Here is a 137,671-nt window from a genome sequence, read left to right on the forward strand (position 1 = left end):
ACATGTTTACACGCTTTACTTGTTTACCACCGCTGTCACTGGTGCTATGTGACATAGACCTCTATCTCAACAGATGGCAATCATCATTGTCGCCACCAACACCACATTTATTTTACCAAAGTTTTATTTTCAAAATGGCCATCAGCATTAATAATAGAATCACAATCATTGAAGATGCCACGTAATGCCCAGTGTCTACCGTCTTTGATTGTCCACCACCTCAGCCACAAGCACCACTCTAAATTAATTAGCTTGGTGTTTATACAGTCCAGCTTCTATACGTCGAAACGTCATCACCATCCTCCTCCTCCTCCTCCTCCTCATCATCATCATCATCATCATCATCATCATCATCATCGTCATCATCATCATCATCTCTACCACAAAACCACAAAGAAAAAGGTAACACGAATGAATATGATGAATAAATCGTTTATTTTGTGTAAAGTTGACGTTCCAAGTTCCAAGTTGAAAATGTTCAGATTATTCTTGTCTGCTTTTGCTGCCAGTAGTTGAGAGACACACAAACGTACAAACATACACACACACGTATATATATATAAATTGATTGCTCAATTTAGGCAAATATTAAGACTAAAAAAGCGGCTGAAAACCAAAGATTCAAACACCTTGGACTTCACTTGCTTGGACCAGATTTTATGGTTTGCGTGGAATTACAACTAAGTGTGCGGGTACGCATGTGTGTGTACATGTGCATATGTGTGTACAAGTCTGTGCGTGTGTCTGTACATGTTTAGGTGTGAGAGCACGTGCGTTCTTAGAGGCTGCATTCTTGTATTCACTCAAAACAGTGATACCTGAAAATGTCGAGGCTAAGAATATTTATATATATATATATATATTGCATATGAGAGACGACTGTCTTGACTGCACGCAAACCTCCTGAAACAATTAGTCATAATTATGCGCCAACGTCCACCGCAGTTCTTACGTCATTTCGACGTAGATCATACGCACACGCATACGTGAAGAACACGTAAAATGTTTATTTTTATATGTCAACAATGTTGACAGTTGTTTTGTGGTATTATGTGAGTTGGGCTGATATTATTATTTTCGTTGTTCGATATGAAAATATATATATATAGAATATTAATATTTTGACTTATTTGTATTTTTATAGTCATATAAGATTTTTTTCCATTGAGCATTTTTGTAGCAAATGTTGACGACCCTTAAAGCTATTTTAACAATAACAACCAAACTTTTTCAAGAAGAAACAAGAAAGATCACAAGATAAAATACTCAAGTAATGCGCATTTGTTTATTATCGTTCCGATGAAACTGAAAAATATTCAGAAAACATCCTCCTCAAGTATCCAGAGACGGTTGTCACTGCAAATACTGTGTTATCGAATCATCTCTTCGTGGACTGCGATTTCTCCTGTTACTTCTACAGCCTTCTGTAATAAGTAAAAAGCAATAAACTTTTCAAAATTGTTTGTAGCTGTATTCAAAATTGTATTGCCACAATAACAGTGGAACGCACTTTATAGAAAAGATCGAAATCATGAAAGATTTAAAGAAGTAGGAATACCGCAGAAAATACATTGTAAGAACTATTTACGGTTTGTCTTCACAGACCTTGCGAGTAAATATCCCGTTAGATGGTAAAAATATCGCTTTAATACTTGGGACAATAATGACTCTTAATAAACACCTGTGGTGACAACACCTGTACTCACTTCTCACAGACAAAAGAAAACATGCGCGAGACACTGCAATATTCATCATCCCATTGCCCGTTGCTGAAGATGGCGCCACAGGCCTGGCTATTATACAAGTTGTCCGGCTGTCCCTGTGCCCAGTTGGAGTAAGGAATGCCTCTTCCATTAGATGTTAATACCCAGAGTCCATTTTGCAGCAAGTCGTTGATTCCCAACCAGACCTTGCCAGCTGAGAGGTCAAAGATAGAACAGTTCTCACAGGCACAGTAGAGCAAACAAATATTAGTTTTTAAATATATAATATATATTGTAATTATCACTACAGGAAATCTTTCTAGAGCTATTTCTGCTGCTTTTTTTAAACCTTCCATCATGAATGGCGTTATCCGGACTCAATGTCATTATTGAAACTGTTTCCCTGAAGGTAGTGATGACAGCTTCAGACCAGAATGATGCAGTATGACTAAAAAAAACTCAGTTCTATATTTTAAGTCAATAGGTGATTGTAACATACAAAAATATCTTGTAAAATATTTGAGTATTCATAAAATGTCTGTATAGAATTGTGATAGTTCGGGGCCGTTTCCAGCATGAACATGGTCTAAAGCAGACCTGGGCAAAGGCCGGCCCGCGGGCTACATCCGGCACGCCACCTGTCTCTGAACGGCCCGCCCGCCAGTATATATACTATATATACTATATACACAGTATTGGGTAAAACTGAGTTAACTATATCAGTCCGGCCCTCTAAAACCATCCCAATTTCTCATGCGGCCCCTTGGGAAAATTAATTGCTCACCCCTGGTCTAAGGGCTAGTATGTACACACTGCGGATCTGGACACATATTTATTTTTCTTGCTCATGTAGGAAAAATCTAGAGGGACCTGCTATAAAACCCATTTCACAGTATTACAAGGTGATGATGGTGCGCCTTTCGTGAATGTAGTCACTTACCTACCCTGCTGTTGATCAAATTCCGAACAAAAGTGTTTTCCGAGGCTGAGGTGATTTCGACAAGGTGACCACCAAACGACCTGCAGAGACTCTGTCAAGAATAAAACAAATTAGCACTTGACACCTACTTCCATGGGGTATCCTGGAGACAATGACATTTTTATCGTTTGTCTAAAGCATAATTAATCTGTGTTACTATGCGTAAAGCAGGATCACTTGTTTAAAAATCATCATAGCAACTAAAGAAACTCGACAGCTAAATAACCAGAAGAAAGAAATTTTAAAAACTTACAGAAGTATCTTATGACATAATACATCAAATAAATTGCCACATTAGCTGTCCCAAATTAAATGATTTTTGTCCCACATCTGTTGATGTATGTTTGAGTTTAAAAGTCAACTCAGGCAAAATTAGTTTAAAATCAGAAACTTACCCTAGCAACTACCCACGGAAGTGGCTGCCTGATGTAGGCATAACACGAGTTGCCATATCGAGTCCAGGAGTTAGGACACACAGAGCAATCTGTAGACATCGCAAAACTGTTTTTATTTTGTTGTTTGAATCCTCACTGTATTTTACTATCAGGTACGAAGCAAATCAGACTTTTTGAAGTTCTGTAATTTAATTTATTTTAATTACACAAAATAAAGAAAAAAGAAACCCTGACTATAGAGAAGTGAAAGGTGAAGAACTTTTTATCATTTAATGTGATGTCAGACGACGATAAAGAACAACTGATAGTCCACAATAAAGACTACGAGGACAAAATGGCGGTGTTGTTGCTGCTGAAATGTAAACATTATTCTCGACTCCTCAAAGTAAGACTGAAGCCTACTTACGGCACACGCCAGTGAGAGCCAGAAGCAGGAGGAGCGTTGATGTCGACATGTCTGTCTGTACAGGGGCTTAGAGACAGTGTGAGTCTTTATACTCACAGCACACTGCGGGACGTCCACCATCACCTGTACCACGTGACAGTAGAAGGTTGGCAATATAACTAATGGGGGGGAATATAACTACTGATAAGAGAAATAACGCATCGCACGTAGCTGTCGTCAGGTACTCACCACGATGTCGTCTGTCAAGGACAGGAGCTATTGAGTGTCATCGTGTTTCATGGTCAGTTACTGAGGTGGGATAGGACAGCTGCGTGTGGGAGGTGGCTGTCACATTCACTGGACTATGTCCCATCGACTGCGTGTCACGACGTTTCTTGGCGACGTCACATGGTCCTTTGCTGTGCTACCAGAAAATTCATGGTCCTCTTCCAGATGTTGTATTTTCTGTATCCACTGAGATACTTACCAAATGGCAGACATGTCTCTTGCTAGACGACTTCGACTCATCCCCTAGTATGTAGAAATATCACCGTGAATAGAGTAACACAAATCTCTCAACCTGAGTAGAGTTCTTAAATGTCTCCTAGTGCCTGGAACCTGTTCTTTTTTTCCATAGCAAGGGCCCGTTTGGTGGCTGGATTTTTCAGTTTGCCGGAGTCCACTCTCTGCTTCAGAGAAACTGTGGGCATCAAAAGAGTGTGGTCACTGGCAACGTCTGCTCCTCTGTAGGATCTGACATCTTGAAGTGAGCTCCTCCATCTTCGGTTGATGATGACATGGTTTATCTGGTTCTTTGTGATCCCATCTGGTGATGTCCACGTTGCCCTGTGGATGTCTCTGTTGGAAGAGCGTGCCTCCAATCAGTAGGGTGTTTTTTCACAAAAGTCTGCCAGTCTCTCTCCGTTGTCATTGATGGTACCAATTCCATGCTTGCCCATGAAATGCTCCCTGCAGGTGTTGTCACTTTCCACCTTGGCATTGAGATCACCGATGGGCTGGAACACTCTCCGAGGCTGCCTGGAGCTGATCGTAAAAAGCATCCTTGTCTTATGCCTCGGAGTCTTCTGATGGTGCATAGCAAGCTAGACCTGTCAGCTTTGTGTACTTTGAGTGAAATCTTGCTCTCAAAAGCCTGGGTCCATAAGGCTTCCATTCCAGCAGTGCCTTTTCAGTTTTCTTGTTGAGGAGTAGAGCTACTCCTTCAGAGTGCTGAGCGTCTGATCTTCCTGAGAACAAGATGGTATGTCCTGACGCTAGTCTCCTCTTTCCCGTGCCGGTCCATCTGACCTCACTGACTCCCAGGATGTCCAAGTTGTAGTTGTCAAACTCCTTCACTAGTTGGAGCATCCTGCCAGTCTGGTACAAGGTCTGGACGTTCCAGCACCCCACCCTCAACTTTTGCCTCGGCTTCAGTAAATCCACTGTCGGAGCGCCAGCTACCTCTCGGGTTTGGCTGTCGTCCGTCATAAGTCGTGTTTCCTGGTGTGCTTCATTACCTTCGCCATCCGAGACGAGTTCTCTGGTCTTAGTTACTGTAACATGCTTTTTTTTACATGGTGGGGTTGTTAGCTCTACCACAACCTACTTTACCTGTAGGTGAGGTGTCCACCTTAGTCGCCTCTTACGACATGCCTGGCTGGATGTCAGAGACCCTATTCTTACAGTGCTCGCTAGGCAAGCATACCCCGGGGTCCCACAGGGGAGAGAGGAGACCTACTCCTATGATAAAGACCTGACAAGTAGGTAAGGGTTGACATTTATACGTGTTTTTATTGTCCGGACCTAAGTAAGAAGCTTTTGCCTGCATCTGATTTTAGATGTAAGACTTTCTTCAGTTGTAATATCAGGCAGTTATATCACACCTTTCAGCAGTTTGTTATGTCTACTACATAATAGTATATAGTGTAACATTGATAGCATGTACTGTAGGTTATTACATTCACAGTATTTTCCGTGTGCGGACGTTTCGCCGCATTATGTCAGAGAGAGAGAGAGAGCTTACTTACTTCTCAAAGAATGAAAGTAACTACTAGATTACGCAATAATTCTTTATTTCAAACAAATTTTACACACAGACTTCACAGACAGTTCACTTTGATTGTCACAGATTATGCGCAACAGCTTTGAGATACATTGATACAATGGCGAGAGAAATGTGTGAGCTAACGGTTCACATGAGGAGGGATAGTGAGAGAGAGTTCACTGATACATTGATACAATGGCGAGAGAAATGTGTGAGCTAAGGGGCGTCACACACTTGACTTCGGCTAAAGGTCCGTGTGAAATGCCGAAATGAAGTGTCCCGCGCCGAAACGTCCGGCGGTGAAACGTCCGTGTACCGTATTTTCATCCCGTTATAGTGTGAGATGACTAGTAGTGTGCCATGGATAGTAAGACATCGATATGATATTTTTTCATTAAATGTTTAGGTGTGCAAGTATTCTAATTCTCATTTAAAGTGATAAAAATGACCACGTTCATATTTCCTTCCCTACCACAATTAGTTTGAGAGCTTAAAATCAGGATGTAGACACATGTTTATGGCTGTACAAGTGCTGCTGCATTCTAGCGCATGTCCTTGTATAAAAGGCAAATGGTGAAATCCGAACCAAGCTTCAAACTTTAGTGTCTCATTGGCCTTGGACATTGGCAGGTACGAAGACTACCTCCTAGTAATATAATATTTCCCACACAGCCATACAACTGATATCTGCTGACAACGCAGTATACAAAGCTGTCACCATCATCAATATCTACACTACAAAATTAATCATACCATCCTATTAAAGTCTGTATAGCTTGTATGATTTACATACAACACAACAGTGAAGTACTAAGTAATCTCCGATGGTTGTAAAGTGCCAAAAACCATATCGCAGATTGTCAGATCATTGTAGGATGCTGCATTCACGTGAAAGTTTGTTTACCGTTGTCGTCTGCCGAAAATAAGAAAAGACAACATGTGTGTGTGTGTGCGCAACCATGTGGGAGTATACACTGTACCTGGGTATGTGGGAGTATTTGTGTGTGCTTTCATATCACGCGATTTTAACGTGAACAAGAGAGACTGAGAAAAGAATGTTAATGCATGTGAATGAATGATAGTAGTTTGGAGAGAGCCTGCACATATGACCACAAGTGATCAGTCGCCAGAACTTATGTGAGAAAATATGCATGCTTGGGTTGAGGAAAAGAGAAAGAGAAATACAGAAAACAAGGATTGTAATTTAGTTAGACACGTTTATATTGTTGAAAGTCTGTGCTCGTTTTTCTGAAAAGAATGCAATTTAAGTTTATTTTACATGCACATTCAGGCTTTGAACGCTTAAAAGATATCACGAAATTCTTGTTATATGTGTAGAGAGAAACGAGCTGGAAGCGGGGGCTGGTACAGTTGTTAGACGCCTCACAGAACTTGGTTGGACCTGGGTATCTACCACCAAACCACAAAGAAAAAGGCAAGACGAATGAATATATAAATCGTTTATTTTGTGTAAAGTTGACGTTCCAAGTTCCAAGTTGAAAATGTTCAGATTATTCTTGTCTGCTTTTGCTGTCAGAAGTTGAGAGACACACAAACGTACAAACATACACACACACGTATATATATATATAAATTGATTGCTCAATTTAGGCAAATATTAAGACTAAAAAAAGCTGCGGAAAACCAAAGATTCAAACACCTTGGACTTCACTTGCTTGGACCAGATTTTATGGTTTGCGTGGAATTACAACTAAGTGTGCGGGTACGCATGTGTGTACAAGTCAGTGCGTGTGTCTGTACATGTTTAGGTGTGAGAGCAAGTGCGTTCTTAGTGGCTGCATTCATCTATTCACTCAAAACAGTGATACCTGAAAATGTCGAGGCTAAGAATATTTATATATTTATATATATATATTGCATATGACAGAGGACTGTCTTGACTGCACGCTAACCTCCTGAAACAATTCGTCATAATTATGCGCCAACGTCCACCGCAGTTCTCACGTCATTTCGACGTAGATCATACGTACACGTATACGTGAAGAGCACGTAAAATATTTATGTTTATATGTCAACAATGTTGACAGTTGTTTTGTGGTATTATGTGAGTTGGGCTGACATTATTCTTATTTTTCTTTGTACTTTATGAATATAAATATTACTATTTTTTACTTATTTGTATCGCGTTTTTAGAGTCAATATTTTTTCCATTGAGCATTTTGTAGCAAAGAGGGTCATGTGAAGGATGTTCACGGTACTTCATAACTCTTTTAATAATAACAACCAAATAAAAAAATTTTAGCGGAAAAGACACAAGAGGTCATACTCAAGTGAGGTGCAATTGTTTTATTGTCTTTTCGATAAAACTGAAAAAATGTTCAGGAAACATCCTCCTACAGTATCCAGAGACGGTTGTCACTGCCACTACTCTGTTACCGAATCCTCCCCTCTTGGACTGCTGTTTCTCCTGTTACTAGCACAGCCTTCTGTAATAAGTAAAAAGCAATAAACTTTCAGAAATTGTTTGTAGCTGTATTCAAAATTGTCTTGCCACAATAACAGTGGAAATCTCTTTCTAAAAAAAGGTAAAAATCTTGAAAGATTTAAAGATGTAGGAATACTGCAGAAAATACATTGTAAGAATTATTTACAGTTAGTCTTCACAGACCTTGCGAGGAAATATCCCGTTAGTCAGATGGTAAAAATATCGTTTTAATACTTGGGACAATAATGACTCTCAATAAACACCTGGGTGACATTCTTACCTTTGTGACAACACCTGTACTCACTTCTCACAGACAAAAGGAAACGTGCGCGAGACACTGCAATATTCATCATCCCATAGCCCGTTGCTGTAGATGGCGCCACAGGCCTGTTTATTATGCAAGTTGTTCGGCTCTCCTCGTGCCCAGTTGGAGTAAGAAATACCTCTTCCATTTAATGTTAATACCCAGCGTCCATTTTGCACAAAGTCGTTGATTCCTAACCAGACCTTGCCCGCTGAGAGGTCAAAGATAGAACAGTTCTCCCCAGAGCAAACAAATATTAGTTTTTTTAAGTCTACTGATTTTGATATCAAATAATATATATATATATTGTATTTAATACTACATGAATTCTTTCTAGAGCTATTTCAAGTCAATAATTAATTGCAGTATAAAAAATATCTTTTTATAAAATATTTGAATAGTCATGACAAGTCTGTATAGAACTGCGACCGTTCGGAGCCGTTTCCAGCATGAACATAGTCTAAAGGCTACTATGTACACCTTGAGGATCTGGACACGCTTGTCCATGTATGGAAAATCTAGAAGGACCTGCTATAAAACTCATTTCACAGTATTACAAGATGATGGGTCGCCTTTCGTGGATGTAGTCACTTACCGCCCTTGTTGTTGATCAAATTCCGAACAAAAGTGTTTTCCGAGGCTGAGGTGATTTCGACGAGGTGACCACCAAACACCCTGCAGAGGCTCTGTAAAGAATATATATATATATACTATCTGTCACCTTCTTGCATGGGGTATCCTACGGACAATGACATTTTTAACGTTCTTTTAAGGCAGGATCACGTGTTTAACAATCATCCTAGCAACTTAATTTGGGACACCTAATGTGGCAGTTTATTTGAGATATAAGATGATCTCGTGTGTTTTCCTGATCTCTTTCTTCAGGTTATTCAGCTGTCGTGTTTCTTAAATGTCTTGTGTCCCACATCTGTTGATATGTTTGAGTTTGAAAGTTAGCTCAGGAAAAATAAGTTTAAAATCGGAAACTTACCCTAGCATCTACCCACGGAAGCAGCTGCCCAATGTAGGCATAACACGAGTTGCCATGTCGAGTCCAGGACTTAGGACACACAGAACAATCTGTAGACATCACAAAACTGTTTTTATTTTGCTGTTTGAATCCTCACTGTCTTAAAAGTTAGAGACCATGTATTTTTCTATCACCTACGAAGAAAAACAGACATTTTGAACTTATGATTTTATTTTAATGACATAAAATAAAGTAACACGAAACCCTTACTATAGAGAAGTGAAACGTGAAGACCTTTTTATATATTTCAATGTAATGTCAGACGACGATAAAGAACAACTGATTGTCCACAATAAACATTACGAGGACTAAATGGCGGTGTTGTTGCTGATGAAATGTTAACATTATTGTAGACTCCTCAAAGTAAGAGTGAATGCTACTTACGGCACACGCCAGTGAGAGCCAAAAGCAGGAGGAGCGTTGATGTCGACATGTCTGTCTGTACAGGTGCTTAGAGACAGTGTGAGTCTTTATACTCTCAGCACACTACCGGACGTCCACCATCACCTGTATCACGTGACAGTAGAAAGCGCGCAGTATAATTAATGAAACCACAAATAAGATAAATAATAAGACATCACACGCAGCTGTCGCCAGTACTCACCACGATGTCGTCTGTCAAGGACAGGAGGTATTGAGTGTCATCTTGTTTTATGGCCAACTACTGGGGGAGGGACAGGACAGCTGCATATTGGACGTGACTGTTGACTGGGAACGTCATATTCACATCGACTGCGTGACACGACGTTGCTGGACGACGTCACATGGTCTTTAGCTGTGCTACCAGGTGACGTCACATGGTCCTTAGCTGTGCTACCAGAAAATTCATGGTCCTGTTCCAGATGTAGTATTTTCTGTGTCCCCTGAGATACTTGCCAAATGGCAGACATGTCTCTTGCTAGATGACTTCGAGTCATCCCATAATATGTAGAAATATCAACGTGAATAAAGTAACACAAATCTCTCAATCTGAGTAGAGTGCTTAAAGTTCTACAGACAGGCTGTGAACAATAGTTCAACTAACCGGCTTAAAAGTAGGAACTGATCCTAGTCTAAAAGTCTGGTTAGATGAGAGAGGCGTTCAGCTGAAACAGAGCTTGGGGACCTACTCCTAGGATAAACACCTGACAGGTAGGTAAGGGTTGACATTTACATGTGTTTAGTGACCAAACCTCAATAAGAAGCTTTTGCCTGGATCTGATTTTAGATGTAAGAATTCGTTTCATTTGTAGTGTAAGGCAGTTATATCACACGTTTCAGCAGTTTGTCATGTCTACTACATAATAGTATATAGTGTAACATTGATAGCATGTACTGTAGGTTATTACATTCACAGTATTTTCATCCCATAGTGTGAGATTACTAGTAGTGTGCCATGTATAGTAAAACATTGATATGCTATTTTTTCATTAAATGTTTAGATGTACAAATATTCTAATTCTCATTTAAAAGTGATAAAAATGACCACCTTCATATTTCCTTTCCTACCAGAATTAGTTTGAGAACTTAAAATCAGGATGTAGACATGTTTTTTGATGGACAAGTGCTGTTGCATTCTAGCAAATGCCCTTGTATAAAAGGGAAATGATGAAATCCGAACCAAGCTTCAAACTTTAGTATCTCATTGACCTTCGACATTGGCACGTACGAAGACTACCTCCTAGTAATATAATATTTCGAACAGAGTCATACAACTGATATCTGCTGACAACGCAGTATACAAAGCTGTCGCCATCATCGATATCTACACAATAAAATTAATCATAGCATCCTATTAAAGTCTGTGTAGCTTGTATGATTTACATACAACACAAGAGTGAAGTATTAAATAATATCTGAAGGGATATAAAGTGTGAAACAAATGTATCACAGATTGTCAGAACAAGGATGCTGCATTCACGTGAGTAGTTGTTTACATTTGTCATCTGCCGAAAAAACGAAAAGACAGCATGTGTGTGTGAGATATCATGTGGTGGGATATACTATATCTGTGTATTTGTGAGAAAAAAGACAAGACGAATGAATATGATGAATAAATCTTTTATTTTGTCTAGGAAGTATTTATTTCCAAGTTGAAAATGTTCAGATTATTCTCGTCTGTTTCGCTGCCAGTAGTTGAGAGACACACAAACGTACAAACTTACGCACACCTACAAATACACACACACACACACACACACACACACACACACGAACACGCACACACACACTACCTTTGAAGTCCAAACAAGTCCAACAAACACTATGCTAAAAACTTTATGATAACAAAACTTACATCATAGTCTTTTCTCGATCAACCTCACTGAACCGTTAAAGGTCACGGCGGGTTTCAGCGACATTTCGAGCAAGAAATCTTAGCTTCTTCCTGAATAATATTCCTCCGATAAAATAGTAAATTATCAAAGATTTAATATTGTGCAACTTTGAACTGAGGAGGATTACTTCCATTAGAAAGATTCCAGCTGAAGATGCTACTGAAATCCTGTCACTTCCGGTGTATAGGAACTCTTCACTTAGCGACCACGTGGAGTTACCATCAGTTCTCTGACCAGTCAGTACCACAACTTTGGTCTAGAAAACGGCTGCATGGCAGATTTGTTTTATTTATTACAATACAGTATACAGTACACCGTTGTATAAACATGTAACAGTACATTAAACATGTTATAGCTGGTGCAAAGATACCATTACAACTATAAAGAGAGGACACAAACCCCTTTAGAGTACAGTCTGCATAAACTGTGCGGCCCCATGCTCCCCTGGGGGTGATTGGGAACAAGAATAAAACATAAAATGTCGGTAAACCCCTTAACACTTATCCATCAATTTGTTTCTCGATCGAGTTGTTGGAAAGTCTGTGTTGTGTGGTGTCCTGTGCCGCACTTAGCAGGTTGTTATCAGGCCACTTTTCTCTTCTTCACAACAATTTTCTGCTGCACGAATTATTTTCACAACCCATCGCCGTCAATTTTATACTCTTTGTATAATTGCCTCTGAGCTCATCAAATACAATATTGCTTGTTTTCTGATGTAGTGAAGTAGTTCTGGCTACATTTCTAGTCTGCTCTCTCTCACCCCACTCTCTCTCTCTCTCTCACCCTCTTTATCTCTCTTCAGTTTTCCGTTCTGTTGACAGTGGTCTTCTGTCTCGAGGTTTCTTCAAGTGTAATTTACAGATTCCGTTCTTTTTCCCACCATGGACCTAAGCTTTGGAATTGTTTGCTCTCCAATGGTAGTCATTCATTCCGTAAAATCTTCTAATGTAACTCAAAACTGAATTTTAAGTGCCACTTGTAAAGGTTTCCCAGTCTGGTATTGGTTTGTTTGAATGAGTACATACACCTGTCATGGCTGCTGGATGGTAGTGTGTTTGTTATCTTTGTCTTGCTTTATAAATGAATTTTTTGACTGAATGAGTTCGCCTAGTACCTGTTGAATGGGTCACTTCTAAATACTGACAATTATTGTCATCGTTGTGGGTGATGAGTACATACATATTGACTGAAGCATATTACTCGGCAGTGAATACATAACTGGGAATCAAAACAAGATACTACAGTTTATATTTGTATCAGTTGACTGTTGGGTAGCTTCCGTTTTAGTATGAAAATTTGATATATTCAATGATCAGTCGTGATACACTCTGTGATGTGAAGGATTTTTCACAAGGTGCAGCAAATAACAATCTAGGTTAATTAAGGCCACAACTATAGGGAACAGTAACAGACGATAATGCGAGATGTCAGTTAATTTGACGATAAGCCAGAATGTCTAACAGTACTCACGTGACACTAATGATGGCAGTTAACACTAAAATTTAAAATAGTCATCTTTTGCCGAAGTGTTAATTGGCAAACCAAACAGTTAAGAGATCACTTCACAATCAGTTTGTCTAGAATATTGAAGCTGTCTGTGCTTTAAAAATAGACATGCTGGCAGATGAAAAAATGTTTTCCCACCCATGAATGTAAAAATAATAGACCTCTAGACAATACTTGTGCCATATTTTAAAGAACAGAAGCATACCATAACCTGTTTGTAGACATATTGCTAGTTACGGGTTAGTGAGGTAGTAAGCAGTTAAAGTATTCATTCAGGCTATTCATTGAACATTAAAAAAAAAACCTGTAATGTTGAATTTTTAGTTTCATAGCTGACATACTAAATGACCAAGTATAATATCTAATGATTAAAAATAAGGTGTCTACCACTTTGTGGAAAGACTTAAAATGTGAGGATGACCTCCTCGTCTAATCTTCTGATCCTTAACTATACAGCTGCCAAGAATAAATTTTCGTTTTTACAGTGCCACCAACTATATGAGGAGGACCGACTGTCCCACTTCATCATGAGCTTTTCGAATGATTTCAAAAATGTTCTTAAAAGAAGATTTAAGTAAAAAAGAAATCAAAACTTACAGAAGATATAAGTAAAAAAAAAAAAACTTACAACAGATGTTAAGTAAAAAGAAAATAGAAACTTACAGACGAAAAATCATCTCTAGAAGAGCAAAAATCTTTAGAAGGGGAATAATTTACGACAGACATTGAAAAGGGCCACAACTGATGCATCCCGGAAGTTACAAAGCGATATGTTCTAGAGAAATTTGAAAAGAAAATCTAGTATAGAAATATTAACGGTTTGAGTAATGTCCGATCCAACGTTTGAATTGTAAATAATTCGCACTTTGAGATGGAGGCGACTTTTAATCAAAACAAATATCTGGCCATTTCAACTGTGACAAAGCTTTGTGTAATTATTATTTGAGCAACTCTTAAGTCACTAATTTATAATAAAATATTATATTCTCTTTTTCCAAGATTCTCTGTTGTGCTCCCATGTCCATTTGACATGTAGTAAGAATAATCATTTCAAATACCTTGATGAAGAACTTACTAATTATACTGTCTTTCCCGTTAGCTTGTCCTTCCTTCATCTCTTTCCCTCGTGTCAGACTGGAAAATTCGGCAGAAGATCCGGTTTCCTTTCCATGTCCTGAATTTTTTTGGCTTTGTCTTCAAACTGTGTTTACGTTCGAAGCTTTTAAATCCGGGTTTAAAACTCACCTCTTCAAGAATAATTTTGCACAGTCAAGCACTCTTCCAATCACTCCTCCTTTCGTCATCCATGTACTTAGTTCATGTTTTTGTCAGGGTGCTATCTGCTTGAGGAAGCTTATACTTCTTGTTAACTGTGGATGTCTGTAGTCTCTTGTAGCACATCAAGCCAGCATACACATGGAAAAATGCGTTTTAAAATTCTACTATTGCTATTAAGTACCTATCAGCTCATACACAGACTCTGCATACAGGTCACTCTGGACACTGAACATGCTTTCCTTCCTAGTCTCAACTGTATAAAAAGATTAACTTACAACAACGGCAAAATCTGGATCAATGGGGAAATTTTTGTTGATATTTAAAAAAAGCCATTTGCTACAAATCGCTTATCTTTTTTTTCGTCTTATATTGGATAGTAATTTTTTTTAATTTATTAACACATACGAATAAGAGGTAGAAGAGTAGAATTCTGGATGTTTGTTTAAATTGACGAAGTGCTTACAAAAGTTCAGACAAGCTTTTTCTTGGAAATAAAAAAAAAATCTTTGGAGGATGTTTCTCACGCCATTACCTCAAAAACAAAAGCTTCATGGGACATAATTAAAATTTATGAGAAGAACTGCAACTAGACCGAAGATGGGACTTGAACCGGGAGGATCGCGAGTAATAAATAAAGAAATTAATAGAGCTGTGAAAATAGACAAAATAATGAGCAATTAACTCCAGCACACGGTAGATGTTGGACTGACTTCCGGTAGGGGAGAAGTCAGGATAAAATATTCTAACTAAGGTGATGACGACCCATGGCACTTTGCTGACGATGAAGACGCACGAGACGAGGACAAGCATCTTGGTCAGCGCCACCTGCTGGCCCTGTGTGTCACTACTGGTGGAGCTGGTCTTCTCTCGCCACGACATGGCGGCTCTGAGTGTCACCACCGTGGTGGCCGTTGATCCCGACACAAGGACAAAGATGACAAGGGGAAAGACAATCAGCATGAGGGTGTCCTCTCCCTTGTCGTACACAAGGAGAACTTCGCTCTTCTGCCAGGCAGCTGACGGCGCCACTGCCCACCTTGTCCCACCTGTGGTGTTGTCGTAAACAGCAAACACGTACCTCTTAACAGGTGTAGTGACGAAGGCCAGCTGCATGCCGATGACAATGGTAGCCAAGAGGATGCCCATGGTTCTAGTGCTCATGAGGGTGTTAGCCCGCAGTGGAAACACAACACACAGACAGCGGTCTACAGCAATCAGGACACTGATACAGGTGGAGGCCTCTCGCAAGCCGTAATTAACCCCCATGGCATAATAATGAGTTTTTATGTACACCTCCTCCCCTGCTATCGGCTCCAGTATTCTTATCCAGTATGCGAAAGTGAATGCCATAGAGTAAGCCAGGAATGCCATGTCCACTAGAGCCAGGGTAAAGAGACAGAGGTTCATGCGGTCTCTCACTCCCTGGCGTCTGAAGACCAGACAGCTGACCAAGTTTGTTGACACGCCCAGAGCAACTACTACAGGTTTCATCACAACATTGTAATAAAATACCGTGTTTAAATATGCATCGTAAGAAATTATATTGTCGGGGTTGTTCCAGGGTAATACTTCAGCCTTACTTTTCAAATTATCGTTGCTGGTATTGAGAGAGAGATTCATGGTCGTTATGATTGTTTTATATTTGTCAGCGTGTACTACCGACAATCCGTTTAAGGTTACTTCTGAATACCAAACCATCAATCTGATTTTGGCACTGGAAGTCGCAGTCTGTACCTCGATAGCTATGTCCTCTGTCTTTTGGGGTCACATTTGCTGTTCTGCGTGCTTGGTCAGATTTCAACCTGTGTATACAGCTTATTCATTTGAAGACTGTCTCTTCGATGATGAAAGTATAGACGAAACATCTAAGGTAAAGGAGAGATGATGTCGGTCCTGGCGTGTAACACCTGGAACATTCAAGAATGATCATGCTTTATGATTGCACTGGTTCTGCAGCCTCGAATAGTCACAGTTCCGAAGTTTTGTCATGTTTGTGATAACCAAAGTATTGTTGTGACTATGGTAACCAAAGTATTATTGCGATTGTGGTAGAAGACTTATACTTGCATGCCAAGTTTCAAATACTTCTGTTAAGTATTAGTTATAGAATAAAAAAAAAAAAGTCGATTGTAACTGTCCCATTCAGAAAATTTTTGAAGTTATCACTGCTGTGTTTTAAAAGCCTAAAAATAAAACAAAGAAGAAAAAGATGAACAGAAAGATCAAATCATGGTACGAACCAAATTTGTTTGTAAATTAAAAGTTTTTAATAAACTGACCTGGAGAAGACTAGTCCTGGGATGTCATCAGCGCTGCACTTGAGGCAAGAAACATCACAATTCAGATTTCTTCAGCTTTTATACTAAAGTTCGATAGTCTTTGGACCAATTATTTTTAAATGAAAATAACTCCATTGACAATTCTAACTATTAAAATTGAAAACATACATTTTATGACATTAATGAGACTTAAGTTTCAGATTTTAGAAAACTCGATAAATTTACATACTTTTCTTCTAAGTAAAATTTCAGATTGTTGGCATGGATGCAGGTATAATTACATCGATTGGCCTTTTTTCCACCCATGTTATTAGTTCTAATATTTTAAAATGTTGAATTGTATCCCCTTCAGTTTTGTTTGAAACACAGAAGAGCAGGTTAAACACTTTTACAATATTTACCATCATTTCATCTTTCTTGGGGTAATTGCTGGCAAATTATCTATTTCAGAAATAGCACAAGTTTGCGAAGAACAATTCTTCTATATCTAACAAACGATCAAGTTTCTTTTTTATTTACATTTTTTTATTTATTTTTTAGGTTGGTGGGATTTTCTTTTCAAGTACTTGCTTTGTTCTGTCTCAGACGAATCATAATAGTGATTTCAACTTTTTTTGAGCGTTGACAGAAAACGTAACTAAAGGTAATCGAACACAGCATTCCCACTCGTACATTATTTACAAGGGAACAGTGGGAGCATTTTAGTTCATTTTTCCAGGTGTCTTATTGTTAATAAAATATAAACACATTTAAATGCGCATTTCTCTAAGATAAACTCCTGTATTTTTTTTCTTTTTTAGAGATGGCTAATTTCCAGCATTACATTTGTATTTTTTAGCTACAACTGACTGCTGAAAATTTTTTTTTTACCATTAATTTGATACCTGTTTATCTATGTAAAAACTTATTCTTCTTCACGTAGCTGCATGCAAAATTTACTACTTACCTGGTGATGCTCGTACGTGTTCCTGTTAATGCTCCTCATACGCTTGTCCCCTTCAATTGTTTGTAGCTGTTTCGAGCATATACATTACTGTTGTCCTCAAACTGTCAGTTGTTTTTAACAGAATGTTTGATAAGGAGACGACTGATGATGTGTTTGTGATTCTTACTTGTAGACAAGACCGGTGTAGACAGCTCGATGTTGTATATCCGATGCTTGATCTTTGTTTCAACTTTTTACCAGCTTTACCTACTTTTAAAAGTATATGAGCTGGCAAAAAAATTATGTTACTTTGGTATTCTGTATTTCTGGAATGCTGTGCTTGTGCCAGGTTTTCGGTAACCCTCAGTAGGCATTGAGTTGTTATTTGCAAAACTTTTGAATTGTTCATGTTAACATACCAGTGAGTGTGGTTTAATGTGAAGACAACTTTGATGAAGATGCATACCTTGATAAAGAATTTACGGTACGTCCGATATACTCAGTCTCTTCCATCTGCTTGTCCTTCACTTATTTTCTGTCCATCGTGTCAGACGAGACAATTCGGCAGAAGTTTTGTTTCCTTCCTATGTATGGCATTCTGTTCCCTTTGACCATCATTGTGTTCCCGAAGCTTTTAACTCTTAGAGCACGATAATCCACGAAGAGATGCGATTTTCATTACTTTTACTGCAAAGTTCAAGTTTTCTCCTTTCCCAAAATTATAGGTTTCTTGGTTTAATATTTACCTGAAAGAAGCAATAATAAAAACATCACCCATTGTCGTTTTCGCAGTTGTAAGTTATTATAATAACCAGTCTTTGTAATACTTATACTTCTATGTAGTACTATAAGGTTTAAATCTGGTCTCAAAACTCACCTCTTTAGGAAATATCTGGCATGACCAAGAGCACTGTTCCAATCACTTCTCATTTCGTCGTCCATGCTCTTAGTTCGTGTTTTTGTCAGGGTGTCATCTGTCGTGTTATACAATCGGGTGTCATGGGCTCACTCTCACAAACATGCTAACAGTCAAACAAGTCCGACAAACACTCAAACGGCCGATACGAGTGACGAAACCAATCGCTCCTCAGTGAACAAATACACACACAGGTCAGGACAGTACAAAATACAAGTTTATTCACGGTCAATAACGTAACCGACCAACAACCCAAAGGAAAGAAAAAAGGAGACCCCGAAAATGCAACACAAACAAGCAGACCAATAATAAAAACATAAAGCCAGCGGGCACCAGCATAAGCTGAGAGCCGCACAGTGATGCAGCTACACGAAACAAAGCATCCCTCTGATATCAGGACCCCACACGTACCCTTCTCCCCGACCCCCACCCGCCAAACACTACCCGGGGTCAGCACGCCGCGACTGAAACACCTAATGATGTAAACAAGAGAGGTTAAGGGCTAAGCACGGACAGGTAAACTCTAACGGGGGATATAGGAGAAAGGGGCATTCAGCCTGTGTTCTTGATGACACAGGTGTGGCGCTCGTCACCCGCTGTCTCCACAGACTCACTTCACCCAGGCGCTAGTCCTCCGGAATCTTCCGGCGAAAGCTCGGGAACGGGCCTCCACGTGCCCAGACTCAGGAACACCCGAAAGGCCCTCTTCTCCCTCCAGTCCCCTGGTACCCTGACCTGTGTCTGTAGTCTCTTGTATGCAGCACATCAAGCTCGCGTACACACGGGAAAATATGCTCTAGTCTAACATTATCTTATCATTACCTATCAGTTCATACACAGACTCTGAACACTGATCATGCTTTCTTTGCTAGTCTCAACTTGGTCGAAAGATTAATTTAAAAATATGAATCAACGGTGAAAGTTTTGTCACGGAGTTTGTTTTGGTTTTTGTTGTTGTTTTGTCACTACTTACAACAATCATTTGCTAAAGACACAGTTAAAGAACTCGCTTATGATTGTTTTGGACTAATTTTGAACAGTTTATTTGATTGTTAATTTAAAAGACCAAACACCATTCAAGCAAATTATTTTTCGTTTGTATATGATATTGCTAATTTCTCATACCATTTGTATTGCCCTTGAAAGAAACTTCAAATACTGCTTTTGTTTCACGTGTAACGCTATTGGTTGCCATGGAAATGGCGCCCAAACAAACATTTATAAAAGCTTATCTCCTTAATTTTGTAGACCTCAATTTTTTTATTTTATTTATTTTTTTTTTTTGAAAGGGCAAAGTAAAGGAAAGATCTACAATTTAGCTTAGGGAAATCAGTAAAATCAAATTAATTATTTTTGTCGTAAAACTGTGTTTACAATAAAAAAAAATATTGAAAGCAGCGTAACTACTAAACTACTAATTTTTAAGGAAAAAAACCAACATTAAAATGTTTCATTACTTATCAAGAATGACAGTCAAAATTTATGGCTGTATCACATGTTAATATAAAGTTGTAAGGTTCAAACTGTAACAAAAACAAAAATCTGAGAAAACGAGAAAAGAAAAAGTAAAAGCTTAGTAACTTTGTTTTATCTCAGCCTTTTTGTATAATTTAGATGTTTAATAGAAATTATGACCATCATTTAATCTTTTCATACATGCAAAATTGCTTATTTCACAAAACTCCATTTAGATGCTGTTGTGTATCCAACTGTTGATTAGGCTGCAAAAAAGTAATTTAAAAATGATGATTGCAAATATTTAGCTGCACAGTTATGGGTTGAGTTCATTATCTAGAGGCTCAGTGTCCACTAGCTTCATGGGTCTTGGCATCTCTGATCTCTAGGATGATGGCACGAACATCAACATATAATTCTTTTATTAAGAAAATTAGTTCAAAAGCTTCTTCTTTAATAAAGACACAAACTGGACCAAGTCTTTAGGGAGCATAACCTGTTCATGGCATCTAAGTCTACACCTTTGAGTGCACTAGCATTTTGAGAAGCTAGTCATATTCTATCATTCATTATTCCAGGATTATTTTATGAATTATCTTTGCATGATTTTTGATGGCTAGATGGATGATTTTTGAGGCTAGATGGTTCCTTATTTTCTGTCAAAGATTTCTGGGAAAAGCACCAGCTGTCTGGCCTTCTAGGAGGCTGACAATGTTGTGGTCTCTAGACACTGATTGGCTACAAGCTTGACCAGATAGCATTCGTCACTTTATTAGGAATATTATATAAATTCACTCCAATATCCATGGTTGATCAAACTTCATTGCTAGAACTATACGGAGATTTCTTCTCTCTGTTATTTCATAAGCTGATAATAAAGCCAGTATAGTGTTTGCAAATTTATGTGAATGATAATATTGTGACAAAATTTTAAAATACAAACGGCCCGTTAAAAAATCTGTGCGAATGTTGAAGTAAGTCCTGCTGCCTTACATTCCAGACAAAGTAGTCAAATATGAATTATTGCAAGTTCACTCAAATTTGTAAATGTTCACATCTAGTCCTGATTATTACTGAGATCAACAGCAGAATTCAAGGCTTATATTTTTTTCTCTCTCTCTCGAGAAGCTTACCACATGATCAATGGTGATCTCGATCGCAGAATTATGTGCACTAATTAGTTACATTTTGTAATTATGCTGCTACGACGGTTTTAGAATGCTATCGCCGTTTGTTTGTTTGTTTGTTTTTATTTTTGCACGTGGTATTTTGAGAAGAAATGAGCGTCTGACTGGCACAGTGAGCATTAAATATGTAGCGTTAATATCTCTGACAGAAAATATCCTCGTACTAACTTTAAGTTAAATCAACATTTGCTTACATCCTCAGCTACAGGTACAGTTGGATTGTGGGAAACCCGATAACTTCCGAAGTGTAATCGCGTGAACTCTAATGCGGTCAAGGACGGCGTTGATGAATTCTGATTGGGCATATGCAAAGTGCGTTTATAAAATGTCCATATTAGGAATTTTCCGACACTTTGTCATGTCTAGAAAAGAGCGGGGATTGCAGTGTGGAAACTTCTATTGGCCTTAGCCTGGATTTTGAAAAGCGAAAACCCTAACACTTTGATAGCACTTTGATACTGGATAGAACATATGTTGAGCATTCATATATATAGCATGCCATAAGCTCAAAATAACTATAAATTAACTTTTTCGTCAAATTTGGGGGCAGTGTTTAACTTACGAAATATAAGAGGTAGAAAGCTTTGTTCTTTAAATTGACGTGTTTACAAACGTTCAGACAAGCTTTTTCTTGAAAATTAGGCAAGAAATATGTGAGGATGTTTAATTCTCAGGCCCTTACCTTAGAAACACAAATGTTTCATAGGGCGTAATGGAAGCTTGTGAGAAGAACCACAACAAGCGCGCAGATGAGACTTGAACCGGGAGGATCGCGAGTAATAAATAAAGAAATTAATAGAGCTGTGAAAATAGACAAAATAATGAGCGGTTAACTCTAGCACCAGGTACATGTTAGACTGACTTCCGGTAGGGGAGAAGTCAGGGTAAAAAATTCTAACTAAGGTGATGACGACCCACGGCACTTTGCTGACGATGAAGACGCACGAGACGAGGACAAGCATCTTGGTCAGCGCCACCTGCTGGCCCTGTGAGTCACTACTGGTGGAGCTGGTCTTCTCTCGCCACGACATGGCGGCTCTCAGTGTCACCACCGTGGTGGCCGTTGATCCCGACACAAGGACAAAGATGACAAGGGGAAAGACAATCAGCATGAGGGTGTCCTCTCCCTTGTCGTACACAAGGAGAACTTCGCTCTTCTGCCAGGCAGCTGACGGCGCCACTGCCCACCTTGTCCCACCTGTGGTGTTGTCGTAAACAGCAAACACGTATCTCTTAACAGGTGTAGTGACGAAGGCCAGCTGCATGCCGATGACAATGGTAGCCAAGAGGATGCCCATGGTTCTAGTGCTCATGAGGGTGTTAGCCCGCAGTGGAAACACAACACACAGACAGCGGTCTACAGCAATCAGGACACTGATACAGGTGGAGGCCTCTCGCAAGCCGTAATTAACTCCCATGGCATAATAAAGAGTCTTTACAAATAGCTCCTCCCCTGCTTTCGGTTCCAACATTCTTATCCAAAAGGTCAAAGAAAATGCCATAGAGTAAATGAGGTAAGTCATGTCTACTAGAGCCAGGGTAAAGAGACAGAGGTTCATGCGGTCTCTCACTCCCTGGCGTCTGAAGACCAGACAGCTGACCATGTTTGTTGACACTCCCAGAGCAACTACTAGAGGCTTCATCACAACATTATAATAAGTTGCCACTTTTACATATGCATCATAAGAAATGATGTTGTCGGGATTGTTCCAAGGCAAGACATCAGTCTTACTTTTCAAAATATCGTTGCTGGTATTGAGAGAGAGATTCATGACCAATATGACTGTGTGTATCGCTGACAATCACTCTTAGCAGTAGGTAGAATTGTTATTTCCCAATGCTTAACCCTCGGTTATCAAAACTTGAAGATTCATTCTGTACCTTAAAAACGAAATTTTCCCCATTTGACTTTCGAAACTTTGTCCTCTCACGTTTGTTGTTCTGCGATCTCGATTATGTCAAAGCCTCGGTCAGATTTTAAGCTGAATACATCTTATCCTTTAAAAGACTTTGTCTCTTCAATGTACAGACGAAATATCTAAGGTACAGGAGGAATGATGTGGAGTTGTCTTCAGCGCTGCCTTTAATGCAAGAATCAATTTCACAATTCAAATTTCTTGAGCTTTTATACTGAATTTCACCATGCTTCGAACTAATTATTTAAAAATTAAAATAACTCCACTGGCGTTTATAATGAAGTATGAATCGACTGGTCTCACTTTAAAAATTGGAAAAATGTATTTTATTACATTAATGAGACCTAAGTTTCGGATTTTTAAATATCTTGACAAATTTAAATGTTTTTCTTCTAAATAAAATTTCGGATTGTTGACATGGGGGTAGGTATAATTACATCGATTGGCGGGGTTTTTTTTTCCATCTTTGTCATTAACTCTAATATTTAAAAAAAATGTATTGTGTTTTTATTCAGTTTTGCTTGAAACACAGAAGTAAGAGCTAGTTAAACATTATCACTATCATTTCGTCTTTCTGAGGATAATTGCTGGCAAATTATCTGTTTCAGAAAAAGCACAAATTTCAAAGAACTTTTTTCCAGCATGCTAACAAGTTTCTTTATTTTTCGGGGTTTTATTTCCTTTTTCTAATATTTGCTTGATTCTTTCTCAGGGGAATCAAGATAATGACTGTAACTTTTTTTGAGCGCTGACAGAAAGCACAAGGTAACTAAAGGTAATCGAACACAACATTCCTTAGCAATGCAGCTAACATTTATTTAAAAAACCCATGAGCTGTCGTCTACTAAAAGTTCTGAAAAATATCTCAACTGTTAAACCATTTAAGTAGTTTGAAACTTAGAATAACAAGACTGTCAGATGATAAAGAAAATTATTACAAGAATCATGGCCAGTAGCGGTCTATATAGGCAAATGAATTATTTACTTACTATTGCGTCTAAAAGAAGAAGTTTTATTCAATTTTACAACTGCATTTTTCTACTTTTTTGCTCGCAGAGATCGTGGGCTCAACAACATGTAGTCACCATACTGAAACTGTGATGGTTTTAAAGTTATCTAATATCACGATTGTCACTCACACTTACTTTCATAAATTTGGCTATGTGATGCATCAGAATTTGTGTCCAGGCAAAGTTTGCCATGTTGAGGTAAGTGGAGGAATACATATACAAAGCCATGAACCAGAAGATTTGGCTTCAACATCTATGTTGCGCGCCTTTAGTCATTTCATCCAGTGACTCCTTGACCATGGTAATAAGACACTGTGCCACCTTTGCTTGATGTACTAGTTATTTATCTCGTTTATTCTTACTTTTATTTCTAACTTTTACTTTGTAACTATAGCACCTTTCCATGTTCAAATTGCCCACTGGGACAAATAATTAAAGCTGATCATTGGCATTGTCTTTGGCAGAGACGTTGCACTTATCTCTGAAATCGCTATAGGTCCACTGACGTAGTTAAACAACAGACGGTAACCACGACATCATGATTAAATACAAAATGGATAAATGTAATATTGTCGTTTTTATGAAAGGTGGATATTTAAGTGACACACAGATGGATGTATGGTGGACTGTGTTTAGCCACCTTCAATGCATATTCATAATGCCAAGGCTCCGTGCTCACAATAACTACTTCGTTGATGTATTCTTCAAATTACCGACGCAAAGAAACAGTAAAAGACACAATATCAATCTCAAATCTGGGGATTGGAAAAATCTGTCAAGTACTGTGAAAAACACCTTTTTAGCACTGGAAGAGAAATTCTTTGCTGTTGATATTCGTACGCCAAATAATCTTGTATACAGTGAACTAAACATATACCCAATCATGATAAATTCAACTGTGAAGTTCATACAATACTGACTGAGGATGTTATAGATGGATAACCAAAGGCTGCCAACTCATGTTATTTTTCGGTTACCATTAATTGTTTCAGGACTTCACAATATGAATCAGTCTCCAATAGATTCTAGCTCTTACATTATATCCAAGTTCGGGTCCTGTAGATAACTATTATCCGTACTCACACAGTGTTTTCTTGCTGAAGGTTTTGTGTCTGTTGGATCGCCCACCTAACCCTGTGGTATCACAGCCCTGGTAACCACCACTGCTATTGGGTCTTGCAACTTCTGCACATCAAAGCCAATTCCGGGGATGTCTGAGAGTCGCTTCACTTCCTGCTTCAGCTTCGTTACAAGATCATGGTCGCGACCTATGTCAGCGCCTGGGTCTTGGAGCTGGGAGCATGTTTCAAAGTGAGAATACCATCGAGTTCCATACTTTTTTCCACCGTAAGGATCCTCGCAAAAACTTTTGACTGGTTGAAAATAGGTCTGCAGCGGAACGAAGATATCTTGATGGCGAATAAACAATGAGCTTGTTAGATATGGATGCAAGGTAGGAGCCGTAAATGAAGGTATACCCTGCTAGTTATAAATAATTCTACTAAAACATGTCTGGGACTCAGTTGTATAAAACTCAGTGGCATATCTTTGTTCAGATCTTTTAAGACCATGATCAGCATCTTGTTGTCAGAGATTACTTTTGAGTGTAAGACCAAATGCTCCCATCGGCAGAATGACCGAGAACTTTGGTTTATAAAAATGACTCTCTGGGAGTCTTTTGCTTGGATCGGTATGATCTCAAGGATGGAGTGACGCCTGACCAGAACCATTACTATTTTCTTGATGTGTTCTCTTTTATGTATTTATCCATGCAGTCATCTTTATTATAAGTATTCATAAAATAACGCACTGACTCTTTTTTTTTTCCTTTTATTTCCCTATGTGTTGAGTGTGTCTTAAGCTCACTATTGCTTGTATGTAGTGGGTCATGCATAGCTTTTTCATGAGATTTTGTGTCATTTTGGTGAGTATTCTTGACAACATTTGAGTCTGCAGAATTCACGTATAACATGTATAACAACATAGAGCAGTTTATGGTATTTATTGCCTATCAAACATTTCAGGATTGACGCTGAAAGTGCAATCAACATGAAAAGTGAGAAGTACTATGCGTCAGTCAAGCAATACATGAAAACTTTCTTAATTTTATCTCCACTTGAATGAAATAAAATATTCCAGAACAGAAAATGTAGTCTAAAATCAATTATTATTCAAGTTAAATTATTAGTACAGTTAAAAAAAAGAAACTCTGAGATGTCAGTATGCTTAAGGAATTGTCTTCACATAAAGCCATCCAATACTTTAAATCTGAGCACCATTTTATTTTTGACAAATGTCATGGGAGGGAGTCCATAGTAACATTCCTCAAAACACACAGTTTAATGTGAAGACACAGGCTTGCTCAAATCATCTCCTGAATATGATAATGTTATGACACAGGCAATCCTGACTGCTTTGTACACAATTTTTCTGATAGCAGTACTTCTATTTGTAATATTGCTTCTGTAATAGCTTTTGTTGATGAAAAAAAGTGCAAGGTGAAGAAAAACAATGTTTAAATTTTGACACTTTTTAAATAACTTCTGTTTTCATCTGGCAAGAACAGCCAGGACTGGTACAATAAGAAAACAAAAACAAAAACATACACACAAAAAAAAAAGAAAAGAAAATGGGTGGGTTAGAGCTACAATGACAAAACAACTCTTTTCAGTCTCCAAAATTCAAGAGTTTTTGCAACATAAAAAAATTTAAAGAGCAAAGAAAAGCATGCAGCTTAAATAAAAACAATTACTTCGTTCATGGACAATATGAAAAATACAATACATACTGCACATGCACATACAAATAGGTGTAACTAAATTAACAGCAGATTTACAAAGCTTTCATATAAAACGTAGTTCTGAGCCGGTTATAATAATATTCCCTGAGAAAACGATTGAAAATAAAAGCTACCATAATCATCTGGTTCCTGAAATTGCTATAATTTCCCCCTTTGTCTCTCTCTCTTGTTTATATCTGATTAACACGATAAATAATTTAAAATGCTTATGTAAAGTAAGTTCAAACCAGGCAACATTTTGACATGTCAAACTCTTCCTAGTTTTCAATGCCATGTCATTGAAGTAAGTATTCACTTTTATATAACTTTTTTTAGACTTCCAAAAAGTATAAAAGGAAAACTAAATTGAGTGCAAATGATTAAACAATATGGGCATAAAAAGGTAAACTTTAAGCTCTAGTAGTTACGGACTAGTTTCTGATCACTGGCACTGCCTGTCAATCCTGAAAAGTATCTAATGATCCATGAAGATCCACGAAAATTTGTGAACAACACAACATCCATGTCACAGTAGACAGCATGTTGAGAGATTGGGGGTGAGGGTGATGGTGTCAAAAGCAAGTTGTATAGCGTACATTTTGCCCTATTTAAAAATATTTTTAAATTATATAAATGTCACTATTTAGAAAAATCTGGCAATGGATGTATTTATTTCCCATCATGTTTATTTCAGTATTTTTAAGTGATTGTCCCATGTCCTTTAAAATAAAAAATGTGCATGTCATAGTATAGTCTGGGAGCTGTAGACAGCACTTTGTCCATACTTCAAAAAAATATAGTCGATGTAACACCTTCATGTTACAGATTATTTTTGATAGCTTAAATATCTTTAGGGAGCTTGAGTAAAAACTTATCTTTTTAATGAGAATAATAATAAAAAAAGAAAGTTGATGTATACATGTGTACCTGTGCAAGAGAAATGTACACATTAACATATTGCATTCGTAAATGTTAAAGAGTTAGACCTGCCCTAGCTTGTTCTTTATTACACTTAATAGATTTTATGCCATCAATTAGGATAAAATTAGGTCCAGCAAGCAGTTCCTTACTGTCAAATTTAGCACCTCTAAAGTCTGGGCCCCTGCACAATTCCTGTTGATACATTTGGTACTTTAATGGTATTTCATTTTTATCTTTTTCGTAGCAGGAAACAACATTAAATGACACATATTTTTATGAAAGACTGTTACAAGTTTGCAAAAAGTGCTCTGAGTGAAATAATAAATAATTGGCAAGACTGTTCAGATCATCAATGCAGTTAAGCCTGCCTGTGTCATATTTGTTAATTTGTTTGAATTTACTTGTGACTTAGTCTTATCGTCTGGTGCAGACTTAAGTTACTTTTAAAATGAGTAACACCACTGTACACCTGGGATTACAAAAACAGCATTTCTCTGTGCTCTTTCTGTAATCAACACCACAGTGTGCATATACTTCTGCTGCTTCTGTTGCTGCTACTACTACTAATAATAATAATAGGTGAGCATCTTAAATGCTATCTGCTGTGATTTTCATTAAGATGTGCTTGACAGAATGCAAGAAGTATGTTATCTGTTATATATCATTTTTCTTTCAGTATTCCATCACTTTTTACTAATAGAAATGTAATATTTTTCCAAAGATATATTTAGACAAAAACTTCAGTTATAACTAAAAAGAGAAAATAACAAAATACAATGCCATTTTCTGGTCAGTTCTATGTCAGACCTGAAGAAATGAAATTCTTCTTCCTACTATATATGATGTATTTTATAAGCACCAATTTGGGATTCCCTGACTCTAAATGAGAAAGACTTAATGTTATACCAAAAAGCTACAGCTGAAAATGATATACATATTTTCCAAAGTCTATTTTCTCTCAACTTCTGCAAGTATAAACTGGAAATCAGACAAAAATCAACACCTTGCAAGACAAAAAGATGTAGCTGTTTCTTAACAAATTATAACAGTGAGACAATTTATTCAAAGATTTGTTTGCACACATTCCAAGATGATTCCACTTCAGCCACATCATCTTTGGCATAGAAATTCAAGGCTGCTTGACAGAGTTGTTTGGTGAACGATAATAGTATCATTTTTGAGACACCAAAACAATAGGAATGTTTTTGCAGCTGGTGTCTAGACACAGTTAAAAACACAAGCAAATAACACACTGGGAGACTGGAAAGAAATGTACCCAAAAGCTCATTTACACTGACCACTTCTATAAAGTGCACTTTTAATGGGTATAGGCATTTTGTATTATAAATTTCAGATACTAATGCATTGTGGACTGCCAAAAAACTTGTTAGTCACAAACTACTTATATGATTCTGTCAAGAAAATGGATTTGAACACAGCTGTCCACAAAGCTGCATTTCGAATTTGGAATTCTCTAATGGTAAGGGGCAAAGGGGTTTTGAAGCACCAGTCGGCTAAAGATCTGGCACAAAATCAACAGCTATTAGCAGCCAAATTGTCATTCTAGAAGGCACAAAGAGATGGACACCCAGGCGCTTTAATCAAGCTGACCACAGCCATGTTTACTTGCATCCATGCACATGTGCAAGCACAATCATGCACACACACACATTCTCTCTTGAAAAAAACATTCAAAGTGCATGGTTCCACGTGGAACATTTAAGATATCTCAATATCTTTCCTTTGAAAATTGAGAGTACATTTATAAACTAACAGGTGATGAAATGAACCTTTAAGACTTACAAACGTTCACAATTATCATGGCTCCTAACTGTGCACAATGGAATGCACTTGACAGTGCAAAGAAAGCCATGTAGAGACTTAATGCAGATTCAAAGGAGAATAGTCCATTGCACTAGGTGCAAAAACGACTTGTAAAACACACAATTTTTAAAACATGTCCTTTATACCAATTCACAGCTTTTTCATGACACATGCACATACGCATGTGTACATGCACACACAGACACACTCACAGATTCTCTCACAAACCCTTACCATTTCAAACACCTATGTAGAAGATTGTTAACAACAAAAGTGAATCTCTTGAAGAGACCACTTCAATTTCACAGCATACTAACAACTGAACATCTTTCATCAAAATGATTCAAACCACAACAGGCTGTATCAGTAAAGTCTCTACAATTAATGCATCAGACAGTGTGAATATAACCATTGTGTGCTGCATGTGAACACACTGGCAAAAGTTTTTAGATATCAAAGTTTTATTCAAATTGATGAAGAAATGATGTGCACATCAGTTTCTGACTCATGTTTTCTTTCCTTTAGGATTTACCTCTGTGTATATAATCAAGATGACTCACATAAACTTCTTTGTGATGTCTAGTTCACCTTTCTAAGTGTAACAGCGACATACAACTAATGATAATTTACACATTAAAGGCTAACACAGTCAAACATGAAATTAAGCTCAAAGTTGGTAACTGAAAATACCATTATCATTAGTTTGTACTTGCATTATTTAAATTTCATTCATGGAGTTTTTCATTATTGAAAGATATTGTAAAGCTTTTGCAAGAGCTTCATGCTAATAAACTATTACCATAACAGCAGGCCTACTTTGGTGATGGTACAGAGAACAAAACGGTCTGAAGATAAGAATTTCAATGCTCAAAGGTTTGCATTTTACAAAACAATCAGTGTTATTTGCTTGGATTTTGAGTATTCAGTACCTTGCAATTAATTCAGTCACATGATAAAAAAAAAAATTTGGACACATCAGCCTTTTACACAGCCTTTGTTTAAACAAGGGGAGAACATTTTGTTTTTAATAAACATCTGGCATTTGCACTATATCAGTGAAGTGTACAGCTATCAAGAATTAAAGCTGTGAAGTTTGCTCAAATCTCTAAGATCTCAGACACCTGAGACCAAAACTATGGAAGTCACATATTTCCAGTTTTCTCTAATCACTTTTTAAATAAATGTATGCATTGATAGGAAAACATTTAAGGTCCATAAATAAATGGCTCAAAAAAGCACATGCTAAAAATAATTTTACTAAAGGGAAAATTTTTTCCAGCTATTTTACTGTCCCTTCAAACAGGACAACAGAAGACAGCCTTGCAATGAATTTGATAACTTCTAGTGCTAGCATCCTTGGAGAATGCCAAATGTGTCCATGCATCCATACTTTGCATTGCATCAATAATCATTCCAACATAGAAACACCATCTTCCTTTACTTCTATACCCTTCATAACATCACAAATGCATAAACATTTCCTTTTTGTCATGAAAAAATACCCTGCAAATAACCTTATAATGGTCCAACAATGTCTTGGTATCCTCGAATTGTACAGCTTAATTTGCAAGTGTACCTTTTCAAAAAATAAATCTAGTTCTGAACAAACCAAATAATTATTCACCATTTCCAACCGATGTTATAGCTTAATTTGGGTCTATAAATTCCACTTAAACACTTTAATAAAGATAATATATACTGAGTCTAGATGTGGAATATGTTTTACTAGACTCGATACATTCTACTTCTGTTAAAACATGTTCCACTACATTGTTTAAATGCACAAAAGAAAATCTGAATTTTGATTTAAAGAAAAGGTCATTTTTTCAAATCTAAAAGAAAACACAGCTAAACTCAAACTACAAGTGAACCCCGAATGAAAAATGCCCATCCACCACACACCTACAAATGTAAATCCTAGTTCCTTTCCCAACAAACAACTGCATAAAATTAAAAATGGATTTCAGAAATATTTACATGTGCAGCAGTGATTAAGAGCACATCACTGCATTAGCAGAATACTGACATGGACCCTCTGGTGCACAGTTCAGCACATGTGTTCATGCTTACACCCTGTAACACGCACCTGCAAATGATTAATGTGTAAGATGCAAAAAAGCACAAACAGTAATGGTGGAAAAGAAGAAACAGGGCTTCCTCATTTCTTTTGTTTTATGGCAGTGAGTCAGCTGATCAAGAAATGATAAAAGCTGAATCTACTTCTCTGTCAAACTTTGCAAAAACAAAAACAATCCACTAATGGCAGATACAATATCTCTGAATCTGGTATGCATCACTGAATAAGGTCAGGAAAAAATTTAGGCCAGAAACAGGGAGAAGTGCACATATCACCAGGTCTAAAATCTACCTTTACTGTGCTTTGTTTAATGTATGACAGCAATGAAAAGCTGGTCCAACATAAACATATTTCTATGGAAACATAAGTGCAGGAAGAGTAGGTGAACTGAGCTAGAAGATGTCTGTGTTTGCATGCACCTGTGCATGTCTTTAGGCAGGTCTGCATGAGAGAAAAAAAAGGAGGCAAACTGAAAGAAAACAACCGGGGATGAGATGATGCTGTGTGTGAACTACACTGCTTAAAGCTTCATATAAAATGTTTTGAAAAAAATGCTGCAAATTCATAAGAATCTTCAAAGGGCTCCCAACTAAAATACACACTTCTGTTATTTCTGTGCAACTGGACTGGATGGTAATAGCAGATCACTTTGTGCGCACACGGAGTTTTTCAATGATGTTGCACAGCTTAAGAACAGGACCCAACTTTAGGCCCATGTATTTCATCATCATCTCACTGTTCAGCAGCATGAAGGCTTTTCCATCAATTTCCTGTACCGAAAATTCAGAAAAATTATCATTGTACCCTTATTCAACATTTTATTTTCAGCATGTCTTAAAAAAAACTTTCTGCAGTGGAAATTAAATCAGTTTACATGATTATTAAATATATTAGAATACATAATTTTTAAACAAACTAACAACAAGGGCATTTTACATTTTAAAGACCTGGGTTTTAAACAGTCTTTGTATTATAACCTATTTCTAGTCTCATACAAAAAAAATTTTCCCCCAAAAATAAGCTCTAAAATGATTTTTCAGTATGCTCATGACATAAGCCCTACCCCAAATAAAAGCTATAGTTAAGATCGTCAGCCAGACAGATGGATTTCATTTTTCCATTGAAATACATGACAGATGTATTGAATCATAATGTATCGATATTAATAAACAATCGTAATGTTTTACAATTATTGTTTAAAATAAATGATAATATAAATTATAATTGAGCATTTGTAAATATCAAAGAGGGTATCTTAGACAAGAAGTATAAACCTATGTACAAATATAATCACAAGAATATCAGGTCAGAATTCAGGGTTTGGAGAATTATGACAATGCTCCAGAAGATGCTGACATGACTGTATTTGAATAAATGTAGATTCTGTACTTGAAAAAATATGACATCCTGTGAAAATAATCCCTAATATCTATCTATTTTAGAGCAAAAATTACACTTCTCTGATGTGTGGGTTTATTTGCATCACAAATGATGAGCTTGGCTTGAGGGAAAGAGGTTTCACAACTCACGTGCTTCCGAAAGAGTTCCATGTGTGTCCCCAGGCCAGCATCTGTTTCACTGATGTGCTGCACAACTTCTTCAATTGACCACAGTGTTGGGTCAGAGGAACGTGGTGCCAAGCTGTGATTATCACCTGTTGTTGAGCTTGCTGCCACATTGATAAACAAGCAAAAGTGCAGGTAAAATGTTGGACATTAAAATGTTATATGGAAAATTGGAAATGGAACAATATATCTTTTATCTGAAGACCAAGGCACTTCAAATAATTCTGCCCTTGTGTTAGATTTTCAAAATCATTCAACTTTTGGAAAAGAACAGCAAGATATTACTGAGGAAGTCCCAAGCAACATTCTACCTTCTGCCTCAAAAGCTGAATATCGGCGGTCCATTTTGAGCATCTTAGCTCCTCTCAGACTGTCCCCAGATTCAGTTGACCATCTACGTCTAAACCCATGAGGATCAGGTACAGGAAGATCATCTTCTGAAGCTGTAAAAGTTGTTAAATCTTTCGTATCATTTTTGCATCTGCAAAAGTGAACTTTTTCCTGTTTTGCACACTAATTCACACAGGGTAAAATCACAAGATACATCACACTGTGCATAAATATAAATGAATAAAAAAATGAAAGAAACTGTTGGTACATTTAGAAATTGTTCTATGAACTACTTCCCTTAAAGAGTTAAAATAGTCAACCAATCAGGTATTTTGTTATATCTGAAAGTAGGCAATGAGTCCATTCATCAAGCGCCATGTTTGAGATGGTTACTGGTTACTCAACTTGACATGGATTTGTACTTCAACAACTAAAAATAACAAGAAAATAAAAGTATATTTTAAGTCTAATATATTCTAATAAAATATTTCAATGCTTGGCACTTCACGTTTATATATGTTGTGTAAATATTTTATTTTCTGGCTCAAAACCTACCTCATGACAGGAGCTCTCCATTTCATACAGTTACCATCTTTTATTTTAATTTAGTAAAAGAAAACAAAAGCTTTAAATTAATTTTATTTAAATTAATCACATTGCTTATATGTTTAAAAAATGTTCTTTAAAATGGTGTGTCAATGTCTTTACTGTAAAACATTGCCACAATCAGGCTCTAAGCGATAAATCACATTGCTTTTTGTCTGTATGGAATGAATTCACAAAAGTTCAAAATAAACTTAAAGATACTTCTTTGAAAAGACTTTTGAAAATCATTTCTATTAAATTTATCATTTACAATACACTTGTTCTGCTCTGTGCATAAAATGTGCACAATATGTCACATGATCACCCATCAAGCAAGGAGGTTTATTACACAGTGGAGATTTATAGTTGATTCTTGCTTGTCACTGCAGATTTATCTAAAAGCAACTTTATTTACTGAAAATAAAACAGAAATAAATGTGTTGCCACCAGATACTTACTATGAGAAGCAGCTCCTGATCCAGATGGTGTCATCTGGCGCTGTCTTATGCACTTGGGACAAGGTCCAGCCAGAGGCTGCCCTGAGAAAAGATTTTCACATGCACCAAGCTCTTCCAGCAGACCCTCCAGGAATGACCAAAAGGTAGACACCCTCTCCACTGCAATGAGGCGCTTTGTGTATGTCTTTCCTCCCATGGTAGCTGTATAAAAACACAATTTAAAAAATAAATTCTGTACTGGAATGTCAACTACATTGTGGTCACTAAAGACACACACATCACCTTTCCTTCACCAGCTTCTTGTAGTTGAGATAAACTCTGGGCAGTAACAGAATATTGTATTGCACTTGGGGCGCTTGAAAGGATCGCTTCCTACTTTTGGTAACTTTAACCTTCATTTCAACACACCAACACAACTCTACATGTTGAAAGTACTTGATATCATAGGAATAGTCGAACTAGCACAGGTTGTCTTGGAACCCACTCACACTCGGGGACATATTGTGGACTGGGTGATCTACAAAGAGGGAAATTGTCTTCTTAAGTTGTCAGCCATTGAACATGTATTGTCCTGGGACCATTTATATGTGCTGTCTACACTGGAATTTGCCTAACCAGCCATGCCGCCTGGTTACAAGGAAGCGCATAGCCTCACTAAACATGGAGGCTTTTAAGGCCAACCTAAGCGTCAACATTCAGCCTGAATCCACCATCACTGAGCTGTCAGAACTCTCCATACTATGTTGGATAGTCACGCCGCACTGACCGTTGCCTGGTCTCCAGGCGTCCCCCCTCACCTTGGTACACCACCCTCGGTACAGAGCTTCTGGAAGCCAAACATAAACGGAGACAAGCAGAGCAGGAGTGGCAAGTCACTGGATTCAATGTGCACCATCAGATATTTCAGGTGGCCAGGAGTCGTGTTACAGACATTGTTCACCGAGCAAAGTCCACATTTTCTCCGAAAAAATACTTGCCTGTAAAACAGGTATTTAATGATAGCAAAACCTTTAGTACTCCACTCCCGTGTTTCCTGTGCAAGATCTCCCACAGAAATTTGCAGTTTTTTACCAATAAGATGGTACTGATATGCCAGAAGCTGTTGTTCCACCTTCGTCTGTGTCAGATACAGTTTACAACAGTCCGTTTTGTGGTTTTGAACCAGTTAGTGAACAACTTGTTAAAAAAATTTGTCTGAAGAGCAGCCCCAAAACGTGAGCTTGATCCTATTCCATCCTCTCTGCTTGTTGTCTAGATGTCGCTCCCATCTATACACCCGCTTGACCTCTTCGTTCATCTTCTGACACTAAGCTTCTGTGAGTCTCACTAAGAAAAAGATGTATGGACAGAGGTCTTACTCCTATCAAGCCCCATCAACTTGCAACAAATTACCCATCAGCCTTCGCCACTCTCTGATTCTCTTACCACCTTTAAGTCCAAACTTAAGACACATCTTTTCAGAACTACATCATTATGACCCTAAGCATGTATGTCTGCATTTACTTTGTGTGTGAGTAGCTTCTGTAGTAGGAGCGAACGTCTGTTATATGTTAATATGGGTGCATGGTTGTTTATTATCTAGTCTATGTATAATTTATGTAAAGCGTTCTGAGCAAAACATTTTTGGAAAGACGCTATATAAATCCTCATTATTATTACTATGAATTTATCTGCATACACATGTGAAAATGGATTTTAGGGATTTTTTGTAAATGCCACGATCTCCCCACCAGGGAAAGTATGATCACAATAAATAATAATTTGCTTTGTTCTGCACAGTGCTTGTGATCCTTTGGCTACCAGTCAGCTGCCACAGTCTAAAGTGGGAGGAAACAAATCAGTTTTCATTCATTAAAACAATGTGGCTGCTCACTTCTGCTACATGTCTTTAGTGTTGCTTTTCTGTTTGCAAACTTCTGTTTACAGCTCCATCTCTGAAAACAGAGGTTGGACAAAAGAGAGAAAGCATAACTGCTTTTTTCTCTGATGCCACCAGAGGTCAGGAATTTCTTGGACAACTTCTTTTTGCCAGGCATATATTATCTCCTTTGGTCATGTCATCTGGTAGGGACAAAGAATAAATAACCAAGCAAAAACAATTCAAATCCTTTGAAATAAATGAATTAACTGCTCATTAATATAACAGTAAAACCACTCACACACCTGTAATGATAACTTTACTGCTGCCTTCTTTTACCAAGTTGTAAACCTGCCGTTCCTGTACAGCACAGTCTATGCAATTTTGCACACATTCTTGTAACACCCGACTCAAAGTGCCAGGGCCCAGCTGTGATGGTAGATTAGACACTCTGCGTGGGTTCAGATAACTGCCACAATAGCAGCCATGATTAACATAGACACAGACTGCAACAGAAAGTAAAATGTAATTCACATAAACAGGGTGAGACTATGGATAACTGTGAAGTTCATCAACCTTAGGAAGCATTTTTTTATGAAATCTACCAACAAGCCAAATTTAAGTGCCAACAGTTTATATCAGATAAAAATATTCACGAAAGTGCCAACATATAAAGCTAAATACGAAAAACAAAATTTCAATACTGAATACGTTTTTGGCACAAAGACAAATGATTATTAGAAGCATTATTCTTTACCATGAAAGATATCAATTATGTAATGAATTACTGCTCTCCATTCTTATGTTGTTATTGAAATTTTAAAATCAAGTTGTCATGAATGACTTATTTAGGATACCTACCATTAGAGCCTCCCTGTCCAGAGCTGGTGTCTGGTTCTGAGACAGTGACAAGCATAGGTGTAGATGGGTGACTAAGGTCACTTGGCGATTGTGCCTGGCGTTCGTTTGAAGTAGTGGAAGTGTTGGGAGATGTAGGAGATGGTGAGGGTAGTGGTGTCCCCATGGCTGGTGGCAGAATATTTAACACCAAATCTGACTCCTTCATTTGTTTAGAGGTTTTAGTTGGCATTCCTTAAGACAGAAATTTACACCACCATCACTTACACCTATGAAAGTACTGATCTTCTACATATGAATATAAATTCATCATATAAAATCAATATGCATAAGTGCATATCAAAATTCTTTGCAATGTGCACATCAATTTTCTTTCCACACACACACACTCACAAACACATATCTATATCAAATTTAGACTAAGATTAAGCACATTTTATTTTTAAAAATTGGAAAGAAAGATTTAAAGCGATGCTATATATATATAAGAACCAAAAATTAATTTATTTACATGCTACTTAGCTCTTAACAGCTAATTTAAACATTGTAAAGACAACAATGAATTATGAATTATTATAGATGAACAAGAAACTCCCAACTGACAAGAGTTAAGATACTGTATTTGGTTTGTCAAAATGGTACATTTACCATTTGTGAAAGAAAAATATCAACAGCCAACATAAACTGGATGCCCTAAATGTATCCTAACCTTTCTGTCCTGGTGGCTGAAGTGGATGTCCTGAAGAAGCACACCATTTGACCGGGAAAATGTCACGACTATCATATTGGCACCAGTAGTCGAATGCTCCTCGCCAACCATCAAAAGTCACATGGATTTGGTTTCCATTAACAGCACCCACTGTGGCTGGACATATGAGCTGCGAGTTTTTCCGATCAACAGCCTCTAACTTCATCCCCACTTCAAAATAGTTACTTTTGGGTGTTGGTGGTTCCTAGAGGTCACAGCAGGAGAGGATAAATAATATTATAGCCCTATGTTTACCAAGGACATGTACAGGTGGACTGCTGTCTGTCTGCCAAGACCAACTCTTAGCTTTTTTCGAAGTTCTCTGCTGTTGGTCTTGGCAAGCCTAAACAATGAATATGACTGAACCGAAAGCTTTGTATACACCAGCCTTGTTCTAGTTGTTAAACTGAAACGTGGCTAAACCAGAAGCTTAATATACACCAGCCCTGTTTTAGTAGTTAATTGGAAAAAATTGCCTGCAAGCAGTCCAGTAATACAAGTTTGTGATGTTTACTTTTCAACTGACATACAGTTAGTGACATTATTAAGAATGGTGCACAAAAGAAACTGCTTGTTTAGATACATTTACAACATAGGACGCTAACCTAAACAGTTCTAAAATTCTCATGCTAAATGATCATAAAAAGTTATAGCTTTTTACATTTTTCCCCCTGCTATACAAATTAAAATAATAAAGATATAGAATAAAGTAATAAAGGGCAAATGCTCACTTTTTTGAAGCAGCGTTCTGGAGCAATTTTCGCTCCATTCAGTGTTTTCTGTAAGAATGAAGGCCAGCATGAAGGATTCATTCTGAAGCCTGTAGAAACACATCTGATTGTAAAGCACATGCCCTTCATTGCAATAGTTTTTAACAATATTAATGAGAAAAAGAACACAGAATTTTAAAGGATTTCACACCAGACAAACTCATGCTATTAGCTAACCATAAAACTTTACTCAAGTGATGCACTAACCAAGAGGAGGCTGTAGCAAACCACCATGTGATTCACAGTAGCCAATGGGATGCAAGTCAGACGAATCGACCAGTCGCCAAAAATCGTTTTTGTTATCGCTTCCATCTAGCCTTAGTCGTAAGCGAGGCCCTTGCATTCCAACAACTGTTGCCACACAGATTGATGTCAAATTACGAGGGTCACATGCCTCCAGTTTCATGGTGAACCCAAACTCATTGGCTGGTGGTACAGGCCACTGAAACCAAAATTACTGAAATAGCTCTTCTACACATATGCTGCTCAAATGCCTTGAACTTCTGTTCTCACACAGGTTAGCAATAGCCCTTCAATTACTGTCTCTGACATTGGTGAATGCTGTTGTAAGCCTAATCATGAATTAAACAACTTTCAGAACTGTTACTGACCTGCAAATAATAAATAACTTAATAATAACTTAATACATAACTAACTGCAAGAGTAATCATATAAAAATAAAATACCATTAACATGAGTAGTTGCAACATGATAAATCATGTTCTAAAGCAAAAAATTCATACTCTGAATCATAATCTTTATGATAGCAAGCTCTCATTAAAGTAATTAGCTGCAGGAATGTTATTAAACTAGACATTAATTGTTATCAGTAAACTTATTTATTCTTAAAATATCCATCTTGACACCCTGTCTAACCAGATAATGCAAAGTAACAGCTGTAGTTTTATATGATCTTCATGTTATTCGTTTGAATTAGGCAGAGGAACTAAACTCTAAACTTGACTCTGTGCCCAATCATGTTAAGACATATACCAATGTGGAATACATACTTGTTTAAAGCAAGTAATGGGTGCTGGGGTGGCATTAGTTTCATTTAGATATTTGTCCCAAGAAAAGCTCCCTGCAAAATAATACATATCTTGTCTAACAGACTGTAACAATAAGATGACACAGAGTTCAACTTCACTTAAAATGATAGATAATTTGCATATTTCTCATAAAGTAAATATAATCTACAATTTAGACATTGACATCTTACCAGTAATTCAAAAGTTATCATTATCAATAATTGTATACTTCCACTTGCATGAAGCCAAATAAAAAGCCAGAATATCATTTATATTGCAATAAAATTATTATGAAACAAGGTCTAGGAACATGAAGGATATAAGGATGACAAAAAAGGATAATAGTGACCATACTTACATACTAGTAATGATCATAATCACTTTAATCTTATATATACACTTTTTATAAAGCATTTCACTGGTGAATATTCCTATTATAATAGAGAGGTATAGAGGGGGGAGCGGAAGAAAACAAGAAAGTGAGAAGAGACAGACTGAAGGAAAATCAGTATCAGATGGTAATGAAGACCATGAAAACTGTAAACAATGAATTTAAATTATAAAAGACCTTCAAAAACTTTTTATACCTTGAGATTCATACTGATAAGATGATCCCCTTGAACTTGAGGCCATTTCTATATTAAAATGAAAGAAAATAATAAGAAATAATTAAATGATAAAGCAACTTATTATAAAACTTAGTTCACTATGACAGTTATCATTCTCATTTCCTCTGTAAAAAGTAAAGGACAGGTAAATTGATTATCTCCACTCTCTCTAAAATGCAAAGTGAAAAAGTTCAATAAAGTTCTCTCCATGTGTTCATAATCCAGCCAAGCTTTAGTAAGGGTTACCAGTCACTTTGACATATGCCTTCCCTGTTAAACAGCCATCAACTACAAACACGTCACTTCCTGCTATAAAAAGTCATATTAGTTTTGAAACACATGCATTCTAGCAAACTATCACACCTATCAACTATAATGATAGTTACACCTATCAACTATAGTTGTTACGTGACCTATGGACAATGCCTGATAATTGATATAATTTTTCAATGTTGAGCAGAATGAATACCCTCTGTAAAATGTGTTATAGAAACTATATTATTGAAGAATGACAGAACACAGTGACTCAGAAAAATTCTCAAAAGGATTAAAAACATATCATTTGCATGCTCTTTTATTAGAGCAGGCTGCACTTCATTGGAAAGAACATTAAGATTTTGTTTAGGGGTGTGCTTGAAACAAGGTGCATTGTAACTATGTCTGGAAATCACTCACTCCTTTTTTACACATGCATTTTCACATAGAAGAATCTAAAAGTAATTTTGAGCAATCTAGCAACCCTCTCATCATCAGAACAGAAGTGGATTTACAACAAACTTTCCAATATCATTAGAGAAATCTGCTTTCAGTTTTTCTCTTCTCCACCTCAGCACATCAAAAGCCGCTAAGATCCAATGGTTCACTAATATTACACAAATCTTCCTTAATCCTCAAGTCATTGTGGACCACTTCTGCTGTATTTATCACAATATTTAACTTCATGTGAGCATAAACATACGTATTTAAAAAGAAACTCGTTTAACTCTTTGGCCACAAGGAAAGTGAAGTAATTTGTCGTAGCTCCGAATTTCTCAAAAGTATAACATAACAAAGAATAACCAAAAGATGACTGGAAACTAGCAATATATGACTAATATTTTCACAATGACGATGCAATTACCGCAGTCCGATCGATCATTGGATTTAACTGAACACAATGGCTGCTGTCTCACAAACTTAATTTTTATCGACATTACAAAAATGTTGACAAAGACAGTAAAAAAGAAAAATACTTTATCAAAATTTAAAGCTTTGCAAATAACATAATTAGGAAGGTACTGGGATACTTCTGGAAATACTTTAATTAGTTTAATGTACAATGGAATGGGTCCAATCAGCCTGTTAGAAACTGTCTCAAAGAAGAGATGCATTTTAACTTTCATTTTTATAAATAAAGTGCAGACAAATAAACTCGTGTAGCAAACAGAAATTCTTTCTAGTCATGTTTGATGTGGGATCAGAAAAAACAAGGTGTAACTAACATCAGATAGTACCTGCAAATGCACGCGGTGCGAAGAGTTTCGCCAGACAACATCAACACTTCGCCATTTCGCTACTCAAAATCTCGCGAGACTTGTTAGTCTCGGAAAGTTATCCCCCTTGTACTCATCTTGAACGTGGAAAACCATGGACAGCGAAATCGAATCTTGGCAAAGACCAGGACGCCTAATGGATTTAATAGACGACAAGTGGCGAGAAGATGTCCTTCCAATGGAAGATATCGCCGTTCCTCAGTTGGAACTACCAGAACTAGAACAAGACAACGGGCCGTCAACAGAAACTATGCGGGAGCAAGAACAAAAGTGGACAGACCTAGCTCTATCTTCCCTTCACGAACAGCCACTCACTACTCAAAGTTAGTTCTTAGTAACACTTCGTCTGTGTATGATATGCCATCATACTAAATTGAGCATCCTGATAAACGATTGCATGATGATGTGAGGGTAGCAGCCTTATGTCGACGCTGCTTTGTGCATGTCGCACCTAACTAATCTTGGTGACCCATAAATCTGAGGTGTACAATTGTGAATGAACAAGAATCTACAATCCCATGGTGATGACAGGATTATCAATTTATTATTATAAAAAAAGCGAAGAAGTGATGGGGACGTGATGGCAAAGACTTTGGAGCCTGCAAGCTACAACCACCACAAGGATCCCTCATCCGAAACCTCCAGTTCGTTGATAACGGCACCTTGAACTCTAGCACAGACTGGTTGATCGCCTGTCAGCATCATGCAACAACTTCTTACTAACCATCAACCTAAAAAAAAAAATTGAATTCACGCACCAACTTGCCTCTTGTAAACTGTTGTGGTAAAGGAGCACGCTAGATGGTTGAGTACTTCACATACCTAAGCAGTACTATGTCAAACACAGCAACATGTCAACAACAGACTTGCCAAAGTCAGTCCTGTTTTTGATAGACTCTTGAAATATATCAGGGGGTCACAAGTCCTCAGCATTACAACCAAACTGAAGGTCTGCATAGCAATATTATTATTCTTCAATATTGCTCTTTTGAGAAGTGGTCTGGCAAAATTTTTTTAAAAAAGCTCAAGGCCAGCCTAAAAGACTTCAGTCTTAACTCTGCAAACCAGAATGCTCTTCCTCGACCACCCATCCTGTAGCAAAAACCTCACCAGACTCACCTTTTCAGTTGAGGGTAGATACATCCTTGATGGTAGAGGACATGTGCAGTGTGCAAGGCTTAAATGGTGATACCTATAAGCACATAACCATCTCACCTGTCCCATTTGTGGATGCAGTTTGACCTTGCTAGCTATCTGTGGACCCAGTGCCCCTCTTCCCCCACTTCAAGCTTGTCATGATCATCATTGACTCTTGAATATGTACAACAGCTTGTTATAGTTAAATTATGCAGTATATTTGCTTGTGTCATGCAGGCTTTGTCAGCAGTGTCCTATATTATGCTGACATTTCTGAAATTGGTTTACACTGTGTCTTATTTGATGTATTGACTTAGCTGGCCATATTTAGATTCACCCCATTAAGTTTGCTGTTTATTACTTGTTTGGATGGTGTTGAGAATTAACTGATGGTATGTCAGTATGTCACTTACATTGTATTCTGCTTGAAATGGAGCATGCACCTATTTTCCTTCTAGATCGCTAGAGAATGTCTGCTGTCCCTAGGATCAACTTAGTCTTTTAGTGGGCATATTTTTTTCTTCACTGCCCTACCTGTCTGAAACACTTCCATCCCAGCTGAGACATGCCGCATCGTTAGCATTTGAGTGGTGGCTGAAGGAGTACTTGTCCATGATGCCTTTAACTTATAGTCTGTAGGTACTGATGTGGTTTGTTGTTAGATAATGAATGTTTAATAATGTATCCATTACAACCTTATCTGTTATTTTTGTAAATCTCTTCTGATTGTTTTGATACCTGTTAAGAGATGTTTGACAACATTATTGTATTTGTATTTTAACTGTATGCTTATCAGCATACACGTTTTAAATTAAAGACTCCCATAAATTTGGTTTTCTATGTTTACTCAAAAAAAGGAAAGTCTGCTTTTGTTTCTTCAGAAATAAACTTTAACATCGTATGGCTTTATCTGCATGTAAAGTTGATTTTGTGTAAGGAGATGTTATATGCTTATTTAAATATTATTATACTGTTAGTTAGTTAGTTAGTTAGTTCCCGTTATGCCGGTCGGCACGTAGGGCAGTGACAAAGGTCCTCCACTTTTGCCTGTCCTGGGCTAGACTCCCCACAGTACCCCAGCTGAGGTTTTGGGTCTTCATGTCTGCAAATTATACTGTAGAGGTGTTTAATTGAATTGCAGTGGAGCGACCATTAAAAAAAGCATACTTGACACTGTGTAATGAGTCAAAGTTTCTCCCAAGTATAGTATGATAACAAAGCATGGTTAAAAGTTGTTAAATATATGTATATACAAAAAATAGAAAACCATATTTATAAAAAAAAGCTGCATGATGAAGAGAAATAGAATGAGAGGAAATCCCTAATGTACTTGTCATGAGAGAATCAGTAGAAGAAATGTTTTATTTAAACATGAATGCTTGCAAAACTGAAAGTAGACAAACATATTAATTCTAAATGCCTTTAGTAGTAGCTGAAAGAACCACTGAAGCCTAAACTTTTCACGTCTAATACAAGGGAAGGAAAAGTGACTGGTAGACTTTCAAGGGTTGAAATATGTAGTGAACAGATGTTTCAAATCAAATCAAATCAATTCAGACTTTATTGTCTGTCAAGGAGACCCAAGACAGAAATTTTGCTTTTGCTCACAAGGGCAGGCATACATACTCATACAGACATTTAACACAGGAGTAAAGATACATAATCGTGGTAGTTTGGATCTCCGTCCGTAGTGGAGAAATGTCTGATGGAAATTTTTCTTCTGAAGTTCTAGTTCTGTCAGTTTGTGGTGGTGAAAAAAAATACATCGCAGCTATGGATTATCTTGAACATTTGAATGAGGTTCTCCCCAACCCAAAACCCTAGTATCTCCTTCCCTTTCCAGAGTTGGGTCTATCATAATAAAAAATATCTTTATTTACATTCTACAAGTCATTTAGTTGCAAATCTTTGTACTCACTTCACTAATATTTCTGCTTTAAAAGTGGACGTCAGATTACACTGGCATATTCCAAATGTGGCGCATCAAGTGTTTTGTAGTTTTAAAATCCTCTATCCACATAATCAAAGGTCCCAAAAATACCAACAATTTGATTTGCCTTGCTTACTACTCTGAATATGTGCATCAAAAGACAACTCACAATCAAAATTAATCCCAATCCTCTTCAAAAGCTTTTATTTTCTACGCCTCATCACCCATTTTATATTATACATATATATCTATTGTAGGGTTATTTGTACCTATATGCATAACTCCACATTTTTGATAAATTGAAATATAATTTCCACTTCCCACACTATTATTGAAAGTTGCCAGTGTCACTTTGAATCACTATACTTTTTATATATATCTTCTTATATATATCTTTTTATATGTCGTCGGTAAATGCTTACAGCAGGGATGCACAACCTACGGCCCGCGGGCCAACGCGGTGCCATCCGGCCCGCGAAACTTCTGCCCACAGTGCAGGAAATCGGCATGTTAGTAATAAAAGACCTTAAAAAAACGAAAAACAAAAAGGGAAGAAGAAGTATTTATCCCCACGTAGGGGCGTTTCCCAATCTTTTTTTCGATGGACAAACATTTCGATTCAGTGCTCCAACTTGGTGTCTCTACGATGAGGCCGGACATTCAGAAGTTGGTTTCGGGTAAACAACTTCAAATATCCCACTAATTAGTACATAATTAATGGTAATTACAACTTGTTTCTAATAAAAAATAGTATCTGCTTTATTTTTTTTTCCTTTGTGTATTTTTGCGGTAAAGAGGCCCGCGACACGGCTGTCCGAAATGGATTTGGCCCGCAGGCCGAAAAAGGTTGGGCATCACTGGTTTACAGGAATTGAACAACATACTTCAAGATCTAATTTTCCTGTAAATATACAAGTAATATTTTCGTGTAGCAACCTAAAATAGATGTCGTAATGCATATCAAAATGCAGAAAATTTTTATTAAAGTGAATTTTCAAGAAAAAAAATGTATATATATATAAAACCGAACAGTGACTGATAAACTTTGTGCGAAACTAACACTATTTGAGAATTGACAACTGTATTGACTTCCGGTGGGGGATAAAGAAAGCGAGAGTTATCTTAACTTAATTTTGCAGAACAATGTACAATTGACAGGTATTTACATTTTACTTTTTGTTATGCTTTTTTATGCAGAAGTATAATCGATAAAATAGTTACTTTGTATGATTGCAAGAAACCGCTCTTGCTCATTTTATTGTTCCAAGCTTTAAAGTAAGCTGATCGACAATAATATTTGAACTTATAAGTATAATAAATTCGAATTCTTTAATAACGCACATCGTGTTGATTTTGATTTACATGAACATTTTTCTTACTCTTTTCTCCTCCCTTGTGACCAGAGAATTAAATAACTATCTTTCGTCCAATTTTTTAAAAGGTATTATTAATTGTTATTGTAAATATCATACACACTATATAAGTTGTTTGAAATACTAGACCTGAAACTACGCGTTGTGACTATTGTTAAACTTATTAAACTTAAAAACTTTTAAACTTAAAAGAATGACAATAAATGCTTCATATTTTCTGTACAATATATGCAGAAACAGAAATGCCACCTGTAGAAAATCAGATTGCTGTTCATCCTGGCCCTGGCCATCAGGGCGGAGGTAGTATACCATTAGGAACTCTCATAGAATATGCATTACAACGGACTTACCATGAACTGACAGTTTTATCAGAATTGTAAGTATGTTAAAATAATAGTGTATCATTATTTGTCATACAAGTTTTAAAGCTTCAACATTTTATTATTTTAAAGAAATTGAAAGAACTTCTATGTTTGTGGCCTCAGTGTGCTTCATGTGAATGCATCAGATATGCTTTTAATTTTTTCTTTTCTTTTTCGGGCATATAAGGTTGTTACTAATGTTAAGAGAGTTTGCAGGAAAAAGCCGTTTACAACTTGGGCATTTTCTAAATACCGAAATAATATATGCATGGTTTGGTTTACACATTAAACGTTAATACATTTTCATCACTTAATATCATAGTATATTAAAGACCTTACATTCTATAAACTTTAATATTCTACCAAAATTAATGCAAAGTCTTTTGAAAATTAGTAATTATTAGTGTCTCAAGTAGCCACTATGACATAGTTATTCAATGAGCAAACGTCTTTGTGCATGCCTATTAGAAACAAGGATGACAGTCCTTAAGCATCCTATCTTTTGCTACCAAACAGCGAAATCAATGTATTTGTGTATGCCAGCAGTCCACAAAGTATGACATCCATATTATGTAAGAGATTAGTTAATAAAATTAATTTCACATTTCTGGGTAGTTTAATTTTGGCTGTTATTGTTTATTAGGCTATCTGGATCAGTGTTGTCATACATCAGCAATAGGACATTGTAATTTGAATATTGACATTGATATTTCTATGTTTAAAGGCTTCCCAGAAAAACAGATATGGACAGGTATGTTTGCTTAATTTGAGAGATTTGTCCTGAACTAAATGTAGTCACATATGTTTATAAGATGTTTTTGAGTGAATAGTAATTCTTAAATGTTAGTAAATATTATTCTTTGTAGGTGCTTTTATGTGATGCATTAACATTTATTATCAGATTTGAATATTAATAGGCCAAAATTGGATCATAGTATTGCCATGAAATAATGCTTAGTATTGCTTTTTTTTCAATATCATTTTTCATCAGTTCTGGAGATAAACTTTGAAAAATCTCTTTTAGTAGTATGTCAGTTTCAAAATATTTAAAACTTTCAGAATGTATGTATTTAAAGAAAAATGCATTGCTTTGGCAAACCTTTCTTCTGCATAAAGCTGCTTATTTTTAATAAGAATCTTAAAGCTGAGCTAGTGGACAGTTCCAAGCCAGAAAAAACATTGTAAAATCAACACCAACTGAACCTCACGTTGAGAACAATATGGTGTTATGTCTATATGATATATTGATTTATTCTTGTCTTACATTAAACAGTCTATGTTCTTTCAACAACAGTTTATCAATAATGCATGCCTTTATATATATATACTTACAGGAAACTGGAAATCTTTCACTTTGCCAATCGCACGCGGCAGTTATTTGTTAGAATTCTGGCCCTCGTCAAGTGGGCAAACAGTGCCACTAAAGTGGACAAATGTGCAGTGAGCAAAATATTTTTTTAAATTTTAAGCTTATATGCCGATTAATTGAGCTACAAGCTTACTGCTTAGTGATTTTATTACACTAATATTTTTAAGTCACCTTCAGAATTTCTGTTCTTGACCTTTTAGCATCAAAGTGTAGCCGAAAATTCTGCATCAAATCATAATTATAAGAAATACTTTTGGAATGCCTAGTATTATATTTGAGACAGGAATATCAGATTCTTATATTTATATTTTAAAAATTTTGATTCAGCAGATTTTTGCTTAGCTGTAATTTTTGTTTTCAAGGATATCTGCCACTTTCTAGAGCAGCAGTCAATGTACTTCATTGAAACAGCTGACTTTCTTCACAAAATGTCCAAGGAGACTTTGGTGACTGCTCGGTAAGTGCATAAATAATGGCTTGTTTGGATCTTTATTGTTCCGCTTTTTTAAGTCTGTGGTACAGAGTTTTGAACGTTTGGTATAAATGTCTCAATTATACAATGTACATTTTCATTCTATTCTCAGAAGTTGAACGGTTCCTACAAAATTTTCACCAGCACCATGGTGTGTCAGTATCAGGAGATAAAGCATTTAGTCAATCTAATTCCTTCTCAGCACTTTCATTGTGACGAAAGATCTCAGTGGAAGAAAGAAGTTGCAAACCTCTTTACTTTGAAATGTTGTGTCTGCTGGTTGAAATTTGATGCAATTTTTAATTGCTAAATTATATTGCAGATGCAGCTACAGCTTTCTGAAAAAAAAACCCCTGTAATAAGGGATGCTTTGAAAACTGAACTTCTTTGCTGTTGTTAATTTTTTGCTTCTTGTTTTTCATTAATTCATGGAGTGTAATGGTTCATGTGCCATTTAAGTGAAATTTTGTAATGTGTAAATCTTTTACTTGTCTGCAGTCTTCCCAGTTTTTCTCTTCCATGTGCAATTGATGTGCTGACAACAGGCACTTATCCACGCCTGCCTGCTTGCATAAGGGTAAATAATACAGATGTTAAAGTACTAGCTTTTCTTTCCATTTGAAAATTCTAAATGTAGTGAAATAATATTCTACTCACTCGCTTCTGCAAATGTATACAAAAACATAGGTGTAGGTTTATAGGCATGCATGAGTGTAGAGTATAGCAAAGATTTATTGTTTAAAGCAGTGCACCTATATCATCTCATATTGGAGGAATGTTTGTAGGACAAGATAATTCCACCAGACCCAATTACACCAGTGGAAAAGAAACAGACCCTGCAGAGATTAAACCAAGTCATTCAGTATCGCCTTGTTTCCAGTGACCTCCCTCGGCAGATGAGACGGCTGAAAATAGGTAAGTGCACACAAAAAATAGTTAATAGCATAATCGTATGGTTATATAGCAGGCAGCTTATCAGAGTTCAGAGGACAATCTGTGTTCCTAATTTTATTGTATTCAATGTATAGTAATTTTGCCTTTTAGTGTAGTCATTAGTCATCTTTATTCAATCTTTCTGCTACAGATATATGCACATATTTAGCGCTTAGTTTATAAATTGACGACAATTTTTAGAGTATCTTCCTTGGTGTTTGCAAAAAAAATGAATCAATAATATCAGTGTTTACTTAAACATGTTATGCATTTGGTGTAGAAAACCTTACTAGTGCTGTCATTGTTTCAAGATGTTATTAACAGCAGTTTTGTTTATTTCATCTGTTTGCCCCTTTATACAGAGCAAGGAAGAGTGAGATTCTTTGTGGAGCATGAGTTTGAGGTAAGATATTTTCTGTCATTATTGTGTCTGAACTGTGTGTGAAACTGCTGTATAATACCAAAGTAGATTGCATTGTGTTTGTATAAAGTAAATGGTATAATATAGTTATAATATACACATAGATGTATAAAACATTTACTGAGGAATTATTTGTAGTAGCTCTTGTTCATTTCATGATGTGCCAATCAATCAGTGCAGAAAAGTTCCAACACTTTTTTGGGGGAAACCCATTTTATTAATTTCTGAATAAAATCTTTGAACTATATTTGCGCATTATATAACTTTTGCAACAGCATGTTTTTACAAGCTGAACAGCAAAGATGAAAGTTGGAGCTAATAGACAGTTTTAAACTGAATTATGTAGGTTACTCTGACCTTAATGGGAGACAGTCCCACAATTCCCTGGCGGCTGCTGGATATTACATTCCAAGTAGAAGACCATGAGACTGGAGGTGGGTAGTGGTGCTATTTATTGTCACTATCATCCATACAGTTTCTGCCATATAGCAAATCCTTTTACAGAGAGGCAAATAGTTAAAGACATGCATGAGAACGAGACACATGAAAGGTCATAAGAAAGCATGATGTCCACCATGTTGGGATGTGCACTTTTTTTTTGTTAGAAAAAGTAAAACATCAGTGAAGTGTGAGTATTAAAGATAAAATTCTGGTATAAAGGCTGTTAGTAGGTAGAGAAGACAAAGGGAGTTATGCAGAAATATTTTGTAATAGTACAAGTTGTATTAATTGGTGCTCATTCAGAAATGTTAAAAATTAGTATAAATATATTTTGCTAAGCATAAAAAGTGACTTGTAAACATATTTTGTTTTACCACAGATGGTAAATCCCTGGTTCATTCTATGCAGGTATGTTATTGTCACAGTTCAAAGGATTAAGTTGTACATGTTCGATATGTGCCAAATTTGTCTTTCTTACAGGAGGTATAAACTGTTATTTAGCCCTAATGGTTAGTGTTACTTTCAGATACATCTTGTATTAAAATCTTCATCAGTAGGAAACAAAATTCAATGCATAATAATTGCACTGATACTCAGTTAATTTTCTAGTGTACTGTAGTTGTTATGTCTTTTTATTCTTCTTATTCTGCTAAATGTATAGAAAGATGATAGGAATTTATGCAACATTAGTTTAGCAGGTAAAGATGACATGTCACCTTTTATTCTTTCCTTAAACTCACAGAGCATATGTATTGCTTACCTGCTTATAATGACTTGTTTTTATGAAAGGTTCACTACATTCATCAGCTCGTTCAGTCACGTCTCCTTGACACTGACAAACCTCTGCTGGACCTGTACCGGGTGTTACGTATCCTTATGTGCATGATACTCCAACACTATATAGATAATCTGTAGAAATAAAATTCTGTCTTTCATGTTGTGTATTTTGGTAAATGTAAAAATATGAGAGTTACTTTATAGTGGTGAAAAGTTAAGAAAAAAAAGAAACCAGAGCAAAGAGGGACTCAAAATTTCTTGTTGGTCTTCAGAACAGTCCCTTTAAGACAATATTTTAACACTAGTCTCAGCAGTACTACTTATTTAAAATAGAATGCTTGTATGCTGTATATGCATATTCATACATTTTAAATGGGAATACGGCACGTGTTGGCCCGCTTTGTGATATTAAGAATTAGTGGTTAAGCTGTGTCACATGTTTTAAAGATTGTTTTGAGACAAGTTTATATGGATGGACATGAGCATGGTCGCCTTTTCAGATAAATACCTGACCTTGACTGTTTAAGATTCCTTCTGTTTGTCCCTGCAGCTAGAAGTGTTACATTCACAGGTATGTTTCTATGGTTCCTACTGCTCAAGTGAATAAAGGGGATGCACAAATTTGTCAAATGCAGTGTGGTTGCTATCTGTACAATTGATAATTGACATTGCAAACTATATATATATGAAATGCTTTTATGTAATCAAAATTTTGACATGTCGGTATTATTGATAATTCTCTTAGTTACACAAGTTAATTGGTGCATTTAAAGTGTGATATTGGCAGAATATTTTAGTGATACTTGATACATGAAGCATGTCTTCTAAAAACACATCAGTATGCTTGACATTTTAATTCTTTTATTTCTTGTTTAGTTTTGGAAAGTTTTAAGGATGTTTCATCTGATTTAACCAGCTGTCATGACCATATGGGATAATAGGCTACATTTGTTCTCTTACCTCTGAAAGTTGACTCCTTGACAGCTGGTGAAGGCAACTTAAGTCTCTACATTTATAGTTGGTGAAGGCAACTAAAGTCTTTACATTTACAGTCGGTGAAGGCAACTAGCTCATGCTAAGCTCACTGAAAAGTTGACTCCATGTGGTTAGAGAGTAAATGTAACCTGTTGTCTTTTGTGGTCATTACATTGGTAAATCTAAAAAATAGAAAGCATTATACAAAGCAGATTTCATTTTTCATATTAGTGTCCTAGTTTGAAATAGTGTTTTTCTTTCTAAGACTCAACGATTGATGAGAGAACGTTTAGGAGACTGCATTTTCATTGACCAGTACATGCTCAGCAAGAATCTTGTCATCTCATATTGGAGGTATGCTTGAAAACCACTTTAAGCTTTAATTAAATGAAAATTGTGTTAAACTCATGATGTTTTTTTCCCCACTAAAAGCCACTAAAAGGAAAATGGCTAATGACATCAGTGAAACAGATTCAAAGATTAATGATATAGAAATATGATTTATAGAAAAATCTATGTGTGATTAATCTTCTTGTGTATTTTTTGATCAATAAAGTATTTTGGACTGTAATATGCTGCATATAAAATATGCATATATGTATCAGTAAAAATTGGGAAATGTTTGTTTTGATGAGTCCATTTCTATTTGTATATCAGCCTTTGGAGTTTAGTAGTAGTGTGTTTCATGAACTTAAGGACAGTTTATCAAATATTTGTTTCATAAGCTTACTGGTGCCTATTATATTTTGCAGAGATCATACACGCAACAGGGAGAGATCATTGGAAACAACAGGTAAGTGTGTAAATATTTTGCTTTATTTATTTATCATATTTAAGTTTTGTTTACATTTTTGTTACCAAAATAAGAAGGCTGAACTATCTGCAGAGAACTTGTTACAGCTAAGTCAGTGGATCTCAAAGTTTTTCAAACCGTGGACCACTTTACTTAAGTAAAAACTATGGCGGACCACCAAGGCCTAAGTAAAAAATATGGCGGACCACCAAGGCCTAAAAGTCAGTCTGTACTATGAATTTCAAATTTATATTGCTGCATTTTAATTCAAAACTAAATGTCCTTTTTTGAAAGTAATATAGTAATAAGATGACATAAAACTATGCATACCTCGTTCTTTGTAATTAAAATGTTAATGCGAGGAATGCAGCACTTTAAACATCACTTTGCTGACATATGACGACTGTCAGCCGCGGACCACCTGACTTATGCCCACGGACCACTAGTGGTCCGCGGACCACACTTTGAGAACCACTGAGCTAAGTGACTCGGGAAACAAAGATCAGTGGATGAATTAAATCTTAAAAATAATAATTTAGGAACAGATGATGGTTTAAAGTAATGGATTTTATTAGTGTAGTTGAGGCACTGTTGAAAAGCATATTCTATGTGCAAAGAAAATAACTATGTGCACGTGGGTATGCACATGTGTGTGTCTGTGTGCACTTGCATGCATGCTTCCATTTTATTTTTAAATCTCTATATGCAGTATACAAACTGAGTGTACACGTATGTGAAGATGATGATGGCAAGCCACTTCAGGTGACTCATTTCCCAGCAATGTCTGCTGATGAGAGCCGGAAAATAGGCCTTGCAATCAAGGTGATAAGCTTTTATTATCTCTCTTTAGTGTTTGTGAAAATGATTTGTGTAACAGTTATTTTTAATGTTAATGGGAAGTGGGTAGTTGGGAGTTGGGGGTGGGGGGATTTATGCTGAGCCAGCAACTTAGGCTATATCATAGCAAGGCAGCCATAAACAAATGCCATATGCAGAGAAAGAACAGCGTGCCCAAGACGAGAGCTGAACCTAGAACAGCCAACCTTCATTGGACTGGTGACAGGCGGTAATCATTGCGCCACCAGACTGCCCTTTATTGTTAATGGACACATTTATAAAAAGTTTGTTTTTGTTGTGAGAGGTAATGTGTTTGTATCTTTTTACCTACAAACAAGTATAAATGTGTGTAAGCATTGATATTCGGAAGTAAAAATGTTTTGTTTTTGTAATGTATGATTTCAGAGCGATCATTTATCGATTGAAAAACTTCTGATGCAGACTATAGAAGTGAGGACCCACTCTAAGCTGAAGGTTACTATCCAAATTAATGCATTATGAAATCTTTATGTTCAAAAGATATTTGAGACAGTTATCAGCTGTGGCGGTGGTCTGGCTTTTCTTTGTACTGCACTAGATGACATGGATTATATGAAGATCACCCAACTAGCTACCTCAGTTTTAGCAATCAACTGGCGACTGACCAGAAATGACCAGTGAACCAGGAGAGTACAAAGCAGACAACTCACCCCCTGCCTGGCTAGCGAGTTCATCTCCCTGTTTTAACCACATTGGCTGTGTTTTTGCTACTTTGTTTGCTGTTTGCTGGTTTTTCAGTGACACAAAGAAGGCTTACGCTGCAACTCTGTATTAGCTTCACAGTAACTCAGTCTGGGACAGCCCCCCATTCTGCAGCTAAGCTGGAACTGTGGTGTGTCTTAAAAATTTTTTCTGCTACAGCCACTCTATCATCCTATTATTTATTCTCCGTATAGCATGTCATCTGGTAAAGCATGAATAAAAAATGCATTTTTGATGGTAAGATTTTTTTTTCTTTGAGTACTTACCAGATGACATGACAGTTAGCTCCCTCTCACCCAACTCCATGGATCTTTTTCTCAGTTTGGGTGAAACATTGGAGAGGTAAACTTGCTAGCCAGGCAGGTAGAGATTGGGGGTGAGTTGAATTTGTTTTATTCATTTCTGACCAGTCAGTAGTGGACAGCTGGAATAGTTATGGAGGTAGTTATTAGGATGATCTTGATTTAATCATGTCATCAGGTGAGTGCTTAAAGTACATAAATTTTGCTACCAAAAAGGGTATTTCATGTGTGTGCATGCATGCACATTTGTGTGCATTTGTGTATGAAAATATGGATATGTGTAGTCCATGCACTTTGGGGGGATGAGGGGCAATAAAAACAAATGTCAGAGTTATGACATATCTTGTCAGAGGCTATAGTCATTGGGCTTGGGTTAGTGTTATGGATTCACATGTATTTATCAAGGCATTGCTTTCTCAGATTTATCAGTTTTTCAGGCGATTTAATTTTGCAGGACCTCTCAAGAGAGCTTCAGAGACTTGTGGATGGGAAATGTAAGTAGTGACTAGATAGTGTTAATGCATGTGCATTTTTATGAACTGGATAAATATCATTTTGTTTTATTGTACTGTTGTTTAAAACATTTTGAGTGCAAAACATTCAATATGTTTTTCAGCATTTTAAAAGTATAGTAATGATGTTCATGTATTTATATGTTCTTTTTGCCTTCACAGTTTTTCTCTATTATTATTGAGACAGCACCATGCCAGTTGGATGCCTTAAGTTCCTTGTGACATCACAAATATAGTCATACTATTTTAGGAGATGTAATTGTTTGGGTGTGGGAAATACGTTGTTTTAAATTTCATTTGTTACCCTATCACAGCCTTGTGAATAGAGATATGTGTGGTAGGTGAGGTACGTGACATGCCAGTGGCTCTGCATGTTCCTGTTTTGACACCTTGCATGTCATCAGAAGTTCTTCGTGTTACCATCAATGTCCAAACAGGTGCCTACATGGTCTCTGTGCCCTCCTGTGGTAAGAAACTAGCTTTTTTCTGATATTTAATTACTTCCTTTAATTGCCTGATTTCCAGTCATTTAGATCTTCCTTCATTTTTTTTTTTTTATATATCTGACATTTTTATCTCCTTCAGTGTCAAGAAAGTTTAATTATTATAGTCATGTCATTATCTCTTGTCTTCAAATTTTATTATAACTAATGAATTTGCTAATTTGACCTTTTTTTTTTTTTTTTTTGTTAAGTCCGGTATTTTTGAGTGATTAGAATGTACTACAAGATTTCTTGAGGGGAATATTTTTAGGGTTTAAAATTTTCTACTCATAGACAAAAAGAAAAAAAAGCCAGTATAGAAAATTGCGATTTTATTGTTGTTTTTTTGACAGAAGACCAGTGTGTCACAGACATAGAAGAATGTCTTAATGGAGACAGGCGTGGCATGGATGGGTTAATCTCCCGGCTGAGGTAAGTGAGCACTTAGCACATTACATGAATTATCACGATGATAATGCAGTCTTATAAAATATTTTAAACAATGACAGAAATTACATTTTTAGAGCCTTGTAAGTGAATGAAGTATAAAAAATTCCCTATTATTAACAAAAGGGAGAGTTTTTTTTTTTTTAGCTCTTAAAAGGAGAAAAGTCCTGGTATTAGTATGGTTGTGATCAAACATCAGCTATAAGTCCTGCCTTCCACTTGCAATTGAGTGGTGTTGGGGGTACAAGGAAATAGTAATAGTGGCAGAATGAAAAGATGGCTAATTTCTGAAAAGATAGCTAATTTCTGATCTCCACAGGCATTAATAGAAGAATGCTGCTTTGCAAGGTATTGTGCAAGTAATCTTTTCAGTCTAGCTGAGTATGTGAACTTTTGTTGCCTACACTTGGGTGACATTATCTGCAGGGTCCAACTCAGCTTGCTACGCTGTGAGAAATCAGTACAGCTGATGCCTGCAGTATGCCAAAAGAGTTTACCTTTTGTCAACTTGAGCGGTCACCCTTTGGAGGGACTGGCTTCAACTAAACTGTTCATCCGTGTGCCACGACAGCCAAATGTTTATGTGGTCAGTCAGAATCATGCACAGTGCTCTTATAGTATTTTAAAAAATTAAAGGTTGGTAGGATGGAGTTGGCAAAAGAGAATGTCAAAAGAACAGGATACCATACTAGTGAAAGACAAGCTTAAAAGGTCTCTGTTTTCTCATATTCAGCTGGTCTTCAATGTTCCTATTTAAAATTTTTTAACTTCTTGCTGGGTTCATGATTGACTTGTTCTTTTCTCTAGTAACTCAATATACAAGGAAACTGTGTGGGTCTTAGGTGGTGGAGATCATAGAGGAGGGGCGTGGCCATGTGAAGTACCGCTACTTCCTACTCCAGTCAGTGCCATGTACACTTGATGGAACAGAAGATGACATTGAGGATACTGGTGTTAAGTCTTTTCTTAAAGCAGGTCACATGATCCCAGTGGATATCTTCTCACAGACACATGGCCCATTCTGTCGACTTTATGGTATGAAAATAAGAGTCCATCATATGATTTTATGAGATAAAGAAATTTTTTGACTGAATGCAGCCATAAATAGCAAACTTTTAGCAAAGGAAAGGAATACTTAATGTTAGTTACACTTGCATGTTAGTGGCAGTAAATGCACACATGCTTTTCAGATTACCAGGCAGGCCCAGCTGAAAGCTTCAGGTTTGTGTTTGCCAGTGATAGACTGCAGTGTCTGCTGAACATATGAAGCTGTGTTTACAGTGTGCTTCATTTTCATAGTTGTCTGATAGGGAAAAAGGTGGGAGATTTAATCTTGTGACAAAAAAGAATGAAGAAATTGACCATGCAGATAAGGAGATGAGTTGTATTGGGAATTTTAGCCTGTGATTAGTTAGTACCAGTCAAGGGTGGTGATGACAGTTCTGACAGACATGCATCTGCTTTCCCCTGCATATAAATGCTGTTTGACTCTTTGGCATATTTAACATGGTGGTAATATATTTTTGCAGATGACATGCCACTTCAGATGGACAGTCTGTCAAGGAAAAGAAAGGTACTTGTTCATATAAAATACTGATCAACAGAATTGTTAGTGTGTTATAATGTTGATAAATGAAGGGGCAGTAATTTCATTGGAAATAACATATCTAAGAGGATTTCATCCAATTTGCTTAAATGTGTGGGACAGATATATAATGTATCAATATCCACATTTCTGCAATATTACACAAGCACCAGGTACAAAAATGCACTGTTTACATGCCATAAAACAGCCAGAAGTTTTGAGTTTAGTTCTTATAGCCTGTAAACTTTCTATTCTGACTCTGACTACTGTTTTTGGTCCAGGTCCTGAATACCTCTCTGAACTTATCCCCAGATGTACTCCTGCATAACTGCTCCATTCCTCTTCTGACCCCAGCATCTTAAAGTCCCACTAAGACAAATCTTTGACAATCATTACGTCCAAACTTAAGACACATTTTTTTCATAAATTTTGGGAAAGTGCCGCTATAGAAATAGTCTTATTATTAGAGAAGTGTAAGTAGCCAGGTATTTTTACATTCTCTCTCATTTCCTGTACATTTTCAGATATTTCTTGGAGAAATGGATGAGACTGAAAACAAAAAAACAAAAGGATCTCCATACTTTGTGCAAGAACTGACATACCTCCTGGCACATGTGGAGGAAAAAATCCCATTCGTACAGATTGGAGAAGAGGTGAATATACCTGGATTTTATTCACTATCTACGTTGCTGAGGCTCTTGTTATATGTTCCTTTTTATAAAGTGCAGACTAATCATTGACCTCTAAAGACTTTGTTTCCATCTGAGTGTATTAAATGGTTGTTTAAAACTAAAGTGCTGATCATATGTCATAAATCCATCATTTTAGTGGCATACTGAAACAAATTCACAGACTTTTTCTTTTAGTAATTATCCTTGCTGTTGCAGCTGACACTTCAGGGCTTATCACACACAGGCATTTCCGTGGACAACGAGGGAACTTGTTTGTCCTTAGGGGTCTTGGGGTGAGTTGAGTTTTATCTGGGGTTTTTAATTTAGAAATAGTGTCGGGTTTTTTCCTTCAAAAATTCTGTTTTGATCTGATTTAATTGAGAGAATCTGAAAGAAATTTCATTTCTATTTATGAGTAACCTCCTTGACACCCTTGCATATAGGGCATATCTGGGGTTTTTTTTCTTATGGCTTCCTTTCTGTGGCCAGATTTCCAGATACTGGAGACACAAATGCTGGCAAGTTTCATGAGCAGCTACTTTCCTGCAAATTCCGCATACAATGTCGTGCCTCCAGAAACTGGATTGTAGAGGTATGCCTTGTAGCCTTTACATCGAGAAATTCTAGACTCCAACACTTTTTAACTGGTTGCTTCATATGATTCATAACTGATCAAAGCTGTCCTTGATTTTATGTTTGTCATTCTGTCATGTGAACTGTTTTTATTGTCTACCATTCATTCATGCTGTGTTTGCAGCACTTGCTTGTTACTGCTTTTGTCCTTTGCAGTTTGTTTTCGCACAAGGACCTTTGCCAACTACACACTTTAAAGAGTCAGGTAGAGATGTGTGAAGAATTTTGTATCTTTCGCATGATTGTAACCACTCCTGAGTAAAATTTAAGAAAAGAGGAACGGAAAAGCAAGTGTGATTTTATGTGTAGATATTTTTTGTGCACCATAATGGAAATGTCCATATTTCATAACCAGAATTAGTCTTCAGAGACTTTAGTCATAAGAGGTGGAATATAATTTAGTGGTCTGCATTTCTGCCCTTTATTTTTCAATGAGTCAACAAGGTAATTAGATTCAAAATATATGCAGTATTTTAAAAGGATTTTGTAGTCTCTGTGTTAACTTGCACAAAACTTCTGACTTCATTCCAGGGAGTTCTGTGAGGGTGTGCCTGCACTTTGATCTGAGTGGTGACAATATTCAGAAGACAGTGACAGAGCTTCTAGATGAGTGGCAGGCCATGCAGCATCTCTATTTTCTTGTTGTTGATTTTGCGGACACATACAATGGTGTGATTATGCTTTCACGGTGGCAGTCCTTTTGATTAGTATATCATGCTTTGATAATTCATTGGTTTAAAAATATATGTGAGGTAGAAGGGTTCCCAGTCACTTAATCCCCAGACACTTAATCCCTGACACTTCATCCCCGACACTTCATCCCCTAGACTTTTAATCCCCAGACACTTCATCCCCAGACACTTAATCCCTAAACTAAATCCTTAACTATAAAAATTATGAAGTCAGCGAAAAATTTAATTGAAATTCAAATTCAAATCATGCTATTAACTTCAACGTCATTTGAACATCTACAACATTAGTTAAAGTTCATATAAGCTAGTAAATTTAATGTTCTTCAACAATATGATATGAAAATTGTTCTTGAGTGTCGGGGATGAAGTGTCGGGGATGAAGTGTCGGGGGATGAAGTGTCTGGGGATTAAAAGTCTAGGGGATGAAGTGTCGGGGATGAAGTGTCTGGGGATTAAGTGACTGGACACCAGGTAGAAGGTGTGTAGGGATGGAGTGGATAAAGTAGGTTTGGGGTTTGTTTTTGTGTATGTGTGTGTGTAGGTAATAAGCAGTAGCAGTCTAGAGGGGAGGGGAAAGGTATGTGCAGGCACGAGAGAGAAAGAGTGCCAGGGGAGGAAAATGTGTAAAATTACTGACAGCTATTTAACTATTGATATAACAGCAAATGCATACCTCAAAAGCAATTTTTTTGCTGTTTCAGATGTACGTACCAATATGATGGCTATGGCCACCATCCAGTCATATGATTATCGCAAGTTAACTCTAACTTATGGTCCTGGGAGATCACATTTTGTGAGTTATGTTTTTGTATGGCGTTATATGCTTAGTTTAGCTTTAAATTTCTGGTTTGTTATGAAAAGTTCATTTATTAATTTACTCTGTCAGTGTAAGGAATTATCTATGCATCTAGAAAGTTCTAACAATCAGGGAAATTTCAGAAATTGAAAGCATAAAAACTATATCTGTTGCTTAATCGGACTCTCATTAGCACATATTAGTGCTCATTTTACAAGAAATTGACTGTGAACACCCAACGCCATTTAAGTCTGTGTGAATTCATGATTTTGAGTAACCTTGCATGCCTTTGCCATATTAGTATCCAGCTGTAAAATGGCAAATTCAAAGAGAGATAAATGAGATCAATGATTCTAAATTTATACATAATTTATTTGTACATTAGCTGCACCATCAAGTAGATTTTCTTTTTTTTAATCTACATTTTCTCAAATAAGCTGGTCTGGTTTATAAGCTGCAAATATATCCAACTTGAAAGCTGCACTGTAATCATTTCATCTCACCATGGTGAGAGTGCGTTCTTCAGCAACTGATCTGAATGCTTCCCTTTTATGCGGCTTTGATTTTAAAATGTGAACAGTTAACAAGCTCCACCTTTGTTTAAGCCACAGTGTTTAAAGCTGGGGAAAAAAGTTATGGCTTATAGTCCAAAATTTATGGTACAACCTTCACTACCTTTCTGCAAATCATCTAGTAAGCTAGAAATACATTCCAGGAGTGGGAGGTTTTACTTTGCATGCTGGTGTGTAGGTAACGGTGCAGTGGAAGACAGAGGCTCGTCAGTTTCAGCTGAGCCTAGGGACATTGCAGCAGTCTAGCACTGCAAACCCACATGTACCACTACTTGTCCAGCTGCAGGAGGAACTGAACACTTCTCGCTCATTGGCTCAGCTTGTACATGTAAGCACAAATGTAAAAGACTTGGGCAGAAAGCTTTGTATGCTTGCTGTGTGTGCAGTCCGACCTGGGTTGTGCGTATTATAAAAAACAATTTCAATTGAAAACTGATTTGTGTATTTAAATCTAAAATTTAACAAACATCAGACAGATTCACCGCTGGAAAGCAATAAGCAAAAAAAAAAAATTGTTTTTAAACCAAATTTCTTTATTACCACTCGTCACATGGTTGATCTCCATGTGGCTTGTTGGATAGCATTCCTGATGTCAAAATTCCATATTGTATGTCAGTTATGTAAGTGTATACCTATGTAAATTGTGGCTTGTTTCAAGTTCTTTATCATGACATATCTGTCCCATTAGCTTTATCTATCTATCTATTCCTCTTCGTGCATCAGGTTGCACATAAGGCCTCAACCAGAGTCCGCCACCGATGTCGATCGGCTGAAACCCGCTCTAGGTGACCCCATGTCCAGCCCTTTCCTTTCATCTCCCTTTCCACTGTTCTTCTCCAAGTTTCCTTTGGGCGGCCTCGTTTTCTTCGGCCGTCTGGAGTCCATCGTAGGGCGACTCTGGAAAGGTCTGCTGTCTGCTGGCGGAGCACATGTCCAATCCATCGCCAACGCCTTCGTTGAACTTGCGTGGTGATGGACTCGGTTTCAGTTCTTCGGTGGAGTTCTTCGTTGCTGATGGTATTTGGCCAAAAGATGTTAAGTATGCGCCTGAGGCATCTGTTTTGGAAGACGTCAAGCTTGTTACTGATGGTTTTGGTCATCTTCCAGGATTCTGATCCGTAAAGGAGGGTGCTGATCACATTTGACTTGAAGATTCTCAGTTTGATCTTCTGGCTGATGTTTTTTGCCTTCCATGTGCTCCTGAGTGAGGCGAAGGCCTGGCTGGCTTTCGCCAGTCGGGCTCGAATCTCCACCTCCGCATCCCCTGTGTTTGACATTTTGGACCCAAGATAGGTGAAACTGTCAACTTCCTCAATCTCTTCTCCATTTAGTTTGATGCCGTCTTGGACTCTGGCGTTCACTCTCATACTTTTCGTTTTCTTTGTGCTGACCTTCAAGCCAAGGTTTCCAGCTGTTTCTGAGAAGGCCTTTGTTTTTTCATGCATGTCTTGGTGGCGGTGTGACAGCAGGGCAATGTCATCAGCAAAGTCCAAGTCTTCCAGCGTTGTTGTTGCTGTCATAGTCATGGTCCATCTGATCCCTCTCCTCTCACTGTCGGTGGAAGTCTTCATGATCCAGTCCATGGCCAGGATGAAGAGGAACGGCGACAGAATGCAGCCCTGCTTCACCCCGGTACTGACGTTGAAGGGGTCTGTGAGCTCCGTGTCACAGACAACCTGGGATTTGAAATCGCTGTACAGCATTGCAATGACCTGAACAAGTTTTGCAGGGACTCCGTAATGTCTCAGGATCTTCCATAAGGACTCGCGGTGGATGCTGTCAAAAGCCTTCTCCAGGTCGATGAAATTGATGTACAGCGGTGTGTTCCATTCGTTGCTCTGCTCCAGAATCTGTCGCAGAATGAAGATGTGTTCGGAGCAGGATCGCCCAGGACGAAATCCTGCTTGCTGTGGTCGGAGATCTTTCTCAAGAGTTGCCGTCAGTCTTGACAAAACAATCTTGCTGAAGACCTTGCTGGTGAGGGAAAGAAGTGTTATGCCCCTCCAATTATTGCAGTCTCCAAGATCTCCTTTCTTGGGTAACTTGAAGATGAGCCCTGTCTTCCAAGCAACAGGGAGCTGCCCTGATTCCCAAACTTGCTTGAAGATTTCAGTCAGCTTGGGAGCTGTCACATTTATATCTGCTTTCACATTAGCTTTATATGTCCTTTAAAAATCTATGTGTATTTTCTATTTCATTATTTTGAATAGGGGGAGTGTGTGTGTGCAGGTGTGTGTAAAAAGGATAGATGGGCATTTCTGGATTTCTTTTTTTTTTTAATTGCCTGTATTTAGCTTGTCCATCAGTTTTTAATATGCCAGCATCAAAGTCTTAGTTTTACTTTGATATGTTTTTGGAATCATGATTTGAACTACCAATATCATAAATAGTAAAATTTTTGGAAAAGGAAAAATAAGCATTCACTTTTGAGGGAAATCCTGCTGATGAAGAGGTAATATAAAGTTATTAGATGTGCATTTGGACTGAATAGCAACTGTGTGGTAAGGGAGGTAAATGCTGTTCCAAGATATGGCCACAAATATGTTGCAGACTCTTCATGACACATGGGCACCAATGACTGCTATCTGTAAACTAAATACAACCTCTTTGATGGGAACCAGCACAGTAAGTTTCCTTGTTTTTCTGACAGACTTCTATACCCTCTGCCTGTTATTTTACTATTTTCATGGTCATCTGGTACAGTTTTAATAGTAATTAGAGTACTTACCAGATGGCATAACTTTCCCTTCTGGCCACCCTGCTGTAGGTATCTTCACAGTTCCTGCATAAAAACTGAACTTGCTTGGTTGAGTTTGAGTGTGCTCTGTTCATTAGTCAGTTTTGGCCAACGGAGAACAGAGAGCTGGAAATGAAAATATCTAGTAGTGTGACATATAGTCATCTGATAAGTAGTCAAAGAAATTTTGCTTGGAAAGTGATATTTTTAGAGGTGAGTGTTTGTGTGTGTGAGAGAGAGTAGACATTTACATTATTATTGAGGTTAGAAGAGCCAAGAAATTTTAATTTTAATTTTGATGTATTGGTGGCATGCTTTTTGTTTCACAATATTTTTCTGAATTACAGCACCCAAAAATTGCAGTCCTGAACTTCACCATCATCCCACAGTCATCAACACATGTCCGACTCATCTTTCGCAGTTGGTAAGCTGCTTGCTGCTGATGATTTAGTGAATTTATGTAGGACATGGAAAGGTCTATAGAAAGATAAAGAAGAATCTAATACCAATGACAGCTAGGTTCATGTCATTATATATTTTTCTGATCCCAAGCAATGTATTGACTGAATGTAATTTTGTAAGACTAAGTTCATATTTGCAAGAAAGCACAGGATAAATTGTAATATATATATATTTTTTTGACTAGTTATTGCCTGGACATCCACATGAAAACAGGCAAAGTGGTGGCTGTACGTGATGGTTCTTATGGTCTCTTTGACAACAGTCGTGTGATCGAGGGACTCACCCCAGCCTCAGGACTTAAGGTACCTGTGAATGCTATGCATGCTGGCTTGTTAAGTAGCATTCTGCCTTGCGTATAATAAACTAACTGCATGTACATATTTATTTTCTGCTGCTGGTAACAGAACAGGGAGATGGTGTGTTTTTATGACACATGAAACAGTATGTAGTAAACCTTATCTTATTTTTGCAGACTGGCCTGAGGGCTACCAAACACTAAGATGGCTGAGATTTGGGATTTTGTCTAAGATCTCTGTTATTTCTTTGTATGTGGCACCTGCTAATGTGCCAACTGTGATACATCCTTAAAGCATTCAATAAAGGTGTATTCAGTTAATTGAGTTATAAAGCTATGAAGACATTTGTATTCACGTGTGCCAACTATAAGGGTTAGGGTCTTAAATAGTATGAAACACCATTTCTTCCTTCCTTTACCTTTTCTGCTGTGCAAGTCTATATTAAAGTGTGTTCAATTTTCATCTTGAGGGGTGTGCATATCATCAGGGATCAGTGCATTTAGATGTTTAGTCAGCTTTGTCATTTTGTCTTTTTAACATTTCTTGTGCAGAGTTTTCTCAGCATGTTTGTGGATGAAAAGATGACAGCAAGCCATGGCCGGCAACGTTCCTCTACTGAAGATGATAACCCACCCTCACCCATTGGCATGGATATGGACGTGTTTATGTCTCAACAACAGCAGCCAATGCTCGGGTCGCCAGCAACTTCACGACAGCTGAAAGACAGTTCTAGTGGCTTTCGCTTCCATAACAACCCTATGACTCCACCTTCCAACCCGCACACCCCTGCTTCTCCTGGAGCATCTCGCATGCCAACGGGAGTGAGTACCCACAAGGCTTTTTTTAAAGGGTCATTCTCACAAGAGAAAGAGTGTATTTGTATATCTCCCCAACTTACGAACAGGTTCTGTTCCAGGAGTCTGTTCATACATACATTTCTTCGTATATGTGTTGTGATTACAGTACGGTACATGTACAACCAGCTCTACTTTCGGACATATCGATATAAACAATAGTTTTCGGTTGTTTTTAATATGCTTGAACACCCCTCAAGTAACTATCCTTACACACCAACTTTAAACTTGAAGACAATCCTTACGAACTATTTTTGAGCTTAAGAACAACTTTGTTCATATGTACCAAAGTTCGTAAATCAAACATTCGTAAGTAGAGGTTTAACCATATATAAAATGTTGTGTACATCTGTATGTAAATCTGTTTTGTGTCTGTCTTTTCCCTAATTCCTTCAGTTACTGGATACTGCATTTCAATTGTTTTTTTCTTAGGTGAACCCTTCACCATCTGCTGCTCTGATTGGAACACCTTCGCCTGGTACTCTGCTTACTGCCAACTCACCAAGCAATCCCCAGTTGCATGTACCTTCTCCACAGTCCTTTGTCCCGACCCCTTCACCACAAGGCCTTGGGCTGCATATGCAGTCCCCAGCAGCTTCTTTCATCAGCCCAGGTGAGTACATCACCACCTGCCATCCCTTGCACTTCTTTCTCACACTTGTCTTTTGTTGCCTTGGATAGGATGCTCAACCATTTTGTCAGGGTTCTGAGTAATGATTACACTTTTGTGACATAGAAGTAAAATCTATAATACAACACTACCTGTGGACTTTCTTATTATGACATAGGCTGATGTGTGTATGTGTGTGTGCACAAGCACTAGATTACTATGCTGGTATAGTTTTCTCTTACTGAAGGCTCTATACATCTATACATCTCTATACTTAGAAACATAAGGGTGGAAGGGTTCTGCTACTGCATTAGAGATAACACGTTGTTGTGAACGCTATTTTCACTCACTAACATAATACAGCATATAATGAATCTTCTTTTCAGTGGTTATAGTGCTACTTTTAATCTTAGTCAAGTATATAACATATCTTTGTAGTGAAAGTCTGCTTACACTGTTACTTTCTGTGTGGCTAGTTTCTAACATGCACTTTTGGATAGCTTTCATCTGGTTAACTGAATCAGAGACCATTGGTTAATCCAACTGTAAAGTTCGATGTAAAATAATAAAAGCAGAAAGAGACTGAAAATAGCAGATTAAATTAAATATTAAAAAACTATGAAAAATTGCTCCTTGGACCTGTCTCTTACACATCGAACTCGAGCCTACCTGGGCACGTTACAGGTATGGTGGATGGTGGCTCTCCATTCCCAGGCACTAGCCTGGCCATGCCTTCTCCTGGAACACGCGGCTGGCCCAGTTCTCCTTCGGTGCAGGGCCCTTCCCCGGCCTCCCACCACTTGGCCACTTCCCCTGGACACCCTGCCTTACACTCTCCCCAGACCCACAAGGATGGGGAGCACAGCAAAGTGTCAGGTGAGACGAGTGAACCAGGTGAAGTTGGCTCAATGCATCTGGGTTACAGAAGGCACTCTTATCTTGCTTGTACATGCCACCGTCCAGTTGCTGTTGTTTTGTTAACAAACTACCATCAGGCTCATAAGGCTGTCCAGGTTACTTGTAGCTAATTAAGTTGAGCACTGCCAGATTGTGATCACTTATTTGTGGTCACTCATTATCAAATGTTTGGGTTTTTTTCACTGACAGTGCCTTTTGTGTTTGGAGTTAGTTAGGCACCTCTCAGTTTCCTTGCCTCTAATTTCTTTCTGCTGAATCAGCAGTCAGTCTTGGAATGTTTTCAGTGATTTAGTCAGTTTCAGGTTGTAGCATTTTAATTTAAATGAGGTAGTTCCCATGCATGGTGTGCTTTATCTTGATGTTTGTCTTGCCTGTTGGCCAGTTGCTCATGCCTTTGCTCAGTTTACAATTTAGCTTTAGGAAAAAGGTTTATCTTGTTCATTTTGAGCTGTCTTTTCAGTTGTAATCACCATGAGCTTAGTGAGACACCAGCTGTGTCAGTTTATCAGCTTTTGATTTGTCTGTCCTGGTGGTCTGTTCCTACTGTCTCCATTAGTTCAGTATATGGTGTTTAGGGCTATTTCAAATGCTTGTTTTCAAATTTTAGTATTACCTTATTGCAACAGTTTTGGGCTGTTTCAGTAAGGTAATATTGAATTTTAAAATAAGCAGGACTGAGCTTTTTTTTCCCCTTCCAAATGTTATGAAGATATATCACCTGTAAAAAGACAAATATTTGTCTCTGCTTTAAGTGATTCAAAAAATATTAAGGAATATGGATCATTCTCTTTTTCAAGGCGTCGTATCCTTTTCAGGTAGATAAGTTGTCTTTATCAATCTTGCATTAACGAAGTTTGTAACTTTGATTTCTTTCAATCTCTCGTTAGGTTGTTTTTGGGGATTTTTTTCTTACTCTTTTAATTTAGCTTTATGTTTTTCATAGGTTACTTTGTGCTCAGGCTAACACTTCACTGCATATTACACTTCTCACACCTCTGTGTGTGTGTGTATGGGGGAAGGGTGTGTGTGTGTGCATGTCTACCTGTGCATGACTTGGCATGAGTATGTATGTAGATGCATGTTTTACATAGTGCACCTACCTTTTTCTGTAGCAGAATATTGTTTTTTGCTTATAAAAGAGTTGCCTAAAAATAACTGTCAATTAAAAATGAAACAACAAATCTATTGTCTTTCACCTATTAGAATATAGTTTCTCAAGTCACATTGTTTTGAATATCAATGGTTAAATCTCACCAGATATAAGATATAGTTTATACATATATATATATACTTTATAATATCTCTAATTTTTGAGCATTTTAGTATTTTCCTTCATTGAAGTCTCATTGGCTCCCCACAATGTAACTAGATGTTCCCCCCTCCACCACCCACAACCTTCAACTGTTCTTTCTATGAGCATTTTTCTTCCAGTCATGAGTCCTCCTTCACGCATTCTTCCTCAACGCGCATGGGCAGCAGCTGTCCCGACACTATTATCCCATGAAATGCTGACCAAACTCTTGACAGCAAGTCCTCTTCAAGGAACTCAGTTTTTACCTGCCTCGCCACTGGAACGATTTTTTGCCTGTGTGCATCTGAGACGCCACATGCAGCGAGTTATTCAGAGTGAGACCTCAGTAAGTATTGGGTGTTGGTTTTGCCTTTGTATGATGATGCTACTTGCTGTCTGATAAGTGGATAAGTAACTGATTATTATTATTATCATCAGTTGTTTTGAGTGTGAGGGGTGATGATATTTATGTGGTCATTATGATTGACAGCGTCTGGTGGTGTACAATTCCTACAAGGACCAATAAAGTATTGTCTGTTAACTGTATGCAGCTTACACCAGGAACATCTGAGCCAGGAGTGGTGAGCTTCAGGGTGGAATCACTTCAGTGCAAGATTAGCCTCAACCCTTCAACACATCAGTCCTTGCATCTGAAGGTTACCCCAACCCCAGGTTCAGTTCCTAATCCTGCATTAGTTTTCATTAGTTTGATTCAAGGAAGGTTTGCATTGAAGTCAAGGCAGGAATGAAGTACGTCACTAGGGCTTCGATTAGCTCAGCCCTGCATTAACCTTCAGGTCTACCTCTGAAAATGTATCAATTTGAGCTCTTTAATTTAAATATAAATATATAATTCGCCCTGTGTTCCACTGGGGGCAATTAGGAACGAGAAGAACATATATGTAATAGTAAGATAAATAAAATTGTTTAGACTATCATTAAAGAAAGTTGTGAAATGAAATAGAACCTGGTGCAGCTAATTAGTGTAGAACCATTTGCAGGTAGTTTTATGTTGAAACTAGAAGAGAGTAAGAGCTTGGCACCATTACACCTTTAAATAATGTCATTTTCTATATTAACATAATGGTACTAGAAATTGTTCTGATGTTTAATTTGATTTTTTTTGCAGATAGTTGACCAACTAGAGAAGCATGTTTAATGTTGATGAGTTCCATAAGAATTTTTTTTTTTTTTTTTCAGATTTTCAAGATCAGTGGAGTGCTGAAGAAATGCAAATTCTTGAGAGATTCTTTGACTTGAAGGTACTTATGGTACCATTGTTTTATTTTCTTATCTCCATATTTTCTAATTGAGATTTATTATACCTTGTACTCCTTTCATGTATATTTGAAATGGGAGGAATTTTTTTAACATTGTAATTTTCTCAGTATGTAGCTCAGTGGCTAGGATTATTGATTATTGCACCAGAGGCATGCATTTCACTTTAGTAGGAAATGATGAATTTTACTTTGTCAGGTTATTCTCATTTTCGATGTTTTGTTTATTAATTATATGCAGGACAAAAAATTATTGCCAACAAGTTTTGTATATAATTTTCCTTTGAAGTAAAGTGTGTCACATTACAGCATGTTAACTGTAAATATGGCTAGGCATTCTTATCTCTGACCTCTCTAAGTTTTCAATATTCTCGTAAATCCAATCTACTTATAAGGACATAACCATCTTTTGTATTATAAGCATCTTGTTTCTTCCAGACTTCCTTCAGTCCAGTTCCATTTGCACTTGGATAAATATAAATCCTTATATTTTTTTTTGTATCCTAGGTGGTTTGTCCTCCCTACAAGGTGAATTTACTGACAGCATTTGGCCGTCTCATGGGTGCACCACTCCGCATCCTCAAAGACTGTATCCAAATCATGCGCCTTGAGCTGGTAGGACAATTTTTTGAGAGATAAATCTCTCACTGTGTGTTATACTATGGATATTGGGATCTCTGTGTGCATGATTTACATTAAATTAGTTCAAGATGTGAATGCACAATTAAACGTGGACAATGTTTATCTAATCAACAGATGCCAGACCGCAGTCTAAAGTGGTCAGTACAATGGTGTTTGACCATCCCTCCATCCCTACACAATATATCGCCACCAGGCACCCCTGCCATCCTCGTCAAGAGCAAGATGATTTTCATGGTGAGTAGGCCCGGCTTCTTGTGCCGGGGATGAACACCCAGCCTTTCTCTGGCTGGGTGACTAAGCTGGCCCACCCCATTTTCTTATACTTTTTTTTTTCTCCTTTACCTGGCCCTTTCATCTATATTCTTTTCTAATAAAAAATCTCCCTGACATAGTACAGTTTGATCCTCCCTTCTGTCTACACAAGTCTTTCTCGTGTCTTCTGTTTTCCTACCATGCCTTTCTTTTGATGTCATTTTTTTCTCTGTGGCGTTCTTTAGACCCCCTGCATTTGCCATGCAGTGTGACCCATGTCTGGAGAGGATGGGATCCTGGAAGTTAAGGTCCCTGATGGGTTGTGGCCCATCATACCAACACACCTCTTTACAATTTTAAGGAGGATAGGACTTTGCCATCAAATTTAAGAAATTTTCTGTCCTGGCAATTGTTTTCTCTTGTTTTTTGGTTTGTTGGTGGCCTTTTTGGGCTTCACCACTCCTTTTTATACTTTACCTACACTTTTACATATTATTTTTTGTGTCGACTTTTTGAAGAATGTTATGGTTATATCACTCGGGAGGTTCTTTTCCTAAATTTCTTAAGATTACCTTTTGTTATGCTAAGATAACCTTTTGTGGCCGTGATATAGCCCTAGTTGCTGACACGGCATCAAACACAAACAAATAAATTCATGGTGAGTGATGAGGATATTCTCTTATGTTCACATATATCTACACATTTTCAAGAGAAGTATTTTAAGTGCCACAAAAAGAAAAACATTCATAGTCTATTTGTGCCACCAAACCAATTTTTTCTTTTGTTCCTTAGCTGCAATTCACAAGGATCGGTCTAAATATTGAGGCTCAGTCTCTCTGTGTGCCCATGCTGTACGAAATCTCTCAGAACAAGGTGCAGCAGGTGGATCAGCACAGTTCGCCAGCTCTAGCAGCCATCGCGACAATGCTCAGCCGCTTTGCTGAGATGCATCACAACCCCACTGAGTGTGCCATTTTTCCAGCTGTTCGTGAGCTTATGAGCAACCTGGTTATACCAATGTCATCTGCAGTGTGACCCAGGGGATGCTTTTGTGCATTTAAAATTGCAAAACATTTGAAGACAGTTCATTTGAAAGAACAAGGCAGAGTTGCGTACAGCCATTGTGTTCCAGTTGAAAAAATTCTTGTACATCTTGGTTCATATTTTTCATGAAAGAATGATATATCTGAATAGGTCTCTTTCTCTGATGCTTCCTTCAGCAACGTAAAGAAAACATTTTCATCCAAAATGCTTTTGATGTTATCTTTTAATATTATGTAGATTTGTAGATATCATTTAAAAACATTGTTTTAATTATCAGCACAACAGAGTGAGAGGAATTAGAAATGTAGTACATTAAAAAAAAACACTTAGGAGAGTGAACATCTTGGATATAAAGAGAATCTGCTTCTTCAGTCCACCCCTTTTCAAAGGTGAAAAGTATACCATAGTTGTGACAGAAGTGTGCGTATCATTAAGACTTAGAACAAAGGCATTGATTGGACAGTTAGACAAGTTGTTGCGATCGTTAAATTTGCTTCATTAGATGCAGAGAACTGCAAGAAATGTTGATGTAGCTTTCATCAGTGCCTTAAGGATAGCCAAAAATCAGTTGGTTTTTTAATTGACAGATGAGCATCTGCAAAGAATATATCTAATTATAACGAACTTATCATGTACTTGAGCAGTTTTCAGTAATTGAGCATAATTGACAAATTCAGCAATGGAAGGGACAAGGGAACAATAAGAGTGACATGAACTTAGTATATTTAATCTGAGAACTTGTCCTGTACACATGCAAGGCTGCACAATCATGCCTACTTCTGATTGGTTGCAGCAGTGACTAATATATGCCCAGTCTCAAGAAGTTTCCTATGGACATTTTGTGCCATTTCAATCTTTTAAGATGATATGTGTGTACGTGAGCATGTTCGTGCTTATGTGTGTAAATAGATTAGTTTTCTGGAACTTGTATACATTCTTCAATGATTACAATAAAACAACATTGTCGTGTTAAGTGAAGATATTTCTTTGTATTTCCTTTATTAACAGTCATTATTTTCTAGGCCATTATTTTCTTTCATCATTTACTTCCATTCATCACGTGGAAAAAATTTAATGAAATTTTCTTTTATACAAGATTCAATATATTTTAGGCATATGAACTAAGGATACTCTCATGTCCACGACATCCTCTGTAAAGCATCTTTTTCCTCTGTTTAGATATGATCATACACCATAATATATTTCCAAATGAGACCGTCTTGCAGATGCTTTTTAAATTGTGTCACATTGTAGAAAATTCTACACCTTTATCTCCCCCTTGTTAAATTTTTTATAAATCTAAGAATTCTGTTTCTGATAAACAGTCAGAGAAGCAGTAGCAGCAAACCAACATCATCCGATGTGACCTCAAATTTCCCTAACGATGCAGTCATTTCAAAAGTAAAATACAATTTGACTACAAAGTTGAGTCTTTGTTAGTATATAAGTATATCTGATTCCAAATAAAGGTAAATGTGTGAACTAGCAATCACTCAGACCTTAGAGAGGTAACTAGCACATATATTTATCACAGCTCATAAACCAGCGGTGCCCAACCTTTTCTCGCCTGATGGCCACACTGGACATGATATAAAATATCGCGGACCACAACATGGCGGTTTTGCCAGAATCATGACGTTAAACATGAAATTATGTTGTGTCTGGTTAAAATGAGCGGGCTGGATGGGGTAGTTTCATGGGCCAGATGTGGCCCGCCGTCTATAGGTTGGCCACTCCTGTCATAAACAGGACTGGATGGGGTTTGAGGAATAGGTTCTGTTGAAGTATCATGGGAGCTCAGATAGCTAAATATTAAGTACTTGATCATTATAGATTTCCTGTCAAAGCGCATTAATTGTAGTCAAGAAAAGATATTGCAGCCCATAATTTGCCACAAGCACCTGACAATCTCACATGAAACCGATCGTTATGGCCTGCCCAAACCAAAACATTTAAAACCATATAGGAGAAATCATTAATACTGCTCAGTAGAATTGCAGACCTGGTTAGTCTATGCCAACGCAAAGAGTATTCGCAACTAGGAAAATAGTATTTTTGTAACTCTCCAAAAAATAATGTAAATACACATTTCCCCGCATTATAGTATACTCCTGTGGTTCTCAAAGTGCATAGGTCAGGTGGTCCGCGGCTGACAGTCATCATATGTCAGCAAAGTGATGTTTAAAGTGATGCATTCCTCGCATTCACATTTTAATTACAAATAACGAGGTACGTATTTTTTTGTCAACTTATTACTATACTACTGTCATAAAAGGACATTTAGTTTTGAATTGTAATGAAACATGCGGCAATTTAAATTTGAAATTCATAGTATAGAGTGATTTTTAGGCCTTGGTGGTCCGCCATATTTTTTACTTAAGTAAAGTGGTCCTTGGTCCGAAATACTTTGAGAACCACTGGACTATCCTCCATTCACTTTACAACAAGGGATATCATTCGGCGCATAAAATACATCCCCTACATTGCTGCTAAAATAAAACTTTTATTCAGTTTCATTTTTACATCAACTCTTTCAGAAATGTCTATTGCGTTCTTATTTTACTTTTTGTCAAAACCTTTTGAGAAAGTTGAGAAATGAGTAGGGCTTTCTTATACAGTCAAAAGCAGGGTTGTCAGTGGTGAAAACTGTGCAGATACTATGATGTAAAGGCAGTTCATTAACAGCAAGCACCGTCACACATAGCTAGCATAAACCGATGCAACAACCAAACATGAAAAAAAGGACAAAAATATCCATGTTACCTAGTTCCCTAAAGGCAATTCATTAACAACAACAGATCTTTCCCAACACACGCTCCCATCTCGGTAATGGGGTCGACCTATGACATACTAACAGTACTCGATAAGAACCTTCTACTGAGAAAAGATTAGAACACAAGTGTTCAGCGCATTTTACGTGTCTCTTTTTTGAAATAAAAATAAATTATTTTCTATACATTTTTTTAGCTTTTAATTTATTTCTCATGTGCTCCGCGGCATTCTTTTTCTTCCATGACGGAACACTTAAAGTGCTTTCTGCTTTTTTAAATTATTTTTTTTTAAAGCTTTTAAGGTAGATCTAGTCGGATATAGGCACAACGTCCGTTTCTGGTCATTAAAAACAAAGTGTAAACGTTTTCAACGACTTGGAGTGCATGTCAGCTAAGACCGCTTTAGTACGCGCGATGACCTCACTATGGCTATAGGGCTATATATAAGTCGCAAAAGACACAGATTTTACCTTCTTCGCCGAGGTCGTGTTGCTTTGAGACAAATAAAGCTTCATTCGTCTGGCTTCCTTCTGGCGTCGTCTTCGCTCCTGTAAGGTGTTGAGCGTGTACAGAAACGGGTTCAAGGCCGAGTTGACCGGCAAAACTACGATAGCCATGGCCACGTTGACCTCACCAGGAATGGACACGCCCTGAGAGGCCAGAAGGGCCACAAGCCCGATGGGAAAGCGACACAAGAAGTCTGTCACAGCCACGCTGATCAGGCGGCGAGCTATGGTTAAATCTTTGCATCTCTTGGTGCTGTCGCACATAGACATGCTGTTGGTACGAATAGACCAGAAAATAAAAGCCTGTCCAATGCCTATCAGCATTAACAGTACAAAATTGAGCCCCGTTAAAACGTTAAACGAGTAATCATGGCCCGCGTACTTATTACGGGTAACAGGAAGGGGGATACAGATTCCTGTTTGGCCGTAAAACTGCCAGTGTGACGTCATGGGTAGTAGAGGAACCGAGGCTAGAGTTATCCCTACTGCCCACGCTAGCATGCAGGCCATGTGAGCTGACCTCTTGTTAAAGTGAATACCGATAAAGGGAAAGCGAAGGACGAGGAAACGATCCAGTGTGATGAGACACACGATGAAAGCAGACACCTCGCTGGCCAGTAGAGACAGAAAGCCGGCCATCTGACAGGCACCGCTTCTCTTCCACGTGCTGTCGTTCCACAGGTACGAACCCTGATACACACGGTCAGCGACGCCAATCATCACCAGGTACACTCCCATAATAAAGTCAGACATGTTTAGGTGTATGACAAACACACCAAACCCTAACTGGCTAGAGTTTCGTTCCAGAAAGACGCGATAGATAAAACTACAGACATTACCCAGTAAACTCATGGCTGCGAATACCGCCAGTAGTGCCCGGTAGAAATCAGATCTCAACAACGCCTCACAAGATGATATTTCATCGTGAGGGGAATGACAGTTGGTTGGATTGAACTTTTCTGGTAGCATGGCTGGGCAGCAGAGCTTGTAGTTGTCTGTGTAGACAGCTTCTAGAAGGTGAAGTCCAGTCAGAAGGTCACGAGGAAAGATCTTCACAGGACACCCACGAAGATCTAAAGATTTCAAGTTGGGAAGTACATGAAAACCATTCCCAGACACGATTTCCACACCAGTCTCAGATAAATTTAGGACTTCTAGATTAGTAAAAATACTTAAAGAAGTTGGAACTAATGTACTTATCCTCACATGGGACAAGTCTAGGATACGCAGTCTTGTATACGAAGGCGCTATAATATACTTTTCCGGGAAAAGAGATATTAAAGGATTGCCTGATAGTTTCAAGGTTTTCAGATTAGGCAGATTCTCTAATTGTCTATGGTTGATAACATTTAAGTTGTTTCCCGTAAGATCCAGAATACAGAGGTTAGGTAAGGCAAAATCGTCTAGATCCTCTAGGTTACAGTCTGCAAGACTGAGGTGAATAAGAAGGCTGTTGTTCCTTATACTTCTTGGCGTCATACCTGTGCCTTTTGCATCGAGATATCGCAAGGATGGATATTCATAAAGCGTAACTGCCTTGGTACAAATGAATGAAAGCCCGAAACAGGTGCAAGAGTGTGGACAGGTGAGGCCGCACGTCAGCTCATCGTCGTGCTGCGGACACTGGTTGAAGCCGTCGCACAGGTGGTGAGGATGAAGGCAGACGTGCGAGGCGCGGCATCGGTACAAGCCAGGACACGTGTACGTATCGCAGTCCTCTTCGTCTGAGTAGCCAGGACAGTCGTACACGCCGTTACACCGCAGATACACCGGCAGACAGTAGTAGTTCACACCTGGACACTCGAAATGAGTGTGTGGGCATGCATTGGACTGTAGGGAGGATAGTTGCGACTCTAGAGGCTTCACTACAAGCTGGCCATGGTTGTCAAGGTCCACGATGGCCGGGAGCAATATAGCCTTAGATGTAATTGTTTTTTGAAGGCACTTTGTCTCGTCCATACCGTTGACACACTGCTCTACACCGTCACACCTCTCGCTTTCCGAAACGCACTGAAACAGGAAAAACGTGAGTTTGAGGCTAGTTTTTTTTAATGGTAACGTTACAATCAACCCAACTCTAGGTTTATCTTGTGATTTGATATTTAGCTGTCTTTTCTGATTGAAATTTTCGCTTCTTACATGCTCACTCTATGCCACCCATTGCATTTATTATTTATAGTAACTAACCGGTGAAAACATTCATGAATAAAACACTGAGCTCAGATAGTACTGGGTCTTTAAGTTGTACGCATGTACAGGTAGTCCTCGACTTACGACGGGGATCCGTTCTTACCGCAGCGTCGTAAACCGAATTTCGACGTAAGTCAGATCATACATTCATACAGTACTGTACCATAATAACAGTACAGTACTACAAACACTTAGCCTATCCAAACACCTATCCTAACATAGTACCCTACATAATTATCAATAAATATAAGTACAGTAAAATATTGTGCAGTACAGTACGTTTAATAATTAAATACTGTACTGTAAGCGCTGTAACAGTAATAAACAGTGTACGACGCTAAACCTCGTAAGTCGGAATGAGCGTCATATAAAGCGTCGTAACCACGAAACGACGTAACTCGAGACCGTCGTAACCCGAGGACTACCTGTATTTCGAATAATCTGTAAAAGCAGGCTCTTGTTATGCTTTTTTTTTTTTCGCACGTCGGTAAGTCCGAGAGATTAGGAGTGAGACATGGGCCATGACTTTAAGCGACTGACGTGTGAACATTGTAATATTCCCACTGTTATGTGATTGTGAGCAGGTAGAGGTTACCTCATAACTGTCACATACGTGCCTAAGTCCCCAGCGCCATCATTATGTGTTTTAAATATATGTGAGGGTTATTTAACTTTTATCAAACGCTTAAATATGATTGTTGGCGCTCACAACAAATGTAATCACCTGATGGTTACCACAGTCGTATTTCCCACTTGTGTAGCATGAAGCAAACTCACAAAAATCTTCGTCACTTCCGTCAGGACAGTCTGAACGATGATCACACACCAGGGTGTGCGGCACCCGATCAAAGCCGTTGTCACAATCAAAAGCCGGCGGCAGACTAGACAGCGGCGCGTCACAGGACGAGAGTGAACTCCGCATCCAACAAGCGCTGGCCACGTCACACGACAGGAAGGTGTGTGTCATGTGACCTGCTGGACAAACGACTTTCGAAGAATCATTTTGCCAGGCAGAGATGTCTAAAAATGTGATGCGAGGATTGCTCTTCTCTGGCCGGAGCTGATTTCCTGGAGCTGCTTCTGTCTCGCACAGAGCGTGCGAGATTCTCGGTTCGTCGCATTTTTTCAGTTTTATCCCTCCATTCATGTCTTGCAAGTAAAAAAGCCCACAGGCTGGCATAGTAGCGACACCGTCGATCGTCTTGAAATACGCTATTGTGCCGTCAGTCCACTGTAAAGCATTAAGATACCTGTCGACAGTCCACAGGTTTCACAATATATTAAAGGAATTTTCAAGCAAACATAAATGTTTTCGTCATAGCTACAATGTGATGAACTCTCTCATTGGACCAAAAAGTTTGTGGTGGAGTATTTAAGTAAACACCATTTTTAAGTAGAACTTAGACATTTCTGCTAGCTTTTCTGAGGAGGCGCTGCACTAAAACACACACTGCTTGTTAGCAAAAAATCATTTAAGACCAAAGCGTTATTATTTTCATAAAAAGCCTTAACAAAAACAAGTTTTGCTCTGGTCGTGTATTTACACAACGTGGAAGCCGTTTTACTCTTTTATGTCTTTCCTACAGCCTTTACTAATGTCAAGCTTCTTTTCAAAACTATAAAACAATTTCTTTTTATTTTGTACATCTTTCTTTTCGCTACTTACATCGGCCGCTGCATGAACATCTGCAACATTCCTACATAGGCGTTGCCGTATTCCGTCAATCTAAGCAAGCTGAAGACGTTGTTGTACTCTGCCGGGGTGTTGAGACTCGCCAGACGCGCTCCCTGTGACAGACAAAAGTCAAACGCCTCCTTCCACGTCATGAGAGGCCACGGCATCTGCCAGATATAGCAAGAGTTTTCGAAAAAAGGTTGACCTACTCCACAGCGGGGACTTGTGTAGGGGCAATCAGCTTCGTCTTCACTGCCGATGCAGTCATACTTTAAGTTACAAGAAAAGTGATCACTAAAGTCGGTCTTGTTTAAGCCGGAGCAGTTCCATCTGCCATCCTCCAGCAGGGTTGGAACTGCAGACAGGTTGTGTATGGTAAAGACAAGTCGAAAACCTGTGTTGTTGCCATATTCGTTGCTGTAGAAATGAACAAACAGCGTTCGAGTTTGATGCAGTATGGTAAGCACTGGCACGTCTCTGCATCTAGTCCAAGAAGACTGATTTGAGATATCGTTTTCATACACCTCTAAACCATCGGCTGGGCAAATGGTTGGCACACGACCTTCGATGTCCATGTGAGGAACAGACACCATGATTGCACTCTGCTCAGGAATGTCCACTTTCACCCAACTGTCCATGTGCACCGGGTACTTTCTATGCCCGTCCCAGTTTGGCGTCTGTATGTAACCTGATATAACAAAATGGTCACTACATTTAGATAGTACAACACAATAGGAACGATCATTCTGTATTTACTACATCTCTCACTATTGCTCACGTGTTCATTCCAGTTAGAGACAGAGAAAAGTGAATGAGTCGACACTTTACCTCTGTTAGGCGAAGTAAACATAATTTCAAGGTTTGGTCTCTGGGTGACAGGCACTGCTGTAAAGTTCAAGGCCAATTGAATAATTTGGGACTCGAGGGTCACCACAAAGGTCGTCGTCACGACATTGGTGAAACTCCACAGCTCGCTAGGGATGTCGTTGTCGCAGGTGTTGATTAATCGCCGTGACGTGGTGCCTACGTCAGCCAGCTCGAGCAGAAAGGCGGGGCACTGGACGTTGATGGAGAGCACGTTGATGTAGAACACCATGGACGCCGGCGCGGTGACTTGGATTTCACAGGACGACAGTCGGGGTAGTTTGTCGCTGGATTTAGTTCTGATGTCGACAACAGCATTCTGTGTGGTAAACTTTAGGCTGTGAGATGTGTTCAAGCATTTAGTTAAGTTCTTTAGTGTCACCGCGACAAAGGAAGTCTGTGCAAAATTCGACGCTGTAGTATCTTGATAACTGCCGTAGACTTTTCCTACGGCAGTACTGTAGACAGCGTTATTCGTTGTAGCTACCCACCCTGTAGCTTTGGGAACGCTAGAAACTGAAGAAGACACTCCATACGGATTAACGACATACGAGGTGGTAATAATTTTAGACTTACTCCTCGGTGTCGATTGTGACTGAAGGTAAGGGTCAGAGGTCAAAAGCCAGACCCCTGCAAGATGCAGCAGTAGCGTCAGACCGAACAGATAATTATAAACAACCATAACTGTAATGACTCAACTGTTCCAGACTTCTTTTCGAAGAAGACAACAAGAGCCTTCAGCTTCTTGATACCATTGAGCTAAAGGGCAAACAATTATAAAAAAAAAATGCTTCATCAAAATAGCAACAAATATTTGTATCCAACAACTTTTTTTCTCTTTGCATATTTAAAAGTGTTCAGGTTGTGAGATTGCTTTAGAAATATATTTCATCAAGTCTTCACGGCTATTGAATTAGTATGTTTCTCAATTTTTTAAATTTTTGAATACGTAAAACCTCTTCTAACCTCAGAAGTTCCCTAAAGTCAGGGCAGAATGATAAAAGATTCCATATCCCAAGCTCAAGAACAAAAAAAAAAAAAAAAAAATATCCAAGACGAGGTAGATATAGAAAGTCTTACAAGAAATGTTTTTCACAAAACGTGTAGCCATAAAGATGGCTTACAGTGTTTACATACCGTTTCTGCTGAAGAGGTCCGCACTGCATTGAGTGGAAATGAAAATGTGAAAATCCCTTCTTTTATTGTAATTTTGAAACAGAAATTACCTAAATATTGACATTAAAGAAGACTTTTAAAAATGTTTTTCCCGGTTTTCAACAATAATTATTATTTTATTATTATTTCACGTAGAAGACATTTATGATTTATGCATAGCTGTAGCTTATGAATAATGTCACTTTGAGACAGAATATTATAACTAATTTCTCATGTTTATTCTTGGACAAGCCGGAAAAGTTTTGTTCGCTGATTATAGACGTCTTGACCCCCTTCCCCTTTGTTATTTTACATTCTGTTTCCTTCTAATGAGCTTTGCGCGTGTAAACTCACACACACACACACAGAGGCGTACATACGAACACACGTATATGTACTTATGCATACGCATTGCACATATTTGTCTGCAGATGATATTTTATTGCAATTTTGTGTTCGCAATTGATTAAATGGCACGTAGATAACAAAGTTTTATCATTTTATTATTATTTTTTTCCCGACTGTGAAAACATCTAATTATATATATACACACACAATCCTACAAACATGTGCACGAAAACTAAGCTTTACACCATTTGAACGACGAGGGCTTTGTAGAGCAATTTCCCCAAAATCTCATGACAGGGTAAAAAGTCTTCGTCACCGACAATTATCGAAAACGTTTGCAGGAAGAGTTGTTGCATGTCACAAAACGTTTAATTTTTGTACCGCTCATTAAATCTAGCGACATCAATAAATACACTCCTGTAGCGACTTCTGTATGCAAACTTTACATTCACTGTGCTGTTTCTGAATATGGTAAGTTGGTTCTCAATTAAAGTAAGTTCTGTTGCTTCACTTATGGACGAGGAAGACGACGATGATGACACTTGAAGATACTTTCGCATCTTTATTTGCATTGTCCTCTTACAAGTAACAGCCGACCTTGCTCTCTGTTAAACAAACGGGGAATGGCAGACAACTAAAATGTTCACAGAACAAGCGCATACTTTTGTTGATATGCTAACTGCAAGTTTCAATAAATATCTTCGGCGCTAACAAGACACTATACGGCGCCGAGTGAATGTCTGAAAGAGAGAAAAGACCTGCTATATCTCCCCTGCAGCTTCCTTGTCATGGTACAGCCTACGTCAAAACATTTAAATATCGGCATCTATTTCAGAGTTTAAAAGATGTATTAGTGTATGTGATAGCAGGTTTCCTGCTTTCTATTATCTCGGAAATCGTTCTGATCAAATCTTACATGCTATACTACATAATGTAACGAGAAACTAAAGCGTATTTATTTAAGAGACACTTAACAAATCCTCCATCATGTTTGTGTAGTTCATTAAGCGAGTCAATTGAACATAATTTATAACTAAATGTCCACTTTATAATAATATTCGTCAAGCTACTATTTGTAAAGTCAAACTTTCTTCGAAAATTTATTTAGACGTAGACCTGCTACTATACAGCCATCTCGAACTGACAGCCAGAACTCAAACATATTTTTAGTAGTTCGTAATTTTATTAGACACCTAAACGCTTTCAGTCAGGAAAGTGAAAATGACAACTAGGGGGAAATAAAAGACAAACAGAAATTTTACTCTGTGTGTGTGAGAGAGAGAGAGTCCACAGTCTACTAGTTTTATACTACAAATACTATTTGATCACTTACATACTAAAATACTATTTAAATACTAAATCAATCTAAAATATTTCTTCTTGCAGATTTTCGATAAGCGTACTAGCGATTCTTTTCACAGACCTTATTTATCGTCTTCGTACGGTACTTACAGTTTTTTAACTGCAACAAAACGTGCCAAAAAAAAAACAACAAACAAACAAAAAACACACACACAAACACACAAACAGGGAATGTCGCAAGTTAGTGAGAAATCATCAACAATGAAGTGAAAACAAATTTCTTTTTACTCACGAATAACTCGCGTGGAGCAGCTTTCTCGTCTTGCTTAATTGACGTCTGCTACGCGGGCGATGTACACATTACTGATGCGAGATAAAATAGAATCCTATCAGCGAGGTGACATGTTTTTTATGTTTGTTTTGTTTTCTTTTGTTTTTATCTTTAAGAAAGTTTGAGATTGTCTTTAAATCACTGTCCAAGTCTGTCGTACTGAATTGTTTCTCGGTTTTAAAAAAGAACTTTTCCCCATGTCAGTAACACATCACGTGTTGTCTTATTGCGCAGACCTCTAGATCTACCTGAATATACTGAAGCTGTTCTCCACAGTCAACATTTATGAAAATAAAAAAAATCTTGTAAATGCGCTAGGAAATCATGTAGAAAATACACTGTCTTTGAAACCATCACATTAATATTTGCTGACATTAAATTAATTTATTCGCGCTTCATTCGACTCAAGTATCGTCAGGCATTGTTTTGAGAGAACTATTTTCAATCGGAACAGTAGCGGCACTCAGATGCGGTTTCTTGCAGTGGAGGACAGGGTGGTCGTACATCTTCAAAGTTTCTTTCTTTGTTTTTTGTTTTGTTTTGTTTTTTTCCGAGTTGCTGGATTGTTGTAGCAGACGACAGATGACGGTAAGAATTTTTCATTGCGCCCTTTTGTCTAAAGTTTTATTGCTATAAAACTCGGGGAGGGGGATTTAAGTGCAGTAGCCTGCACTGTGTGGTCAGACCACGAGAACAAATTTTCTCATAAACGGTTACGTAATTAATGATACATAAGAATGAATAACATTGGCACCAATTATAGAGTATTAAAATAAAAAGCAGATGAGATATATGTGCTTGCATGGTGTTTGGTGGTAGAGAGCATAATGACATTAAATTACAAGGTTAACAACACCTAAACAAAAGACCAAAGAATAGGGTTTAAGATGGAGGAAAATGAAACAATCAAACAGATCGAGAGTGCTACATTGAGGAGAAAGATCACGGTATAGCCACCAAAGATAACGGGAGCTTAAGGCACGTCAGAAAGAAGAAAACAAACGGATAAGAGACTAGAGAGAGAGAAAACATTAATAAATGTAAGAGACAGAGAGCATGAAGAAGAGTGGGAGAGAGACGCCGAGCCGTCATTTCAGTTTGCTAGGTTCATTCACTCAATAAGGCGACAACATTAGTTATTAAAAATTACAAGATTTTATTTAACATCAAACTAAAGGCAGCGTTTACTATAACAACAAGCAAGGTAAAACAGCAACTAATCTGAGGTCAAGAGACACTTCCGTCCTTTCCCGCTGTTTCTTGTGTTTCTCTCGGTCTGCTCGTCTGCCACACTGATCCTGCTTTATATTGTAAATCAGAACACGAGTATAATAATAAATGTAATGGCCATTTTTCTACTGTGGAGTAGACTGAATGCGCTGTACACAAATGACAGTGTAATAAGTTTGTAAATGTTGGCTTCTATCTTTAACTGCCAGCGTGAATATACTAATGAGAGCGCTCCTCCCGAGAACTGTGACGGTCCTAAGATCGTGTCTGTGAACTGTCACAGAGTTGTTGGAATAACACTTACTTGAAGCGCTGGGGTGATGTACTATCCCTTATCTCCTGGCGAGAATATTACTGTGCACAATTAATCCCTAAGCCAGAACATACAACAACCCACACTGATAAGAATATTTCCGATACTCCAAAGGACGAACAATGCAGTTACATTGCGTGCACCCACAGTTCTACGTAAATGATAATCCACGAGAAAACAGAATATGGCTTCCGGTCTGGATGCTTGGACGTGTAAAGGACGAGTTTTCTTCTATCCCGACTCCCGAGCTCACACAGAGGTACTCGTGGAGATTCTCCGGGTGATTCCTGTAATCTCATATCTCAATAAATACCACATAATAGAAGCTTCTAATTAAAGCACAATTAATCAATCAAACTTTCCTTTAAATCCGCACAAAGTATAGCATTACGAAGAATTATAAGGAACAAAGAAATATCACAGATAGATTTCCTGGCTTCTCCGTTCACATGCACAACTATTCTCCTCGTCTGTCTATTATGGGAGTGAATGTCCACCCCCTAAAGTTGTGCTTCTGTGAGTCCCCGCTCGTCCGCACTTCAGGCTATTTCTGGTCAGTTCATTCTTACACTAGTCTCTCTCTCTCACACACACACAACGCACACACACCACACAGAGCCAAGGCTGATAACTCGGGTTCCTAACAAATATCTCTATCTGTGGATATTGTTGCACTAAGTTTGTAATTCTTTCTAGATTAGTCATGTCGTTTACTCAATAACTTTTTAAACGGAACTTTGAATCGCGTCAACGTATCTTACACCCACTGACCACTACTAAAATTATTTTGTTTTCTTGTGCATTACCCTCTGTATGGGTATACTAAATAATGTAATAGCCCATCATATAAGCAAAGAGTTAAAAATGCTAAAGTTTGAAATTCTTGTTGTTCAAGAGTCCTAAGTTCCTGTATCCGTCACACAGCGCCTTGATGGTTGCCGTATGAAGCCTTCTTTCACGTTCTTTCCACAGCACATGACATAGTCCCTCGCGCCACACTCTACATCCTTACAACTAAGCAGGCTAAACGTTTTTAGTAAGTGATGCGTTAATAGACTGGCTTGTAAAAGACACATGATTGAAAGGTATATTAAGAACACCATGAGATGCAGAGGGTGATACATTTTTGTAATTAGAAAAAGCACCATCTAAGTAAATAATTGCTAAGCTGGTACTAGAAGATTTTATAATTACTGCTGATACACAAATCATAAATGAAAGGAATCACTATCATGAAGATCGTTACAAGCCCAAAACAGTGATGGAAACAGAGTTTAGCAAACGAAATAATAAGTCTCAATACAAACAATGCTGAGGAGCTTATAAAAGAAATTAATTTTTAAAAAAAGAAATGCGCTTAAAAAAAATAAATAAATAGAAATAGCACAGAAACAGAGGAATTTCTAGCAAAATTAATAAAATTTCTTTTTAAAATCTTGGAAAATTTGCAGTAAATAAACAAGAGTTTCATGCTAAAACGATGTCCAACTCATTGGCTACGTAGGGAGAAAGTGTGCATGGCTACCAGCAAAAGTAAAATTTCGACCGGTATTTTAAAAATGTACATGCATTAACCTACAACGTTGGAAATTATCGGTGATTCTCCGTTTTAAAGAGTATTTTAAAAACATTTAGGTGCTGCAAATTTTAAGAAATGTAGGTTTTGTTTACTGGTAGTAAAATCAAATGAAAGATTATATTGTATGCGACAGAAAATTCACAATCAGAAAGTAGGTCAACCGTTAGAAATTAACCAAAAAATATTTACGCGATATAAACAAACAAAAAAATACCAGACAAACACATATTATAATAGAACATACATTTGAATTTAAATATTTCTGACTGTTTTTTTCCTATTTTCAGTTATTTGAGTACAAATCCATGTTGAATTGATTAACCTGTTAACGACTTTAACAAGGCGCTTAAACACAGAATCTTTGCCTACTTTCAAACAATACGAAATATGTGTTTGGTGGACTTTATCAGCCTTTAAAGAATGTACACCAAAGGTATACTTGTATACCAAAAAGAGATAAAAAGAGGATAATTAAAAAGCTGACAACCAATAATACTATTGAGTAGTGCCAATCACGTTGAATCATTCTGCACTGCTTAACGTATAAATAATTACACAGTACATCCAGATGAGGCATGTTTCATAACAAACATATATATATATAGGTGACAGAAGTACACATGCGTACATATTACAGACCACTTGAAACTTAATAAAAAGCCATGTTTGCTATTCTGGCTTGATTTTCAAAAGCGTTTGATTAGAAATTTATGGATAAAGTGTTTAATGCATGCTCTGAACCGAACATTCTTATGTGGATTCAAACAGCAGTTTTAGTCACAACATTGTTCCATTTTTATTTGGTTATCAATTGTGGTAAGCTGAAAAAGTAGAGAAACCGACTTTTCGTGCCCTGAGATGTCTCGTGTGAAGAAGTGAACATTCAAAGTGAAAGTAATGGCAATGATTACAAGTAGAAAATCTGTCTATCACTGGCATTTAAAACAGCGTTAACATCTTTTTGTTTTAAAGTTTTAAGCTCAGTCAAAGATCTTTCACTGATATTAATTTTCACCCACTACATTTCTAATCCTTCTCTTTAGCTGCCTGTCAGAATTGTCACGACAGTGGGTTTTATTGCAGTGAGACCGTTTGTTTGAGACCGCGAGAACCTCTGGCAGACCTTTGCTTCCCTCTACATTTTGCGCCATCCCTCCACCCTACTTCCGTCCACGTAAACATTGAATGCGCACGAATATCGACAATATTTGAGGATGACGAAACACTCAATTTCCAGTATAAATAGCAGGAGGAGGGAATCAGTTCTGGCAGCTTGTTTTCGGTTAGAAAGCAGGTTCTACTAAAGAACTGCACTCACAATTCATCAAAGGCTATAGGGCTATATATATGTCGCAAAAGACACAGATTTTACCTTCTTCACCGAGGTCGTGTTGCTTTGAGACAAATAAAGCTTCATTCGTCTGGCTTCCCTCTGGCGTCGTCTTCGCTCCTGTAAGGTGTTGAGCGTGTACAGAAACGGGTTCAAGGCCGAGTTGACCGGCAAAACTACGATAGCCATGGCCACGTTGACCTCACCTGGAATGGACACGCCCTGAGAGGCCAGAAGGGCCACAAGCCCGATGGGAAAGCGACACAAGAAGTCTGTCACAGCCACGCTGATCAGGCGGCGAGCTATGGTTAAATCTTTGCATCTCTTGGTGCTGTCGCACATGGACATGCTGTTGGTACGAATAGACCAGAAAATGAAAGCCTGTCCAATGCCTATCAGCATTAACAGTACGAAATTAAGACCCATCAAAACGTGAAATGAGTAATCATGGCCCGCGTAGTTATTACGAGTAACAGGAAGGGGGATACAGATTCCTGTTTGGCCGTAAAACTGCCAGTGTGACGTCATGGGTAGTAGAGGAACCGAGGCTAGAGTTATCCCTACTGCCCACGCTACCATGCAGGCCATGTGAGCCGACCTCTTGTTAAAGTGAATATCGATAAAGGGAAAGCAAAGGACGAGGAAACGATCCAGTGTGATGAGGCACACGATGAAAGCAGACACCTCGCTGGCCAGTAGAGACAGAAAGCCGGCCATCTGACAGGCACCGCTTCTCTTCCACGTGCTGTCGTTCCACAGGTACGAACCCTGATACACACGGTCAGCGACGCCAATCATCACCAGGTACACTCCCATAATAAAGTCAGACATGTTTAGGTGTATGACAAACACAGAAAACCCTAACTGGCTAGAGTTTCGTTCCAGAAACACGCGATAGATAAAACTAGAGACATTACCCAGTAAACTCATGGCAGCGAATACCGCCAGTAGTGCCCGGTAGAAATCAGATCTCAGCAACGCCTCACAAGATGATATTTCGTCATGAGGGGAATGACAGTTGGTTGGATTGAACTTTTCTGGTAGCATGGCTGGGCAGCAAAGTTTGTAATTGTTTGTGTAGACAACTTCTAGAAGGTCAAGACCTCTGAGGAGATCCCTAGGAAATTCCTTCACTGGACATCCACGAAGATCTAAAGATCTGAGATTAGGAAGGACGTGAAAACCTCGCCCTGACACAATCTCTACACCACACTCAGACAAATTCAGGTTTTCTATATCGGAGAAAATACTGAAAACAATTGGGTCTATACTACTCATCTTTATCTGAGAGAAATCTGCGATACGTAACCTTGGAAAAAATGGCACTGTATGTGAATCAGCAAACAGATGTATAATCGGATTACCAGACAGCCTAAGAATGTGAAGGTTAGGTAAATTTTGTAAATGTGTGCTACTGATATCTTTTAATTTATTTGCCGTTAGGTCCAGAATACGTAGGTTTGGCAAATCCAGGTGACCTACCTCCTCCAGGTCACAGTCTGCAAGGCTAAGGTGAATGAGAAGCTTCTTATCCCTAACATGTCCTGGAGTCATTCCAGAGCCTTTTGCATCGAGATATCGCAGGGATGGATATTCTTGAAGTTGAACCACCTTGGTACAAATGAATGCAAGTCCGAAACAGGTGCAAGAGTGTGGACAGGTGAGACCGCACGTCAGCTCATCGTCGTGCTGCGGACACTGGTTGAAGCCGTCGCACAGGTGGTGAGGATGAAGGCAGACGTGCGAGGCGCGGCATCGGTACAAGCCAGGACATGTGTACGTATCGCAGTCCTCTTCGTCTGAGTAGCCAGGACAGTCGTACACGCCGTTACACCGCAGATACACCGGCAGACAGTAGTAGTCCACACCTGGACACTCGAAATGAGTGTCTGGACATGCAGTGGACTGTGGGGTGGATATCGGCAACTGAGCGTCTAGAGGCTTTACTACAAGCTGGCCTTGGATGTCAAGGTCCACGAATGCTGGAGGTAAAATAGCCTTAGATGCAAATGTTTTTTGAAGGCACTTTGACTCGTCCGTACCAGTAACACACTGCTCTATACCGTCACACCTCTCGCTTTCTGAAATGCACTGAAATGGTAAAACGTGCGGATTTGGGGCAAGTCTTAACTTGTTAGTTGACAGCCAACCTAAAACCTTTTATATCTTTTTTTATTGGTAGAATTTTTTTTCAGTATTAATATGCCGTCCTCACGTGCTCACTCTGTAATATTCTAAGGTATAATAGTATATAAATTAAAATAAAAATCCTATTGTCAGTGTCTGTCAGTCAGTGTCTCTCTGAAATAAGCCTAACGACTATCTTGTCCTGTGACTTGCCATTTGGAAATTTACTACTTTCTGCCAGATCACCTGGTACTTATTTGGCTTAACTCAATGAAGTAATAATGCAGAAAACAAATGTAATCACCTGATGGTTACCACAGTCGTATTTCCCTCTTGTGTAGCATGACACAAACTCACAGAAATCTTCGTCACTACCGTCAGGACAGTCGGAGCGATGATCACACACCAGGGTGTGCGGCACCCGATCAAAGCCGTTGTCACAATCAAAAGCCGGCGGCAGAATAGACAGCGGCGCGTCACAAGACGAGAGTGAACTCTGCACCCAACAAGCGCTGGCCACGTCACACGACAGGAAGGTGTGTGTCATGTGACCTGCTGGACAAACGACTTTCGAAGAATCATTTTGCCAGGCAGAGATGTCTAAAACTGTTATCAGGGGCTTGTTATTCTCTGGCTGAAGCTCATCGCTTGGATCTGCTTCTGTCTCACACAGTGCGTGCATGTTTATTTGCGGTTCGTCGCAGTATCTTAGGTTTATCCCCTGCATCATATTTACTCTGAAGAATAGCCCGCATCCTGGCATAGTAGGGTATCCGTAAACTGTCTTAAAGTAAGCTATTGTGCCGTCTGTCCACTGCCAAGCATTGAGATACCTGTCGAATTTGCACATGCTACATAATAATAATGATCGCAATATACACAATGCAATAGACAATAATAATCGTATGTCACATAATAATCCCTTTTACACGTCTTGAACAGATTACTACAACTCTAATTCATATATCACTTTTTAAAAATTATAACTTGTTGTTTTTATATTCAAGATCTAAATAGTACATTTTATTTGCTCCTTAGCAACATCGATGACAGACTACTACACAATCTGATTGCTTCAAATAACAGTTGTCTCTGTATCTGACAAACGTTATTTTCAGTAATTTGATTTATTTTCTATCGTGATGGGTTATAGTTGAGTTTAGTCATCGACATCAACAAAGAAGGGCTCTTATAAATTATTACCAAATGCACATTTCTCTGTTTCAGAGAAACATGACTACCAATTTTATTCTTTCTTTTAATTGTGAGAACAAATATCACAGTACTCACATTTGCCGCTGCACAAACATCTGCAGCATCCCTACGACAGCCACGCCTACGTCCGCTACTCTCAGCAGGTCCACAGCGTTGTTCCACTCCGCTAGGGTGTTGAGACTGGCCAGACGCATTCCTCGAGAAAGACAAAAGTCAAACGCCTCCTTCCAAGTCCCGTTAGGTGTAAATTTCTCCAAGATGTAACAAGACTTCTCGAAAAAAGGTTGGCCTACTCCACAGCGGGGACTAGTGTAGGGGCAGATAGCTTCGTCTTCACTACCCACACAGTCAGAGTTTAGGTTGCAAGAGAAGTGACTACTAAAGTCGGTCCAATTTAAGCCAGAGCAGTTCCACCTACCGTCTGCCAGCCTCACCGGAAGTGAAGACTGGTTGTGGATGCTAAAGAAAAGTCTGAAGCCTGTGTTGCTGCCGTATTCATTGCTGTAGAAATGAACATATAAGGCGGGTGTTTGAAACAGTCTGGGTGGTATTGGCACATTTTTGCATCTTGACAGAACTGGCCGATGTGACGTGTCGTTGACATACAGCTCTATGCCATCGTTGGGGCAAATATTTGAGGATTCACCTTCGAGATCCATGTGAGGCAAGGACACCATGACAGAGCTGAGCTGAGGAACGTCGATCTTTACCCAGCTGTCCATTAACACCGGGTACTTTTTAATCCCGTCCCAATTCGGTGTCTGTATATAACCTGATATTAAAGCCAAGAACCTTTCTTTACATACAGATAAAGTTTGAAAGAACACATTTATTTGATGTATTGGAAAATCACACAGTAGTTTTCTTTATTTATTGTTCGAGAGAGCGATTAAACCGAGAAAAATAATCAAAAGAGAATACTTGAGTTTTTTGGATTGGCAAATAATACTTAACACCACATTCTTTACTCTTGAAAAAGAACATGCTAATAATGTTATATACCAATACTCTTGTTTTAATCATCCCTTGTTAGTGAAGTAATGCTCATTTTGAAGTCGTACTCTTGTTTTAGCAGTTAAGACATCAAACAAGAATTATACAAAACAGACATCTTTTCACGGTTGTACATAGAGAGAACATATACACAAATAGTTTGTTAAGTGTAGGTCTGAAGACGTGACATCTGAAATTTACTCTACTAAGAGTACGGGGAAGCAGGTTCTTCTGTGATTCTTTTGGTAAGGTGGACATTCCGACATCATAATCTGATTTGAAAATCTGAAAACATGATTTGCACTGCCACATGGGGCACGCAGATAGCAACACCAACACAGTGTTGCAGACAGGAATCAGGGCAACGACCGCGGCTACGCATCCTCGTCACCATAATGCCATTTGCAACTCAACCCAAGATAAATTCTAGCATATAGTAGATGTGTGAATGATGTAGACAATACAAAGATTTACTGATGCATGAAAACACATTATGTAAGCAAAGTGAGTAGTACTGAGTGGCCGTTATGTTACATAGACAATGTCGTGGGGGTTAGCTAATTAGACTTAGCTAATTGATGAACTGACGGTGTGAGAGACAAAAGACAAGTTTGTGCTGTGCTATGTATTCTCGCCTATTTACAAGAACAGAAAAATGTCAGTACAGTGGCTGGGAGAAGCTATCCCAATTCATATCAAAGTCACCATTCAATAATTGCATTACGGTTACAAATTTAAAAGAGCCAGAACTGTTTCCATATCAAGCAACTCTGGTCAGCACAGTGTCCCTCTTTTCTATTAGGACAGCGCCAGACCGCAAGTCCGAAATGAATTTGTCAAAATTACAATTTAATAACAAAATTTTACATATCCAGAATATTTTTCCGGGATCTCGCAAAAGATTTTCTCTTCTTCCGCACTCTGGACATATTTGAAAATACTTTCAAGGAATAGATCTTGGTAAATACTTCTAGAAATGTTTTTAAATCACAAAGTCAAATTACATTGCAAATAAAATAAATGCAATTAAAACTGCTTGATGATGCTTAGCCAAGTAAAATTGTTGTCTCTTAGAAGAGCTGTTTAACGGAAAGTTTTAAAAAATGCTAGGATCTTTCAGAATTAAACAACATTTCTAATATCCTAGCTATAACAAAAGTGGTTTAAATCTCTACAACTCCCACATGCACCAAACAATGGCAGAGTTTAGACCTTACCTATCTTTCCTGAATAAAACACGAACACATCACTAATTAACCACACATGCACATGCAAGAGGCAAATAGAGTTCAATGCTCACCTCTTTTCTCTGAAGAAAACACAATTTCAAGTTTCGGTCTGTCATTAGCGGGTATCGCTGTAAAGTTCAAGATCACTTGAATAGCCTGGGACTCAAGGCTCACCAGAAACGTCATCACCACGATGTTGGTGAAGCTCCACACCTCGCTAGGGATGTCGTTGTCGCAGGAGTTGATCAGTCGCCGTGACGTGGCGCCTACGTCAGTCAGCACGAGCTGGAAGGACGGGCACTGGACGCTGATGGAGATCACGTTGATGAAGAACACCATGGACGCCTGCGCGGTGACTTGCATTTCACAGGAGGACAGTCGAGGTAGTTTGTCACTGGCTTGAGCTCTGATATCAATAACAGCCCTGTGTGTGGACAACTTCAGGTAGTGAGACGTGTTTAAGCAGCTGGTCAAGTTTCTCACAGTCAGTGCTACATATACACTTTGGTTTAAAGCTGATGAAGATCCAATTGTTATATTCTCTTGATTCATTCTATACGTGTTTCCAACCGTGGTGGTGTAGACAGTACTTGTCGTTATATTTATTGCTTTTTTACTTTTATAAACTGTGAAATCTGAAGCATTTGGAAAATTATAAACTGAAGTAGACATAGCAGGCTGATAAACTCTGTAAGAGCTTGTGATGATATTCAATCTCGTGGTTTCTGTAGACTGTGCCTGCGGGTAAGGGTCAGAGGTCATGAGCCAGACACTCGCAGGTCGCAGCAGTAGTGTCAGACGGAATAAGCATATATAGACAGCCATGGGTGTTATGGCACAGCGGTGACAACCTTCTCTTAGAGACCCTTCAGCATCTTGATGTAACTGTGCTATTGACAAATAGTATGATTAAATAATCTGCAGCAATTATTTGTAAACAGAGACGCATGAGCTCAGTTATTTCCCCGTTTAGCTGTGATTTGTGAGACAACATCTAGTGTCTGACAGAATCAAGAGTTTTCTAAGTGTTGGTGAACAATATGTAGAGTTGGCAAGAAAGGCCAGAATTCAAGACCTTAAAATCGTGGGAATACATGTGGTACTGCAAGCCAAAGTGGAAAATCACAGGACCAAGAGTGTGGACATTGGCAGTAAATAAGAGAGGCCTGAGGACTAAACCATGTCACTCCATTTTGCACCACAACAGGTTTTGATGCGATGGACATGAGTAGACTTTGTGCGAGCAGACAGACATGAGTGAAACCAACCCAAGAACTGCGCCAGAAAGGCTTAGGATGATAAGAAACCTCAAAAATAGTCATCCACATATATATGCTCCCAAATTTACCCCTCATTGAGCTCAGATCTGCATGGTCAAAGATACAGTTTTCTATCATCTGTAGACTAATGTCTTCTTTTTCAGTTAGATACTTCTGACAAACATCGACAGCATTGTCCCATTGTCTGCTGAATTTAGTTGTTTTATTTTAAATTAAAGATGTTAGATAGGTCTCAGAGTTATACAATTAACAAAGGTTTGCCATATTTATCTCAAGTTTAAAAAATTAGTCTATCCAAGAAAATCATATTCGAGGCTTAGTTGTGTAGCTAAACCATGGCTATATTACAGACGCTATTGTTGAGCTACATACCATTTCTTCTGAAGATGTCCGATTGGAAATGAAATGTGTTTGCAAATCACCTCTTTTATTGTAATCTTGAAAAGAAAATTACCTCAGAATTTAAAAATCTTTTCAAGAGTTTATACATCAGAAATATTTATTATGACAGAATTTTCTAGTGTAGGCAGAGAAGTAGCTAAGGAATAATTTGACAATTCTGACGAATATTTTTTCCTGTTTATTCTTTGATAAGCTTAAAACATTTTGTACGCTGCTTATAGACGTCATTACCTCCTTCCCATTTCTCCAATTACACACACACACGCACATACACACGTGCAGACACACAGACACATGCTAGCACATACGCACAAACGCGCGCACGCATACACGCACGGACACACACTTTTGTGTGCAGCTGACATTTAATTTTATATTCACCTCAGTTTAAGGTTGACACATCATTATAAATTCTTTTCTATTATTTTTTTTATTTTGCTCTATTGTAAGACAGTCTAGCAATTCCAAACACACGCACATAGGCTCACGCACGCATGGACGCATGCACACGCGCGTGCACGAAAACCGCTAGAATTATGACAAGGACTTTGACAAGTAATAACTGCCCCGAATGTTAATGACAGGAAAATATTTTTGTCACCGTCAGTTAACATCTGCAGGAAGAGTTGTTGTGTACCTCAAACTTTTAATTTCTTTCTGCTTATTAAATGTACAGACTTCAGTAAATACGCTCCTGGAGCAACAGTATGTAGGTAAACGTGACATTTCTCTGTGCCGTTATAAACATGGTGCGCTGATGTCTCAAATAAAATTAAAATATGTTACTGCACATATTAACGAGAACGACGACGATGATGATTCGCATTCTTACTTCCATTTTCCTCTTACAAGAAACACCCGGGCTTCTTCTAGTGTCAACAAAAACTTCACCTGAAAACTTCTCACTGCTCACTGTCGTCTGCTTTGGCAATCCTGGAAGGCAGAAAAATAAACTAAAAAAAAAAAATTTTTGAAGACGCAAAATTCCCATGTGTTCTACTGGAAGAAGGAAGACGCAATAGCGATAATGTTTCTATGAAAATCAGTTATATTAAAGAATTGCAGGACGATACTGTAATAAGTTGTAGTAAGTCTGCTATTCTTTGACGTATGAGTGGTGTCCGGGTCTTCAATATTTTTGTGTGCGTAATTTACAATTTTTTAAAATGGAAAAGGGACGTGGTGAACGATGGAAGGATAACATTCTGGTTCTACCAACCGATGGATGAGTTGCTTTGTAGACTTCATTGTGCAGCCTCTTAAACAGTGTATTTCCTATGGATTTCCTTCCTTTGGACCGCTGGCAACGTCACTTGTCTTCACTCAAGTTCTTTTTTAGTAAGAAACAAAGCAGTATTTTTCCTACATGTACAGCTTAATACTTGGCTAAAGATTTAAGAACAAAGAATATTTTCATTTGTGTTACATCAATAAAGTGTACGGCCACGGCGTGGCAGACGTCAAGCAAAACGAGAGAACTTATCGATGTGAGTTTCTCAGGACTCAAAAGAAGTTTCTTTTCACTTCGTTTCTGGTGGCTAGAGTTTGCGGATGTAAATCATGAATTGTTAGCGACAGAGGCAGGAAAGTGTTCAGGTTTCTTCTTATCTTGATTATCTTTTTGTGGACTTGGTACAGTGGCAGAATAAAGCAGTATATTATTACTTGCAATAGCAGCATTGTAGGTCCTGTATCTCTCAAGAACTTGCAACATGGCCCGTTTTCTTTCTTTTTCGTTAATTTTTTCGGTCAGACAGTTTTGTGGCTGTATGAACCAACTCTAAAAACAGTACAAAAACGAGAAATGAAGAGTAATATAGTAATTGCTAATGAGCTTATGAGCAGTTAAAGTTGAGGGATTTTTGTTGCCTGAAACGTCACGTGCCTATGACTGTAACGGAGGAACTGACCGTTTTCTACAGTATTTTAAGTCCTGACCAAACCTAAACTTGTGAAGTTCTGACCGGACTGATAAACGGCGTACACTTTTCACGAGAAACCTTTTGAAGTCTGTCTAGGCTTTATTTTTTAAATCTTCTAATGTAAGATTGAATTGTTTTTGTTATAAGAGAATGGTAATATGGTGTATTTAAATGTATTCGTCCGGCTTTTTTCTTTTATTCTGTTATATTCCTCACATATATATTGACCCTAGCTGCTCACACTGCTAATGGTATAACTTCTCTATGCACAGAAAACATTGCTTATCAAAGAAAAGTACACGAAATAATCAAGCGAGTGTGTTACATTCAGGAAATGAGACCGAAAATACGCCACCAGACATAAAAGGAGCTTCGGGCACGTCACAGCAAACTACGAAGAAAGAGGAGAGAAGAAAGCGAGAGGATAGGATAGACAAGAGAGAGAGAGAGAGCATGAAGAAAAATGAGAGAGGGAGGAGGAAAAAAGAGAAGCCGAGGCGTGATTGCAGTTTATCATCTTCATTCGCTCAATAAGGTGGCAGCAAAAATCCAAAACTTTATTTCACATTAAACTCAGGGCGGCGTAACTACAACAACAATCAACGTAAGCAAAACACTAGTCCTAGCTCACGAGAAACGTTCTTCCCTTTCCTCCGATACTCGCTTCCTCTCTCTCTCTCTGTCTGCTGCACTGTACTTACTTTATATTGTGGTAAATCAGTCTATGTATGTCTCGTCTAACAAAATCTTAACAGAGTGCGACCATACAATTCAGAAGAAGAAATCGACGAAGATGACAGAAAATAAAAGGGGACAATGCGTGGGAAAGAAGTGTATTGCTGTCTGATTAACAACTGAACGAATACCGTATTCCGTCATCCGACAACAAAAAAGATCTTAAAATGGGCTTTTCCCTATGTTTATATTATGTTTTCCCTTCACTCCTGTATAAGGCCAGGCATGTGACTTAAGAGAACTACAAAGGTAATATAAGCCATTGCAGGGCAATCTCCCTTCATACACTCACTAATGTTACTTTAATTCTAGCACAGGTTTCACTATATACTTAATGGTGTTCATTCGACTTGTTTTCCACATAAACATTTCCCAATCAGTTAAAGCTTCTCGGTCATTTTGTAAGTATTTTTGCGTCTATACTGAACTCTCCCAGCAGGGGTATACCTGTGGCAGCGTTTCAGCAGAGAACTGTTGGGGACCTAAGTCGGAACAAATGAAGAGTTCCATAATAAAGAAATGACCTTTACTTATACAAAAGGAATGCCAAGATATAATTCTATACCAAAAGAAGATAAATCAAAAGCATAATGTAAAAACTGGCAACCAGTAACACTGCTTAACAGAGTCATTAAAATTGGATCATTGGTTAGTTTATAAAATCATACACAGTACATCCCGATGAGACACGCTTAATAATAAACAGATATATAGGTCACATACGTACATATTACTAAAACTTAATAAAAAGCCCGGTTACTATTATCTCTTGTTTGTGAAAATTGAGTTCGATTAGAAATTTATACATCAAGTATTGAAAGCATGCTTTAGACCGAACATGCTTAAATGGATTCAAACAGCAGTTTTAGTCAATGGAAAATTATTTTCATTAATCATTTTATTTTATTTTTTTTTTTTTGTTAAAAAGTGTGTTAAACCGCAAAAGTAGAGAAAAAGCAGAAGTGTTAAACAAACTTCTCGTGTCCTCACCGTCGAACTGGTGCGACGACTTTTTCCATAAATGGAAAGGCAAGACGAGACAGTAGTTATTGTTGGGGTCGTGCCCTGCAGTATTATGATGTCTCACGTGAACAGTTTAACGTTTAAGGTGAAAGTAATGGCAATGACTGTACGGAAAGAAAACTGATACTGGTGAGGTGGACAAATCATCTTTTGCAAGTACGAGAAGTACAAGGTAGACCTGATGCTGATGATATCCGGCGATCCCTGCACGATTCCTGTTATGGTACTCTGGCTCTTTAGAAATTCTAGTGACGATCATGTTAAATGTATTACTGCGATCACCAGCACGTATATTTCGTGGCATAGATCAAATAGAAGACGATTTTTTAATAATAATTTCTCGGGCAATGACCTTTTAATGGTTACGAGTGTGATCAGGAAATTTTAAACTGACAAACATCCTTACATACGTGGATACACCAATTAGTTAGATAAATTACAAATGATTAATTAAATTAAATAAATAGCTCATTATATAAATAAAGCGGTCAAAAGATGAGAACCAAGAGATGCTAACACGATTTACTAATATTTTAAAGAGATATTTCAGCGATCACTAAGAAAAATACATCGAAAGAGATTGTAGTTCCGATAATAAATGGATTCCATTTTAAAACTGTAAATACCTATTTGCAATACAATAAATATCACAGTGTATCATCAGTGTGACTTGATGTTTCTTTGTTCATAGAGCGCCTTACACCACCAACAACGACTGACTCGAGGCACTTACATAAAGTTGTACAAGTACACAACTTATCAGTAGGTATTCAATGCATCTTAAAAATTACTTCGACATCATAATGACTACTCACTCTGACACACAGACACATACAGTGGAGGAAATCGGAGTACCCATAGTAGGCCATCAACTATCAGCCTTGTAAACAAGAGGTATGTCTGAGGCGAGATACGAATCTTTGACAACTGATTCTCAATGTCGTGGTGACAGGCCTCCAGCCGCCACACAAATCAGGGAAATAAGTCTGAAAAATTATTTTTATTGCATACCACAACAGCTGCGTTGACATTAGACAATCTAATTTATTAACGGTTACTATTATTTGAAACAAATAATCCACGATTTAGTAAAACAGTCAAATAGTCATAAACCGTCATAGGTCAACATTGGCAACAAGAGTACTGGCGATGACTAATGCTCATTATGCACTGACAGAGTTTTGCTTTTTCAATCGTTAACATTTTACATAATTACTAATACAGTAACATTTACTAATTTTACTAATAAAATTATAAAGAGAACGACGAGGTAGTGCACTGTCACTTTTCTTCTGAGTTTTTGTTGTTATCCTGGCCTCAAAAGAAAGTCATACGCATGTCAAATATTTCCTTTAGTAAGTAATAATTCTTGTCCTCATGAGCAGCATGCTTATTCAATGTTGGAATTGAAGATAATTTGTGGTGCTTCAATATTTTTGGGAGTAATAAAGGATCTAAATTTTTAGTTTGAAAGAATTGAATAAGAATCTAGTTTTTGTAGTCTGGCAACAGAAAAAGAAGCAAAAAAATTATAAACTGATGTAGCTGAACTTTGAACTTCATATGTCAAATCCTTAAAATATAATGTAGGAATAAGATTAGAACAACCGTCTCTTCTTTTGTTATCTTTGTCGTCTGCTTCACTGTAACCTGTCATCACCGTCAAACTACTGTCCTGACTGTTTCCATAAATTTAAACACAAAGCAAACACAAAGCAAGATTTTAGGGATGTGCCATGTATCAGGTGAACGTTTAATATAAAAGTAATGCAATGACTGCATGAAAAAGAAAACGGAGACTGGTGAAGTGAACAACGGCAGCTTTATCCGAGCGGTACGCCTGATGCTGTCACGTGACGGATGTTCGGTAAGTGCTGCCTGATTCTCATTCAGGTCTGGTTGCAACATGGAGACATTTCAATTCAAACTGGTTATAACGCATGCAACACTTCTAGTTACGATCATGCAATAATTCGTCTTCAAAAGGCAAGTAAAAAAATGATCAAACTTTATCATCACGATGACCAGCATGAGTATATCGACGCTAAGACCGAATGAAAGACTATTTAGCAAGAAACGTCTTCTGTCAATAACCCCATGTTCATAGGGGACATTCTCTGTTCTTACAGTTTTCAATCGAAAGTACAGCTGATTTACGACCCCTTTACTCCTTCCAAAAACCCCATCCTTCGTGTCGTGGTAAGGTCACAAGGAAACTGTTTTTCTGTAGAAAGCTTTCGGAGTAAATGTAGCAAACACATTTCTTATCGACAACATATCAGAAATCTGTGATGTTACTTACTGAGCTTCTAATATTATAGTTAAATTGTCGGCTAGAAAATCTACTAAGAGATTAATTCAATTACATTGGGGTGTTCTTGAATTCATTTGAATTTACTCATGGGGACGTTTTTGTACGCCTGAGAATATGGATAATAAACCGGTTCTTCAGTCAAAGCTTTATACACATCATGTTTGCACCGAAAATGTATTCAAGATTGCTACTGCTTGTCGTTCTGTTTTACAACATTCACGAATTACATTTCTAGTCATTGTCTTCATCATTTTTGTTATTATTTTTGTTATTTGTGTCCCCGTCGTCGTTATTTATATAAATAATGATTTCTAGTCTCTCAAAATGTTCAAATACTTCACAAAGTTTACTTGTCATGTTATCTTCCGTAGGTTCCGCCATAACGATCTCATTTACTTCTCAAAGATGGATTCTACAATCTTCACAGAGGTCGTATTCATTTGAGACAAATAAAGTTTCATTCGTCTGGCTTCCCTCTGACGTCGTCTTCGCTCCTGTAAGGTGTTCAGCGTGTACAGAAACGGGTTCAAGGCCGAGTTGACCGGCAACACTACGATAGCCATGGCCACGTTGACCTCACCTGGAATGGACACGCCCTGAGAGGCCAGAAGGGCCACAAGCCCGATGGGAAATTGACACAAGAAGTCTGTCACAGCCACGCTGATCAGGCGGCGAGCTATGGTTAAATCTTTGCATCTCTTGGTGCTGTCGCACATAGACATGCTGTTGGTACGAATAGACCAGAAAATGAAAGCCTGTCCAATGCCTATCAGCATTAACAGTACGAAATTAAGACCCATCAAAACGTGAAACGAATAGTCATGGCCAGCGTAATTATTACGGGTAACAGGAAGGGGAATACAGATTCCTGTTTGGCCGTAAAACTGCCAGTGTGACGTCATGGGTAGTAGAGGAACCGAGGCTAGAGTTATCCCTACTGCCCACGCTAGCATGCAGGCCATGTGAGCCGACCTCTTGTTAAAGTGAATGCCGATAAAGGGAAAGCGAAGGACGAGGAAACGATCCAGTGTGATGAGGCACACGATGAAAGCAGACACCTCGCTGGCCAGTAGAGACAGAAAGCCGGCCATCTGACAGGCACCGCTTCTCTTCCACGTGCTGTCGTTCCACAGGTACGAACCCTGATACACACGGTCAGCGACGCCAATCATCACCAGGTAAACTCCCATAATAAAATCAGACATGTTTAGGTGTATAACAAACACAGAAAACCCTAACTGGCTAGAGTTTCGTTCCAGAAACACGCGATAGATAAAACTACAGACATTACCCAGTAAACTCATGGTAGCGAATACCGCCAGTAGTGCCCGGTAGAAATCCGATCTCAGCAACGCCTCACAAGATGATATTTCGTCTTGAGGCGAATGGCAATTAACTGGATTAAAGTTTTTTGGTAGCATGGCTGGGCAGCAAAGTTTGTAATTGTTTGTGTAGACAACTTCTAGAAGGTCAAGACCTCTGAGGAGATCCCTAGGAAATTCCTTCACTGGACATCCACGAAGATCTAAAGATCTGAGATTAGGAAGGACGTGAAAACCTCGCCCTGACACAATCTCCACGCCACACTCAGACAAATTCAGGTTTTCTATATCGGAGAAAATACTGAAAACAATTGGGTCTATACTACTCATCTTTATCTGAGAGAAATCTGCGATACGTAACCTTGGAAAAAATGGCACTGTATGTGAATCAGCAAACAGATGTATAATCGGATTACCAGACAGCCTAAGAATGTGAAGATTAGGTACATTTTGTAAATTTATGCTACTGATATCTTTTAATTTATTTGCCGTTAGGTCCAGAATACGTAGGTTTGGCAAATCCAGGTGACCTACCTCCTCCAGGTCACAGTCTGCAAGGCTAAGGTGAATGAGAAGCTTCTTATCCCTAACATGTCCTGGAGTCATTCCAGAGCCTTTTGCATCGAGATATCGCAAGGATGGATATTCTTGAAGTTGAATCGCCTTGGTACAAATGAATGCAAGTCCGAAACAGGTGCAAGAGTGTGGACAGGTGAGACCGCACGTCAGCTCATCGTCGTGCTGCGGACACTGGTTGAAGCCGTCGCACAGGTGGTGAGGATGAAGGCAGACGTGCGAGGCGCGGCATCGGTACAAGCCAGGACACGTGTACGTATCGCAGTCCTCTTCGTCTGAGTAGCCAGGACAGTCGTACACGCCGTTACACCGCAGATACACCGGCAGACAGTAGTAGTCCACACCTGGACACTCGAAATGAGTGTGTGGACATGCAGTGGACTGTGCGGAGGATAGTTGCGAGTCTAGAGGCTTCACTACAAGCTGGCCTTCGTTGTCAAGGTCCACGATGGCCAGCGTCAAGATACCCTCACTCGCAAAGCCTCTTTGAAGGCACTTTGACTCGTCCGTACCAGTAACACATTGTTCTACACCGTCACACCTTTCACTTTCCGAAACGCACTGAAAAAAGAACACGTGTAAACTTTTGACTAGGTTAAAATTTGTATCTAGACAATCAAACGTTTTATACCTTTTGCGTTTGTTTGTAAATACCGCTTTTCCTTCTTAGTTTGCTGTCGTCACATGTTAAGTCTTTCCTAAATATTGTACGATGAAATAAACAGTCAAATTCAAACGGTGCAAAAAACCTATTGCCAGTGATTCAGTCAGTCATTCTTGTAAAAACGTTCTACAGCTTAGATTGTTCTGGTATTTGCACTTTCAAAATAATCTCAGCAAGACCACTTGTTATACATTTATGTCGGCACTAAACAGAAATATGTCAGAATAGCCTGTCGTTAATCAGATACAATCACAAAAGAGTAATTTCTTCACTGTCACTGTATCATAATACGCACACTTGAAACTAACCTTCATTTTTGCGTATGTTTGGTTAATATTTGATTTACGAGCTTAACTAGGCCTGGGTATTAATGCTAATAACAAATGTAACTACCTGGTGATTACCGCAGTCGTATTTCCCACTTGTGTAGCATGACACAAATTCACAGAAATCTTCGTCACTTCCGTCGGAGCAGTCTGAGCGATGATCACACACCAGGGTGTGCGGCACCTGATCAAAGCCGTTGTCACAATCAAAAGCCGGCGGCAGAATAGACAGCGGCGCGTCACAAGACGAGAGTGAATCTCGCACCCAACAGGCGCTGGCCACGTCACACGACAGGAACGTGTGTGTCATGTGACCTGCTGGACATACGACTTTCAAAGAATCATTTTGCCAGGCAGAGATGTCTAAAACTGTTATCTGGGGGTTGTTATTCTCTGACTGAAGCTCATTGCCTGGATCTGCTTCTGTCTCACACAGTGCGTGACTGTTTGCGATTTGTGGTTCGTTACAGTCTCGTAGGTTTATTCCCTGCATCATATATACCATGTAGAAAATACCGCATCCTGGCATAGTAGGGTATCCTCTGATTGTCTTAAAGTATGCTATTGTGCCATCTGTCCACTGCCAAGCATTTAGATACCTGTCAAAAGTCGGCATGTAAATAAGAAAAATAACAACACACAATCCTTAACCCAATAATAATCACCCACTACACGATAATGATTATTACTTTTGCGTGGTATACCTTTGTGGAGACATCTTTGAAAACCAAAACACGTGAAAATCAAGCAGGAAATAATAACCAGTGTTGAGCAAAAATTGCATTTGTGCTAACTATTTTGAACAGTAAAATCTTCAGTCTTCTTGACCACTATTGTCACGGGGAGGATCACATGGGAAGACGCCGAAACTATTATCAATTATGGGTGATAGTCAACAGGTCCGGTACAGGACTACTAGTCCAGTCTTTGACCTTCGTTAAGTCTATTCTTCCTTTGATCACCGCGGCGTCGACTACCCTCCAAGGTGCCGTGAAAAACAGTCTTCGACAGGGTGTCGTGCAGGGTCACATGGCCAAAGAAGATTGTTAAAAGTCAATGGTTCCTGGTGTCCTACGCGTGTGGCAATCTTGACAATCTTGGTTTCTTGCTAACAAATTAGTAGTTTCTATTTGGAGCTTCCATTGTAAACTTAGATCTTTCACGAGACTGCCGAAGGCTTCCCTTTAAATACCTCTCAAAGATTACTACACATAGCGCTGTTACTTAAATTACATTTTTTCTTTTCCTTAAAAATATAAGTAGTACAATATTTTACTCGCTCCTTGGCCTTATCTGTTATTGCTGATGTATCCACGAGAAAGACGACCATACACATACATTCTAACTGATTTAATAAACGGCTAAAGGTCTTTTTCATTACTATTTTATTCTCTTCATGTGGCATAAGTAATGGTAAAAATTAAGTCATCTGCACAAAGAACGAACCTACAAATAATTACCAAGTCCGCATTCCCTATTTCGGAGAAACAATGTAGCCACGTTACCCATTGCATTTCCTCTTTGACTACATTACACGGATTTGTAACTTAAATTACTGTTCAAAAGGCTTTGGCCGCTTTGTGCATCATATGGCAGGGTTATGATATGATTAATGCTATAAAATAGAAGGTCTGCGACCAGAAACTTAATTTATGACGGGTATAAAGAGCAAGAAGTAAAGGCTGTTATTTGGAGTAAAATTCAAAGACAATAACTGTAAGAACAAACACTACTTACATTTGCCGCTGCACAAACATCTGAAGCATCCCTACGAAAGCCACGCTATAGTCCGCTAATCTCAGCAGGTCCACAGCGTTGTTCCACTCCGCTGGGGTGTTGAGACTGGCCAGACGCATTCCTCGAGAAAGACAAAAGTCAAACGCCTCTTTCCAAGTCACGTTAGGCAGAAGTTTCTCCCAGATATAACAAGACTTCTCGAAAAAAGGTTGGCCTACTCCACAGCGGGGACTAGTGTAGGTGCAGATAGCTTCGTCTTCACTACCCACACAGTCAGACCTTAGGTTACAAGAAAAGTGATTACTAAAGTCGGTCCAGTTTAAGCCAGAACAGTTCCACCTACCATCCACCAACCTCACCGGAAGTGAAGACTGGTTGTGGATGCTGAAGAAAAGTCTGAAGCCTGTGTTGCTGCCGTATTCATTGCTGTAGAAATGAACGTATAAGGTGTGAGTTTTAAACAGTCTGGGTTGCATTGGCACATTTTTGCATTTCGTGACGGTAGGCCCATTTAATATTTCGTCGACATAAAACTCTATGCCATCGTTGGGGCAAATGTTTGATGCTTCACCTTCGACATCCATGTGAGGCACAGACACCATGACAAACCTGAGCTGAGGAACGTCAATCTTTACCCAGCTGTCCATCAACACCGGGTACTTTTTAATGCCGTCCCAATTCGGTGTCTGTATATAACCTGATAATAAAAACCAAGAACCTGTCTTTACATACAGACAAAGTTTAATCAGCAGGTAATACTTTAGTTTTTCGGCTTGGCAAATAATACTTAACACCACATTCTTTACTCTTGAAAAAGAACATGCTAATGAGCATGTCTAGAGAGGACAGGTTTGATGGAAAGGGTCACTGGAATCTGCCAGCACTATCAGTCTGATTAAGTCTAGTGGGTAGGACAAAGAGTTCACTGAGACAGAACGTCTGAGACAGAACGTTCTGTCACGTGCATCAGCTCAACGCGCTGATGAAGAAGGTAGTCATACACCAACGCCCTATTTGCTGGGTGGCCATTATGTTACATACACAATGTCGCGGGGGTTAATTCCAGGATTTGTGCAGACTTAGCTAATTGATGAACTGACGGTGTGAGAAACAAAAGACAATTTTGTGCTGTGCTATGTATTGGCGGTTATGTACCGGGGGGGGGGGGGGGAAATGTCAGCACAGTGACTGGGACAAGCTATCCAAATTCATATCAATCACAGTCACCATTCAATAATTGCATTACGGTTACAAATTTAAAAGATCCAGAACTGTTTACAAATCAAGCAACTCTGGTCAGCACAGAGCGTCTTTCTTTTCTATTAGGACAGCGACAGACCGCATGTCCCAAATGAACTTGTCAAAATTACAATCTAATGAAGAAATTTTACATATCCAGAATATTTTTCCGGCATCTCGCCAACAGATTTTCTCACTATATTTTCTTCCGCCCTCTAGACATATTTTGAAGTTCTATCCAGAAAAAGACCTTTGTAAAAGTCTTACAACAATGTTTTAAAATAACAAAGTCAAAGTGCAATGCCAGTGATATGAAAGCCATTAAGACTGCTTGATGATGTTTAGCCAAGTAAAACTGTTGTCTCTTATCAAAGTTGTTGAGCGGAAAGTCAAAAAAAGTTAAAACTTTTCAGAATGAGAAGTTTTTCTAATATCCTAGAAATAACAGAAGTGGTTTAAATCTCTACAAAACCCCACATGCACCAAACAATGGCAGAGTTTAGACCTTACCTATCTTTCCTGCACAAAGCACGAATACGTCGATAATGAACCACACATGCGCATACAAGTGGCAAATAGAGTTCAATGCTCACCTCTTTTCTCTGAAGAAAACACAATTTCAAGTTTCGGTCTGTCATTAGCGGGTATCGCTGTAAAGTTCAAGATCACTTGAATAGCCTGCGACTCAAGGCTCACCAGAAACGTCATCACCACGATGTTGGTGAAGCTCCACACCTCGCTAGGGATGTCGGTGTCGCAGGAGTTGATGAGTCGCCGTGACGTGGCGCCTACGTCAGTCAGCACGAGCTGGAAGGTCGGGCACTGGACGTTGATGGAGATCACGTTGATGAAGAACACCATGGACGCCGGCGCGGTGACCTGGATTTCACAGGAGGACAGTCGAGGTAGTTTGTCACTGGCTTCAGCTCTGATATCAATAACAGCCCTGTGTGTGGACAACTTCAGGTAGTGAGACGTGTTTAAGCAGCTGGTCAAGTTTCTCACAGTCAGTGCTACATATACACTTTGGTTTAAAGCTGATGAAGATCCAATTGTTATATTCTCCTGACTCATTCTATACGTGTTTCCAACCGTGGTGGTGTAGACAGTACTTGTAGTCATATTTGTTGCTTGTTTACTTTCATTAACTCTATGAACTGTCAAATCTGGAGCATTCAGAAAATTAGAAACCGAAGTAGACATAACGCGCTGATAACCTCTGTAAGAGCTTGTGATGATATTCAATCTTGTGGTTTCTGTAGTCTGTGCCTGCGGGTCAGACGTCATGAGCCATGCGCTTGCAGATCGCAGAAGCAGCAGAAGCAGTGTCAGACGGAATAAGCATATATAGACAGCCATGGGTGTTATGACACAACGATGACAGACTTCTCATAGAAACCTTTCAGCATCTTGACGTAACTGCGCTATTGACAAATAATACAATCGCCTCATTAAATAATCTGCAGTAATTATTTGTAAACAGAGACACTCAAAAGATTTTTCTTTGCATCATTGATAGTTTTGGAGTTGTTTTGGGAAAGAGAATTTTTCCTGTTTCTGATCCCTTTATCTAAAATTTTTTAATACCTATCATTGCTACAGCATATTTTGAGTCTCTCTCTCTGTAACGGATAAGTATTTAGTAGAGGGGGTTAGGAGGGAAGATCGACAACCGTGGTAGATCTGATTTAGCGTAGTGGGCTGGAAGTTGTTTGCCCTTGAGCAAATGACGTAAACTGGGACGTCAAAATAAGGTGACGTAAAAGATAGAGGAAATTAACGTTAGAGAAAATAACGGTGGGCAGAGAGCAGACGGCGAAACAAAAGTTGGAGCTGGTGGATTTTTCTCGGGACTTTCTCGCAACTGCTGCGACAGCGGAAAAAGTATTACGGGAAGTAATACCGTGGGTAAACTACAGGTGGATGTACTTCACAGGTCGTGAGTCACTGTAGTCCGTGTTCGCACCGTGGGGGAGCTCTGTGGCTTGGGCATCCCAGTTTCTTGGCGGGTCAAGAAACTAAACACTGGTATCAGCGAGAAAAGAACAGAAAACTTGGTGCAAGACTGGGGCACCGACTTCCATCTGTCGCCTGGAAGGGACAGCTCTTCACAGCCTGAGAGTAAGCGCCGGTGGAGGAAAGGTTTCCTCCCGGCCTTCAGCGAATCTAACATCATCCGGCCAAACATCTAGGAGGCGGCCGCATGCGCAAGATCGAGACGTCTGCTTATAAACTGTGGTACTGTGAAAAACCATTTATTTTCAATCATAAATAGACTTCGTGGAAAGAAGATCAGTGGGATTAATTGGAATAGAGGACTTGGGAGGGACTCAAAGACTTTAAAATAAGAGGTTGATGTTTCATCGGGAGCGAACATTGGGTTCTTCATCAGTGACAATAATTTAGGAGAGTCGATTTTATTGTTACCTTTAATATTATGTGGGATGAATGATAACATATTGGTAATACATCTTGTGTGGCGAATGAAGGAGTGAATCTATCAGTGTTGATACTTTGCCTTTGTTTCATTTGACATTGTATTTAATTTGAATAATTATTTGTGCCTCTAAGAAGGTACGCCCACCCTCAAGCGATCAGGATATTTTGGTTTGTGGAAAGAATGCGCGTGTCTGCGGACGGTCCGTGACATCTTGGTGACCCCCGACGTGATCGCTTTAGGGTGAGGCGGTACTAGGCGAGGCAGGTTTACATATATTGTACAAAAGTTATTATTGGTATCTGGTGGATTATTTTGACTACTCGTGTTTTGCCATCGTAGGGTACATTTCTTTAAATTGTTCTTGGGAGACATGAAATTCCCGGATATAGATAGCTTCATAGCCCAGGGTGAGGAACTGGGTTATACTAACAGTGCCCTGGAACAATACGTCGAACAGTGTCTTGAGAGGTTCGACGAGGAACAAGAGAGAGAATGGGCAGCAAGAGAAGCGGAATGGCTAGCCAAGGAAAAAGAGAGAGAAAGGGAGTTTGAGTTAGAAAGACTTAGGCTACAAGCAGAAAGATTATCAAGAGTGAGAACAGCTAACAAAAGAGAAGCTGAGGCTGAAAGGGCAGCTAACGAAAGAGAAGCTGAGGCCGAACAAGACGACGGTCAGGAGTTCGCCGCTGTGAACCAGGGTGCAGGTGAGGGCCCGCGATCACCTCGTAAGAATGGGCCGCGTGACGACAGCACACGGTGTCACGATTATTTCCCAAGAGCTCGGTATACACCAGAGAAGAGGTCTCCAAATTTCAGTAGGAAGATCAAATGTTACGCATGTAAGGGATTCGGACATATTGCCAGAGTGTGCGCTAACACACTAGGGACTTCCCGGAGGCAATGCTACAATTGTGGACGTTTTGGTCACATTGCCCGGAACTGTCTCTACCAGAGAGCTCAATATTTAGGACCCAATAAATTCATACTGAGAAGGAAGAACCAGCTTATGTCACAAAGAGAAATGCAAGTAGCTCAGAGAGAATCAACTCTTCAGGAGGTTCATGAAGAACTGAACCACAAAATCAACGACCTCAGTGATGAAATCAAAGCCGTGCAACAAAGTTTACAGAACTTTAAAGAAAATACAGAACATCGTGAACGCAGATTGCAGAGAGAAATCAGTGACCGGGACAAAGAAATTATTCGGCTTAAGGCTGAGACAGAGGTTTGGCGAAAAGAAAGAGATGAAATGTGTAAACAACAGTGGGTCACAGTTGGTGACTTTGAAGAAAAAGTTCACGAACTTGAATTAGGTCATAAGAAACAGTCCGATGACCTACAGAAAGCCTTAGCAGAAATCAAATTCTTCAAGGAACATAAAGAAAGCATGAAGAAAGAACGTGAGAATACTGTAACACAAGAGAAATCTCTGGAAATGGCAAATACTGAGACTAACAAAGTGGTGGAACGACTGACAAAACTGATAAGAGAACTCAAACAAATATACGATGACGAGAGAAAAACTAAAAAGGTGTATCTGGGCATGAGACACCAGAAGTCGAGTGAGATAGAGGAAAAGACGGACATTAGCATTACAAGGATTCCAGTTTTTTGTAGAAACTATCAAAGGAACAGCCTTTTAAACCACAAAAGGCTTATTTCAATGGATGCTAGCTCTTCAAGAGTTTCAGTTTTCAGTTGAGACGATTAAGGGAACAGAGAATCTTCTCGCTGACAATCTATCCTGGGTGGAGTGGGACCAATTTATCCCGTAGAAGTGAAAGAAAAAAAAATTCTTAAATTGATTTTTTTCATTCTTTTTTTTCAGGAGGGGAGGAATGTAACGGATAAGTATTTAGTAGAGGGGGTTAGGAGGGAAGATCGACAACCGTGGTAGATCTGATTTAGCGTAGTGGGCTGGAAGTTGTTTGCCCTTGAGCAAATGACGTAAACTGGGACGTCAAAATAAGGTGACGTAAAAGATAGAGGAAATTAACGTTAGAGAAAATAACGGTGGGCAGAGAGCAGACGGCGAAACAAAAGTTGGAGCTGGTGGATTTTTCTCGGGACTTTCTCGCAACTGCTGCGACAGCGGAAAAAGTATTACGGGAAGTAATACCGTGGGTAAACTACAGGTGGATGTACTTCACAGGTCGTGAGTCACTGTAGTCCGTGTTCGCACCGTGGGGGAGCTCTGTGGCTTGGGCATCCCAGTTTCTTGGCGGGGTCAAGAAACTAAACACTGGTATCAGCGAGAAAAGAACAGAAAACTTGGTGCAAGACTGGGGCACCGACTTCCATCTGTCGCCTGGAAGGGACAGCTCTTCACAGCCTGAGAGTAAGCGCCGGTGGAGGAAAGGTTTCCTCCCGGCCTTCAGCGAATCTAACATCATCCGGCCAAACATCTAGGAGGCGGCCGCATGCGCAAGATCGAGACGTCTGCTTATAAACTGTGGGTACTGTGAAAAACCATTTATTTTCAATCATAAATAGACTTCGTGGAAAGAAGATCAGTGGGATTAATTGGAATAGAGGACTTGGGAGGGACTCAAAGACTTTAAAATAAGAGGTTGATGTTTCATCGGGAGCGAACATTGGGTTCTTCATCAGTGACAATAATTTAGGAGAGTCGATTTTATTGTTACCTTTAATATTATGTGGGATGAATGATAACATATTGGTAATACATCTTGTGTGGCGAATGAAGGAGTGAATCTATCAGTGTTGATACTTTGCCTTTGTTTCATTTGACATTGTATTTAATTTGAATAATTATTTGTGCCTCTAAGAAGGTACGCCCACCCTCAAGCGATCAGGATATTTTGGTTTGTGGAAAGAATGCGCGTGTCTGCGGACGGTCCGTGACACTCTCTGAAAAAGAAAAAAATTAATCACCTCTTTATTAGACATTCTCGATAATTGAATGTTTTCTTCTTAAAGTTATTTGACAACTGATAATGTCATCATTGCGAAATCGTGTATCGAAGTATTTTCGAAAATCGAAATTTTTTATAAGCTTAATTTACTTGTCAAGAGCGGAAAAGATCAGCTTATACAAAGGATGTTATTAGCTGATTATCAGCTGATTTTTTTTCAAATGTGAAAGCGATGCGTTAATAAAATAATTACTTTTTAACAGCAGCTGTCGTTCTCTTGAGATCGTTTACAAACCTTTGCTATCAAAACACTGATCGATACTAATCTTAACAAGTAAAATAGCGTCTCATTAAAAATTCTCCATACGAATACATTATTTTGTCAATTTTTTAACCATAATTGCCATTGTCGCTTATTATATCAACACCGATGTTCTTACTACGGGAGAATTACATTCCATTTCCCAGTACATCGAACTAACTTTTTTTTTACTGCAGAGCTGCATGTGGCGAGCTCGCAGTCGACTGAACTTCTCTCATCTGCTTCAAGTACTTTAAAGCAGGGGTGGGCAATTAATTTTACCGAGGGGCCGCATGAGAAATTGGGATGGTTTTAGAGGGCCAGACTAATATAGTTAACTCAGTTTTACCCAATACTGTATATATAGTATATATACAGGCGGGCGGGCCAGCGGGCGGGCCGGTCAGAGACAGGAGGCCGGCCTTTGCCCAGGTCTGCTTTAAAGCATTGTTAAGACTTCTGGGTTTTTGTTTAATATTTCTTGTAGTATTTATACTGTCACTGCAGTTTTGTGCAGGACACGTGCTATCAATGTTATTATACAAGTCATAGGCTGTGAAGGCTTGTGCAAGCTATAGCAAGACTTCATATGAAAAAAAGGTCGAGCTACCCCACAGCGATCACGGATGTAGAGGAACAAGATTTTTGTCTTTTATGATTATGATTATTATGATTATGATTATTATTATTGTTATTATTATGGGAATTAACAAAGCGCAATATCTCAGCCAAAAGCAGACTCATTGCGCAGAACAAGATCACAAAATAGTAACAAAGATGTAGCAGGAAGAACAATGTGAGGACTCGCTGCGTTCCGCCAGTAAAGGGAGATCACTGCAGACTTAACGGTAACGACTCCAGAGAATAAGGTCAGTGACATCAAGAGAATACTGGCAAGATATTGAGTAATCTTGAGAATATAAAGAAATTTCATCATATGAAACTGCAAGAGGGTGATCATCACTTAGTTTATTCAAGGCAGCTCAAGGTCGCTGCCGAAGCGAGTGATGTAGGCGGAGTGAACTCAGGCCAATAGATCTAAACAGTTCGCACTTCAAAGCACATTAAATATACATTATATACATTTTAAACATTATATACAGACCTGGTGCAAACCAGAAGAGAAAGAATACGCAGTAGAAGCACATGTAAACATGAAGGTCCAACACTTTTATCCAAATGGAAGCACGACCACAAAACATAAACAAAATGGAGAGCCGATCGAAGGGACAGAACTCTCATTCCTCCATTACTGACCCAATCGGACGTCAGGTCACAGGTCAACTTCGTGCAGTTGAAACCACAACAGCCAGGAGTACGGTCTAGTCGTCAATAGTAAATAAAGACGAGAAACGTGTGTTTCTGCAGTATTTGTTTCTATCGAAAGGACAGTACAGCACCGACATTTGATTCAGTCGCACATGCTGAAATGTCTGAGATCTTGTCTTAAACTGATTATTTCGTTTACCTACAGTTTCATGTAAGGACATTGGCATAAAACGACACACATTGCCAGATGCCATGGAGTATTTGGAGTAGAAGATTTGATTTGGAGTATTTGTTCCTGTTAAAAGGCTAGGGGTCACTAACATCAAAGGTGAAAACTTGCTAGCCATGAGTATCGTCGGAATACATGAGGTACTGCAAGCCAAAGTGGCGAATCATAAGACCAAGAGGGTGGACATTAGTAGTAAATAAGAGAGGCCTGAGGACTAAGCCATGAGTCACTCCATTTTGCACCACAACAGGTTTCGATGCAACGGACATTACCAAACAGACAGGAGTTGAACCAACCAAATGACTGCCAGGGAGGCCAAAGGCGGAAAGAAACCTCAAAAATAGTCTTCCACATGTATCTGCTCATAAATTTTCCCCATATTTAGCACAGATCTGCATAGTAAAAAATATAATCAACAAGGGGTTGACATATTTATCTCAAGTTTAAGGACAGTCACATTCAAGGCTTAGTTGTTTACAAAATGTGTAGCTAAACCATGGCTATATTACAGACGCTATCAATTGTTGAGCTACATACCGTTTCTTCTGAAGATGTCCGACTGGAAATGAAATGTGTTTGCAAATCTCCACTTTTATTGTAATCTTGAAAAGAAAATTACTTAAAAAGTGACATTGAAGAAGAATTTAAAAATCTTTTCAAGAATTTCCAATACAGCAAAAAGATTTATTATGACAGAAGATTTTTCTGGTGTGCGTAGAACTGTAGCTAATGAAAAAGTTGACAATAATAAATAATTTTTCATGTTCACTCTTGGACAGGTCTCAAATATTTTGTACGCTGCTGATAGACGTTTTGATGTTCCTCCCCTTTGCCATTTTATATTCTGTTCGCTTCTTTTCCGTTTGGAGCTATGCGTGCGTGCACAATCACACACGCACACATACACACGCGCGCGCATTGCAGCTAAAATTGTATTTTATAATCACCCAAGATTCAGATTTACAAGTAGATTATATCATCTTCTCTGTTATTTTTTCTCTGTTGTGAGACAGTCTAGTAATTCCACACACACACACACACACACACACACACACACACACACACACACACACACACACACACACACACACACACACACACACACACATTCGCAAGCACGCACGCATGCACACGCGCGCACGAAAGCTGTGTGTATACCGCTGGAATGACAAGGACTTTGACAGGCATTAAGTCCCCCGCTTATTTATGACAGGAAAAATCTTCGTAACCGTCAATTAATGTCTGCAGAAATAGATATTGTGTGCCTCAAACTCTTAATTTCTTTCTATTCTATTCTACAGACATCAATAAATACGTTCTTAAGTAACAGTGTGTAGATAAACTTTCCACTCGCATGCTGTAATTGAGTATGGTGGGTCGGTGTCTCAGTTATAGTTCTGTTGCTGCAGTTATTGACGAGGACGATGCCGCCGATAATGACACTAGATATTTCAGCTCTTTTTTTTTTTTTTTGCTTTCCTTTTCGTACCACAAGAAACAGCCAGCCTTCCTCTAATGTCAACAAAAGCATACCCTGTTACGGCAATCCCACATTGCAGAGAAATAAATATTAAAAAAACAACAACTATGAACGTGTAATATTCGCCTGTGCTCTACTGCAAGAGGAAGGAAGAAGCAATTACTCTAATGGTTCAATGAAAAATTAAACGAGAACGTGGCGAGAACAATGAAAGGGTAAGTCACTGGTTCTACCATCTGATGGACGAGTTGTGTTGCTGACTTCATCGTCCACCTTCTTAAACGGTGTACTGCCTACGGACTTACTCCCTCCTGACCGGCTGTCTTCACTCTCCATCTCTGTGACTTTAGCTGAGAGTCAAAGGTCTCCATTTTTCATCTTCATTTTACTTTACCCCAGGATACCTTTGCTTCTGCTTTATAACTGTGGCCATAGGGATAAAACAACATCAGTTGTCCATCGGGATGGACACAACTTTGTAACTTTGAAATCAAGATCCTTGTCCTTGTCCCTCCCATGTTGTCCCCATGATAACGCCTTAACCTCGCTTCGTAACTACGGCGCCATAAAAGTACCATAGCAAGTCAGAAACAAAACAAAAAAAAAACTAATTTAGCGAGAAGTGAAATAGTGAACACTAGTAAGTTTTTAGCGGTATTACGGAAGAACACACACACACACACACATACGAAACTACGTTTTAGAGATTTTGTTCACCTCTTTATTCAGAAAATTGTCCTGTAGAGCATAGTAGAATCTATTGAGGTGATCAGCTATATTTTACATGATATATACAGGTATGTTTCTCAACATAAAATGCGCCGGTCATCCTCTAGAAAGGAGATAAGTTTAATTATATTATTTTAGTAATATCGTGACAATGTTGTGCACGATCCACATTGCACTTAAAGAAATTCAAATAGTAGCGCATCGTTCAGTGTTTGACTAGAGTACCCGAAACTTATTTGGCAATAAATAACAGACACATGCTAAATGTAAAATTAAGTAACTGCGGAGAGGTTCTAAATATAAATGTTCAATATTATTTGTTAATGACTGCTTTAATCGTTTGATCAGAATGCAGTGGGACTCCTGCCTGTACTTACCCTCGTGTTGTCGTAGAAGTCAGCTTACCACTTCTAATTCCGTATTAATAGGTTTCTTTCGGAGTCTCCTTGTAAATGATAATAAAGAGTGCTATATGTCACAACATTGTGCTACTAGTCAATAAAATATACTTTTATGCATACGTGTGTTTAGTCATTGTGGGACAAATTGAAAAAAAACGACTGGCGCCATATGCTTAATGCATAAGTAAAAGTACAATGACAACACTGGCAGTGAGGTATGTTAAGGCAGTGTCAAGCCCTCTTCATGCGCTGACATTTACTGGCCCGCATATCGGACTGGGCAGTGTGGTGAGCTTCCGGTCTAATATCTGGGCGAGCCTCGAACCAGTGACTTTTAGTCTCTAGTCGGCCGGCCTTACCATCGTGCAACGACCTACTCCCCCGCCACTCCGATTCATGCCAAACGAAATTGAGTACTTAAACATTCTTTGAGTATTGTAGCATGTGAGAAAATGTGGAACAAACTCCTTCCACGAAGTGTAAAGAACGGTTTCTTTTATCACAGTTACCGGTCTTAGAAAACGTTTGGAAAACTCAGACAAAGCATGTGAGGTAGTCGTGGATGTGTCGTATGGTAATGTAAAGTAGGACAGGAAAATCCACCAACACGAGGGTCTTTCGTTTAGATCGGAATCCTATGGCAACATCCAATCAGCACTTGGCGGTTTTTTTTTTGTTTGTTTGTTTGTTTTTGCTTTTTTTAGTGCCGTGCGCAAACCGGAAGATGGGGGTGGAGCATATTTGTATGTTTTAGTCTTCTTCGAGATATACGATTTCAGCTTCATTGACATGAGTAAAGAGAGATTTGAACTAAAGAGAAGTTTTTAGTGGCAAACTAGCTTTTTAAACTGTTTGCTCTAGCTGAAGAAATAGTTTTAGATAGCGGGTAGCAGACGCAAAGCGTGACTTAAGGTGTGAAATAGTTCGACAAGGTTTTTCTGTCGGACTCTTCTACCCTTGACTGTGCTCTTGTGGAGGAAACATTTCTCGGCTACTACTATCGTCACCACCTTTCTACTCGAATGTGAGGGAACCGGATATGAGGGAGGAAACGGTTTGAGAGAATAAAACTATTTTCACTCATTAGAATCCTAGATACGATGTACAGTAAGTTACACATCAACAAGCTTTTATTGATAAGCTTAGTTTAATAATTATAAGGGCTTTTAAAAGTATGGACACTCCTTTAGGCAAGAGCTAAATAAGGCAAACAACCGTAAGTGGCCGGAAAGCAGGCATGTGAGAACAGATTTGCCAGGAGGTGCTAACGTCCTCTTTGGTACAGAAGCTGTGTCCTCCGGTGGTATCCCTGATTGTCTATCATATATTTATATATGCGTGTAAATGTATGAAGTTTGATGTAGCAAGAACTTCTTAGGCACTTCTCAAACGTTCTTATTGCGAACTTTGTGAAGAATTCTTTGTATGAAACCGATACGAGCCAGAAAGACAAAGACTCGTAAGAATGTCGAAATGCAACTACGTAGCAAGTTCCTCCTGGCCAATGTTTGTCGAGAAATGCAGGAACATTGCAATAAACGTCAGCAAGTGATAAAGAATAGAAAGACAGCTTTTACCAGCCACTGTTTGTGTATGCAAGGTGATTGTAGTGATAGTTTTTAGAATGGTGAAGATAAAGTTAGGTTGTATTAATAAAGGAGCGATGTTAATAAATTAGAGGTGATACTACATGTCCACTAGTCTTCTGGCTCATCAACAGCAAAAGAAAAATGTTTTCGTCGAAATTCACTTAAATGAACATTACAGTTTGTGAATGTCAATGTGGGTCAATCATTCCAGGGCAAACAAATAGTTCTATGTTAGAGAACTTTAAGAAGAACAAGAACACATCTTCACCATATCTGTCACTGTGTTGTTATTGACAATATTGTTGTAAAACTAGTACAATATATTACGTTGTCCGTGTTACCGTGTTTTCCCGAAAATAAGAGAGTTGATTTTCTGTTGATTTTAGCTCCAAAAGAAATGTAAGGTTTATTTTAGAACGTGTCCTATTTTTTCGTGTACAAAAATCTACAATTCTTCTATCAATAATACAGTCATGTCGTTTTCTGGAACATGGTCATAACTCTCTAAACCTTATATTTCCAGCCTGAATTTCTTGCGACTACATTTCTCTTTCAATCATTTTCTGTTATAATTTATATAAGCATTTATTTATAAATTTTTACATAAGTAAAACTATTAAATTAATGTAAAGCATTAATGTAATAGTTTTATTTATCTAAAAATTTATAATTCAGTACTACCATCGTGCGTTTCAACGGGAGAAACCAGGTCGTCCAGGACATTGTCTCTTTGACAATCTTCACTAGGGCTTTTATTAAGGGTAAAGCTTATATCACCAGCATCATAACAAAATAAAAGAAACAATATATAAATATAAAGATATAATGGATTCGAATAAACTAAAAAACGATAATCCTTAATGTTTTTCTCTGATTCAGATTCCTTCTACTTTACTAACGTCCTAAATTGTTCATTTTAATATATTTTAATCAACAGATTATATTTTTGCCTTTATATAAATATCTATAAAGATTTATATGTTTGGACATCGTAAACACAGACAAGAAAGTGTGCATTTTGACTATTAGACTATTAGACCTTGTTAATAATTTAATTTTGTTTACTAACAGAGCGCATTTGTTCATAAATGTTAAAAATCAGTCTAAACCTGTTGCTCTCATTCAAAAACATTTAGTCCTTTTCAAAATGTTCGCACTGTTTTCTAACACTTCAATTTACTTTCTAACTTTAAAATAGTATTGCTGGCGTTAGTTTGCCTTATCACTTCATTGCTGTTATTACTTCCTTAGTATCAGCGATAGGCTCCAAGTTTTTCATCGAGGTCGTGTTGTTCTGAGACAAATAAAGCTTCATTCGTCTGGCTTCCCTCTGGCGTCGTCTTCGCTCCTGTAAGGTGTTGAGCGTGTACAGAAACGGGTTCAAGGCCGAGTTGACCGGCAAAACTACGATAGCCATGGCCACGTTGACCTCACCAGGAATGGACACGCCCTGAGAGGCCAGAAGGGCCACAAGCCCGATGGGAAAGCGACACAAGAAGTCCGTCACAGCCACGCTGATCAGGCGGCGAGCTATGGTTAAATCTTTGCATCTCTTGGTGCTGTCGCACATAGACATGCTGTTGGTACGAATAGACCAGAAAATGAAAGCCTGTCCAATGCCTATTAGCATTAACAGTACGAAATTAAGACCCGTTAAAACGTAAAACATGTAATCATGGCCAGCGTAATTATTACGGGTAACAGGAAGGGGGATACAGATTCCTGTTTGGCCGTAAAACTGCCAGTGTGACGTCATGGGTAGTAGAGGAACCGAGGCTAGAGTTATCCCTGCTACCCACGCCAGCATGCAGGCCATGTGAGCTGAGCTCTTGTTAAAGTGAATATCGATAAAGGGAAAGTGAAGGACGAGGAAACGATCGAGTGTGATGAGACACACGATGAAAGCAGACACCTCGCTGGCCAGTAGAGACAGAAAGCCGGCCATCTGACAGGCACCGCTTCTCTTCCACGTGCTGTCGTTCCACAGGTACGAACCCTGATACACACGGTCAGCGACGCCAATCATCACCAGGTACACTCCCATAATAAAGTCAGACATGTTTAGGTGTATGACAAACACACCAAACCCTAACTGGCTAGAGTTTCGTTCCAGAAAGACGCGATAGATAAAACTACAGACATTACCCAGTAAACTCATGGCAGCGAATACCGCCAGTAGTGCCCGGTAGAAATCCGATCTCAGCAACGCCTCACAAGATGATATTTCGTCGTGCGGGGAATGACAGTTAACCAGATTAAAGTTTTCTGGTAGCATGGCTGGGCAGCAGAGCTTGTAGTTGTCTGTGAAGACAGTTTCTAGAAGGTTGAGGCCCCTAAGCAGGTCATGAGAAAAAACTTGTACAGGACATCCACGAAGATCTACAGATCGTAGGTATGAAAGCAGTTGAAAACCATCCCCAGACACCATTTCCACACCGGTCTTAGACAAATTAAGGACTTCTAGATTAGGAAAAGGGCTAAAACTGCTTGGATCAAGTGTAATTATCCGTACATCAGACAAGTCTAGGTAACGAAGTCGGGTGTGTGAAGTGGGTATTACAGACATTCGCGGGAAAATAGACGCTAAAGGATTACCTGAGAGTTTCAAAGTTTTAAGATTTGGCAAATGTTGTAACTGTCCACTGTGGATAAAACTTAAATTATTTCCTGTAAGGTCAAGAATACAGAGGTTAGGTAGGGAAAAATCGTCTAGATCCTCCAGGTTACAGTTTTCAAGACTGAGGTGAATAAGAAGGCTGTTGTTCTTCACACTTCCTGGAGTCATACCTGTTCCCTTTGCATCGAGATATCGCAGGGATTGATATTCTTGAAGTTGAACCGCCTTGGTACAAATGAATGCAAGTCCGAAACAGGTGCAAGAGTGTGGACAGGTGAGGCCGCACGTCAGCTCATCGTCGTGCTGCGGACACTGGTTGAAGCCGTCGCACAGGTGGTGAGGATGAAGGCAGACGTGCGAGGCGCGGCATCGGTACAAGCCAGGACACGTGTACGTATCGCAGTCCTCTTCGTCTGAGTAGCCAGGACAGTCGTACACGCCGTTACACCGCAGATACACCGGCAGACAGTAGTAGTCCACACCTGGACATTCGAAATGAGTGTCTGGACATGCAGTGGACTGTGGGGAGGATAGTTGCGACTCTAGAGGCTTCACTACAAGCTGGCCAAATTTATCAAGGTCCACGATGGCCGGGGGTAAGATACCCTTAGCTGCAAGGGTTCTTTGAAGGCATTTTGCCTCGTCCACACCGGTAACACACTGTTCTATACCATCACACCTCTCGCTCTCAGAAATGCACTGAAACAGCAGTAATGTTTCTAATGTCAATGAGTAGCTACTTATTATACTCGGAATAGATATTTCTTTATGTCTTTACTTTTGTAGAGACTGAACATAATTTCTCCTTCTCATTTAATTATTGATTACTTTAAAATGATATCCACAACGTTTTATTGTGATTTATTGTTATTACTAAATTGTGTTGTATTTGAGGAAGCTGGGAAGCATTTGGGGTGTATCAGTGCTTTTATGAGGCCTTGTAGGCTCCTTTAAAAATAAGCTGTTATTTAAGTATGAAAGTTTTTAAAGATCGCCCTGAACGGTTTGTGTTGTTTTAAGGTATCAGTTAATATAGGTGGTTTTGGAGGCTGAAATTTGCAGGTTAGGTTTATATCACCTATATCTACCGGTATCTGAAAAACACTCAAACCATTAAAGCTGGTCTTTAACATTTTCTATACATTTTTTCATGTTACCTCATTGGGTCGCTGGTCTATATCCCTAGAACTTTGACCCATGGGTGAAATATCCACAGGTCCTTGGCCAGCTACTGACTAATAACATTGAATAGCTTACTGATAGTTAAGCGATAGTGAATTTAATAAATAACCAGAAATATGCAGTAGGTGGAGGGGGGTGAGGAATGTAGAACAGAATGGTTAGAACGCTAATATTTATGCTAGCTCTTATGGCCCATCCAGCTACCCACAATCAACCCAGCTGTCGAGAATGCCCATGAGCTCACTTAGTGATGTGACATGTAAGGCAGCAGGAGGAGAGGGACACCACCTACACTAAAATCTGGCCCCGAAAAATGTAGGGGTCTCTAATACCTCTATTTTGAACAACTGAAAACCAGTGAAACACGACCTTCTTTTCAATAAATCTATTGAATCTACTAGTGTGAACAAGAGAAATTACCTGCTGATTACCGCAGTCATATTTCCCACTACTGTAACAGGATGCAAATTGACAGAAATCTTCGTCACTTCCGTCGGAGCAGTCCATGCGATGATCACACACCAGGGTGTACGGTACCCGATCAAAGCCGTTGTCGCAAGTAAAGGTCGGCGGAAGAATACCCAACGGCGCCTCACACAATGACGAGGATGTCTGCTGCCAGCAAGAGCTAGGCAGGTCACATGACAGGAAGTTATGTGTCACGTGGCCTTCTGGACACATCACTTTCGAGTCATTGGCCCAAGCGGAGGCTTCTAGAAAAGTGATATGGGGCTTGTCTTTCTCTGGACGGAGTTGACTCCCTGACTCAGCTTCCATCTCGCACAGGACGTGTGCTGGTCTCCGAACATAACATTCCTTGAGTTTGACCCCTTGCATCATGGAGGTCATGTAGAACTGGCCGCAGGCTGGCATGGTAGCGATGCCATTGGTTGCAATGGAGTAAGCTATCGTACCGTCAATCCATTGCCAAGCGTTCAGATACCTATATCGACTCAACAGAAGGTTCATTGATAGCAAACATCATGTCTGGTCTCTGCATAGATGTATTGAACGTCCGCAAATGAACAGCGAATCTGACTGGATTTTTCCTTTGTGTGCATGACTGTGAGACTAGACAAAGGAAGATGAAAGTTGACGGTAAAATTGATTTTGTAAAGCCCCAGTTAGAAGGTTATTCGTGTTTGCATATCAAGTCTCGGGATGTAAAGGCATAAAAATTGTGTTGCACGTAAGTCCAAAGAGTTTCTAGGGAGATTGCCAGTCTAATGGCTGCTTGTCCACGACAAATTACTACGACTGCATTGTTTCTGGTTATCTAATTTATGGAGCAGCACAAAAATAAAATTTATTTTGGGGGCTGTAGCATACCGTTTGAGAAGCCCACAGATCGATCTTTGTGTTTTAGTGTATGAAAAACCCAGTAGATATAGCGTACATGTGTTTGTTTGTTATGTGTTTCCCTGAAAAATTAAAATATCCTGTGTATAATATTTTTTGCTTAATTCTGCCAATTTACATGGAACAAGCCGTTTCTACAGCAAACAATCAAACTAATTAAGTGTCTGCGGCAGTTACCACTACGATCAAACCCACTGGACAGAAAACGTTAATCGCTAGGAAAAACTTGTAACTACTTACATCTGCCGCTGCAAGAACATCTGCAGCAACCCCACATAGGCGACCCAGTAATCATCCAGGCTCATTAAGCTAATAGCGTTGTTCCACTCTGCCGGGGTGTTGAGACTGGCCAGACGTGTCCCACGTGACAAACAAAAGTCAAACGCCTCCTTCCACGACATCTCAGGCGAAGGCTTCTGCCAGATATAGCAAGAATTTTCGAAATAAAGTTGACCTACTCCACAGCGAGGACTAGAGTATGAGCAATCAGCTTCGTCTTCACTACCCACACAGTCAGAGTTCAGATTACAAGAGAAGTGATTACTAAAGTCGGTTATGTTTACGCCAGAACAGTTCCACCTACCATCCACCAGCCTCACCGGAAGTGAAGACTGGTTGTGGATGCTGAAGAAAAGTCGAAATCCTGTGTTGTTACCGTATTCGTTGCTGTAGAAATGAACGTATAACGCACGAGTTTGATACAGTTCGGGGAGTATTGAAGCTCTTTTGCATCGTGTCCAAGAAGATTGATTTGAGATTTTGTTAAGATACAGTTCCACACCGTCGACTGGGCAATCCATTGGCGAGTTACCTTCAACATCGATATGAAGAGCAGACACCATGACAGCACACTGCTCAGGAATGTCCACTTTGACCCAGCTGTCCATGAGCACCGGGTACGCTTGAATTCCGTCCCAGTTGGGTGTTTGTATGTAACCTGGTAAAATGCACCTCATTATACCCATGTAAAACTTGACTATTCCAAGTAAAGATTAGCTTGTTACTAATACAAGCTCAAACTATAAACATTAAATAGTTTCATTTGTACATACTGAAATAGAATTTCTAAGCATTAACAAATTTTAACAGTACGAACATGGCTGCTTAAACCTGTTTGACTGAGATAGACGTACGTATGCAGAGAAGCTAGACAGTCGTATGTCGCATTACCTCTGTTTTCCGATGCAAAGACAATTTCAAGTTTTGGTCTCTGGGTGACAGGCACTGCCGTAAAGTTCAAGGCCAGTTGAATGACTTGGGACTCGAGCATCACCACAAAAGTCATCACCACGACATTGGTGAAGCTCCACAGCTTTCTAGGGATGTCGTTGTCGCAGGAGTTGATGAGCCGCCGTGACGTGGCGCCTACGTCAGCCAGCACGAGCTGGAAGGAGTCGCACTTGACATTGATGGAGATGATGTTGATGAAGAACACCATAGACGTCGGTGCGGTGACTTGGATTTCACAGGACGACAGTCGCGGTAGTTTGTCGCTGGCTTTAGTTCTGATGTCGACAACAACATTGTGCATGGAAAACTTCAAGTTGTGAGATGTGTTCAAGCAGTTAGTCAAGCTCTTTAATGTTAATGCTACGAAGAGACCATAATCAAGGGCTTGCGAAGATTCAGTATTGGTATAAATTTGACGAATGCTGTAAGTGTTTTCTGTGGTAATGTTGGCGTTGTAAACAATCTTCGTCGATAAAGCATTCAGTGGACTATATGTCTGTTTATTGTCGATCATCTTACCGTCCATAAAACTTGTAGCATTATAAACATTATTAAATGAAGTTGAAACGCTCGGCGTGTTAGCCCCATAAGAGCTGCCAAAAATGTTGTCGCTCAAAAAAGAGGTTGTTTGTTGGTAAGCATATGTCTCGAAGACTCGAAATATAGGAGACAAAACCAGCCAGAGAAGCGAATTGAGCGGAGTCCCGACCTTCATGACTGACTTGTATATACAGCCTCTGAATTCCTTTAAATCACAACATCATAGGACAAATAAATGTAAACAAGACATCAATACGAAAATGTTATATTTAAAACTGTTCGACAGATTAATTAGAAATTAAAGCGCAACTGGGGAATGCTAGCCCTATGTCGGAAAAAGCCTGATGCTAATTGTGCATCAGGAAGTGGAAGTAGATTTGTAAACATGCAGCAGTCGATTCTAATACACGGAAGTAACCGCCATCTTCCACAGACTTCAATAGGCACAGAAAAATGACAACCCCACTGCATGCGATAATATGGGATGCTGCAGAGAGAAGGGTGGTTGCTACCCGACTTTCGATCCAAGCTGCTGTTGCTGAACTTAGAGGCCATCATTTGTGAGGGCGATCGTTATTAATAAAGACACAGACGTAGGTACAACTAACCTATGCTGTCCTTAACATTTCTTTAAACCAACATCCCATCAGCTGCAGTATGTCATCAAATCCAAGCAAAAAGAAACGGAAAGTAAAGGCCATTTTTAACACGACAAATATGAGTTTGACCAAGTTTGACAGAGATAAGACGTTTGTATTAAATCCTTGCCAGACTTGTTCAAACATTTGTTTTACATTTGTCCGGTCAAAAAGGACCTTCAGTCACAGTATTGTATCCTAAGAGTACGTAGACGAAAGACAGAAGCAAGGAACTTGTTGCGCAGCTCATTGACAGCTTGCAGTCCACCATTTATCTATGTAACTGTGTTTCAAGTCTTTGCGTCAGTTGTTTTGTTGACCTGGCCTCTCATAATGACCAGGACAGCAACAACCTTAGACTACGATTATTTCAACACACATAGCAACACAGGAAACAGAGACTTTTGCCTGAATCCACAGATGTGTCGCCATAGACAACGGTGACTGCTGCTAGCATTAACGCATATACCGTTATTCAGACCTAATGAAGACTGTTATTAACTTCACAATAAGACGATAGCAGTAAATGGACCAGCACTGTTTACAATCGTTCCACCACCTAAACCTATTTATTGCTTCCCTGTGGGAAAATCACAAAAAGACAAACCGAAGATGCTCCTTCTGGAAGTTTTCAGGTTTGGCTTCAATCAAATTGCGGTTGCCTTTGTAAAGACCACCTTTTATACTATTGAAACTTAATTTAGAAATAGAAAAGAAAGCAAAAATAAAAATACCCTATTTGTGATTTTAGACAAGGCTAAAAACATTTTTCCAGAATAATAATTTTTTGACATGCAAAAACCTCCCAACTCGCACGATGAGAAAATAGTTTATCATAATATTGTGTCGATTGTTGCTGAAGTTTTAGTTTTTTAAAATGCTCTTCTTAATGATTATTCACGTCTGAGGACTGTTTTATTTGTCAGGTGAAACGTACTGTCTTGTCATCCTGATTGCTCTCTGATTATAATGAAGTCTATTTTAAGATGGGAGTTAAATTTTTTTTTAAATCATCTTTCACTGGGTCTGTATTGACATTAATTAATTTCTTCTTACAGTGCGCGAGGAAATAATTATTGGCTGATTGATTGCACATACGGCTCGCTTCGGGTACGGGGACTCTTGGTGACTTCAGGCAGTGTTTACAACATTCCGAAACCGGGTATGACCGACCTTTCCATGTCTCCATATTGTATAAAACTAAAACTTTCACTAAGACAAGCTTTTCGCTATCGTGAACATTTAGAAGTACCTAATAATACTGGCAGATGTAAGGCAGGTCTGTTATGTAAGAGTATACATAATATTTTGCGAATAAAATTGTTAGAACTCACACACCACAAATACTCTTGCACCCGGACCAAGCCAGTTGCAGGAGCATCTCTCAATACACAGCACGTGATGCTTGCTAAACATTTTTTCACTGGAACTGGAAAATGAAAATTCTAATTGCCATCTCTTCATCTTGACAATTTAAAAAGAAAAATATCTTTGAGTTAAGAGAATTATGTTCCGTAATTGGAACCAGTTGTTACACTGTGGCATTTTCTAGATGCAAGCTGGTATGTTAAAATGCTCATCTTATTATTCGTTTAGTTATAATCGTACGTGGAGAATGTGGCCGCCGCCCAACAACATTATTTTATTTATTGGCTACCTCCCATACTGTTTTGTTTCCTTGACTGTAGTTGTTCAAGTCATTTGAGTTTTGTTTATGAATTAATTCGTTGCTTCAGTAATTGCCTTGTGCTTTTTAAAGTTTGTTCTAAAGTTCGTAAACTACTGCAACTATGTTCAGTTGTTGTTCTGCATCCTGTGCAACATGCATGTTCTCAGTTCCCTAATAATCTATATCCAGCAGTACCGTGTGTGTGTTGGGTTGTGTTGGTGTAGGTTGGGGTGGATTCGGGTAGGTGGGGGTACCCATCACGGCATGCAGCAAAAAGTCTGTATCTATTTGCATGCCACAGTTGCTAAACAGGTACTGTTTTTCTTTGTACCTACTTGTCTTGCTGCTTATGAACCTAACAGAGATATTTTCTGCCGAAGTTGGCCATATTTTAATAATTCCCTCATTTGTAATTTCCCCTGTAAACGTCTAAGTGTATTATTTACTAAAAGGGTGGGTAATACCCACAAAAATTTAAAAAGCTTACATTCACTATAAATAGATTAAACTACACATGTTAAGATATTTCAACTTTACTTTTTTTAGTAGGATTTTATGCATTTCTTTATCTTCTACGTGGCAGCAGAGCGTCTCCAAAATTCTCTGTACCTGCCATTTAACGGTATGTAGCCCACTCCATTTAAAATGTTGATTCAATGCCTAGGTATATGATTTGCAGCAATCATCATATTAATTGATTTATTATTATTATTTAAATATTTCTTCCATGTTTCCTGCTCCTCTTCGCCTCCCTTACACGCGCGCACGCACAGAGAGAAGAGGAAGAGAGGGAGAAGCACGTATCTTGGGTCTTAGATTCTCTCTCACACACACACAGACACACAAAGACACACACAGACCAGACAGACACACAGACGCACACAGACGCATACGCATACGCGCACACACACACACTCTTACGGGAACAATTACGTCTATTAACTCTTGTATTCATGCAGTTTGGTTGTCGAGAACTTTATTTACAGTTAAACGTAAAAATGCTAAACGGATGAAAGTCGCATTAATACAACTTATAAATGCACAGCCATGTTTATCTATACAATTGGTTATCAAGCTTTACTAAAGCTTACTCCCGAGATAAACAATATTTATAATGTAGACCTCAAGGTGTCCGACAGACAGCGGTGTGCAGACCCACATGAAACTCTCGATGTTTGAATACAAGGAGTCCAGCAAATCTGTGCATGTCTTCTAGTCCCATGAAGAAACATCGCTTAGATTATTGTTTTCAAGAGGCTATTTTTTCCAAAAAAGCAAATTGCTTGTTTCTAAATCAAGTGGCTGACTTTGGAATATAGTCCCACTGATTTAAAATTTATTTAGGAGCTTTGACTGAAGTTAGAATAAATAAAAGCGTACAGTTAACTCTTCAGGCTGGCATGAAGAAGTGGCTTGGTCTGGGGTGCAAGCACTTGTTCTGTGTTATTATTTCTCCTTTTTTTTTCTTAACTGTGTAGATTCCCAAAATATATTTCCCATTGAGATTAGTAAAATTGTCCATTTGTCAGAAACTGTACAAATTTCAGTAGCAGCTTTAGCAAGGTGCCCCAGACAAATCCAGGCTCACCGCGCGATCCAAACACAAAAACACAATCGCTCTTGCTGTTGTTCTTTCTAACGACATCCTGTTCACAGAACAAGATGTTAATGAATCACACAGTTCAAATCTACTTCTCTAACCCATTGATGAAAGCAGAGCATATCAATTAATAATTAGAAATATGCATCAAATCATCAGACGATTGCTGGTGTCCATGTGATGATCAAGGAGAAACTTCTTAAGAAAGTAAGACTACATGACTGCTTTAAGCTGATGTAAGGTCTAGGGCAGTGCGATGTACAAAGGAAGAACACGTTTTAATGTTGTGGAAGGCTGTTGATCACAAAGTTGAAAGCCGTGGAGAAAAACAACAAGGCCTCATTTAAATTAAGTCTTTCACAATACCGAGAATGCAATACAATTATTATTATTAGTAGTAGTAGACGAGGAAATCGCTTTCAAAACAAGTAACATCAGATTCTACAAAAATATGTTCAAACACAGACCAAACAAACAGTTATACAGAGCAACAGACAGAAATACAAGGTAGAGAAAGAGAAAGGTGCACATAAGCATGTCACAACAACCCTGCATCTAGAGGATGACAGCAAGGTTGGGGAGCACCGGCAGTCTTCTTAATCAGTCGTATCGTAGAATATCTGGCCATAGCTCAGTCTAATATTAAGCTTCAGACACAATAAAACAAACTGCATTCAAGCTCGTATCTCAGCTATCCATTTGATAGTTTAATAGCATTAGACTGTTGTGAGCAAACTAATCTGCAATTTCCTTCTTCGCGCTATTTTTTTTCTCTTCGATCTGCTTCTTGAGCTTTGAATGGCACCAAATCATGGGCTCAACGGCATTTCTCCGCGCTTGGGCTCGAAAATGTCTCCAGTAAATAAGACATACACACTAATATCAGCTGGTTCTTTTTTTCGGACGAGAACCCCTTTTGAATTAAGCATGTTTACTTTGATAATATTCTCATAAACAAAGTCATAAAATACTTCAATATCAAGGTCACTTGTGCCAGGACACATGAGTTCCAAAAGCATCTAACTATTACAGCCACCTCCCCATCCAATACTTAGAAGAATTTTTTTCAGCCAGTTAGTGTGGCCAATACATAGATGGCCGATAAGTGAAGATCATCTTCAGCAGATGCGGGATCGTCCCCTATAGGGGTGCAAACACTTGGGTTTCCTTGGAAGTGATGGTCTGTAGACAGGGTGCTCTCCTCTCAGCTCTAACTTCCATCCTACGCAATTCTTGCAATCGTGATTTGATCAGTACTCTATTTAAAGGCGCGCAAACTCTTTCTTACATAAAAATCCTTTGTTTCCAGTCTCACATTCCTAATTAAACTTAACACTCCTCTTTCCCCTCCAGTTACCTGAGTACTGGTGATGAAGAAAATAACGTTCAATACTTTGGCTCGGAAAGGAATTGCATCCACTCCCATCACACAGCGTCACACTCCTTAGATATCTTATTTGGGAATGTCAAAACTCAATCCACTGAAAATAGCCGGGAGACGTGAACACTTCGTTCACTCCCTCTGTTACGTAACTCATTCTTCCCCAATCATTATAACCAAGGGGGACAACTCATGCTCACTATAACTGTCAGGGGCAATAACTCTTGTCCTTGACAACAGGCAAAATATAGAAAATTGTGTTGGAACAAATCTCAGCTTGTTTTATTATGTTGACAGTTATGTGACAGCCAGCATGGACATCGGTCTATTTGTTCCAGTCGTGTGACATAGTTTTTGATTCATCTCTACTCCATTCCAAATGTACTTTTTCTGTTATGATATGGAAATCAGTCTACCATTCGGGTGTCATTCGCCCTAGACATGTTCTTGCACTACAGATCGTTGCTAGTTGGTGAGGATCTTGGGGCAGGTTTTGTTATTAACCGAGATTGACATTAAAAAAAACACACTCTCATTCCAGAGGGTGGCATTAAAGAGCACATTATTATCCCGGAGACTGGCCTTCACAATCCACTACTATCACAAAGACTTGCATTCAGTATATGTATTAGCTCAGAGAATGGCAGTCAAAACACATTATAATTGCCCAGAGACTGGCATTAATCAACACATTATTAGCCCAGAGATCTGCATTCAGAACACACTATTTAGCCAAAAATTAAAAATCAAATATAGGCGTTGTCGTAGGATGCAAATAAAAACAAATTCTTTTCTAAAGAAATTCGAAAAGATGATTGATCGACGTAAAATGCAAAAGTGGTCTCCAACATAAAAAATATCGCGATTATCCTATTATTTATTCTTTTATAGTTCATATGTTATTTGTTTGTGTTCCTGTCCCTCGTATGCTGTCCATGTTTCGTTCTTGCTCTTAAGCGGTAAGAGCATGCTCCTTAGGTGTGTGAGTTTGTGCTTTACAAATTTTGCGTTTTATTATTATTTATTAAGTTATTGCTATAAAAAATTATACACCTAGAAACAACAATGTTTTATAATATGTTTCATAATTAATACATAAAACACGAGTTTCCTTAATATCTTTATAAGAAGGAGTTGCAATTTAAACATACCACTACAACACTGGCATTAAATGTTCCCGGCAATGTAATAATACTACTACGCTGTGCTATTCCTGATTCTACAAATTTTCATAAAACCATTCTTGAAATATTAACATAAATCTTCTTGAGTCAATCAATTTTTTAATTTAATAACTGGCATTATTACCGAATTTTTATTGTCATATTTTTGGTATCAGCGTTAGATTCTGCAATCCTCACCGAGGTCGTGTTGCTTTGAGACAAATAAAGCTTCATTCGTCTGGCTTCCTTCTGACGTCGTCTTCGCTCCTGTAAGGTGTTGAGCGTGTACAGAAACGGGTTCAAGGCCGAGTTGACCGGCAAAACTACGATAGCCATGGCCACGTTGACCTCACCAGGAATGGACACGCCCTGAGAGGCCAGAAGGGCCACAAGCCCGATGGGAAAGCGACACAAGAAGTCTGTCACAGCCACGCTGATCAGGCGGCGAGCTATGGTTAAATCTTTGCATCTCTTGGTGCTGTCGCACATAGACATGCTGTTGGTACGAATAGACCAGAAAATGAAAGCCTGTCCAATACCTATCAGCATTAACAGTACGAAATTGAGACCCATCAAAACGTGAAATGAGTAATCATGGCCCGCGTAATTATTACGGGTAACAGGAAGGGGAATACAGATTCCTGTTTGGCCGTAAAACTGCCAGTGTGACGTCATGGGTAGTAGAGGAACCGAGGCTAGAGTTATCCCTACTGCCCACGCTAGCATGCAGGCAATGTGAGCCGACCTCTTGTTAAAGTGAATGCCGATGAAGGGAAAGCGAAGGACGAGGAAACGATCCAGTGTGATGAGGCACACGATGAAAGCAGACACCTCGCTGGCCAGTAGAGACAGAAAGCCGGCCATCTGACAGGCACCGCTTCTCTTCCACGTGCTGTCGTTCCACAGGTACGAACCCTGATACACACGGTCAGCGACGCCAATCATCACCAGGTACACTCCCATAATAAAGTCAGACATGTTTAGGTGTATGACAAACACACCAAACCCTAACTGGCTAGAGTTTCGTTCCAGAAAGACGCGATAGATAAAACTACAGACATTACCCAGTAAACTCATGGCAGCGAATACCACCAGTAGTGCCCGGTAGAAATCAGATCTCAGCAACGCTTCACAAGATGATATTTCATCATGAGGGGAATGGCAGTTAACCAGATTAAAGTTTTCTGGTAGCATGGCTGGGCAGCAGAGCTTGTAGTTGTCTGTGAAGACAGTTTCTAGAAGGTTAAGGCCCCTAAGCAGGTCATGAGAAAAAACTTGTACTGGACATCCACGAAGATCTACAGATCGTAGGTTTAAAAGCAGTTGAAAACCATACCCAGACACAATGTCCACACCGGTCTTAGACAAATTAAGGACTTCTAGATTAGGAAAAGGGCTAAAACTGCTTGGATCAAGTGTACTTATCCGTACATCAGACAAGTCTAGGTAACGAAGTCGGGTGTGTGAAGTGGGTATTACAGACCTTCGCGGGAAAATAGATGCTAAAGGATTACCTGAGAGTTTCAAAGTTTTAAGATTTGGCAAATATTTTAACTGTCCACTGTGGATAATACTTAAATTATTTCCTGTTAGGTCAAGAATACAGAGGTTAGGTAGGGAAAAATCTTCTAGTTCCTCCAGGTTACAGTTTTCAAGACTGAGGTGAATAAGAAGGCTGTTGTTCTTCACACTTGCTGGAGTCATACCTGTTCCCTTTGCATCGAGATATCGCAAGGAGGGATATTCATGAAGCGTAACTGCCTTGGTACAAATGAATGAAAGCCCGAAACAGGTGCAAGAGTGTGGACAGGTGAGACCACACGTCAGCTCATCGTCGTGCTGCGGACACTGGTTGAAGCCGTCGCACAGGTGGTGAGGATGAAGGCAGACGTGCGAGGCGCGGCATCGGTACAAGCCAGGACACGTGTACGTATCGCAATCCTCTTCGTCTGAGTAGCCAGGACAGTCGTACACGCCGTTACACCGCAGATACACCGGCAGACAGTAGTAGTCCACACCTGGACACTCGAAATGAGTGTCTGGACATACAGTGGACTCCGGCGAGTCAAGAGGTTTCACTACAAGCTGGCCTAAGTTGTCAAGATCCACGATGGCCGGGGGTAAGATACCTTCAGTTGTAAAGCCTCTTTGAAGGCACTTTGCCTCGTCCACACCGTTGACGCACTGCTCTATACCATCACACCTCTCGCTCTCAGAAATGCACTTACACGAGAAAATATATAACATAAAGATCATCTCAATACTAGCTTCTAGACAGAGCTCAAAAAGAAACTGTCCACAAAATTATAAGTTGAATATAGTATGATAGAAAGCAAATCAAGGGATAAAATTTACGTTATAAGCATTTCAACAATCAGTGAAAAGAACATTGTCCAACTCTTTACCCTTACTCTAGAGTTGGAAAGTTGTTGGTACGTCTGTAAATGACCGGAAAATGAAAGCCTGTCCTATGGCTAAGAGCATCAAGAGTACGAAATTGAGGAAATTGTGTGTGTGTGTGTGAGAGAGAGAGAGAGAGAAAAAGAGGATGAATTATGTATAGTTACCTGCTGATTACCGCAGTCATATTTGTTGCTGATGTAACAGGAGGCGAACTGACAGAAATTTTCGTCACTTCCATCAGAGCAGTCAATACGATGATCACACACCAGTGTGTACGGCACCCGATCAAAGCCGTTGTCACAATCAAAGACAGGTGAGAGAACGGCCAGCGGCGCGTCACAGAATGACGAAGAGGCCCGCCTCCAGCAAGAGCTGGCTACGTCACACGACAGAAAGGTCTGTGTCACGTGACCTTCTGGGCACACTACTTTTGAAGAGTCTTTCTGCCAGGCGGACGGAGCTACCTGTGTGATCATGAGCTTGTCGTTCTTGTGCTCTGACGGGAGATGAGTTCCTGGGTGTGCTTCTGTCTCGCACAGAACGTGTGCTTGTCTTGGTTCACTGCAGTCCTTAAGTTTAATTCCTAGCAGCAGTGCGTCAAAGACAAAAAACCCACAGGCTGGCATAGTTGCATATCCATTGATGGTCTTAAAATACGCTATTGTGCCGTCTGTCCACTGAAAAGCATTCAGATACCTGTCGATAGTCAAAAGTACGTGATAGTCAATACTAGTCCTATACATCAAAGCCTCCCATTACTTTCGATCGAGTACTTTTTTTAAATTTGCTGAATTTTCAAAGCGGTTCACTGTTCATATTATTTTACGAGACAAAAGTCTGATGGGCTTAGTGTGCAATATTCAGTGAAAATTTAGAATCTGGACATGATTGTTTAAATGTTTGTATCTCAAATTTCACAAAAAATTGAGACCGTTGATGAACATGTTTATGTAGGTAAAGATAAACAAGAAAGCTGTAAATCAAATCAGTCCCTCCTTGTGACCGAGGCTTGACTGTCAGACAAACGAAATGCTAGATATGTCAAAAATACAAGTTATAAAAGAAAACCGATCTTCCTCTACTTACATCTGCCGCTGCAAGAACATCTGCAACATCCCTACAAAGACGACGGTGTAGTCTGCTAGGCTCATTAAGCTAATAGCGTTGTTCCACTCTGCCGGGGTGTTGAGACTGGCCAGACGCGCCCCACGTGACAAACAAAAGTCAAACGCCTCCTTCCACGTCATCACAGGCGAAGGCTTCTGCCAGATATAACAAGAGTTTTCGAAAAAAGGTTGGCCAACCCCACAGCGGTCACTGGTGTAGGGGCAGATAGCTTCGTCTTCACTACCGACGCAGTCAGACCTTAGGTTACAGGAGAAGTGACTGCTAAAGTCGGTCCAGTTTAAGCCAGAACAGTTCCACCTACCATCTGCCAGCTCAACCGGAAGTGAAGACTGGTTGTGGATGCTGAATAAAAGTCGGAAGCCTGTGTTGCTGCCGTATTCATTGCTGTAGAAATGAACGAGCAATGCTCGTGTTTGGTACAGTGTAGGAGGAACTAGTTTTGATTTGCATCTTGTCCATGAAGACTGATTTAATGTTTCGATGACGTACAGTTCCACACCATCGCCCGGACAATAGAATGGCGAGTCACCTTCGATGTCGATATGAGGCAATGACACCATAATAGCACTCTGCTCAGGGACGTCCACTTTCACCCAGCTGTCCATTAGCACCGGGTACCTTTTATGCCCGTCCCAGCTTGGTGTTTGTATGTAACCTGGCATTTAATGCAGGAAACTTGCATTACTTAAATGTGTGAGTAACTGAGCCAAAATATAGAGAATTAACTAGTATAAGCTTGAATCATTTGTAAGTCACCTTAGTGCTTATTAATCATTTTCATACAGCCTTGTAGATACGCAGATTTTCCTCGTTGTTTTACTGGTATTAAAACGAATGGGAACAGTCTCAAGAAAAAGTTAACTAAACTAACAGGAAGATGCAGAGGAAGAGTAAAGTGCGCACCAATACCTAGACAGACTCACATGACACTCACTTTACCTCTAGTACTCGAAGTAAACAGAATTTCAAGTTGTGGTCTCTGGGTGGCAGGCACTGCCGTAAAGTTCAAGGCCACTTGAATGACTTGGGACTCAAGGCTCACCAGAAACGTCATCACCACGACGTTGGTGAAGCTCCACAGCTCGCTAGGGATGTCGTTGTCGCAGGAGTTGATTAGTCGCCGTGACGTGGCGCCTACGTCAGTCAGTACGAGCTGGAAGGACGTGCACTGGACGTTGATGGAGATCACGTTGATGTAGAATATTGTGGACGCCGGCGCGGTGACTTGGATTTTACAGGAGGACAGTCGAGGTAGTTTGTCGCTGGCTTTAGTTTTAATATTAGTTACAACGTTTTGTGTAGAAAACGTCAGGTAGTGAGACGAGTTTAAGCACTCGGTGAAAGTCTTCGATGTTAATACTACTTGATGACTCGGCTCCAAGACTTTTGATGAAAGCGATGTTGTGTTTTCCGGACCTAGGTCAAGCACTTCATTCTTTTTGTAGAAGGCCTCAGTCGATACATCAAAGATGAGATCATATGTCTGTTCACTGTTAACTCCTTTGTCATCTCCTAAACCTACAGTGTTCTGTTCATTAGACCATGAAGTGGAGATAGGAGGAAAATTAGCCCCATCAACGTTGACAGCAGAATTAAAGTAACTGTTCATCGTCGTCTGGGTTTTCAGGTAAGAATTTTTCGAGAGGACCTGAACTACAAACAACAGGGACGTCATGGAGAACAACACGCAGAGCAAAGTCCAGAACTTCATGGCTGTTTGACCTGGCTGTTGTCGTGACCTACGTCTGATGAACGGAACCTGACCAATATTGTGTTTAGAAGCATTACATAGTAAGGTTGCTGTAGAACGCACGCGATGTCACAGGTCAACTGTCTTTCTGCAAAAAATATCTGTAAATTTTTATGCCGACGTGTTATATAGAAATAAATGAACGCAGTTATGTGGAAATAAATATACATTTGTGGAGGTAAGCATATGTGTGTTGTTTTTGTAATCATCCGACCTCAGCCTAAGAGTACGCCCTGAGTTGTTAGAGCATTTAAAAGTAAAAGAAAAATAAGTCAAATGATAAGATGGGCTTAAATAACAGATATCGGCGTTCTGAGGTAAGGCTGAGTGAAATGATGAGCTACAGAACAATTGTTTACTTGCAATCGCTTCAAAACCTCAGGTGTGAGTGGTTCAAACAGTCCGCCATGTTGCGGTGTCGAGGGAGGCTTTGAACCGTCGAACGTGAGAGTTGTCTGTGCCCTACGTGGAGGTCGTCCTAGGGTTAATTAAACAAAGTGTTTCTAAATCAGTTCTAAACAAGCAAAGTTATTTTAATTGCTCCTAAGTCATATAGATGAGCTGCACAAGCGCATACGAAACATTGTGCTGACTGGAACGAAAGTCTGGCTTCAGTTTTAATTTTATAAAGTATAAAACTGTGTTGGGCACTGTTTCTATAAAACTGATCAACTAAAATAATTTAAAACCTACAACGTGATTTAAAATTAAATACATGTTGTGCAACTACCTCCTGGATGTGGAGATGAATAACAAAAAGTTATGACCAGCTAGACACTTTTTTAGTCCAATTGGCCGCCGAAAAACTTCTGACACAGCTTCAGCATCGCTTGATAATTGTTTGGTCCGTCTGCGCCGCGAAATTAAGTTTGTTTTCTTTCACAAAAGAATGCGTAAACATGGCTGTTTTTATCGGTCGGTCCGAAGTTGTGTTTTAGTCACGATCTTTTTGCAACTCACAATCTTGCTCGGACACGAATCGGGACGGCAGTATCTGTCGTTTAAGATTAAAGACTTTCTAAAAGTCACCAGGTTTGCCTTCAATTTAATTGCATTTCCATTTGCAAAGAACGCTCTCAGAGAATTCCTTTTATGGTCCCATCATAACTAATAAAAGGGAGAGACCAAACAGCCCCCAACCAATTATGATTTAGAATTATAGAGTGCGCAACGATTGATGTTAAATATTTTACAACTACATCCAATCTGCATGAAAACCCTCCCCGAAACACACACACCACCACCACCAGAAAAGGTTATCAGTGAAAGAAACAAATTGTTAACAATGGTAGACGTTTAACCTATGAAAAAAAAATCAAATTATTTTCAGTCTGCGCCATGATATTGAA

General features: G+C 38.9%; 11 protein-coding genes across 16 annotated transcripts; 1 reads left to right on the plus strand and 10 right to left on the minus strand.

The window, feature by feature from the left end:
* Nucleotides 1-1,271: 1,271 nt before the first annotated feature.
* On the minus strand, nt 1,272-3,608 carry LOC112565874 (perlucin-like protein). Its single transcript, XM_025241730.1, has 5 exons — nt 3,484-3,608; nt 3,078-3,166; nt 2,644-2,734; nt 1,707-1,917; nt 1,272-1,424 (listed from the first exon to the last, which is right to left on the minus strand). Exons 1-5 carry the CDS (start codon nt 3,530-3,532, stop codon nt 1,415-1,417), a joined length of 450 nt encoding a protein of 149 aa, XP_025097515.1. The 5' UTR covers nt 3,533-3,608; the 3' UTR covers nt 1,272-1,414.
* A 4,190-nt stretch (nt 3,609-7,798) lies between these two features.
* Nucleotides 7,799-9,798, minus strand: LOC112565872 (perlucin-like protein). 2 transcript variants are annotated; one of them, XM_025241726.1, is made up of 5 exons: nt 9,671-9,798; nt 9,248-9,336; nt 8,852-8,942; nt 8,257-8,467; nt 7,799-7,953 (listed from the first exon to the last, which is right to left on the minus strand). In XM_025241726.1, the coding sequence occupies exons 1-5, from the start codon at nt 9,717-9,719 to the stop codon at nt 7,941-7,943; spliced, it is 453 nt and encodes a 150-aa protein (XP_025097511.1). In that variant the 5' UTR covers nt 9,720-9,798; the 3' UTR covers nt 7,799-7,940. The 2 variants fall into 2 exon arrangements, with proteins under 2 accessions (XP_025097511.1, XP_025097512.1); XM_025241727.1 differs by having other exon boundaries at nt 8,233-8,467; nt 9,671-9,797.
* A 4,760-nt stretch (nt 9,799-14,558) lies between these two features.
* Nucleotides 14,559-15,876, minus strand: LOC112565964. Its single transcript, XM_025241864.1, has 2 exons — nt 15,096-15,876; nt 14,559-14,638 (listed from the first exon to the last, which is right to left on the minus strand). Exons 1-2 carry the CDS (start codon nt 15,874-15,876, stop codon nt 14,559-14,561), a joined length of 861 nt encoding a protein of 286 aa, XP_025097649.1.
* A 5,469-nt stretch (nt 15,877-21,345) lies between these two features.
* On the minus strand, nt 21,346-22,751 carry LOC112565965. Its single transcript, XM_025241865.1, has 2 exons — nt 22,010-22,751; nt 21,346-21,440 (listed from the first exon to the last, which is right to left on the minus strand). The coding sequence occupies exons 1-2, from the start codon at nt 22,749-22,751 to the stop codon at nt 21,346-21,348; spliced, it is 837 nt and encodes a 278-aa protein (XP_025097650.1).
* Nucleotides 22,752-25,886: 3,135 nt separating this feature from the next.
* On the minus strand, nt 25,887-42,067 carry LOC112565870 (polycomb protein SCMH1-like). Of its 3 annotated transcripts, XM_025241723.1 has the most exons (13): nt 41,976-42,067; nt 40,462-40,509; nt 39,857-39,927; nt 39,054-39,288; nt 38,808-38,896; nt 38,038-38,281; nt 37,332-37,562; nt 36,776-36,976; nt 34,613-34,813; nt 33,551-33,682; nt 33,204-33,343; nt 32,277-32,444; nt 25,887-31,683 (listed from the first exon to the last, which is right to left on the minus strand). In XM_025241723.1, exons 2-12 carry the CDS (start codon nt 40,505-40,507, stop codon nt 32,319-32,321), a joined length of 1,716 nt encoding a protein of 571 aa, XP_025097508.1. In that variant the 5' UTR covers nt 40,508-40,509; nt 41,976-42,067; the 3' UTR covers nt 25,887-31,683; nt 32,277-32,318. The 3 variants fall into 3 exon arrangements, with proteins under 3 accessions (XP_025097508.1, XP_025097507.1, XP_025097509.1); XM_025241722.1 differs by having other exon boundaries at nt 25,887-32,444; XM_025241724.1 differs by having other exon boundaries at nt 25,887-32,444; nt 41,964-41,982.
* Nucleotides 42,068-46,137: 4,070 nt separating this feature from the next.
* LOC112566549 (mediator of RNA polymerase II transcription subunit 14-like) lies at nt 46,138-72,628 on the plus strand. 3 transcript variants are annotated; one of them, XM_025242777.1, is made up of 41 exons: nt 46,138-46,239; nt 46,689-46,830; nt 47,541-47,567; nt 48,151-48,256; nt 48,548-48,642; nt 49,156-49,234; nt 49,443-49,572; nt 49,953-49,993; nt 50,358-50,445; nt 50,832-50,860; nt 51,242-51,320; nt 51,757-51,800; nt 52,470-52,558; nt 52,957-52,997; nt 53,707-53,819; nt 54,240-54,308; nt 55,332-55,371; nt 55,731-55,856; nt 56,228-56,303; nt 56,745-56,904; nt 57,161-57,353; nt 57,848-57,891; nt 58,428-58,556; nt 58,791-58,867; nt 59,064-59,166; nt 59,364-59,412; nt 59,739-59,876; nt 60,601-60,692; nt 61,446-61,595; nt 63,818-63,892; nt 64,352-64,428; nt 64,651-64,768; nt 65,314-65,583; nt 66,049-66,229; nt 66,911-67,102; nt 68,576-68,781; nt 68,987-69,107; nt 69,636-69,697; nt 70,220-70,327; nt 70,469-70,588; nt 71,399-72,628. In XM_025242777.1, the coding sequence occupies exons 2-41, from the start codon at nt 46,697-46,699 to the stop codon at nt 71,639-71,641; spliced, it is 4,314 nt and encodes a 1,437-aa protein (XP_025098562.1). In that variant the 5' UTR covers nt 46,138-46,239; nt 46,689-46,696; the 3' UTR covers nt 71,642-72,628. The 3 variants fall into 3 exon arrangements, with proteins under 3 accessions (XP_025098562.1, XP_025098561.1, XP_025098563.1); XM_025242776.1 differs by having other exon boundaries at nt 46,139-46,239; nt 56,225-56,303; XM_025242778.1 differs by lacking the exon at nt 66,911-67,102 and having other exon boundaries at nt 46,139-46,239; nt 56,225-56,303.
* Nucleotides 72,629-74,007: 1,379 nt separating this feature from the next.
* LOC112566426 (G-protein coupled receptor GRL101-like) lies at nt 74,008-79,629 on the minus strand. The gene is made up of 3 exons (XM_025242608.1): nt 78,784-79,629; nt 77,842-78,367; nt 74,008-76,937 (listed from the first exon to the last, which is right to left on the minus strand). Exons 1-3 carry the CDS (start codon nt 79,428-79,430, stop codon nt 74,859-74,861), a joined length of 3,252 nt encoding a protein of 1,083 aa, XP_025098393.1. The 5' UTR covers nt 79,431-79,629; the 3' UTR covers nt 74,008-74,858.
* A 19,735-nt stretch (nt 79,630-99,364) lies between these two features.
* On the minus strand, nt 99,365-113,132 carry LOC112565966 (G-protein coupled receptor GRL101-like). Its single transcript, XM_025241867.1, has 5 exons — nt 113,071-113,132; nt 106,942-107,772; nt 105,110-105,806; nt 103,440-103,971; nt 99,365-102,943 (listed from the first exon to the last, which is right to left on the minus strand). Exons 2-5 carry the CDS (start codon nt 107,705-107,707, stop codon nt 100,877-100,879), a joined length of 4,062 nt encoding a protein of 1,353 aa, XP_025097652.1. The 5' UTR covers nt 107,708-107,772; nt 113,071-113,132; the 3' UTR covers nt 99,365-100,876.
* A 5,646-nt stretch (nt 113,133-118,778) lies between these two features.
* On the minus strand, nt 118,779-124,094 carry LOC112565753 (G-protein coupled receptor GRL101-like). The gene is made up of 5 exons (XM_025241482.1): nt 123,991-124,094; nt 123,632-123,757; nt 123,061-123,236; nt 121,882-122,404; nt 118,779-120,978 (listed from the first exon to the last, which is right to left on the minus strand). The coding sequence occupies exons 2-5, from the start codon at nt 123,638-123,640 to the stop codon at nt 118,885-118,887; spliced, it is 2,802 nt and encodes a 933-aa protein (XP_025097267.1). The 5' UTR covers nt 123,641-123,757; nt 123,991-124,094; the 3' UTR covers nt 118,779-118,884.
* A 7,088-nt stretch (nt 124,095-131,182) lies between these two features.
* On the minus strand, nt 131,183-133,297 carry LOC112565967 (G-protein coupled receptor GRL101-like). Its single transcript, XM_025241868.1, has one exon. It carries the CDS (start codon nt 133,295-133,297, stop codon nt 131,183-131,185), a length of 2,115 nt encoding a protein of 704 aa, XP_025097653.1.
* A 227-nt stretch (nt 133,298-133,524) lies between these two features.
* LOC112565968 lies at nt 133,525-136,305 on the minus strand. The gene is made up of 3 exons (XM_025241869.1): nt 135,512-136,305; nt 134,531-135,227; nt 133,525-134,140 (listed from the first exon to the last, which is right to left on the minus strand). The coding sequence occupies exons 1-3, from the start codon at nt 136,281-136,283 to the stop codon at nt 133,525-133,527; spliced, it is 2,085 nt and encodes a 694-aa protein (XP_025097654.1). The 5' UTR covers nt 136,284-136,305.
* Nucleotides 136,306-137,671: the final 1,366 nt, after the last annotated feature.

This window comes from Pomacea canaliculata, linkage group LG6 (assembly GCF_003073045.1).
Source record: "Pomacea canaliculata isolate SZHN2017 linkage group LG6, ASM307304v1, whole genome shotgun sequence".
Lineage (NCBI taxonomy): Eukaryota > Metazoa > Mollusca > Gastropoda > Architaenioglossa > Ampullariidae > Pomacea > Pomacea canaliculata.

What these genes read in the sequence shown, in the direction of transcription:
- LOC112565874 (XM_025241730.1), bottom strand. Translation starts at nt 3,532, where the DNA reads ATGTCGACATCAACGCTCCTCCTGCTTCTGGCTCTCACTGGCGTGTGC. An exon ending in GGCTCTCACTGGCGTGTGCC is followed by an intron (nt 3,167 to 3,483) that starts GTAAGTAGGCTT and finishes CGATGTCTACAG; the next exon opens with ATTGCTCTGTGTGTCCTAAC. An exon ending in TTCCGTGGGTAGTTGCTAGG is followed by an intron (nt 2,735 to 3,077) that starts GTAAGTTTCTGA and finishes TATTCTTGACAG; the next exon opens with AGTCTCTGCAGGTCGTTTGG.
- LOC112565872 (XM_025241726.1), bottom strand. Translation starts at nt 9,719, where the DNA reads ATGTCGACATCAACGCTCCTCCTGCTTTTGGCTCTCACTGGCGTGTGC. An exon ending in GGCTCTCACTGGCGTGTGCC is followed by an intron (nt 9,337 to 9,670) that starts GTAAGTAGCATT and finishes TGATGTCTACAG; the next exon opens with ATTGTTCTGTGTGTCCTAAG. An exon ending in TTCCGTGGGTAGATGCTAGG is followed by an intron (nt 8,943 to 9,247) that starts GTAAGTTTCCGA and finishes TATTCTTTACAG; the next exon opens with AGCCTCTGCAGGGTGTTTGG.
- LOC112565964 (XM_025241864.1), bottom strand. Translation starts at nt 15,876, where the DNA reads ATGAAACCTGTAGTAGTTGCTCTGGGCGTGTCAACAAACTTGGTCAGC. An exon ending in TGACTTCTCCCCTACCGGAA is followed by an intron (nt 14,639 to 15,095) that starts GTCAGTCCAACA and finishes CTTTTTATACAG; the next exon opens with TTGAGACTAGGAAGGAAAGC.
- LOC112565965 (XM_025241865.1), bottom strand. Translation starts at nt 22,751, where the DNA reads ATGGTCAGCTGTCTGGTCTTCAGACGCCAGGGAGTGAGAGACCGCATG. An exon ending in TGACTTCTCCCCTACCGGAA is followed by an intron (nt 21,441 to 22,009) that starts GTCAGTCTAACA and finishes ATGCCCAATCAG; the next exon opens with AATTCATCAACGCCGTCCTT.
- LOC112565870 (XM_025241723.1), bottom strand. Translation starts at nt 40,507, where the DNA reads ATGGCCTCAAGTTCAAGGGGATCATCTTATCAGTATGAATCTCAAG. An exon ending in TTATCAGTATGAATCTCAAG is followed by an intron (nt 39,928 to 40,461) that starts GTATAAAAAGTT and finishes ATTATTTTGCAG; the next exon opens with GGAGCTTTTCTTGGGACAAA. An exon ending in TTTGCTACAGCCTCCTCTTG is followed by an intron (nt 38,897 to 39,053) that starts GTTAGTGCATCA and finishes GTGTTTCTACAG; the next exon opens with GCTTCAGAATGAATCCTTCA.
- LOC112566549 (XM_025242776.1), top strand. Translation starts at nt 46,697, where the DNA reads ATGCCACCTGTAGAAAATCAGATTGCTGTTCATCCTGGCCCTGGCCAT. An exon ending in TAGAAGTGTTACATTCACAG is followed by an intron (nt 51,801 to 52,469) that starts GTATGTTTCTAT and finishes TTTCTTTCTAAG; the next exon opens with ACTCAACGATTGATGAGAGA. An exon ending in GACAGCCAAATGTTTATGTG is followed by an intron (nt 56,905 to 57,160) that starts GTCAGTCAGAAT and finishes TGTGGGTCTTAG; the next exon opens with GTGGTGGAGATCATAGAGGA.
- LOC112566426 (XM_025242608.1), bottom strand. Translation starts at nt 79,430, where the DNA reads ATGGACAGTTGGGTGAAAGTGGACATTCCTGAGCAGAGTGCAATCATG. An exon ending in ATGTTCATGCAGCGGCCGAT is followed by an intron (nt 78,368 to 78,783) that starts GTAAGTAGCGAA and finishes GACTGTCGACAG; the next exon opens with GTATCTTAATGCTTTACAGT. An exon ending in ACGACTGTGGTAACCATCAG is followed by an intron (nt 76,938 to 77,841) that starts GTGATTACATTT and finishes TTCCTGTTTCAG; the next exon opens with TGCGTTTCGGAAAGCGAGAG.
- LOC112565966 (XM_025241867.1), bottom strand. Translation starts at nt 107,707, where the DNA reads ATGGCTGTCTATATATGCTTATTCCGTCTGACACTGCTTCTGCTGCTT. An exon ending in GTTTTCTTCAGAGAAAAGAG is followed by an intron (nt 105,807 to 106,941) that starts GTGAGCATTGAA and finishes TTTTATTATCAG; the next exon opens with GTTATATACAGACACCGAAT. An exon ending in ATGTTTGTGCAGCGGCAAAT is followed by an intron (nt 103,972 to 105,109) that starts GTAAGTAGTGTT and finishes GACTTTTGACAG; the next exon opens with GTATCTAAATGCTTGGCAGT.
- LOC112565753 (XM_025241482.1), bottom strand. An exon ending in ATGTTCTTGCAGCGGCAGAT is followed by an intron (nt 122,405 to 123,060) that starts GTAAGTAGTTAC and finishes GAGTCGATATAG; the next exon opens with GTATCTGAACGCTTGGCAAT. An exon ending in ATGACTGCGGTAATCAGCAG is followed by an intron (nt 120,979 to 121,881) that starts GTAATTTCTCTT and finishes CTGCTGTTTCAG; the next exon opens with TGCATTTCTGAGAGCGAGAG.
- LOC112565967 (XM_025241868.1), bottom strand. Translation starts at nt 133,297, where the DNA reads ATGATCTTTATGTTATATATTTTCTCGTGTAAGTGCATTTCTGAGAGC.
- LOC112565968 (XM_025241869.1), bottom strand. Translation starts at nt 136,283, where the DNA reads ATGAAGTTCTGGACTTTGCTCTGCGTGTTGTTCTCCATGACGTCCCTG. An exon ending in GTTTACTTCGAGTACTAGAG is followed by an intron (nt 135,228 to 135,511) that starts GTAAAGTGAGTG and finishes ATTAAATGCCAG; the next exon opens with GTTACATACAAACACCAAGC. An exon ending in ATGTTCTTGCAGCGGCAGAT is followed by an intron (nt 134,141 to 134,530) that starts GTAAGTAGAGGA and finishes GACTATCGACAG; the next exon opens with GTATCTGAATGCTTTTCAGT.